The 141807-nt window shown below is 54.3% G+C and overlaps 1 protein-coding gene across 9 annotated transcripts; it reads right to left on the bottom strand.

The window, feature by feature from the left end:
- Positions 1-27716: 27716 nt before the first annotated feature.
- BCOR (BCL6 corepressor) lies at positions 27717-110131 on the bottom strand. 9 transcript variants are annotated; one of them, XM_074858531.1, is made up of 15 exons: positions 110036-110131; positions 66673-66802; positions 65106-65184; positions 61378-64206; positions 60627-60680; positions 59992-60175; positions 51754-52035; positions 51001-51354; positions 45164-45492; positions 44563-44832; positions 38703-38869; positions 31619-31764; positions 30377-30454; positions 30017-30167; positions 27717-28836 (listed from the first exon to the last, which is right to left on the bottom strand). In XM_074858531.1, exons 2-15 carry the CDS (start codon positions 66756-66758, stop codon positions 28542-28544), a joined length of 5304 nt encoding a protein of 1767 aa, XP_074714632.1. In that variant the 5' UTR covers positions 66759-66802; positions 110036-110131; the 3' UTR covers positions 27717-28541. The 9 variants fall into 9 exon arrangements, with proteins under 9 accessions (XP_074714632.1, XP_074714630.1, XP_074714629.1 ...); XM_074858529.1 differs by lacking the exon at positions 110036-110131 and adding an exon at positions 86137-86181; XM_074858528.1 differs by lacking the exon at positions 110036-110131 and adding an exon at positions 85508-85656.
- Positions 110132-141807: the final 31676 nt, after the last annotated feature.

The following is a 141807-nucleotide window of genomic DNA, read 5'->3' as shown; positions in this document are numbered from 1 at the left end:
TGGGATAGCCAATAGCTGGATGGTCAGGCCACTTTTCTAGGAAAAATGCTTAGATCTGCCCAAATTAGGCAGGGCGAGGCTCTGAAAACAGGTTTTCCAACTGTTAAGAGATTGCTCTAACCAATGGATGATGAGTGGAATTTGCCCACAAGCTCAGGAAGTAGCTAAGTAGGGAACATGGGCCTTCCAGCATACCTAACTAGATACCTGAATGCCTTAGCTGATTTGGCCCTTATTTTAAAGCTTTGCTACATACATGAACCAAATCAAACCATCAAACTGGAATTGTTCTCCGTCAAGGCACTGCAGATAAGCAGGACACTCAACCATCATCTTTCTTTCCTGCATCAGGGAGTTATGCAACTTTAAGCTGTGCTGATCAGGGCATACAAAACAGACTGAGCCCTTCCCACAATGTCCCTGGGCCATCCCAGGAAACTCTAGCTTGGCTCAGTATCAAGCCCCTGAAAGAGCTCATGTTGATTGCCAACATTAGCAGAACATGACTTGAGAACTAGGATTCCTGGTTTGCAAAATACTGCCATGATGCCATCCAGCAAGCAGCTAGAAGTTAACTACACACAGTGCAACAAAAATGGACATGTAAAGGTCCTCCTCACTGGTTAATATGGTTTGGTTTTTAGTTTGGGTTTTGGTGGGTTTTTTTAAAGGGAAGAGGTTTTGGGTGGGTGTAGAAGACTTGGCAATGAAGTATCAGGAAAGCAAGTCAAACTGAGAAGCAATAAGAACTTTATTTTTTACATCTCTTGTCTTGAATCCCAGCTTTCCTGCAACTAAATTTATGGGGAGAGATGTGGGGAGGGAAATCTGCACTTATTTATTTCTGGAAGTTAAGATGAAGCCATTATGGCTTGCACAGTGTGTTTGCTATTATGAAGCTGCAAACAGTGCAACAGAAAGGGCATTTAGTGGGAAATATTGTCAGCTGGCAGTCTCGGGCACTTGAGTACCCTCCATAACATGCATAACGGAATCAATTTAGACCTAGTGAAAGGGACATTGTCTGATAAAGTAATTCCTCTTTGAACACAAGATGGCAGCCTTAAATAAATGCAACCCTGCACAGCTTTTAATCTTACACATCATTAAATTCCTAATTTACACATTATGTTTTCATGGGCCAACCCATAACTCATTAGTGTTGAACTCATGAGTTGTAAAGACCAACACACTAGACAAATGCTGGTTTCTTTATTCGCCTTTCTTTGGGTGGCAGTTCTCTTTTAATTTAGCACAGAGCCAAACTTCAAATTCAACATTAAGAAAGCTTTCTGATCTTGTGTGCTTTGTGCACCTTCTACCCCAAAGAAAAACCTCTCTGATTACTGCTCAGTACCCACAGATTTTACTGACAGAGGGTGGAGTAGGGGATGGGGAATACCAAGGTTTTTCACCTTGTTCAAGATATTGGAGTTCCTTGGAAGATATATCTTTCTGAGGGAGGATTTCAAACAAACATTGAAGTCAAAACCAAAATGTACTACAAAAAGTGTAGGGTTTGGAGCTGTTCTTCCCACTTTTTCACAAAACTTAACATACGAAATAACATTTTGATCTCTTATCTTTCCATTCTCTTGTCCAGGTATTGCCTGAAAGAAGACAAGTCACAAACGCCATCTGAAGAGGAGGGCCTCCATAGTGCTCCAGTACCATGACAACAGAAATAACTATACCAGAATGGGTGGTAATGGCAAGAGAAAAGCTACAATCACTTTCTTGGAAACTACGGGTCAAAAAATGTCAAGTGTAGAAGTCTTTGCAAGAGAACTGGTACCACTGCTTTAATATTGCATGTAAGAACATAAATGGCTATTGGAGCAGGTCAGGCCAAGGGCCCTTTCAAGCCAGACCCTGGTCTCGATTTCCCTATGCAGGCAGTGGCAGTGGGGAAGTGTGAGTCACCATGTGGGACCATGGAAAGCAGAGCAGCAAGGCAAGGCTTGAGGCTAAGCTTGCTCTTCCTGGGCTGGGCTGCCATTTATCATGGCCACAGGGTCATCGGTCTGTAAGAGCAGCTACTTTGAGCAAGCCAAGGTCCAGCAGCCCAGGGCCCTGTGTGCTCTGCTGGAACTGGGCTGAGGTTCACAGATGGCCACAAATGCTGCTCATGACAAGAAGTCCAGGACCATCCCTTTCCACCACAGTTGATCAAGCTGCTGGGGAAAGTCCATACTCCTCAGGAGAATATCCTGCTGTGTTACTGCCCAAGAAAAGCCACAAACCTAAGAGCAAGTAACATGGATGAGGAGAGAGAAGGAATATTCCCACCTCAAGTGTAAGCAGTTGCAGGATCTCCTCCTCATCCTCCACTAAGCCAAGTGGAGGCCATCTACAACACCAGCAGAAGAAATAGTGATGAAAGTCCCCATCTACTCTCTTGCTAGTCATGTCTCCAGCAGCTCGCAGCGCTTGCATCACTGGGCACCTTACAGACTCTCTGACCCTTTTAGAGAATGACAGTGCTGACACAAGTCATCTGCTCAGCATCCCCCTGTAGCTAACTTCTTATTCTTATAGGATGGATGTCTTCACCCTCATTCAGTTCCCCTTTTCTATTTGTTTTATTACATAATCATTTATTTTTCTCCAGTTTTCTTTATCCCTCCTTTCTCTTTTCTGCTGGTGGAGGAGAACATACAATTTTGTTTGTGATGAGTTAATGTCCACCTAAAGGGGGAAAGTCGGTAGAGAAAGCAACCAGGCAAAGTATCTTTCTACTGACACTACTTTCCCAGTGGAACCTCCCAATGAGCTTGTGGATGAGGGACAGTCAGTGTGTAGCAGTGGGGGACGTTCTTGTATGGCAGATAAAGGGACTCTGTCTCTTTACAGAAAGTAAACTAACTGGGGAAGAAGGTGGGCTTGTGATGTATGACTGAACATCAGCATCAGTTTTGCTTTAATCTCTGGCACAGATTTTCAGTATGACTTAAAATCATAGCGGGCTAGGGGAAAAGGGTCTTTCACTTGGAGCATTATGATGATTCCACTTCATGCTCCTCCTGCAAACACATTGAGCCTTGGAGACCCAAGTTGCATTGTGTCCTTCCTCCACATCTTCCCCATTAGTGATCACTCTAGACATCTAATGTAACCCCCAGCAACATCTGTGCAACCTCATAAGGGCATAATTTTAAAACAATGGATTGCACAAGCATACCGGGAAGGAATGGATTCCTTTTGTGGTTAAAGGACAGCAGGAGGTCCTCAAAGATTTAGGTTCCATTCCTAGTTCTGCCCAATATTTTGAACAAGTCACTCAGTCTTTCTAAGCTTCCAGTTCCCCTTTATGAGAAGGGAACAGCACTTAACAGGGACAGCTATGAGGATTAATACGCGCGACAAGGAGGTGAGGGTTGTATTCCTAGATGCATAACAGTGAGTACTCTCCTTGGCTTGCCAAGTCTCCTATACTCCTGCCAGAGACGGGACACAGCCTCCAGAGGTGGCAATTACAGCACCGCCAAGTATTGCAGGGATGCGTGGCACAGGGCACGGCCACCCCTCCTTGGCAGGGCGCCTCTCCAAACAGGGCTGAGCCGCACAGCCGCTCCCGTGTAGGGCAGTGCCCCTGCAGGCAGCCCAACCCTGCCCACACAGCTCTGGATGGCAGCAGAGCCAGGGTGGATGGCAGGCTCAGTGCCCGCTGCCGTGCTGCCGCCTCTGCTGCCGTCAGCACGCTGGTGGGGCTCAACACAGCCTGGACTGGCCTGCAACCTGCCTGCACTGCCCCGCTGCTTGGCCTGCCTGCACCCTGCCTCTGCCACCTGCATCCTGCCTGGGCTGCCCACAGCCTGCTCGCACTGCCCTGCTCCCCGTGCCCTGCCTGTGGCACTGCTTACCCTAGCAGACAGGCTTACAGAGAGCCCCCCACAGCCTTCTGATCCCCCACACACCCTAGTTCTCCGCAGCCCCTCTCCAGCTAGCCCCCACCAACTCCTCCAGAGTCAGCACTTCCCAAGTGCCTGCTGTTGATATCCATATACACACAGTCAGGGTTATACACCTTTCCATGCACCCCATCACAGCTCGCTCCCGTGGGCACACCCCACTTGGCCATATGGCCCAGCAGCCTCCACCTCTGCACACCTTTTCCCTAACCCACAGCCCCTCTGCAGCCTCCTGCATGCCCTCTTTCCCTCACACACGGCCTCTCTCACACAGAGGGCTCAGGTAATCCTTTACACAAGGGCCAGCCTCTGCAAGCCTCACCAGAATATAAACAAGACATACCCTTCAGCTACACACTGCCACAGACAGCACCTCATACCGTGCAAGGGGTTCCCTCTCTTTTGGCCTCCTTTGCATACCAGACTTACTCCACACCTTACATATACCCCTGTGCTCCCGAACACAGCCACACACAGCTGAAGCGTGCACACACCCATAGATCCAGAAGCACGAACAACAAAGGTACATATAATCCATCTCCTACAGGCAAGGAGACTGTGGAAAGACAGCAAGGCGGTGTGATCAGACCGTTAGTGGAGGGAGGCCTAAAAACCCAGTCACAAGCCAGCGTGCTACCTTTTAGGAAATGTTGTTACCAATCTTGCAACTGCATTTGCCTCAGTCACACGCCAGCTCCATTATACGCTGTGTCACAAGGTCTTCATCTGTACTCACCACTTGCCCATGCCCCACTGACACTTACCATCCAGGCTGTTCTCAAACACCTCTATAATGGACAAATCCTATGGCAGAAACAAATGCTCTGAATTGAATATATGTCTCCACCAGTCTTGCTCTGCATATGCAAACACACAAGTCCTGGCTGCAGGGCTGTGCTGCATATCTCCCAAGCACTTCCTAACTAGCTCTATATCCATATACTTTACAGACAATACATACTTCTATAAGTATTCCAAATATAGCCCCTGTGCTTCCACAGGAGTGACTTCCCAAACTGTGCAATTCAGGCACCATGAGTACATGCACACATCCCATATGGATTTTCATGCTGTCCAAGTCAATAGTGCTCTACTGGCGGAGCAAGTTACATTGTGGTTACCAAATCAAGAAGCAGATCCCTTAGATCTTCATTAGAGGTAGATGCAGTCTGCCCAGAATGGAGACTCAGACTGCTGAGGGCTTTCTTTATTCAGCTTATTCATTTGTCCACTTGTATTTAACTAATTAACAAAAAAAATTGTAATATATATTTCTATTTTTGCAGCAAAACATACACCAGGATCCCATTGCATCTAATGCTGTATGAAAATAGATCAAGAGCTGTCCCTCACACCAAACAGAAGCAAGAAGACACAACAACCAGTAAGTACTAGAGATGATAGCATTATGCAGAGCTGTTCTGTTCTCTCCTCTTGCCTTACCAGATGAATTAACTTTCAAAATCTCTTATTGTTAGCACTGCAGTGGGCTGCATTATGCATTCCTGCACTTTGGAGACTATAAAATTAATTTTTTTTCTCTCTCTGTCACACTGGTGGCGTAATGAGCTCTGCCTTGGTTTTCCCTGGCTTCCATCTCCAGTTTTTGGCCATGGGTAGTGCCTTTGGTGAGATTTCACCCCACTTTATGCCCTTTCTGTTGTCACAAGGTCAGGTCACTTCCTTACAAGTGACCTTCTGTGGTCAAGGTTGTTTTCCTTGACCTGTTTTATTGCCTTTTAAATGTTTTAGTGTTTTGACTGTTTCTCAGGTTGAGCACAGGATGTTTGTTGCACTGGTAAGAGGTTAGTACTGTGAAGCCTAGGGAGTGATATATGGATGGTTCATGCTTTCTTTTGGATTTAATTTTTCATCCTCTAGTGCTCTGTGGTGAAAGGAGTGTTTGCTGCTTGCCTAGGGAGGCACCTGACATTTAGACTTTATCTTCTATAAAGGCTTGGGCCAAAATTCTCTTCTCTGACTTTGGGAATGGCAGAAAAGGACACACAGTTGAAGTGAAGAAGGAGGCAAAGAGGGGTTGCGCCCTTCTGATCCCAGGCTGCAGTAAAGAACCACACAGCCCTCTGACAAAAATCAATTGCTCCAACATAAAGAGGGTTTTCATTCCCCAGGCACCTTGCAGTTTGCCCTGCAGAAACTCCTCATTCCCATAGCACTCCTGGGCCTTGTGGTGGAGAAGAAAAAAAGAGCAACTTGGGCTATAGTGTCCTGCTATGATGTCCTAACCAGGGGAGTGCCCAATGTCTGGTTTTGGAGCTTTCACAGCCCCTGCACATCCAAGTAGAAGACAAGGGCTGAAGAAAAAGGAAAGAATCTTCTCCCTGAATACTTTGTGCTCAAGCTCAAAGCACTGAAATGCACAGGGTTTCCTTTCTTTTTCTCTCTTTTTTTTTTCTTTTTTTTTTTGTGGCTGAGACCTAATTTTGCATTGTCCTAACCTGATTTGGTTGCCCCTGCCTCTGGCTGTAGCTCATGTCCTGAGCCAGTAATGCTGATTTAACAGAGACAGATCTGACAGAAGCAGACAGAACAGGGAAAGGAGACCTTTCTGGAGATAACCCTCCAGTGTAAAATAGATAGGTGTGTGAATCTTCCCATCTCCAGGGTCACTGGGGAGCAATGATCTCTCCCTCCAGAGCTCTTGCTTTCCAAGAACTAAGCACACTGGCTTCCAGAAACTCTCTCCTTAGCTGCTTACAGCTGGTTTGCTAGATGGGGCTAACACTAAGAGATGCTATGGGTATAGCTGGTCTTCCCATAGCTCTTCATTCCTGACTCTCCCCTACCCTGAGCAGCCACAGCAGCAGAGGACAGTTCTGAAGGGGAGGGCAGCTCTGTGGGGCATATGAACAGCTGATCATAAGTCAAAGATGTCAGGAGAGGTTTCTTCTGTGAATGAAAGGTTGAACACAACCATCATGTGAGGTTAGTTTGTACTTCCTGTGCCCACACCTGAGCCTTCCCAATCACTCAGATATCCGAGTTGCATTGACTGACAGTCCATTAATAACTAAAAAACCCCCTTGGCACAGTTGCTAAAAGAGGTATGAACTTTCTGTAAATGGCACTGTTTTATAGTTGTTGGAGTAAATGTTACTTAGCTGGTTTCGCAATTTTAGATAAGGATTTTGTGTCTTCCTTGATGTGCTCAGTGTGAGAAAGGATCGGTACGGTTGCGTTTTGTGGTTGCCACTGCTGGCCTCCCTGTGGATAAGTAGTAAATGCTTGCAGAACTGTAGGTTAAGATCTTCTGCATAAATCTTTTATTTCATCAAGTACGAATGACTGTAAAAGTTAGACCTGAAGCTTTTACTCCTATGCAAGAAGGACAGAGTTATACTCTGTCCAACTCTTTTTTATCAGAAATTTCACTGGCGGGTTGTGTCTATGAGGTGGATTCTTCATAGTACAGAAAGGCTGGCGAGCTTTCCTTGTCATGCTTTGAAAGGAGGCCTGAATGTCCTTGGTCTGACAGAATTTAGAGTGTGTTTAATTTCCATGTCGCTGAAATAAAATAGTATTTGTTTTAGAGATTTTGTGAAATACTGTTGTTGTTTTCTAGGCTGACCTTTAGAGGCTCTGTATTGCCGCGGCAGTATGTTGCTATGGGGATCACCTCACATGGGTGAGAGCACAAACCAGTACATAAAGATATACTGGGTGCTTTATGCTGCACCTATTCAATTGGTGGTGTACAACTGGAAATTGCTCCTAGAAATCTGGTAGGCTGACTCATAAATACACAGGGAGAGCTTGCTTCAATTTACATCCCTTTTTTCCTATGTTTTCCTGTATTGTTTGGTGAGGGTAACTTTTCTGTAAGTTAGTTACTTATTTTCAGTGGTGTCACACATTTTGTTTTCTTCTAGCAAATACAACTTGCAGCAAATTGAGGATCAGTCCTGGAGGAGTCAGATTAAGTCAATGGTTTAAGCTATACATATCTATGATGTTACTAAGTACTTTCGTCTTTCTTTATCTTTTTCTTGTTTTTTGTATTTTTACATCACCTGTAAGGTAAAAGTATGTCAGTGGTTAATTCCTCCTGGAGAAATCCAATACAAATTCAGAAATACTTTGCTGTTGGACAGATGGCTGAAAGGAAATGATTAATCTACTAACCTTGGATTTAGGAGATATGGATTCAAGTCCCTGCTTGCTGCAGATTTTCCACGTGACACTGATGCGGAAATATCCTAGAATATGGCCACTAGCCTCTGTGCTTGAGTTTGCAGACTGTAAAATAGCATCACCCTGTCTCTCAGGGCAAGGTGAGAAGAATGAAGGCACATGGCCTCGGCTGGGTAATCCCAGCTTCTTTACAAGGGAGGCTGCAGGTCCACGGCAGCAGCGTGAGCAGAAGATGGCTGGGACAGTACCTGAAGTGTGTGTGGGAGAGAAGGTGATGGCAAAATATTTTGTTACAGTTCTGGGGTAGTGTAGACATATATTACAAACTGAGGCTGTTGGATGCTGTGAGGATGAGTACCATACCAGCACCTGGCAAAAGCAAGGCTATTTTCAGGAAGCTAGACCATAATTTGCAACTGCTTATGCTGACACAGATTTGTCTATAGTTTCATGTCTTGAGGACACCTCTGTTCTGTATGGGCATAATTAGTGACAGTGACCATCTCCCAGGGGAGTGTCTGAACTGGAATGCAGCCAATCTGAAGATGCAATATGATAAGAAGGCTACCTGGAGAAAACAGGCACATCCTCCTAATCCCCCTACCTGTTCTCTTTCTCCATCCCCATATCCCATATGCAACCTCTTTGATACAGACCCAAGTATTTATTAGTTCCTCAACTATTCTGAAGGACAGACCCGATGTTGCCAAAAAGCTCTCTCCTTTTTTGGCACCCTACATGCAATATGAGACACACCATAGCCTGGCTATAGGCACCACATCCACTCTTCCAACACCACCATACAACTCTAATGCACCAGTTCCACAAAAGGAATCTTTGCACGCGGGGCGTAGTTATTAAACACATGTGATGGCCCCTCTAGTGACTAATCTATAGGGGAAAATGGTTCATGTTTGTTGCTACACACACTATCTTCAGACCATCCTAAAAAGCAGAGACAAAGGCATACAAACCCGGTGCTCCACATAGTCCCTCACACATCTTCCACAAAAGCACTCCCCACCAAAATAGGACTTCTCTCCACCTTTTTGATGAAAAATTCATCATCAGAAGTATCTATTTGTTTTAAGTGAATCCAGCAACCAAACTGCTGTCTTTTGCAATTTCCTGAGCCAACCCCACTTCTCTACACAATTCATCATTGCTTTCTTTGTGCAAGAAACATTCAAAGACATTGAGTACAGGCCTTAAAAGTACACATGCCTGCACATGGCTGTCTCTACACATCCTGAGGCTGTATAGGCTGAATTCTCTAGGATTTGGAGCTTGAGGGAGGAATGCATCCAGCAGACATGTCGCGGGCAGGGTCTGCGAGAGGTATTGCCAGGGTTGAGTGTAAAGGTTGGTGTGTTGGAGAGCAAAATCGCAAACATTCCCCAGCAACTGGGATCGTGGTCCATCTCCAAGAAGGGCTTCACATCTGGGAAGAAATTGCCTGCGGGTAATTGGGTTTGCTAGAGTTGCCTCTCTAATTAATAAGTGATTTGACTTGGAGATTGGAAATAATAGTTGAAATGATGGCATAAGCACAGGGGCATTGGGGCTGCTGCTGCTGTACTATTAAGAAAGGACTTTCCTGCACATTCTAATGACACTATATGGCAGTTTGAGGAATGTGAAGTTGTTTGCCCAGGAGACCAACAATGTGATAATATTGGCATATAACCTTCTAGTATTTGAGTAATTAGTTGCTTAGCTACTTTGGATAGGTCATTATTTTGCAAACTGGAAACATTTGCAAGTGGTGATATTTTCCTGGTATGGTGAAAGAGCTAAACCTATTCTGGCAGTGTTCAACTCCTAGAAATATATATGCATAAATTGTTTCTAATGAGACCATCTGCCTTTTATAGCCCCTTTGGAACTAAATAGTACCCAAAGACCACTCTATCTTTTAGATATCTGTGGTCAGAAAGGCTGCTCCTGGCAATAACAGTATATAGTTTTTTGCAGATAGAGAAGCTTTTTGATTCCTACATTTCAAGACGTGTGATTGTGTGTGTATGTGTGTGCGCACACATAACACTGCTTATATTTGTTAGAAGTATTAGAAATTACTGTCCCAAATCCCTTAACAGACAGCATCTGGTAACTCATCTGCTAAATTAGTATTTTCGAAGGTAACAGAAAGTCCGATCTTGTACTTACAGTGCTGGGGGGAGCTTTGCAAAGCTTCTTCACCATGTCAATACTTTCCTGTATTTGCTCATGAATAGCATTATTTTAAAGGGATACTCTCATCTTAAAATCACAGCTGAGTTGCTCAGACTCAGCATCTCACACTGAAGCTCTCACATTTTGACTCGGTATAAAAACTGTGCGACATGCAGGGCGCTGTGTACTCACAGCTCCCGCGGAGCTCAGCCTGTCGCCCTGCTGGCGGGGGACGCACAGGGGCTCGGCACCTCTCAGTCTCCAAGCAGCTGTTGTCCTGGTGCCTGCATTAGGCCTAAGGAACAAGTTTCTTCTTTTACTGGTGTTTATAGCCATATGCCAATTACTACAAAAATAATACGGTAACCTGTAATTCAGTGCTTGCCGCCTCCTTGCCTTCTCTTGGCTGGAGCCCACCGAGGGAGAATAGAAGAGTCAGGTGCTTTTCTTCACGGCAAGTTTTCAGTCAAATCCCCTTTCAAGTCTTTCTGTGGCAACACAGACCTTTAAAAAGCCTCCACTGAATGTTTGTTTGTTTGTTGTTTTACTCTGCAACCACGTGGATGTATTGGCATTAGTCTGAGGCTTCGTAAAGTCATACTCTGTGTGGTTTCTCTTTAAATACTCCCTGCGGTTTCTGTCTGAGGAGACGGCCCCAGGTATGCTGGCTCTGTCTGCATCGGGGAGAGCAAACCGGTCCCACAGTGTTACAAGCAGCGCCGAGGGGCAATAATGTCAGTGTGACAGGGCTGCATGCAGTGCTGTCACCTGGGTATGTAAAAATACGTGGTTTTGTCCCGGTGACTTGAACACGTACAGCATCGGCTCTGCTTGTCCCGGAGGAGGAGTCTCCCTCCTCCCGCACAGCCCCGGGCCCGCAACATGCCCCCTACAACGCCGTCCCTCGCCCCACTCCTGTCATGGTGGCAGGCCCTGCCACACCCACAGACGCCTGGCAGGACGGCCAGCCAATCACAGCACATGCGCTGCCCAGCCAGCCAATCGCAACACCACACATGCCTCAGGTGGACCAATCAGGAGGAGGGTGGGGCAGGGAGGGGAGGCGAGGGTGGCAGGGGGGTAGTCATGGCGGCTGCACCACGGTGGCAGTGCATGTGCCCCCGGGTTTTGCCCCCTGGCAGCTTGTGAGGCCTCTGGCCCGAGCTGACTGCGGCTGGGCACACTGGGAATGTTGGGTATACTGGGCAGACTGGTGAGCGAGTGGTGTTCACTCAGTGAAACGTCTGGTGAAGGAGACGGCATGCTGGGCCCGCCTGAGGGAGGAGGGAGAGGAGGAGGCCAGGCACATGGGCCATGGAGCAAGGACACAGCACCTGGCTGTTGAACAGGGAGGTCACCCAGGGACTGACCCTCTTGAGGCAGCTCCTCAAACTTCTTCTCTCTGAGGAAGTCCTTCCCCTCAGCGTGTGGCTTCCGCCTCTCTAGAGCCCTCAGGTAGACAACGCAGCTTGAACAAGCCCACAGCCTGGCTTGGAGGGGCCAGGGAGAGACAGCAGGTGAAGCCAGGCAGCTAACTCGCACCCCACCCCAGGGAGAGCAGCAGTGAGGGCAAAAGGAGCCAGAAAACCTAGTGTAAGCACAGCCTTGAGCCTTTTTCTGGATTAGCTCAACTGAAAGCTGTCAGTGCCCCTAGGACGGCACATGGGAGGTGTTTTTCAGGGTGTACCTGGTAGGTGACCAGCCCTGAGGCAGTCAGATGTTTCCGTGATACTCTGTCTTGAATTAAATATTATCTGCCAGGTCATGTTAATTAACATTCCATCTGTCATAACACAGCAGGGTAGTGAGCTGAGGGGGGGGAGGATAAACACTTTCCTATTCACTACCTGCTGTTAATTAGTAGAGAAATTAAATAATAAAAAATAAAAAAAGGCTGCACTCTTTTTAAGGGCTGGTGAATCAGTGCTTTGTGTTAATTCAGCTGCTTTGGGTGAATCTAGGGTCTCAACTATATCCAAGATTAATCCAGGACTTTAGTCAGTGAACCTAGTGCATATTCTCGTCTTAATTACAGCCTGACAGTAGCCACGTTACGTACAGCTCAGGACAAATGCACATTCAGGAGTCTCAGGGTTGGAGTTTTTTCAGCCATCATCTCTGCACCCCAGGAAAAAAAATCTCTCCCTTTGAAATCTCACTTGCCCTATTTCCTCTCAGAGGAAAGTTTTTCTGGGAAGTTTGATAAAACTCCTTTGGTGTTTTTGGAGCTGTAGTGCTTTGAAATGTATCTGAACTTTCCTTTAGAGAACTTTTTCTCTTTTTTCCCTTTTTCCATTCTCAGCTCAAACACACTCCACAATTGCTTGGCCTTGTTGTGTACCTGTCTGAGATAGGTTAACTACCATAATAAGAATATCAACGAGTTAGTGTCTTGTGTTGGTTTTTTTTTAATGTGCTGAAATCCCATTTTCTCTTCTCACATCAAGTGTCCAGTAGTCACCACAGAACTTGTTATTTTAACTTACTTTACAGGTAAGCATTTGTATGCGCCATTGCAAGGGATAATAGAACACACGGGAGTTCTTATAAGGTAGATGGCTCTGCCCCAAGTGTGTCCACCACCACAGCCATGCCAGTTGTGAGAGCACGTTAGTGTGATCCTGCCTCACGCAAGCACGTTCACATCAAGCTAACCAGTCACAGTTAGCTTGATGGCTGCTGAAGCTGCTTGTTTTGCTCTTTAGAAGGGCTGGTTTTGTAGTTTTACCTAGCCAGCTTTACCGCTACATCTGCATTCACAGTAGAAGCGCTTTGCCAGTACAGAACAGCAGTATTCCCCTACCTACAAAGCACCCCAATGCAGATACTGTGTGACTCAGCGCTAAGAGGACAGCTCTGACAAAGAGCTCGGTCCCTGTTAGCCTTTGTTGCTGAGATAGTGGGATTTTCAAGATACAGGAGTGGGGAGAGAGTTTACTTGTCTTTTGAATATAATGGCTGGAGTTAGTTTTGGTATTGTTTCTAGTGAAACACACTTTAAAGCAGAACTTTGTTTTCTTCTTGACCAGCTTGTTTGTTTGCAAATATGGAGTCTCTATCAGCCGGCCAGGTCTTCTGCAAATATGTGTCTGGGTGTGGTTAAAGGCCATCCGTACACAAAAGTTACCATCTGGTTTATAAACCACAGCCCTGGGGATCAGAGGGGGACTTCCCTTGCAGCTTTTGTCAGAGCTCTGAGCAGCCTTCCTCTGGACTGGGTCACAGCTCTGAGCTGTAGTAATGTCATCATGCATCTTTGTGCGTTTCAGTAAAAATGAGCAAAAGTTCACATCTTGGTCAAGAAAAGAAAGCAGCCGTTACAGTAAATCAACATGAGCAAATTGCTTCTGTTACATTGAGAATGGTGTGGCCAGCGTCACTGTTACGTACATGAATGAAATGTTATGCGCATGAAAGGACACTCAACCACAGGCAGGAAAAATAAAAGTTCAAAAAACTGCAAGATGTAGGCAGAGCAGAGTCCACAGAAGTGGATGATCAGAGATGGACAGCAGGTAAGGAACAGGGATGAATCTGTGGGAAGTCCAAGACCATGTCAGGTTTAGTCCTTTTCATTGTAATTGTAATTGCTGGTGTGACAGATCCCCTGGAGAAGGAAGAGAAGTGGCAAGACAAATGACTACATTTGTTTTCATAGGTTTGGGCACTGAAGGACAGAATCCAAATTTGCAGAGTAGTTGCTGTCTTGCGATATTTCTCAGGGTAGGGACACCAGTAGGAATTTTTACTCCTTACCATCTCCAACATGAGGTGGACTCACCAGAAAATACTTACCAGAGTGTGACTAATATCAGAAGTGGACAAAGTTATTACATTTTAGAAAACATGCCTTCTTTGTGCTGCCGTGTACCTTGTCTGTAACCAATCCAAGAGTTTGAGAGGGAGAGAAGTACATGAATGCCCTTGACTACTAGGTGGGTTCTTGGACATACACTTCTGGCCACGCTTGTGACGGGGGCCACCACTCCACCTGCAAGCAAGTGCTGCGTGCATCCCTGCCTGGTCAGTCTCACACTGGGCAACTGAACGCTGTCAGGTGAGTTTTGGCTATTGGACAGGGCAAGATCCTAAACCACTGTCTTCAACACCTCTCTTAGCAAGACTTACATTTCAGGCAGCGAGAGAAGCAAAATGTTTTTACACAGAGTGCACGTACAGAGTTCAGCTTTGCTTGTCAGCCAATTGTGGCTATCTTAAACAACGCAATCACAGTCCCACTAGCAGCATTAATGGGAAAACGTTCTTGCAATCAGCTTTCTGAAGGTTACACTGGTAATCTTGCATCTTCTACCCAGCTGTAGGTAAGCTGTGAGGGGGTGGGGATCTATGTGTGTGTGCTGTGTGTATCTGCACATAGGGACAGGGCTTTCCTTCAGTTTTTCTTCCTCAGGTACTCCCTTTTGGACATGAAGAATGTAATCAGAAGCTTTTCCAGAGAAAAATTGTATTTATTTCTGGCATCATAATGAAGTCATGAGGGAAAGTATCTTCACCCCCACCTGCCAGTGCAGACCACACTCACAGATTGCTAGAAATAGCCATCCCTCCAATAAAACCTGGTGTTAAAATATTATGTAAAGTGCAATGATTGGCAGGATCCTTTCTTTGTGCTCCCCTTCTGCCTTTTCTTCCTGTTCTTCAGTTTCAGATCTATCTCTGTAGTGCTGTTCCAGCCCTTTATGATTTTATTTTATCCTCTTTGAACAAAGACTGTTTTCTTTTAGGACTTATCCCTCTTCCCCAGACTATTTTTACCAGCTCCACCTCCTCAGTCTCTTCCCCCTCTGACTCACTGCTGGGAATCCTCTCTTGGATCATTCCTCCTTCCCTCGTCCCCACAGCGTCACTCCTCCTCTGCTAGAGGTCAGAGCACGCTTCTCAATTCCTGGCTATAAAAAAAGGGATATCTTGGAAATCCAATGCCTGGGGGTGGATCGGCAGTTGCTCCTTCCAAAAGCAGAGCAAACAGGCTTCCCTGGCTTTCGCAGGGCTTAGCCAAAGTTCCCATCACTTGTGAGGCTTCTACTGGGAAAGGGGAAGTGTCCTTAGCGGTTCTGCTTGGTCCCTCTGCATTGTCCTTCCGATGCTAGGCATCTGTCAAAAGGGACTGGGCACTGCACAGAAGCTGCCATGCTATTGACCCCTGCATGGTCAGAGACAGCTTCTCCCTGGAGCTGACCGCCTTCAAAGACAAAACTCTGCCCCTGCCTCCTGACATTGCTCACGCAGAAAGTTGTTCTCCTTGGCCTGTTAATAAATTTTTCAAAGGCAATAAGTCTCCACTTCTTTTAATAATTCATTTTCATCTGACCAGATTCCAGGTGGGTGTTTAGGCTCGTGCTTTCTCCTGGGACTTTGTGGATGGCAAGGAGCCTGTAAACCGCACCATTTAAAAACTCCGGTGCTCACACACCTGCCCTCAGCCTCCCTCGCTGCCCGGGAGCTGCTCTTTTGGCTGGCTGCAGCCGCCTGTCAGCAGAGGCGCTCGGGGAAGCTGTGTCTTTAAGAGCTGCATCCTTTCCCAATGCCATGCCTTTGGGGTTGTGCTCTCCCTGGACAGACCTTAGATTCCCTCTCTGCAGGATGTCAGCTGTCCTCCTTGTCTCCTCCCTTCAGTAGGATGGCTTCCTCTGCTCTTACTGTGATAAGAGTTTTTTTTCTTCTCCAACACACCCTGGGCTACTGCCGCTCTGCATTTTTCTGCTTTGATACCTGCATTTATGTTCTGATTTCTCTCTCTCTCCTGGGGCCATACTGCTTTTCTTTTCTCACCCAAAGCAGCTCTCCCATAAAGACAGGTATAACTAATAGCGCCGGGCTTCGTCAATGAAGCAGAGTTCAATTTACCCTTTGCAGAGATCATATGGAATCGGGCACAGGCAAGAAACGTCGGGCTAAGATTTATGTGGGATTGTTTGTCTAAACAGATTCCCTACTTCCTTATTTCCATGGAGCAAGGAAGCTGCTGACATCTGCTCTGTGCCTGATACCACTTCCGATTCCACCAGTAGAAACTTTTCCCAGGAGACAAGAGCAGGTAATTTCCCAGGCTGGCAGGGTTTTCTGTATCAAGGGCTCTGTTTCCACCAGGGAGATAGATAGGTGCAGGGTGTGGGTTTGCTCTGCAGCTCGTGGCTGTGCACAGCCTGTGTGAGCCGTGGAAATCCTTTGCTCCAGGCAGCTTGCACATCACTTGCTCTCCAAAGGAAGGGGGACACACGCAGCTTGAGGTCAGCCCTCTCAGAGCCTGCCCATGGTGGGCATGAGGGCAGAGAAGCTCTTGTTTTGCTCAGGCATGGTGTGTTTTGACATCCCCCAGTCCTCCCCAGAGAGAAACCCCACTGTTCTTTCCATTGCTACTATTGTGCAGGTCTGATGTGAGATCTGATGCTCCCCTTGCCCGAGCTGTGGCAGCTCTGTCTCCTGCGGGATGGCGTGCAGCTACTGGAGAACAAGCAGCATGTCCAGAGCAGGCTGCCCGCTGCTGGGCGCTCCCTGGGTTTGGGGCTGAAGGAAGACTCCAGTGAGCCACAGACCCACAGAGGCTTTTCTACTCTCAGGCTTCAATTAGAGAGAAAAACGGTTCTATGCCTAAAAGTTACATGGTTTATGGCTTTTGAAATGTGTGCTAAAGCTCTTGTGTATCACATGTGGCCCCCTGCATGGCTGTGCAAGCGTCCCGGGATTTTACTGTGCAGATGCTCCTGCCTTCAGATGGAAGGGGATGTTGAAACTAATGAAAAATAGACTGACTTTATACTAGCCCTGAAACAAAATAAATTGAGGGGAGTGTGTTAACTTTTGTTTGATTTAGCTTTGCCAACTTTCAAGACAGCTTTCAAGCACCCAGAAAGTTTTAGAAAATGTTTAATCTAGCTCAGACAATTTCCTGAACTCCCTAACTGGACCACCCCATTTTCTGTAACACTGCCAAAAGGCCTTAAGTTACTCGCAGGCTCCGGCGTGATGCTCTTTCACAACTTCTTGCTGTCCTCTCACCCCCACCCTCAAGCCGTTGTGCGCGCCTTAATATAGTCCAGAAAGAGGAACCTCCTAGACCTCACTGTCAGTGCGTGATGAAGCAAGCCCTGCTGATAGCCACTGATGTGCCTGGCAAACCACTGCCCCAGCACACTCCGAGGCTGAGCATGGCACGAGCATGAGCTCGCAGCCTGCCTGCGCTAGCCTGCCTGCTCCAGGTGTGCCTTGCCCACCCTCCCAGCTCCCCCTCCCCAGGGTGGGAGCCTCTGAGCTCAGCGCCTGTCCCTAGAGAGCCCGGGAATGCTCCCTGTCACGGGCATATGGGACAGTGGTGTAGTCTTTTTCACGCTGGCTCATATGCCAGGTTTGCTGTCCTACTGTCCTGATGCCCCATCCTGTGTCTAGCAAAAAGGAGCAGGGCCTGTATCTCAGGGTCACAGGACAGAACCTCCCTCACCACTGCACACTGTCTATGCAGCTGTCCCGGGGCAGGGAGCAAGGAGGGGCACACATGGCTCAGAAGGATGCTGCGCTAATGCCAGAGCCCTTAAACATGAAGCTTTCAGACCTTAAAAATTATTAATTTTTCCAGCAGAGCCAGAGCACAGCACAGTTTTAACAGAGCTGCAGATCACTGGGGTTCTAGTCACTCTCCCACTGAGCAATGCTTGCTGTTTGGGGGCTTATCACCATGTGATAAAGTTTCCTTCTGAAACTTAGTTTCCGGCTCTTCTCCTGTGCTTCCCTCTGTTATACACCCACACCATTAGCTCCAAATAAGGGCAGAGAGCTCCCTAGAGTTCTCCACCACCTACTCATCACCCTGCTGTCCTTCCTCCCCTGCCCACTTGCCCTGTCCCCTCTTGGTCACAGAAGAGATGGAAGGACAGGAAAAATTGGCTGGTCTTTCTCAGGGATTTCTGGAGGGATTTGCTCTCTTTCTCTCCCCAGACCTGACTGGCCCATCTTTAGGATTTTTACCGGAAGAGATGTAATTCAGCCACAAACCCAAATGAAGTAAGTTTGGGGGAAGAAGATAAAGACAGCAGTAAGAAAAGTGATGAATTAAACTGCTAGGGTCTGTCTGCAGCTTCTTGCTGGCTAAAACTGGCAGAGCTCATCAGAAGCCATCCGAAGCCCATGGGGTCAGAGCTAGCCCTGCAGCACAGCCCTGCTGTGGGATGCTCAGTCCCAGCATGTGCAGAAAGGGGGGTGGCATTCCCAGCTTCCCAGGCATGGCTGGGGGAAGCGATGAAACTTCCAGGGCTCATGGCTTTCCTCCTGTCTCCGCTGGGAAGCAGCTTTGCTGCAGGGGAGACACTGCCAGTAGGGAACAGCAATTTTCTGAAGGCAAATTTTGCCAGGGGCAAGGTCTTTCCTGGGGGCAGAGCCATCCGGGACTGGTAGGGCTGGGTTTCAAGTACTCAAGATGGCTGGCTTTGCTTGGGTCTTGTAGATGCTGTGCAGCTCTTAGGTTAAAACTCCTGCTTCCACTTGCTGGAAGTCTCTCCTCTGAGCATGATGTCATACAGGGTCTTCCACAGCTTTGGAGTCAAGGAGTTATTGCTCAGATATAATTTCCCTATCCTTCAGAGAATTATTGCAGGAGGTAGAGGATTAGCAGGTACGCAAATCACAGTGGGTGGGGGAGGGAGGGAGAGCTATGCTAAAAAATTAATAAATGCCACAGTAATATTGCTGTTCAAGTTCTCTGGTGCCTTTTTAGGAAAACTAATGTGTTTGCAGGCCTGATGGGAAGAGGGAGCCAAGCTTCCCCCTCCTGGCTCCTGTGCTGGGTAGTAATAGGATCTCCTGCACAGCTGGGGCTAGGGATGAGCACCCAGAACCCCCCTGCACACACACACACGCACACACACGCACACACTGTGCAGAACTGCAGCATCTCCCCACATTGGATGCTCAGGGCTGCTGCATGCTGAGGAAGGGAGACCGCAGATGACAGCAGGAGGACAGCAAAGGCTCGCTGTTAAGCCAGCGTCCAAGTGAGCGAAGAAAGGGACTCCCCAGCATGTCCATCCCTGCTGGGACTGACTGTGGTCCCTGACACTCTGGGCTGCATTGAGACCTCACGTCATGCTGCAGCCACACGCCTGCTCTTCCCGTCTGGCTGTCATCTGTCAGCGTGCAGCAGCCTGGGGTGAGCAGGCAGCTGAGTCCCTCCTCCACCCTGACTACCTCCCCAGTCACCCTGTCCCAGCTCCCAGCCCCCTGCCTGGGTCTGATTTAAATGGGAGGCAGTACATCTGCACCCCCACCGCCCCTAACCAAAAAGAGGATGCATTGTTGGGGGGGCGCTAATGGCAGCTAGAGTGACTTGAATAAGCCGCTTAATGCCCAATCTCAATTTCTAAATAAATCTGCTTTAAATTACATTGATTCATAATTCACGTATTTTTATTTGATCAGTCAGCAGTGCTGCAAAACCTTCAGGTGCTTAAGGTGTTTTGAATCTCCCCATCCAGTCAGATGGAGGCACCACTTGCAAAAGGCTTGGGTTTAACCCTTGAATCCACCAGTCACTCAGCCAGGATGGCCCAGAAGCCTGTCTCCTGTCCTCTTATTGGGACTGTCTCTTGTCCTGGGTCTCGTACATCATGGTGGCCACTATGATTGCTGTGTAGATTACACAGCATCTCCAGGTTCCCCAGCTGTCATGGTGGGACACTTAGCATGAATCTGGGTTGAGGATATTTTGGACACTGGCTGTGACAGTACACATCTCTGGGAGTTTACATTTTAATGTTTGTACCAGGAAATCAGCTCTCTCAGTGTCACAGGGTTAGACAAATACCTGATAAAGAAATAAACCTGTCAAATAAATTTACTTTACAAAAAGACCAAGCCCTGCAGAAGTCTCTGTTGTGTATTTTAAAAAAATGCCTTACGCCTTCACAAACAGACTGCCTGGGATACCGCATTCCTCTGCACTTGGGAGCTGCTGGCAGCAGAAGAGGGGTGCACTTACGGGAGCGTCCTTGGGGCTGTTTTGCTGCCATTCAGCACCAGCTGCTGAGCAAATGTGCTCTCCTCCGCCTCCTCCTCTTCCTCTGGGGCTGGCTCACCTTGTTCTGGCTCCAGAGCAACACTGAGGGCCCCACTGAGCACCGAACTTGCTCGAGAGTTACCGTGAGTGAAGTTAAGGCAAACACTGAGAGGGAAAGACTATAACATTGTTAGAAACTTAGCCCGATGTTTGAAGCCCTGGCAAGTCAAACATGGGTTGAGCACAAGGCTGCGTTTGCGAGATGATCTGTAGCTATAGAAATAAGCCTGGGAAGGGGCTTTCTGGATTTCTCCAGCCTGCGCTGCCCCAGCCACAGCTCCTGCTGCACTCACAAAATAGCACAATCCTGAGTGCTTGGGCAGCAGTGGGTTGCTTTCCTCCTGACGGCACCTGTTTACTATTAAATAACCTTGAAGACAGAGATGCGGCTTTGTGTCCACAGAGACAGGAGCTGGTCTGAGCCACTGGTTTCTCCAGAATAACACACCCTCCCTTCTCTAATGTTTCCCAACAGCAAGAGTTGTTGCTGCTACCCAGGGCACTGACTCCCAGACTAACAAGGCATCTTTTTGCTGCGGCTTATTTGCATCTCTTTGTTGACTTTGCTAATCAAGCTCACTCCTGAGCCTTTGAAAACAGTAGTAATCAAAGGCACACTGCTTCTTCGGGCATGGCAGCCATTTCAGGAGAGGTAACCCCTTGGGGACCAGGCACTTTTGGTCACTAGACTGTTAACAGCTGCATGGGAAGCTGGTGGATGGGCTGAGCATCCAGGCTCCGGAGGCATATGCTCAACCATCTTTTTGAGCCAAGGTAATGCCACACTGCCACCAAAAGGGCAACGCTTCGTTGCCCATCCCTGACCCTTTGCCCTGCTCCCACAGCCAGGCAGCACTGCCACCTCCCCTTGCAGGGGACTGGGGTGCTCTCCCACCCTGTACCCCCCCACCCCGAGAGTTTCCTGGGTCTGGTTTCTGCTGGGTTAGTGAGTACAACCAGCTCATGGGGGTGTCAGCTGGGACCACTGCACGCAGCAGCAGCGATCCTTGAGACGGGCCCCACTCTATCACGTTGCTGTCATAATCACCACCCTGCTGAGCTGGGCCTGCAGCAAGGCACCCCAAATCCCCAGGTGCTTGAAGCAACCAGTGAGTAGCACAGGTAGGCTCCCTGGGCTGGGGAAGGCAAGTTGGCCAGAGCAGCCAGGCAGCTACAAAGCCACCCTTGTGACATGGAGCTGGGGGGCAAAAAAATGAACTCCACTCTGCACCCAAATCCCATCCCGTGCTTAACTCTGCCCATGGGTTGGCACAATTCAGAAAGAAGGGGTTTTTTTGTGCAAACTGGTGTATCACAAAGGTACTTAAAACTGTTATTTCCCCTAAGATGTTACAGGGGGTTGGGGGTAAGATACTCAGCTTCAAACCATTTGCTTCAGTTCCCTCAGTGCTTTATGCCACCAATTTCAGCATCTCAGCAAGGGAGCCCAAGCCTGGCCCCACTGAGCAGTCAGATACCAAACGCTCATTAGATTCCTGTGGTGGTGGAGGAACTTCTCCTAAACAAGCACCCACAGACCACTGACCTAACACGTGGCAGTTGCAGCCCAGGTCTCCCCATTCCCAGAGCTGGGCTCTGTGATTAACGGCAGCGGTTTGAGAGCAGCCAGGCCAGGCTGTCAGAGAAGAGTCCCTTTGGCACATGTTGGCTCCAGTGCTAAATTTGCATACTGTATTTGCCAAGGGTTATTAGTGTTGATCAGCTGTTAAATAATCTGCCCTTTTCATTTCAGGAGGCCTGTCAGGACTTGCCTTAGTGTAGGCTTTACTTAAACAGGAGCTTTATGGCATATCAGAAAAGGGTTTTCATTAGGGAGTCTTTTCCTTGAAATTTTGACAGCTACAAATACTAAACACTGTCTCTGACATCATAAGCATCTGCCACATGTGCTGCCTAACCCTCTACATCCTCAGTGCATGAAAATGGCTGCAGCCATGGAACAGTGGAAATCGGGATATGGCCCCATTGGCACCCCTCATTGTGCCAGCGAAGGACTTGAGAGAAGTGATGAAGATAAGGACAGACCCCACATCAGAAAATTAAATTATCCCGTTGGAGAAGGGCACTGGGAGGTTGCTGTATACAGGTTTTAAAAACAGCCTCACCCTGCTCTGCACCTGCAGGGATACAGTCTTTGGGGTGACTTACGGCTGCGTTTCACCATCCTCAGTTATAGCTGTGTCTCTTCAGGGCCATACAACCTTTGCAATTAGCCAGCAACAGGAGCTCCTGAGCCTGGGGAGGCTGTAAGCACAGGCCAGTGGTTCAAAGGGGTGGCTTGTGACTCATAAGCAAACAGCAGGATGGGGTAAGAACCACATTTGGGCTCACGGTTAGGCAACGCCGTCAAAGCCCTCGGGAAAGTCAAGCCAGGAAAAAAAACTTGAGGACTGAGGGGAACTTTGCAATAACCAGCTGGTTCCCACACATGTAATTACACCCAGTACCCTACAAATTGTTAAAAGAGCCAGAAAGGAATGAAAAATATGGATGCAGCAGGGAGCTGAGGAGGGTTTTCATATGCATACCAGCTAGTCTTGAATAGCCCAATAGAAAAAAGTTGTGCTACTTTGTGGGCAAAGGACCTTCACCATTACCAGCAAGTGAACTAAAATGCCTGCCTGCAGGACAGCCCCGCAATTCACACCTCCCGTTCCTCCTGCCTGTAGATTTTGAGCAGCTATTGAACTCCAAGGGCTTTTCCCCTTGGTTTCTTTGGCACAGGGATGCACCTTCCCCACTGCACCGGGCCAGAGAGCTGCCCTCTGCCACCCCAGGGCTGAGCTATGGTTGGTGTCAAGGCGATACCCACAGGGAGCGCCTGCCAGCCAAGATAAGGGGGAGCCGGAGGGGGGAGGGGGGGGGCGGGGGGGGGCCTGCAGAGCCACGATGACCACATTTCCCTCAGCAAGACCAGAGAGGTTCAAGTAAGATGAGAGGGCAGCAGCAGGTATGGCATCAGGCACAGTCTTCACTTCCTCTCCCACCACTCCTCTGGGGGAAAGAAACAAAAGCAACTATGAAAACCAAACAATTTGACTGTAACAAACCATAAAACTGTCTGCCCCTCGCTCACCTTGCTGGTACAGTGACTTGGTTGTGCCCTGCTGGTGCTGCCTGTGTTATGGTCATCAGGCAACAAAGCCAGAAGTTAGAATTGATTAATTGATTTGTACATTAAATAGGTATTCCTGCTCAATTATTGGCAGGTTTGTTAATGGATTACTATTTAAACGATTCTGATATTTTAAATTACATGTTATTTTATAGATGCACATTTACTTAAAAAAAAAGAGCACCCCTTGCATCTATTAACATATTAAAGAGAGAATAAAACATCCAGGCTGATATAATGCACAATGTGGCATTACTCTGGGTGCTTCCTAAGCTAGGGAAATCTTATTTGTTTAATAATAAGTTGGTCATGAATATGCAAATCTGCATCAGTGCAGTACCTCACTGCTGTCACTATTAATGAGTTGCAAATTAATGTGACAACAAAAGGAAAATCTATTTAGTGGCAGATTTGTGGTTCATACCTGGCTCAAGAGAGCAACCGTCTACAGTCACGTTGGTCTGCTGAAGCAAAATGTGCACATGGTGTCGACAAGGTTTGCTTTGGGGCTGGCAAACCAGAAACAAGCAGCTCCTAATGACCCATTACACTTAACTTGTAGGAAAACACAATCTCTTCACTCTGCAATCATGGTGAACCCATGCAAAGCACACTAATGCGTGAAATGCAGAACTAGCAAGACTGATGTAGGTGGGAAGACAGTGTGGACATCTAGACATGGTACTTAAAGAGAACCTCCTCTTCTTCAGATCTCCTTGGGGATTTTTTTCCCCTGACAACGCTACAAGCTCACAAAGTGAAACTTGTGGGATTCCAATCATTTTCTTCTGCCCCTCCTTCTAGCAGAAACACAACGGTGAATAAGCACATTGAGAAAAGACCTAATATATGTCGTCATGACTGTGGCATTCAGCTCTTCTGTCTTGTGTAGTGGTGCCAAGCCCTCTCCTACCAACACTGGACCCATATTGAAATGAAAATATGATGTTCTGCAAACAATTTTAAACAGATATGATACTGTTTTTTTCAGTTAGCTTGCATCTGTACAAGTTTAAAGTAACAATGTGTGCCTTTTTCCTGTACAAACTGAAGAAATGATACTGAATGTTTACCAGCAGCCCTGCAGAGCCTGGGAATGGCAGCTGCCTGCATTTACCATTCCGACACCTTGTTCATATTAATGCACAAATGATGGGTCTCATCTATAGTTTCGTTATTTAGCACAGAAATGAAGGGAGGAGTCAGCTTCAAACTCTTTGATTCATGGAGTGAGCTTGGCCCCTGGGAACAGTTTTTAAGACAATTTCCATTCTGCTCCTGTGATCCTGTAAACTAGAAGCTGGGTCAGGCTTCCAGCAGGCATCTGAGCACTCCCTTTAGCAGATTGCTCCCCAAAGAGCACAAACAAGGACCAAATGCCTCCGGCCCTTGCTTGCCACTCACTGTATCAGTGTATTTGGTACAAGTCTCCAGCTAGACCACCAGAGCAAAAGGGGGAGACAACAGCAAAGCAGAAGAAAAGAGAAAAGTGTCCAGAGGGAAAAATAACCCAAATGAGAAACTCCCAGCGTTGACCCCACGATGCAGAACCCAGTCCTCTTGGGTAAGGCAAGAAGGGAAAGGAGGAGTTTAATTTTTTGCAGTCCTCAGCAGCACTGCTTATCTTGGGTGAAACCTCACAGCACTGACCGTGCTGTGGCTCCCCTCCTCCCCAGTCCCACCAGGCAGTCAGCCTGGAGCCAGGTATTATTTCCTGGGATTTCCCAGCCAGCACCAAGTAAAAGTTTGTCAAATAAAACTCCCTTCGATGAGGCTCACCTGTCTGCTCTAGCTGGAGATGGGGTTTTTTCCATATTCCACCGATTCTCCAACACCTCCACGGGGCAGCACAACCTCCCAGTCAGGCAAATCCAAGTGATAAGCAGGGGAAATTCAAGGAAACGCCTTGTCTTAGGCCCCAACAGCATCAACACTGCACTTTCACCTTGCAGAAGGCAGGACATGGGATTGGCAGGGTTTTACCATCCCCAAAGGCTGCGTTTCTGTTTCCTTATTTTTAACTAACCTGGAACAATGCCAGTGGTGTGAAGTGAGTATCTTTGGCCCACAAGAGGATGTACAGGAAAGTGCTTTAAAGGAGAGCAGTGTGAGTCCAGAAGCTGAAATGCTGAACATCAGCCCCCTCCCAGCCCTGCCCTGCCATGCTGGTTGGAGATAGCTCAGTCCCTTGGCTCTGCACCATGCAGGATTCAGCCAGTCCTGGTGCTGGCAAGGCGACCAGCGTTTCAACTCCCATGCCTACACTCGCTCTCACAGAGTTCGCTCCCTGCTGGCATGCTGCCATTTCTCCTTTCCTCAGGGCAAATTATTCCCTGGGCTTGCCTACTGCAAAACCACATGCAGCCAGCCTCTCCTGTGAGAGTCTCTCCCAAACTGCACAGAATAGGGTCAGCCAAGCCAGCCTCGTGCACCCAGCAGCACAGGACTCTGCCCTCCTCCTTTGCCAAACCCTCCATGCCGTCTCAAGCACCCTCGCACAGCAGTCTCTTTAAAAAAGTACACCCTAGTAGATAAAATGGTTGTGTTATGTCAAGGGACAGCACTGTGACCAGGTGTTCCCCGCCAGGGCCCTATTTTTAGAGCACAGACAGGCCCCAGGGCAGGCACACGCTTGCGTTACAACAGCATGAGGCTGTTACTGTATTTGAGCACAGATGCAAGCGCCAGCATGGAGAAGGCCCAACTGTACTCGTTGGAGATAGTGGAAAGCTGACTAAGCGGAGACGTTTGGGGAGCACGTGCTCAAGATCATTTGAGGAGGAGCTGGACGTAAGAGGAAGCCACGTCAATCTTGCTTGCCTGCGGGGCATGGCGAGAAGTGAGGTATCTGCCACGCGCCCCTGGAAGTGGTACGAAGCTGATTTATGCTCAGTTCAAACCATCCAAGCATTACACAGCTGATCAGATAAAGGTGTCTGTAACAATTGCTTTTAACGTTCTCCCTTGCCTTAGTTTTTCTGGCCTACCTCTGCTTTCTGGGAAAATCAGGGTGTAAAAACAGCCGGCACTGGAGAGTAGGGATGTCCGTGTTTCAGTTCCTTGCAAAGCTGAAGGCTGGCTTAAAAGGAAACCCAGGGTGTGTGTAAGCTGTACAGGAAAGACCATTATCCTTCTTATCCAAAGTCTGGAGAAAGATGTCAGTGGTTGTATTAGGACTAAAAATTCCCTGTCCTGTGTTGAAATGGGATTTCGGCTGTCAGCAGCAGACAGCTGTTGGGCCCCTCTCCCACCTCTTGGCTCAGCTACAAAACCACCTTACCCCCAGAAGCAGCCCCACTGTAAGCCACGCAGCACAAATGTTTGGCAAAAGATGGCAACACATCACAAGGCATCAGCTCTCCATCTTTCCCTCTGGGACACCTTCAGGAATGAGGTGTCCTTCTCCCTTACCTTCAGGATGAGGGTAATTCACACCCTTTCTTAAGCTCCCCCAAGAGCACAGATTTAACCTGCAGTAGACTGTCCATTAATGAAAACCTCTGAGCCTTACTGCTCCAGAAGGAGAAACTTCTTCCCAGATGCTTTTCTCAGAAGGACCTGGTGCTCTGCTCGAGATCCTTTTGGTGGGTGTCTGGGCCCTCATCAGGAGACCAGCATGATTTAAACGTCTCAGCTGAAGCATTTGGCTGTCACAGGACATACTACTGTTAAAAACAGCCCCAAAGCAAAGACTTTGGGTTCACAGTAGAAACTTCTTTCCACAGGGAAAAGGCAGACCCAGTCCCTTGGGAGAGGGCCTGCCCAAGCCCTGGGAGCCCAGCCTCTTAAGATGCAAGTTCACAAGCTGTGTAAAAGTGTCATTCTGTTCACTGTCCCTTCAGATCCCCGCCAAGGGTGCTCCATAGCCTTAATGCTCCACATTACAACTAAAGCATTTACCCTGGTACTGTTTTCCTCCCCTCTGCAGACACCACTGAAAAGAGAATTCAGTCGATTCAACTTAAAATGATGACAAAGGAGGAAAAATAATTGAACCTATTCACAATTCTTTAACTAAAAGGCAATGCAGAAAGTATTGTGAATGCCACTTTTAAACCTCTGTCCTACAAAAGGTGCCTGTCTGATGTTTTCTTGTAACCTTGAATTTAGAAAGCCAATGCAGATTCTACCTCAGATTTCATCAGCTGCTTGCTGGCACCTGTGCCAGCTCTGCTTCGCTTCAGGAACGGCTTGTGGAGCCTCCTTTCATAAACATTAATGAGTCGGAGCTCATTTCGCAACCAGGCACGGAATTAATGGGAGTCACTTTAGCCCCTTCATTTCTCAACAGTTTTATTGCCTTTAAGAAAATTTTTGTAAAATATAAATACAAAGGCAGGAGATTTACTTACAAAGTTAAAACACAGATCTCAAACATAAACACACAATTCAGAAAATTTAGTTTATGTACAGTTTCAAGCAACTTCAACATATGTTAGTTTTTCAATATTTTACAAGGTACAGAAAAAATAGTTCAAAGTCTTCTTTAAATAAAGAGCATAAAATGTTTAAACATATATAAACAATCCGGTTTGATGTGTGAAAACTAAATTTCACAGCTTTTAAATTAGGATATAAAAGTTCTTACAATTAGTTGATGCGTATGGATATGGTTTAATTTATATTACAAACTATTGAATTATATTCAATAGTGCTTACCTGGCCAAAGCAGGTAATTCTGTAAACAAAAAAACAAAAATAATATCACCAAGTGCCTTACTGAATTCTATCTCCCAAACAAGCCACATGACTTTGATCACATCACCTAGAAAAGTATGTTCTGTGTAATCAGTGCTTTGTATGAAACAAAGTCAATGTGTGGGTGTGTTCTTTAAAAAAAAAATGTGTTCCGAGTAATAACAAACTTATCCCAAAGCCTGTGTGCATTTAAAGAAACATTATATAACAATTTTGTAAAAACTGATTGAAGTTAAAAAAAAATTCTTCCAAAATCCATCCAACTGGAATTCAGATCTCTTATATAAAGGAAAGATATTTTCATATTTAATAGTGTCCTTTCTTTACAGAAACAATTGCATTTGAACACATATACATAAAGAAGTAACTGTATAGAGCACTGTACATTAAACGGCCTGATGGTTCACCAGAGGATGTCGAAGGGAGGTTCCTCGTGCGGATGCAACCAGTGAAGCGAGGAGCCGAGCAAAGTCTTGAGTTCGCTTGTAAACTCTACCAAGTCCAACAGCTCTTTGCTCTCCGGGTTAAAAGCTTCAAGGTCCGTAGCGCAACAGAACAACTGGCTGAGGGAAGTCTGTTTGTAAAACTCTGCCTCCGTAATGGTGACAACTTCCAGATTGGGGAAGTTGCAGCGGAAGATGCGAGATGACATTTTTAGCCTCTTCACCACGTCCGAGAGCAAAAGCCAGTTTCGTGGTCTGTGGAAGTGAAGGAGAAAGAGGCTCCAATAACTGACATTAAGTCACCAGCTTCTTGACTCTTCACCATATTGCTGTGTGACAAACCCTCCCCGACTGTACCCGCACAAACAAACCCCCTGAAATCAATGCCATTGCCCAGGGGGTCAAATATAACAGATGTGCAGGCGCATACATATTTACTCATAGTACTGCTGCCAGCAGCTTTGGGGAAGGAGGGGGACCAGGCGTGCAGGGGCACTGGAGCCTACAAACCCAGGGTTTGTGAGCGCACGCACAGGTCAGCAGCCATCCCGACGGCTGCTCACATGGTTAAAGGTTCGCCGGGCTGAGCCCAACTCCCATTTAGCAAGTTATGAAATGGCCTAGAGTTACAATCAGAAATTTCAGCACCTCTACTTGCAGAGGTCTCCGTACTAAATACAAGTCAACAGAGGGGGTTTTTCTCAGATTAAGAATACAATTTTTTAATTCAATCTTTGTACTTGTCCACTTCAGAGAACTTAACTTACATCCATCACCCAAATAATAAAAACATGCTAAAATCCACACTCCAGCATGATTAATATTTAAAACTATTTTCCCAACAGCTGTCATCAAACTGGTGCAAATGACAAACGGTAACTGTTTACGAAACTAATTTTTATCTTGAATATAACTGATGATAAAATTTTCCAGGTCTTTGTTTATTATCAAGTATCATAGTATCTTCTTCTAGATGTTTATTTGTTTGACATGACTCAGGGCTTTAAACCAGTTTTGCTGCAAAGTCTAGAACAGCAGTAATGGTGTCATTTTGTCATCCACAAAAGCATGTCCACTCAGCAAAACAGAAGAGCCCATTAAGTAAAATTAAGAACACCTTACAAACATGGTATCCAAATTTAAGTGCTAGAAGCACTTGTATTTTGGGATGTTATACCAAGATGCTTGCCTGGGATGAGGGAAGGAATCTCTGTTCAAACGTCATGTGTTCAGCTCAGGAGTATGGCACTCAAAACACAGCCCTTTCCCCCTCTCACTTCCTATTAGCTTATTTCTAAAAAGCCTGGCAGTTACGGTATCGCTCTCTCATTTACGTTAGATAAATGCAAATGCATTTCCCCACAGACACAAACTGCTGCCATCCCAAGCAGATCATCTCAGCTATTTTTACCCCAAACCCTGCATTTGTTCTTACCCCTGAGAGAGACACACTTGAATGTTGTAACACGGCAAGGGAGGCTCATCCGAAAATTCAAATTCAAACACATCGCTAAAGCCATCTTCATCTTCATCACCTGGGCCAGGAGGATTTGCCAAGATGTCAAATCCAGATTCGTCTTTTGGATCTAAATAAAATTGAATACAGGTGCCAAGTCAGCACTGAAGAGACTGTTGCAGGTCTTGCTTTTTCTTCCAATAACGTGATCTGTAAATAAAATCAGTTTGCTTCCTTCCTAGCTTCCTCTACCATAAAAACAAAACAGCCCCCACCCCCACGTGCCACATGTTTTGAAAGTCTCCGCATACAAAGAAATAAAGGGTAACATTTGCTCACCGCACACAGAGCTGCCATAGAAATCCCAGTACAAACCAGGGTCATCAACACTTCGACCTTGCAGGTCAGTTAAATACTCTGGAGAGGAAAAAACAACAACAAAAACATACTGATGAGAACAAAAAGCTGGCAAGTTTAGCAGACTGTGTGTAATACAGCCTCACTATGTATCCTCCATATCTTCCATCAAAAAAACCCACACCGTATTCCTGATGCACATGCTACAAACAACAGCATATACACATACGTCACTCTCGCAAATATTCCTGGAATTCACTTTTATCTCCCATCGCATCTAATAATGACCCACCACATCAAAAAATCAACCAAGGTCTAACAGGGACAGACCCAACCTTAAGCTTCATAAACTGAGGGTGGAATTTTATTTTTGTGAAAGATAGTGTGTAACACACTTTTAGCCTGCCTAGTTATTCTGGACACCAAATTGGGGGTGAAACAGCGACCCCAAAGAAACTGATGGAAAAGGTTTTTCCACACAGATACGTTCAGAAGATCTAATTCTTTTCTACAGATATAATTTAGGAGATTTGCTAGTTGAGTTGATGAAAAGATACTGGGATTCAAGACTCTAAGAAGTCCAAGATACTCGACTTTACTGTGCTTTCTACACTGCACCATTTAAACAGGTAAGTGGATAAGTACTTAAACTCACTGACTGTGAACACTGCAAACATCTTCAGAGATAAGTTATTAGGAAATAAAAATGTCTTTATAAAAACTAACAGGAAAAAAACCTAAAACCATGTTAGAACATGGACATGTTTAAAGACAAGTGCCTTTAATACAGTTTTAGAACATTTCAGATACAAAATGAGACAGAATTTGCAAAGTAACAGCTCCTAGAAGGATAAAAAGCAAGACCATGGGAAACATAATTATATTTAACAAACAGCTATTCACTTTGGCAAGTTTCTTGTTTCCACTTCAAGAAGAAAACTTAAGGCACTGAAACAGCCTGCTGACCTACCTACCTATCAGATCTGACACTGGCATAATCCTCATGACTTATTAAGAGTTTCGATCAGAAGGAGCCCCCATGCATGGCTATGCTTCCTACCTGCAGCCACCAGGTTTTTGCAGGCAGAGAGGGAGCTACTGCAGCCTACCCTAACGCTCCTTGGCGTGGAGCCATCCCTGCCAGGCGGCAGGGACTTTGGGGGGCCAGGGAACGGCCCCCCATTTGCCATGACCATCAAAGCCCCATGCAACGTGGCCACAGACCTGTGAGGAAGGTCTCCATGAGCTCACTGTGGGTCATTTTCACGATGGTCCTCCCAGAGTAGGTCGCAAGCGTTGGATCAGCACCATAAGACAGTAACAGGCGGACAATTTCCAAGTGATCGTTTTCAACTGCATCATGGATTGGTCTAGGGAGAAATAAAAAACATCATGGTGTTACATTTTGACTCAATCGTATTAAACAAATGTGTTTGAAAAGAAACTTCTTCGGATCAAAGTTATTTATAGCAAATAACACTATTAATACAGCTGCCAATCACCTCATTGTCAGTTTTACTTGCACATCATCCCCTCCCTTCTTGTCTTTTCACAGTTGGACTGCTCGGGGCAGATATTTCTGTTACATCTATTCATTGTCGTACGTATTTCGAGGGCTAGTAAAATAATTACACCACTGTAACAGAAAGCAGGAGTTTGCATGAAGCCTCACAAACATAATTTTGCTGCAAGTCACTCTACCGTTCCAAATCTCTGCCAATTTAACAGTGTGTTGTGGAGTAAGGCTCATTCAGCCTGCCTCTGGGCAAGCACGGAAATCAGTTACCCAAAGCTCCTAAATTATGTACACAGAAATAAGTTATGAAAATTTGCTGGGAATTAAACTTCTGCACTATATCCTCTTTAAATAGTACTTGTGAATATATTTGCAGCACAATTCAACCCTTCTACTTGGAGAATAGAAAAACATGTTATTTTAAGTTTAGTCCACCCAGAAGTTAACACATTTTACATGGCATGAGCAATCTATACAAGCTCAGACATAGATTTTGTGAGCCTACAGAAGGATTATTCATTAATACGCATGCCTGCAATTCCAGGTTTAGAATTCCTTATCGCTAATTATAAATCGCATTAACTTTTGCCTTTAAAATTGATTATACGTAACGGGGAGTTGTCTGGAAGTAGAACATATTACCCTTCAGACTAATGAAGATGTGTTAAAATCCCATCTTTTCCTTAGACGGCGATGAGCAGATGAACTGCCAGTGATCATGGCAGTTCAGCTCAACTCTACACACCTCCTCCTTTAGGCTGTCAACACCACTGCCCTCCAACAAGCTTTTGAGAGCTTGAAAGCCTTGTTAAAGGCAAGAGAAGTAAGGAAGGACTTTAACTAGGATCACGTATTGCCCTCCAGGAAAGCTTTCAGAATGACATTACAAGGAGAAGTCATCTGGAAGCACAGACAAGCAAACTCCGTCTACTAATCTGCCGAGCAATGCTCAGCTAACAACCACGGCTGAAACTCCCTCTGCAAGGAGGCCACGTCCCTTCTGCCACACGCAGCCATGTCCCCTCTACGTCATCACCGCTTTGGTATGGGCTGGCATCCATGTGAGCTCAGGGCAGAGGAGAAGCAGATTAAACCAGTCAAAAGAGGAAGGCACACCACTGTTTTCCCATCTATCACATAGCGCTGCTGGTAGGAGAGGGACTCAAATCCATCTCAAAAAGAAGTATGTTCCAGGTGTGTTTACTCCTACTTGGAGTAGGCTGTGACTTAGGGTGATTAACATCTCTCACATGTGAAGCACTCTCGCTTGCCCCCATCTTGCTGCAAAGCTGAATGCAGTTTTGGTTTTGGCATATGGACACTATATTGACATGAGGAGGTGCACTTGGAAAGTTTGCGGATGGAGAGATGGCTTATCCCACAATGCCTGCCTCCTGCACACCCCAGGTCACCAACACAGAAAACAAGCAGGTGATCCTCAAGCTGCTGAGCTACCTCTTAGACCCCTGGCACCAGAGAGCACAACATGTGCGTGGCTTCAAAGCCTGATGTGCCGCTCTCTGGAAAGCCACTTTCAAGTTTTAAGACCAGAGAGGTCCGTGAGGATCACTTGCAAAGGGTCAGGATATCCCTTCTCAGTTTCTCAGGGAAGACTCTAACACAAGACTGAAACTATCTGATGCTCTTGAGACATACGGTGCTGGAGACACCAGCATTCCCCGGGTCCACACAGGGACTCCTGCAGCATCGCGTGTCTACGCAGCCCCCAGTGCATCCAGGACCCGGCCGGTGCTACATATCCCAGGCGATACCAACACAAGAGGTAACAAATAATAGGGGTGCTGACACGGAAGCTTAAGATATATCGGGTGTTTCTGGCTGTCAGCAAGCATCTGAGGCCTGAGCTGTTGGGTCATGACACTCCGAGCATCCACAGCAGGAAAGATCAGCCTCACTGCAAAACCTCCTGTCCCTCCCTGGGCATGAAGCATCCCTGGCTGAAAGGCACCAGGAACAGATGAGAGTTACGGCTGCTGCCAAATGCTGGGGATGCTTTTTCTCCCCCACTCCCTCACTTTACTGGAGTCTTTAATTTTGAACTGGTTTCCATTTTATTTCAGAATTAAGATTCTCTGGCTTTGGGGAGGGTGGAGAGTGTTGTGGGTTTATTGGTTTGTGGGTTTTCTTGTTTGCCTTTTTTTTTTTTTTTCAAACTGACTTACCTAAGTGGCTTTTGAAGCAGTAATGAATTCAAGATGATCCCTTAACTTATTGAAAACAGCATCACCACCCAGTGTTTCAATCAATTTAACAACACCCAGACAAGTTTATAAAGGGTGCCTGGGCGTTCCCCAGGAAGGAAAAATTACAGCACATGGGCTGTAACCCCGGGATGGGACCCCCTCTCCCTTTCCACGTGTTACCCATCCTGGCGTGGTGGTGCAGACAGGGGCAAGCAGCAGAGCAGGCAGCAGGGCAGGCAGACCCATCTTTGTTGCCTGCCAGAGCATAGGGAGGCCGCTCTGGGCATGAAAAGGGACTTTACAGAGGCAAGGGGAAGGAAAGGCGCAGTAAAGCCACACGGAAGAAGGAAGAACAATAAATAGAAGGAAGCAAAGGAAGGAAAGAAAACACTGGCAGGGAGGGGAGGGGGGGGAAGGAGATTCCCCATAGATAAGGCAGGGGAAAAAAGGCAATAACAGAGTGCTGACAGACTCTTTTACTGGCTAGCACAACTTCTTGGCAAGCTCACGAGCGGGACCATGCAAAGGCACAGCTACTTGTTTGCTTCTCCCACCAGGGCTGGCAGAGGAGGGAGTATTTTTCAGTCTTGGCAGAGTTTAACCATCCTCTATGTAGGATGCAAAAGTGGCTACTGGAGTCAGCAACTTTTTCAGATGTGAAAAAAAAGGATCCCTGGGAGTCCTCTACTGGGCTGCTTTGCCCATATAATCTTTTCCGCCCTGAGCATCGTGGAAATAAACACTCTCTGTCCCTAATGGTACAGTTAATGGTAGTACAGCTTGTTTCTAAAACAAACCCTTCGAAAGGCCCCAGAAGGATCTGGGGACATTCGAGAGCTGCAATATCCTACAGGAGACACACATCTCAACCCTCTCTTGTGTACTGTCGCATTCTTCCTACTATTTTTACCGCTACTGGAGTAGGAAAACATTTCACTGGGGGTTTATCATTCCACCACCAAAATTATAAACTACTTAGACCAGTCAGGGTTTGCTCTCAGCCTTTCAGGCACCATCAGAATTTTCCTCGCTGCAATAAGAGGTCTCGTAACTTGCCGAGGAATACCATATCTTGGTGTTTTATTTTTACTTCCATCTACTCTATTATGCAACACTGCCCCACGGAAGAGGCAAGGCACCAAGTTGCAGGAGGGCAGCTACACCGGCTGCCTCTTCTTTAACGCAATTAGCTGCTGGAGGGTATGGCTCTGCCAAGACCAGCTGAAAGGACACAGGAAGAGAGCCATCTTGGCATGGGCCTCCCAGGGAAAAAATAAAAAAGGCTGAGCTCATCAGCCGCCAGAGAGGAGGATAAAGCAAAACTGGCTGTGGAGAGCAAATCTAGAGAGCAAACTCTGAAGCAATGGAGAGGCCTCGCAAACAGGCAGGAGATGCCTGTATTTTAGGCATGCATCTTCGTTTTTAAAGCAGTGCAGGTTCAGCTAGGGCATGCTGCGGAGGGAAGAGGAAGAACAAGTTGATAAGACCAAATACACCGGCAACCATCCTTGCTAATGTCAGGCACTGGTCCTTGAATGCCCCTTGTTGAGCTACTGCACTTACCCGGGTCCTGTCAGGGAAGGAAAGCGCTTCACCTCTTAAGCACGGTCTATTATTATTTATGGGTAAGACGATTAAGAGCCCTTAGTGACTGTGGCACCTCTGAGACAGGTCTTAAAGATCTGGCCTGGTTCTACAATAATCTTTGATTAGCCACTAATTCAGCAGCAGAGTGCTTGTGTATTCAGGGTCTGCAGGCGCTGCATTTGGAGACCCGCGATCAGCATGGAGTTTAAGGTGAAAAACATAGAAGACAGCCCTATTGCCCGGCCAAGATGTGCTGTGAATAGGTCAGACAGAGGGACATCGTGCACTACAGGCAGCGGAAGGTGTGCAAGCAGGGCCCCAGTGCTGAGCTGAGGGTGAAGGGAAGGACTACACCATACCTACACCCCCACAAATGCCCTCCCCTCCTTCCCTGCCACTACAGTCTGGCACTTTGTTTTTGGCTTCACCAAGATTTCTGATAGTATCAGGAACCAGAGGCTGAGAGCCTACCTTATCTGCTGAACTCATGACAGACTGGCTTCATAGGTACATAAAAGGCAACACATAAGCATGAGGATCAGGTCTTTGCTTCACTTTCAAAACTTTAAACACACACATACAAAACCACCACATTGATTGGAGCACCTGCAGCACTTCAGACAGGACTGAAAGGAAAGATGCATAGACTCTGCAGAACTTTCCTACATCCTTCACATTCATATGGACATTTTGTTCAGCCTGAAGCCGTATTCTCACTGTCACAACTTTTCAGAGTGTTCTCCAAAAAGTTGACCACAGAGACAGTAGGCAGCAACTACCTTAGACCGAAGCTTCAGGCAGCTGGGATCCAAGTGAAAGAAACCCCAGGCTGCCACACTAACAAACACCGTGTACGCAGTTACATCACAGCTCATGCAGTTACATCACTCCTCTATGCAGATTTATGCTAACTGGCTGAACAGAACTAAACACATCCACTGTTACTGTCTGGAGACTTGAGAGCTTCCAGCACAACCAAAAATATCTTTGGCTACTGGGCTTCTGAGGTGGTGGCAGGGACAATAAGGCATATTCAGTATAATTAAAAAATCAGGGAAGGGGGAAAAGTCTTTGATGGTGGATTTGTTTGGGGTTTTTTGGTTTTAAGGTTTTAGTATCTTTCCAAGGGGTAAAGTGTTCAGGAATTCTAATTTAAAAAGCATTCACAGTTGAGGAAGACTGACACTTCTTTCCTCCTAAGAGTTAAAGGAAAAAAATTTATTGAGACTTCAAGAGAGAAACGGGATTTGTCTTATGAATGTCATGATTACAGAGACACAGAAGTCTGGCCCTACCAAAAGGCAGTGAGTAAACACCCATCAGAAGTTCCTTACAGAAGCATCTGCTCTCCGTCCTGCCCAACTTCGGGCAGCTACACCATCTTTCATCTGTATGTTAGATGTGTTTTGGATTCATGCTGCCCGTTGGGCAGCTTTTCAAACAAAAAATAAGTCTGCCATCAGAAAAGAAAGGGAACCGCAAGCCGAGTTCTGACATTACCGTCTATGATCAGATCATTATCATGTTCATTTCTAAAATGCATTTTCCCCAAAACAACTTTTCAGTGTACACAAGCCAAGTTTCTTTCTTGAAAATCCGCTCCATCTGTGAATCGAAATCAAAGGTGGACTCTGAACTGGTGGGTGATTAAGACTGGTCAGAAACTTCCTGGGGTTAATTTTCTATATAGGTTATTCCATCAAGTGAGACAAAAATAATTTAGGATTCTTTCTACGGCAACTCGCCAATGTTGCACAGATCACATATTAAAGCTGGAGACAGCAGAAAATGCGGGGCTGTTCATCAGCCCAGAAAGCTGAGACTTCTTACAAAGAAGTGGGAGATGGAGAAGGAATCTGACAACCCAGCCAAAGTTTTAATGTTTCTCCAGAAACGATTCCTTTGAGCTGTGATGGGCCGGTAACGTCCGACTATCATGAACAACTAATGGACCATCCTAACTGGCCCTCTTGGGACTTTTGTTTTCCTGACTCTTCCCTTCCCAAGTTAATAAATAAAGAGCTTAAAAACAAAAGAGGCAGACTCTTAGTTATGCTAATTTTACCTCCCAGGCTATTTGGATGGTGATAGTGAATTCGATAAACCATTTAAGATAACAAGCTGGGGGCGGGGGGGGGGGGGAGCGGGGAACACCTTCGCAGAACACAAAGTGACCCATCCCCAAAATGCATAGACTGGATAATGTTCTGCATATGCTGAGGACAAGTTACCCCAAAGGTCAACCCCGCAGCGGTGGTCAAAGAGGTACTTTAGAAGATGCACAAGAAGCTTAACAAAGGTGCTGAGCATCATTTCTATCTCCACAAAACAAAACAGAAAAGCTCACTATCTATTCTGAGAGCACAGGGACTAAGTACCCCCACTATTCTGTGAAGGAAACTAAAAAAGGCTAATTCGGGATTAAAAAAAAAAAAATCCAAACTATCAAATGAGCAGATAGTTTAACAGTTCAGCAAAACAACATTTTTATACAGCATATATAGAACTCGCACACCCAATTGTTGCAAAAGCCTTAAGTGCTTTTAAAAGTAACCCTGCTAACAAGGCAAAGCCCGCTCTTTCGGCACAACTCAAAGCGCATATGAGCAGGGCTGCAGCTCAAGTATCAGCTCTTCCTGCCCTGCAGCTGGCAATTTCACAAGCTCTTTAAAAAAACATAAGGCACAACTTCTTAAAATTCCCAGAAGAGAAAAAAATTACACTGAACTCGAGTCACAACAAAAATGTGCCCCCACCATGTTGTTAACCAGAGAGCAGAAGAGGTCACCGAGTCCTGCACGCTCCTGCCCAAGGATCAGCAATAAGGAGGACACCGTGCAAGAGGACCTTGGCAGCGTTACCTGCTTTGGGGGACAAGGGGAGGATAAAGGAGAGGCATAAAGACAGAGGGAAGAGCCGCTTCCTCCCACCATCGTGGCCACAAAGAAACCGCTGCCTGGTGGCAGCGACCACCCGATGTTGGGCCGGGGGTGCTGCTCACCTCGTTCCATCCTGAGCGCTGCAGTTGACGTCAGCCCCGTACTCGAGGAGATGCCGCACGATGCTCAGCCAGCCTCTGGCACAGGCCTCATGCAGGGCACAGTAACCCGCGTTGTCACGATGATTCACATCACACACCTTGTTTTCCAAACAATACAGAACCACTTCCTGGAAATAGGAGGAAAAACAGATACATCGAGTTATTTCTGGCTGCGGAGATGCGCAGATTTCTCTTCTTGAAGGAAAAGGTGGGGGCAGAAAAAGGCAAAACCACAAAATCCCTATGATATGCCTATGTTACTCTCTTTGAGACAGGTCAGTCAAAAGGAAAAGAAAAGGGGGAGCTGTTTAAAGTCCCATTTCTTCAGGAGACATAGCAGAGACCATGACTTCCCACGAGCGGACTAGCTTACGCGAGGCAGCACCAAGAGCTCTGCGCCCCACAGGGACCTTCCTGCAGCCCCTAACATCAGGAATCATCGCAGAGGGGGAACATGCAAATTCCACAGACAAAACTCATAGCTTTCCACTTCTCAAAACTTCCACGCGTAAAGCTAGCGGGAAGGTTTTTACTCTTACATCTGCATTTTTTAGCAGAAAATTCTGCAAGCACAACAGCAGCACAGCCGACGTCAGTTTGATTTTAAAAAGAAAAAAGCGCATGACCTGAAACAAAACACATTTAAGACACACAAAGGACGGTTTGCTATTGGCAAACAAAAAAAAGCCCGGCTCTATCAAGATCAGGGAAATCCCATTTTCACCCACCCTGGTTTTCTGCATGCAGAACTAAAGCCAGGCGCCAGGTTCCAATAACGAGCCCCGCGCCGTGGGAAGCCATGTGAATTTAACACAATTCATCTTACAGTCAGATATACCACGGTTGAAAGCCTAGGCCAGACTCAGCTCTACGCTGTCATGCGGCCTTGAAACAATGACTGCTCCATCACTCAACCAAAAATTTAGGATGGTGAGAGTCTTCCTCGATTTGTGTCAGATGCAAAAGGAAAAAAACAAACACATTTCTAAGTGATGCTGTATGTATAAAATAGCCCCCACGTTCCCAGGTTAGTGGCAAGCCATTAATTTTGCATTTGCTCCTCTCGAAGGCTGAATGACATCCTTGCAAAACCAGATACCGTGTGGAGGGGAGGGGGGGGTGTTTGCTTTGCCAAAACAAGAGAATAAAACAACTGCCAGGTGCAATGCATTTATTGTTCCCGTTTCAAAATCTACCAGAAAGCCCGCAATAATCTGTGCTCTGGGTATACCTGACCCGAGAGCTGGTATCCAGGATACAGCATGAAGCTGCTCTTTTAGCAGGCCCTCACTAACCAGGCTAAAGCGGGGAGCTAATCAGCTGCCCGTCCCAGGTGCCAGAGCATCCCCCTCCTCACCTGCCACCGGGACAGAGCAGTCCGCCGCCTACACCCGATGCACCCACCGGTTTAACCCGGGATCCCCACAGTCCCACCTCTCACCGAACAGGGGCTCTTAATGTTTCTGCTAATCAGCCCAAAGGCCAAAAATCGTTCCAGAACAGATGCTCTTTACCCTGCAACTCGCTCAAGCCCGTAAGAAAGGCCTGTGCAAAATTATACCCCAGAGGTATGAATTTTCCTTCAAAACCAGACCACCCTGCCAGGCAAATTAGCAGATGGATATAGGTAGCAGAAGCGGCTGCTGTATTCAGCTCCACTTTTAGCATGCAGTTACCATTTAAATAGATTGTGCAACTCAAAATAAAAGACCTTTCATCTATTTTTGTAGAAAGGAAAGGCTCGTCCTACGGCGGAATACCTACTACTGGACAAAAAGGCTAATTTTGTCGGGCAATTCTGTGTTAAGAGGCTATAAGAAGAATGTCATTAACCACAAAATGTAACCATAAAGACCATAAAACTCTACATTGTTAATTAATTAAATGCCTCATTAACTTTTTTTAACATGATTTATTCAATTTACAAAAAAATTAGCCATCACTGCCGAATATAGGAACATGTGGTGCCACAAACACACTTTCAGTTTCATAAGCATCTCTTGCTAATGTTAGAGAAAGGCTGTGAAAGTGCCACGGGGCAATTTAATGCCTGTTCAGGTGCTCTGTTTAAACCAGCAATGTGAAAATCACTCGCAGTGAATCCAAAGAGTCAAGCTAGCACATCACAGCCAAGATATGTGCTACTGTCGCTTCAGCTGCCTGCAGTTTGTTAGCCAAATTGCAAACAGCAACGTTAAAAGGCGCATGCAAATATGCATGCTCCATCCTCATCTACAAAGAGGTGCCCTTCGCTTTAGTCTCTCCCACCTGTGCTCTACAGCAGCTTCTGCCCCTTTTCCAAGGGAAGGGGTCAGCATCCCCCTGAGCATCCTCCACGCCCTGGGCACACATGCTGCCACCGAGAAGCACTAGTCCCCTCCACCCTTGGACAAGGCCCTTGGCCTTGGGTGAGGCATTATAAACTGAGCCGTAAGGCTTTCCTGCAGCGCCGTGCCAGACCCCAGAAGTGATGCTTGTTCTCAGGCAGGGTGAGGGAGCCCAAGGGGATCTGTGCAAAGGCAGGATGATTCTCAGGAGCTCCTGTAAAAGGGCAGGATGATGCTTGAGAGCTCCTGATCCTGCAGCAGTGCCACCCAGGACCAGACCCTCGTGCGAGGCATCCCCAGGGTAAACCTACTCCCCCTGCCTGGAGAAGCCTTGTCTTCATGAGTGTTTAAACCCCCTGGAAACACCATCTTTCCCCTACCCCTATCACACACCACACATTCCTCTACTTTCACTGCCTTTCCAGGCAGGATTTAATTCCAAATTCACCAGAGAACTTTCCAAGTCCAGACACACACCAAAAAGCAACAAACAGCACAAAGACAGCCAGTGTTTCCTCTCCCATCAAATTCATTACGCAAGCCTTTTGTAATTTTTTTCCCAAAAAGACTTTACGCTCCCTATAATTCCCCCTTCACAAAAAGTAAATTACAGTTTTAAGACTACTATTATCTCAAGTCATTTGTTTCAAATGGGGAAAACAGAATGGATTTCAGAGTGCCCATACACTGGGATGGGTTGCTAATACCCTGATGAAGCAAGGCCTGGCGCACAAGCCTAGTGAAAAAAGGCAAAGCTTTCCACCAGCTTCGGCAGGGTTTTCCTCAGACCATATGGATTTCCAGAGCCGAAGACTGTTTGCCGCACTGTCTTAAAGTAGCCTTGTTGGCTGCAGCCCTGCAATTTATCTGACCAGACACAAGCCGCATTTGTCCTTCGACACTTCACCCTCGTGTCAGCTTTTACACGCAAAATCATAACTGCTTGTGTCCTTCCCGCAACTATATGCAGCACATCCGTTCCATGTGATTGAGAGTGGGGCAGAGGCATGTGAGCTAGCAGCATTTGGGCTCCCCATGGGTCCAGGAGCGATACATACAGCTTTGCCAGCACCTTTGCATGCCAAAGGTGCCAGCGCTGCCTCTGGGTTTGGGTAGGATCTCTGCACGGCCGCAGGGCATCCCTGCTGCAAAGGGAGGCAGGCTGCCAAGAGCAGGCACGAGCTTATCCGGTCTCAGGGCAGAGCTGTCAGTGCGGCTCTGCCCCATGCAACATTCCTGCTGCCCTCAGGGCTCACTGCTGCCCCGCACTGCCAGCCACCTCCAGCTCCAAGTCCTGCATCAGCACTCAGCGTCCCTTTGCAGGCTGTGGCCCTGGTGATGCAAACTCGTCCACCTCCCCTGCCACCAAACTGGCAAGGGGCCGCAGGGCTGCCTGCTGCCATGCAGCAGCCGTGAGAAGCCCCCATGTACCCATGAGCACCCAGCACTCCTGCTTCAGCATCAGCCCACAGCCATCATGCTGCAGCCACCAAAGGTTGCTGCCCCGCTAAAGGGGACAGCAGAAAACAGACATGTGCAGCTGCCACAGGTCACAGACCAGCAAATTACCTTGACCCAGAGACTTTTTTTTTTTCTTTAAAATAGAGGAATTTGTAACTACTTGACCATTGAATTTTTCTGGAGACAGAGGAAATTCAGCTTTCTACTAACTGCGGTAGTCTGGTCACTAGCAAGAAAAGCATCACAGCTACAGAGCTTCCATGGCTGACCACACTATCACAGCTCACCACAGGCCAAATGAGCCCTGACAGGGTGCACAGCCACCCACCGCTCTGAGCCTTGAAAGACACAGACAATGCCAGACCCCGGCAGCAGCTTGGGCACACGGACCAGGCTCTCCCCTCTGCCCTGCACTCCCCCAACAACAGGACCCACTGTTGCACTGTCAATGCTGGATGAACAATCAAGTCAAACAATCATGATATTTAAGCCTATTAAAAATGTGGTGGTCACTTTAACTTTTGGGTGAATGCAAGTCAGAAGATCAAAATCCCCAATCAGCTGATGATGGTAAGGCATGGTGAGTACACATGGTTACCTCAGGGACCCAGGACCTCCACCCTGGTGAGCCCAGACATCGCCTGTTTTCTGCAACCAGCCACTAATGGCCAATGCTGCAGAGAGTTCCCGCTATCGACAAAGCAGAGATCCCTTGGCCCTGCTTAAGCAAGACCTCAGCCCATCACTGAGTTTCAGAGCTGCTCCCATTGAGCTGTGCTCAGTGGAGCACACCAGGAACAGAAAGCAAAGCATCTAAGTGTACTCACCCCAACAGACACCACGAAGGAAGAAAATACACACCAATAGCTTGGAGCACACACTACAACACATTTTAATTTTGGATCCATAGGAAATTTTAGGTCCGTAAGAAATTAAATCATTTAAATTATGGAGATCACCATAGCAACGTTGTAACAACCACTTCTCCTCCTAGCTAGAGCTGAAGTGCTCTGGGTTATAAGAAGCCTTTGTCTAGGGTAAACAAAACCTTTCCAAGAAACCCTGCTGCCTTCCAGAGCTGGAGAAGGCCTCTCTCCACACAAAGCTCTCCAGTTACGGAAAGGCCTCTTCAGCGCTTCAAGAAACTCCTGAGGCTGGGTAGACCCCACCTGGGCCCGGGCTGATGCCACCTTCCAGGACGAGCCTCAAGCCCAGCTCTGAGGTCCAAGCAGTCCTCTCACCACCAAGGCAAACCCTGCAGCCATGACAAAGGCAGCAATCTCTCTCTGCAATGAAACACCTCGTCGCAAGATCTGAAGTTGAGCAACAACGATGCTCATACCTACATGCCCATATTTCCCCAATAAAAGCGTGCTTCAAAACACCAGAGCTAGGAGATTCATTGGTTTCTGATTTTTGTAGCAACAGGGGGGCCGTTTCATTAGACAACATTGTTCCAGCTACGCTGAGCAGCTCCAGACTCCAAGCATAAAGCATGCAGAGTGCTCCTACGATGCATCTGATCATGCAAGAGGACACTCCAAGCGTTACATCCTGTGTCACATACCAGATATTCCTTGGAGAAAAGAACAAAAATAAAACCCTCTTCCTAAACTACAGGCTCTTCACAAATAACAAAAGCAAAAATCATACAGCTCACTAAAGATCACCATAAAGACTTTAAAAAAAAAAAAAGACATTAATTCTGTTTGCAGATGGTTTATGCTTAAACGGAAGCAAGGGTTACCGATAAAACTTTACCCTTTGCTCGTTCACGCGGGATGCTTCGTCCCCTGCATCCCCACCAGCTGACCCCGCAGCAGTGGGGACTCATTCCCACAGAGACCTGCCCCCAGACCCTGCTCACTGGGGAAGGGAATGCAGCAGGGGAGGAGGAAGGGGCCTGCAAATTTCAACAACCAAACTCACAAAGCTGCTGCTTCGCAAAATTTTAATCTATAAACCTGGAGAGAGGGTTTTAACTTTCGAAACAAAAAAATCCATCATCCCGCAGGGCGCTGAGGGACCCTTACCTCGTACCCAAGGCGTGCCGCCCGCTGCAGCAGCGTTTCCCCCGCATTCTTATTGACAATAAGCCTCCGCGCTTCGGGTGGCATGGGCCGGCTCGGGGTGGTCTCCTGAGGGGGGCTTGCGATCGGCAGCTGCGAGGGCTGTGAGACGGGTAGTAATGAGGGAGTCTGCTGCAGGCGATCATACAGCTTCTGCTCGTATGACTTGGCTGGCGAGGAGTCACAGTCTGAAGTAGGCTCTGGTCGCTTCCTGACTCTCCTCGTTACCGTGACCTGTCAAAACCATTATTGTGGGGTTTTTTTTAATCCCCGTTTTCACAATACAGCAATGGGATTATATGTTGCCAGCAAAAATTACACTCTTCTACTTGTATTTAATTTTTTGAGAAAGACCTGCTACAGCTTTTAAATGCAAGATGCCTGACCCCCTGCAACAGTGCCTTTAACTCGGGTTAAGAAAAGCAAGTACAAAATGTGCAAAGCATCCACAGACAAATGTGAATGCAATACCCGCTACCCTGCATGCATGACAGCGCATTAGTTTTAAGCAGGCTGGCTCTGCCTTCTGAGAGGCTGGTGGACAATTAAGTCTAAATAAAGATACCTTATCTTCAGCATTTTCGATATCTGTGGTGTCATCCCCTGTCAGAGATGACCTCCTTCTCCTCTCCTGCAGTGCCAAGTGTTTTGTTTTACACTGACGTTTCCCTGATGGCTTCTCACACTCGCTGTATTTCTGCAGCAGAGATGCATGTTGGAAATCCTCCTCTTCGTCTGTGTACAGCCCATCTGTCTTCCGGCTTTCTTTAATTTTCTGCTGTTTGGCAGCCAACCTCGAGGCTGGAGTACAGCTTGGCTGAGCCTGCCTTTTGCTGTTTGCATTGGTGGATGAAAGGCTCTTCATGTGCGGAGACACTGGGAATACGGGCAAGCCTAAATGGGAAGGAAAGGCATTACACATTGCCCATGGAAAACACATTGCTAGCACTTAACACAAGCTCCTCAACTGTTTAAGAGATCTACCAATTACATTTTCAAATCATTAATATTTTAAGTGTTCCACATTCAAATGTAAATAGCATCTTGCCAGTTAACGTTACGTTAACAGTCGTAATGCTCTGATAAAAATCTGCTAAATAAACTGCCCCACTCCGGGTGCCGGGGCACCACGAAGGCCGTATAGGGTGCTGTGCCATGCCGTGCCAGCTTGGTGCTGCTGCAGCCCAGCCGCCGCAGGCAGAGCGGAAAGCTGCCATGGCACCGCCTCGCTGGGGGAAAAACTCGCCTCCTTACCTGGAACAGCTTTATCTGAAGGGGAACCAACTCCTCCGGCAGCCTGGGCCTGGCCGGGCTTGTCCGCCCTTGGCTAGGTGTGGTCGCAGGGCAGATACAGCGATGGCGGGGGAGGAGGGGAAAGCAAGAGAGGCGGGAGCATGGATGAAGTCTTAATGGGACAGCACAGGGCAGGGGGGGGAATGTTGAGCTTAGCCCCAAGATGGCAGTAAGATGGGGAACATCTCCTTGGCAGCATTTTTACGTAAAAAACAAAACAAGAGAAGAAAGGCTACTTAAGGAGCTGTCCCTACAGAAGCCCTGTGCAAACTCTCTATCAAAAAGCACGAGGATTCTACAGGAAAAGCAATGGGCTGTGTTCTTCTGAGGACTCTGTCCAGACGTGAGTCTTTCTGTGAGACCAGAAAGCCCTGAGACATCGGGGAACTGAGGCCAGTGCTCTGCCGCCCGTGGCAGGATACTGGTAGGGCTGGGTTTTCTCCAGGGGTTAGCTCTAACAAGCTGGATCCCACAATCTGGGCCACATGCAAAAAGCATGGTTACTTTTTTTTTCCCCCAGAGTGCAAGCAGGTTTACAACAAAACAAGGACAGGAAAGTTGACTTTTTATAGTCTGAATTTCCCTTGGGAAGAGAATTGAGGTGACCTCAGAACCAACTCCTCTGCAGAAAAATTAAAGGTTGCTGGAAAGGAAGGGACACTTCAGCCAAACAATACCACACCACTGAGAGAAGGTGCGGAAAAAACCCTGAGCACTTGAAAGAGACTCCTTTGCTCCGAGAAGTCTCTGAAGTGATGCTACTTTCAGAACAGAAGAGATGGCAGGAGCAAATAAGGCAGCTGCTCAGAGAAGAGACCTTTATTTAAAGAGACTCAATCCAGAGCCAGTCAGTAAAAAAGAAAATAAAATCTAGAATCCTCTTGGTGGGCAGCTTCACACTTTTGTCTCCCTTTAAATAGATCTGTGAAAGCAACTTGCAGAAGGCTTTCTAGATTAAAGATGAAAACAGAAATCCCTCGGTTCTTTCGAGCCACTTTGTAGAAAAAGATGCATACCACGGCTTGCCAAGCAGATGTCAGGGAATTTACGGGACACATGATGTGCAGATTGTTCAGCAAAAATCCAGCAAGTTTTTTAGGCTTTGCAATCCTGAAGGAAGGCGCCTAGTCGTAGGCTGAGCCTATGGATGCAAGGCTGTCTTTCGAACTCTGCAGACAGCATGAAGTAAGGACTGTTTAATTCTCCTGTTCCCAACTAACCTAATTGGAGTAGCATGTGAAAAGCCCAATTCCAATACAGAAGTATCATTGTTATCTACTTAATCACTTACTAAAAAAATGGTGAAGGTGGAAAGCAGCAGTGATGAGGTCTGGTGTGTGCAAAGGGAACTAAGAAACTGCTGCATGTAGAAAAACTAGAATAGAAAGAAAAAAATTCACAGGTCTAAAGAAGGACAGAAATACCAAACGGATGGAGGAAAAAAACATGGGAAGAGAAGTCTATCTCAAAGAACTGTAGCCTCTCCCACACAGGAATGCCGAAGCAATAAAAGCAGAAATTTAATCACCACAAAAATTGTGTACTCCAGCCTGCAAGCTCCACGTAAACTCTGTGCTCCACTTTGACCTCCACAGTGGTGACAACAGGCACCAGGCTAAACATCCACTGCAACCAAGAGATCGAAAGTAGCAACACTATGTCCAGGAGCTTCGGGATCAATAATGTTGCAAGAGGCCAGCGCTATCCAGAAGAAGCCAAGCATCAGCCTGGGAAATGCAAGACAACATGGGCAGAAAAAAGGCAAGCGATTAATCCTGGAATCCCACCCCATCTCTCTGACCACTACATACATGAAGGGAGAAGAAAAACAAGAGTGAGCAGGAATATCCCCAAATATCCATGGAAAAAAACAAAACCAAACCAAAATCCCAAAAAAACCCAGGCCTCCAACTGATGTGGGTTGTGGTGAGTCTGACTCAGAGCAGGACTTGCCTCCCTTCCCGCAGAGTGAGCTGCAGAGAGGTCCACACGGAAGAGCAGCTGCTGCGGCGTCACCTGAATGCTCGCTTGTTCAGCTCCCACCCTGGCAGCTGCCTCCTCCTGCCTGCCAAGCCAGCGGCCGCCACGCTGCCTGCAACCCGAGGTGGCTCCGAGGGGCAGGCAGTGGCTTTCCCAGTGGGTGAGAGAGATCCTCCCGGCTCCTCTCCCTGGGGCTTCTGTTTCCCAGCTGCCCGGGTTTTCTCCTCACGCCGGGTGAGCGGCTGCGGCTCCCTGCGGGACTGTCAGAAGAGCTGGCTACCGCACCGCCAGCAGCGCCAGGAGGTTATTGCTCAGCTGGGGCCCCAGCAGAAACCGTGGCTCCCACCTTATCCACGGGTCCACATGAGTGGCACAATGCCTTGAGGTTGCAGGCATCCCCACGCTCACAACGTGCTGCACCCCAGAAAGCCAGCACGGGCAACATCACCTCGTGAGTAGGATGAGGCAGGGAGGGCCTTGAAATTATTTCAGGCAAGCTCTCGTGGTTCTGACCCACAAGTGAGGCTGCAAGGAGGCGACAGCCAAGGAGTCACCAGGGGAACATTTCCAGCAGTCACCGCTTGGTCACCCAGCCAGCAGGCACTGACCAGGGGACATAGGGGTGACAGCCCAGTGGCAGCTTGCAGTGTAACACATGACTCCTCCCAGACTAAAATCCCGGGTTGAGCAAGACTAGAGCAACAAGCCCAGAGGTCAGCACCCTCCATCTTCCTGGAGATTTGCAGGCACAGGTGGCAAATCACCCTGCTGTTAGCCTAAGGCTTCACAGGCATAGGGGCAGATGTCAATGCCCTGTTACAGCCTGATTCTTGGGATACAACCAGCCTACTCCACAACAGCGACTGCCACATTCACAGGTAGTGCTTGGGCACTGGGAACAGCTGTTCCCAGCCCCAGAGTAAAAAAAAAAAAAGCTGCAAGCGACAGGGTATATTCTCATATTCACAGTATCTGCTTGTTTAAGAAAAGTTTGAGGATTAATCCCAGGCAAGAAAGACAAGCTGGAAGTCTCCACCCCCATGTGACTGTCATGCAGAGAACGTTCTGTTGCACAATGGGGAAAAATGTCCTTGTCCTAGTGAACTACGAAAAAGGAGATTCAAAGTTTTACACTTCAGCAGGGCTGGAGGAGCATTAGCAAAGTGATCTGAACAATCTCCAGTGCCTCTGCACAATGAACGGTGAGGCATAATTTAGTCAGGTTTATGGTTTTATAGCATCTTCCAAAACCAAGATGTTTTTCATAGCCATGGGGCAACTGAATCTGAATGCCTTCAGAAACTGTGCCTAAATCAGAAGACACCTATTCTTCTTTCCCGAGGTCATGCGTTAGAGAAGCCTGTCACTGCCACAGGAAGCACTGCAAGGGAAAGCTAGAGAATCCTTACACAATGCAGCTTCTTGTTAGTGACCCTCGTTTAATCTCTACAAGGTATCTCTTTCTGAAAGTACAAAGCAGAGCAGGTGATGGGCAGGGATGTTTGAGCCAACACCATGCTCGCCAAGGCAGCACATAAAGCAAGCGAGTAAGAGTCAAAGCTCCTTTTAAACTAAGTTTTGATCTCCTGCTCCACGAATCCTTTTGGAGAACATTCCCCATCAATAAGCATCAAAGTTTGGGGTTTTCTGCCCTCAAATAATCCTACTGAGGGGAAAGATGGGTGAGGAGCTTTAGGACAGAACGGAAGCCGATACTTTTGCCTGTGACCATTTTGGTGATGCTACCCAGGAAAACTGTCACTGGTGCAGGATGGCCTGGACATGGTCCTTTCCACAACATGGGACAAGAGGATCCACTCTCCTCATGCTTCTCTCTTTTGAAGGGATCTCAGATAAACTACAAGTCAGGCCAGCTGGAGGGTGAATGTCTACCAGCTTGATGAAGCTCCCAGGTCTGTGAAGGAGGAAAGAGCCCAAACGTCCCAACTCAGAGCTTCCCCTCCAAGAAAGAGACTTTCCTCAAAAGCAGGCAGAGGACTTGGAAGGGTAAGAGGAAACCAAGGAATAAAACAAAAGTATTTGCAACCTTCTACCTGAAAAGCCGAAAGAGGAGATAAGGGCTCTCTGCTGTGCCCAGGAGACAGGGACTCACGACGAGGTGCAGGGGACACATGAGGGGGACGGGATCGGCCACGTGGGCTGCGTGCTGCCCTTCCCCACCGGTCCTCCAACCAAGCTACGGCAGCAAACATCATAGGGAAGGGGAAAAGCAGCAGAGCAGACAACGTGCCTGGGGGCTGAGGACAGCAGGGACAGGAGAGTGATCTGTCTATCCCAAGGAAAATCTGGCAGATTGCCTCCATGGGCTCTCCCTCCAGGATAGGAAATAACCAGAAAAGGGTGAAGAGGATGGGGAAAAGGAGGAAGAGGAGTGAGGGGGAAAGAAGCAGCCAGAAACAGGTCAAGAAAAGCTGATGTGCTTTGAGGAAACAACCCCTTAGGAGAGAGCCACTGGGAAGATCTCTGCCAAGGGGCTGGGGAGTGGGGCCACAGGGGTTTACAGGACATGCTCAGGACGAACCAGCAAGGCATCCTTTTCGGGAGGAGGAGGAGCTTTGCTCTTGAGCATATGCCCTGGGAAAGGCAGGGAAACCCAGCAGTGCTGAGGGTGCTGGAGGCGTTGGGTTCCCGAGATCAAGAGCTGCTAGCTGTGCTGATGCTGTTTCAGAGGGTCACAGCCCCTCAAACCCTATATGTGGTTAAACACTCTTACACCAACTAGCAGCCTGTTTGCTCCCTCCCTCACCCAGAAGCATGCCTGCGTTGTACACCCCCCCCCCAGCTCTCCTCTAGAGACATTAACTTCATCTTCACGTTATCTATGAAAGAGTATTTAAAGCCAAAACACACACACACACACACACACACACACACGCACAAACACATAGTTACACACACATACACAAACACATTTTCTTGTCTGCCAAATATCAGCTACGGTGCAATTCTTAAAGAGCAGGTGTCAGTCCTTATACAAATGGACATCTACAGAAATATATATATATAATTGAAAAAAAAAAATGCTCTCGACAGTTCCTTAACATCGGTGGCAGCATGCGTCACTGTAAATGCTAAAGCCAGCTGGTTTCCCTAGTAGTCTCTGCATACCTTGTTCATTGTCACTTGTTTTGAGGGACTCTTCAGACCAACTTCTATTGCTTTTGGCCTCTGACCTTTTCTTGGTGTGCCTTTCTTCTGTGAAGTCTTTGACCTTTGCAGTGGCCTCTGGCTGAACAGCCTCAGCTAAATCTTTCCTGCTTTGCCGGCCCAACTTGCCGGACGGGGATCTCTCTGGTGACACCTGCTGCTCCCATAGTTCCCTAAGATGCTGCAGGTGACGCTGCTTTTTGGGATGGAGCCCTGTTAATTCAATGCACACCTTCAGGTTGGTCACCTCATTACAATTGGGCTCTTCTAAGTGGTTAGAGGAATTGTTTGTCATTTCCCTCTCAGGCCAGTCATCTAATGGAAAAATAACTAAAAATTAATCAAAAAGCCCCCTCAACTTAAAACAAAAGCTACATTTCACTTTCGGGGCATATAGTCTCAGCTTTACCACCACACTATGCATTTTAAAGGTTCGCTCATTAAGGGTTACATGCACTACAGTAACTTGCACTGCTGTGGCTACAGTGTCCAACGACTAGTGCTTTACCCTTATATACCAAGTTTTTTATATATACATATATATATATACACATATATATACATACATATATATACATATATATAATTTTAAGTGAAATGACAGTGCTCACATTAGTAACTATCAAGTTCAAAAATGGAAACACATTTAAGCCAAAGGGACGTTCCTTTCACAAGACATTCCTTGAGAGAAACCAAAGCAAAATGCTGTCTTACCTTTGGAGCTCTTCTTCTTTTTTGCTTTTGATATAAGTTCATCCTGCAGTTCGTCCACAAAGTTTTCATTTTGGCTGCCATCATTTTGCACTCTCTCACCAGAGTGTTTACGCTTCCTGTCCAGACGTGGACATGGATGTTGGCCAATATCTTCTGTTGGCTGGTCTTCCGCTTTTTCATATATAGAATGTCTCTCTAAATAACATTTCTCATTTGAGAGATCTTTTTCCTCTGGAGTTTCAAGAAAGTGACCTTGGTTGTTTTCTGTACTAGTAAAGTTACCTAAAAATAAAAAAAAACAAACACCACAAGACCTAGTAAATACAAAACAATTCATTGTGAGAAAGCTATGTTCTCTGATCTCTTCAATCTCAACTCCATCATGATTTATGGCTCATGAGGCATGCAAATAAACACAAAATTGTACTTCAGAACAAGTCTCCTCTGGTCAGCCTAAGGGAGCAGTTTTCTCAACAGTTAAGTACAAAACCCCCAAAAATACAACACCTTGTTGTTTTTACGTCAATTTAACAAGTACAATATTCACAATACTTGTATCCATAGAAACCTCACAATACGCTTTTTTAAATAAACATCTTTAGATATCAAAAGCACAGACCCTTTTCAGAAAGCAACCTTGCCCCCCCAAACCACAGCAATAATCCAAGCTCCACTTTGCAATGACTTTGTTTTCAAAAATACCTTCTGACGATAATAAAGTATTAGTCTTTCACTAATTCCTAATCCTTCCCTAACTTCTCGCATTGAATTGCAGAGTCTGACTTAAAAGCATTCATTCCTTCTTCTAGAGATATAAATGGGATACGGAGCACGCACACACGTACACGGGAATACCACTAAGAATAGCTGTGATATTTTGCAAAAAGCACTACTTGAATCCAAGGTTATAAAAAGGCTTCCTCACTTCAAGAAACCAGCCAGTCACTGTACATCACGTGATCTTTGTCACCTCCTTTTAAAAAAGACCTCAATTTTTTCAGGGAGTATTTCCAGCAGCAGCGTGCGGGTGAGCTCTGAAAAGCTTACTAAAACTAGTCTGACAAATTAGCCACAAAAACACCCACGTTGCCATGCTCGCCCTAACTTCAGCTTCCCCTCTCCAGTACTGTTCCCCCAAATTTAGAGACAGCTTAAGCAATTCTAAACGGATGCTTGACTTAAAATTACACTTAATCATCATCTCGAATAGGTTTTTTTCCTTGGGTTTAACCAAACTAGCCGAGGCACGGTTAGGCAGACATGAGGTACAGACTGCAACACGGTTAATCAGCTTCCTATTTACAATTCTCACAAACAAGTTGGTGTTCCCACGCGTTTTAGCCCTCCTGGCTGACCAATACTCTTTCTGCATGTCTGTCGCTGTACAGCAATCTGTCTGTATGCTCCATCCTACTTCCTTACAGCTCAGCGTCCCTTTTCTTCTTCCTCCTCCTAGCCCTCCTTGCCTTCCCTTCCTGCAATACATCTGCTGGTTTCCTACCTGGACTCCCGACAGCTCTATTTCCCTTCCCTCCCCCTGATTCTCCCTGTCCTTACTCAGCCTCCTCCCCCATACAGCCTGGCCTTCAACTTCTGCTATTCCCCCTCTCCAGGGCAGGCATTTCTCCCCTGCAGCCCCGTCTCCCTTCCTGTCCCCCCTGAGGCCCATCACACCAGCATCCAGGCACTGGCAGCCTCTGGATGCAGCCCAACTCTATCCTACCTTATCTTGAGAGCACCTTCCTACACTTCTGCCAACACCTTCTGGTTTCATGACCGTCCTTAAAATACCTGTTGTCAGCAATGGAAGGTTGAGGGGGGAAAAAAAAGACTTCTCTGACAAGATTTTTTTCTTCACCACATCTTGGAAATGGCTCCAAGTAGTACCTAGGGTTCTGGAGATGTTTGTGGGCACCAGAAGACACCCCAGCATAATTTTTATGCTGCTTGGGAAGCTGCCTGCAGGACTGCTTTATAAAACAGCAGAAGATATTTGGCCAAGAAAAATCAAAAAAAAGTTGACTTTTTCCAGGCGAGTGGGACGCTCGGGCCATTCTGCTATTTGGCGGTGCTCCTCTCCACAAGGCCGTCTGGCCAACACCTGCTCCCTTCAAGACTTTAAAACACAGTTTGTCACACTTCTTCCAGCCAGCAATGCTGACATGTTCCAGAAAACAGGTATCTCAGCTTAGCATGACTATGCCTCTAAATCACCAGTGTCCCCCCGAACCAGAAAGAATCTGGCAACATCCTATGCTTGCACATCTGGCATGAAGATGCTGCCCAACAGCTGTACCCTATAACCACACCCACAACACCGGCAGTCCTGTTTCACACAGCATAAAAGAAGCTGGACCAGCCACATTTTAAGCATCACTTTAGAAATGCTTCTATTGGATTTCGTTTTACATTTTTAATGCAATCTACTATTTTTTCCCCCTTTCATAAGGAAACATTATACTTATATGCTCAGTTTCCCCGAACAGATCAGGTGAAGGCACTCGCCACCACACTCCTGCTGTTTATAGACTTCGTGTCTCCAGCAGTACCAGCAGCCACACGCCACGGTTCACACCGAGAGTCGCTAGATCAGGACAGCTTTCCTGCTCCTGACACTGTCTGGCCTGAGAAAAGGCAGGCACATCCTGACCAATTCCCAAAGAAGCTTTCGCAGGGTCAGAGGAAGTAGCAGGCTGTAGGGGGGAGTTGATGGTCTTAATCTTTGGGGCTTGCAGGAAACAGCAAGCTAATTCCAGACTGCCACCACTGAAAGCAACCCGCTGCAGATTAATTCCTTCTCTGTCTGCAGGAGGACTTGGCAGAGGGATGCCGAGTGCTGCTCGCTCAGATCGTCCATGCTAAAAAATAAAAAGGCGGGGAGAGACATTTGCTGTAACCTCCCTAACAGCTTGTCACTGTCGGCGTTTCTCCAGAGCTCCACATGCCAAGGAGAACAGCACACACCTACTGAAGTTTATCCAAAAAGCCCTTGCTGCCAGCGGCTCTGCAACACCTTTGCCTCCGTGCTCTCCAGTCACATCCGAGGGGGACCCCTCAGGCGACCAGAGCTACGTCTCCTCGGCTGCTGAGCCAGAAATCCCTCTCAAGGACTGCCCGCTGCACACACGTCTCTGAAATCCGTCTCGCTAGATGCAGTTAAGACCATTAGAGAAGTGACATCTCCGCACATTAATCTGGGTTGTGTAATCATCCTGCATCGACATGGGAAGACAGTGACAGCGAAACCAGGGAGCTGCGCGGGACACATCCTTGCCTATCTGCTCTGCCACCGATGCTCCCCGCTTCTTCTACAGCTGGATTTTCACCACAAAAGAACAAAGGTCAGTTGCTGTTCGGGACACGGCATAAGCCACAGGTTGTCAGGCTCTCTACGCAGCTTGCACAGACACATCGCATGCCCAGAGGTTTTTCCCCTTGGCACAGTGGCAACTGCCTCATGGAGCGCAGGCTCCATTAATATTTTACCACCGGATTCCACTCTGTCCTCAAACTGTTTTGCAAGCAATCCCAAATCAGACGCAATGTCTCCCCAAATTAAGATATAAATGTCAACGTGAGGCACAGCAACATAAGCATATCGTGCATGCCCAACAAGGACAAGGAGAATTTATTTGCTTTTGATCCCCCCCTCCATGTATCTACAACATCCTTTTCTCCGCCTGAGGAAGAAAACAACAACAAAATACTTGGAGTTTTCATATCATCATTATTCAAACAGTGACGAGATAGCCAGAAACACAGGATAAATGCTGAGTTCTCATAGCAACACACCTCTATGAGTAAGGAGATTAAACTCCTAAACGTGTTCCTTCCTCGAGCCTCCAGCATTTGCCAATCTCACACCAGCTGTGAGAACCAGCACCAACAACTCAAACCATTTCTCACTGTCTTACCCAACTAGAAACAAGGAAGAATTAAGAAGATGCTTCTTCCCATATGGTTCCTGCCTGAAGCAATATCTCCTTAGTGCACGGGTTACAATCTCACAAGCAACAGTTACACGCATACACAAACATGCTACCCAAAAAAACTTTCCTTCATTTTTCCATCTTCCTGTTGCTGTCAGCTGCTTGAGATCAGGCCCTCCCATGCAATGCAAACAAGGAAACACATCTTAGTGTTTAAGCTGCAATTCTTTTGTTCAAATAACATGGCAGCTAAAAACAGCCTTTCCTGTTCCCTGGAGCAACCTCTCATTGCGCTCACTTATGCAAGACACCCTTTATTCATCCAAGGTCGGTAATGACTATCCAAATGCTAAAACCTAGTATTCAGCATGGAGATCACAGCAACAGCAAGAAATTCCGTAAGTCACCTTCAGCATCTAGTTCTGAGCATCCCATGGGGCAGAGGGAACCCAGATGATTTCATTTTTCCAAGTACCTCCGCTTGGGAGCTTTTGACATTTGTTTCCTTCTGCCCAAGCCTACCCCACTGCACAAACAAGCAACTGCCATTCTCCCCGGATAGACTTTTGTTGTTTTCTCTTCTTTTTTTTTTTTTTTTTTTTTGCACTATGTCCTGTGGCAAGAAGGTAATAACTGACCAGGGCAAAGGACATGTTTACTGTCTCCATCTTTCATTTGTTCAGATATACACGCAGCCCAGCCAGAAAAGAAAAGCAGGGGATTACCATGCAAAGGGACACCAGCACCTCACCCAGATGCTGAAGATCACCTCTAAAGGCTTTGGCACATTACACCATTCACTTTCACACGTAGAAACTGCTTTAACTTTTTCCCCATGACCTCATGCCTTAAGATCCGGCTTTTAACATACCAGGTTTTATTTTTCCCAGCTAAAGCTAAAACGGGTAGCGTCTTCCTCCTAGAAAATTAGATAAACAGGTAAAATCACGCTTCCCAATCAAGAAATTCACAGCTTGTAGAATTTATTCAATCTTGCACACGCATGATTTTCAATACCGCTAGAAGAGCTTTGTTATGAACCGACATGCGATCATCACATGCCCGTATTGATGCGCGTGTCCGTGCCAATAGCTTAAATCACTTGATCTCTGAACAATCCTATGACTCATGACATATGCATCCCATAATTTATCATGTTTGTGCTATGAAAATGCACCAGAGCAGCATCGCCTCAGCAACATTTACAAGTCACCTTGGCAACAAAGCAGCTTCGTGGCTGCTCTCAGAATGCCCGGCAAAACCTAAATGAGATGGGAGAGAATTAAAGCACTTCTAGTTTACTCCTCGGCTTTAATTGCTCATTAATTAGCTAACATGGCTACCTCCCTTAAATCAGGCCTTTTTTAATTAAAACAAAACAAAACAAAAAAGACAAAAAAAAAAAAACACCACCTTTTTTACCCTTCTCCAGAAGGCATGACAGAGCTTAAGAAGACTCTCGATACGGCAAAGCCATGCACCGCCAAGTCAGAGGAAAAGTTTAAGGAATCAGATATTGTGCCTTCATTTGTTTCCAAAAAAGTGCGTACACATGCTATACAGCAAGGAAAATGAGCAAGTCCCAGAGCAAGCTAAAAAAAGGAGTTTCCATCCCATCAGATCCCTCCGTAAGCATCACCTGCCTGTGTTATTTAGCCTTTTGTTGTTGTTGTCGCCGTCGCACTGGTAGATTTAGAGAAGCCGAGGGGACGAGCAGCTGCCAGGCCCCGACTGGCTCCTGCGCTCCGCGCCAGGCAGCCATGAAGGAGCCCTGCAAACCGGCTCCGTGACACAACCAGTTTCGGTTGCGGTTTTCCTCTTCCCCACTGACATCGGGCAGGTGAAGGGCTTGAAGCAGGGGTCACGCCTAACAGCTCGCCAGTTTTGCTCCTAAACTCCCCGCTCGTGCACATAAAGGCACGCCGCTTTGCTTTTAGCCGGCACTGGATGAATGCTATGTAAAACAAGGTGAAACGTCTTTTCAGCAGTAAGATCGCTTGCAGGAGGCAGAAAGGGAAACGGAAGAGGTTGCAAACCATCAGTTAGTTCCCATTCGAGAGCTTTAAAGCCAAACGCACCAACAGTGTGGTTAGAAACTGGAGGGAAAGGGAAGGCAAGAGATGAGTAGCCCTGGCTCCCGCTGATGATAAATGAAGGGGAAGAGCAGGCAGAGCACGTTGCCCCTTTGCCAGTCGCTCGGCAAGAGATGGATCAAGACCGTTGGTGGCTCAAGCCCCACCAGAGCCCAAGCCACTACACTGGAGGCATTCAAGAAGTGCGAAACTCAGCTTCCTGATTTATCAGCTGCTATCCCAAGGGGCAGGAGGTGAACCACCACGATAAAAAACTTTTACTGAGACCTGAATCTGTACCGGTAAGTATTTGCTGCTGTACAGGCGGGCATACAGAAGAGGAGATCCCTTAGCAGAACAGATCTGTGCTTTTAGGAGTTCAGACATTTGGCCAAACTCTGAAATAGCCTGTTAAGACAGAGCTAATTAGTAGAGGAGAGGAACAAACTAATATAAGACTGACCATAATTTCCTTGCTTCCAACAGTTATTTAATAGTCTCAAACACATTTTAGCCAGCAGATTCAAGTGCCAGAGACCTCATTAAATGATGAATTTAAGGACACACCATATCAGCCTTTTGCAAGGATGGGGGGAGGGGGTGTTTTCAGCAAACAATCATGCTCTAATACTCTTCCTCCCCGCAGTCCCCCCGTCCCGGAGCAGCATGCCCCAGGTCCCCGAGCAGACTCTCACTCGCTCCCCTGGGCCCATCCCTGACTCCACAGCCCACCCTGCCCTGCAGCCAGAACAAGCTGGCAAGACCCCTCTGCTGCTGCTGCTCTTTACACTTTCCAGCACACCCAGGGTGGGATTTAACAGAGGGCATCACCAGGGCACCCTGAGCTCTCTTGAGGAGCAAGGGAGGCTGCAAGGGGGAGTGCCGGGGCGGCTGCCTACCGAGCTCTCGGCTTTAGCACAGGGACTGCAAAGGCAGCAGTGCCTTCCTCCCCGAAGATGCCTCAATATAGCTTGGAGACGGGAAAGCCTGCTCAGCTCCCAGCTGCTCAGCCTGCCTCTCCCCACAGTTGTACCTCCTCCTCTTCCACAATTAAAACTTCCCCTTGCTATTTTGCCAGGCTGATTTTTGTTGAGGCTGTTATTTCAGTGACAGCAATACCAGAGTAACTTGATTTAGGTAAGTAACCGAGCAAGTACGATTGACCAGCATGCTCCCTGCCAAAAGCATTAACCAAAGACCAGAACAATAATTCAAAGTTACTAAATTACCTGAATGAAAATTTCTACTAGCCCTACTCATGAATCTCTACCTATGGAAGAGCACACTTAACCACCGACTTACACAGTGCACATGGGCATGCGCGCGCGCGCACACACACACACGATGCAGTACACAGTGTGTTTCCTCTTGTTTTGCAATGCTTTCAACACAGATTTTTTTTCCAAGTTGTTCAAAACAAAGTAGCAGCAGGAGGAACTGATCCATTCCTTAATTATATATGTAAAAGACTGGAAAACTGATGGAAGTCACGTGCTTATCAGGAGTTCAAAAAAAAAAAGTGACTTCATCTTGCTTTTAGGACAATGTTGCTAGCACACATTTTCCGTAGTCCTCTAACACCTTGTCACAGCCTAGAGGGAACAGCTGGGGAATTTTGCAGCCCCCCACCTACCTGTGAGGACCTGTGTTGGCCAGTCGCATGCACCCTCCCCGGCCACTACAGCAAGAAGTCACCCAGGCAAACTAGCTTCTCATCGTTTGGAGTCTTACAGCCAGCTTTTATGGATAAGTCAGCCTGGCAGATCACCTCCTTTCCCACTCCCCATCACCCTTCTGTCCTCCATCCTTGCTTTGCCTGCAAGCTGCAATATTGGCATCTCCCAGCACTGCACCAACTACAGGAAGCCGAATCCCTTCTTGCCTCTCTCTCTTCCCCCATCTCCTTTCTGCATTTAAAATATAACCTTGGACCTTTGCTTTCACTGCTTGATGTGGTATCCCATCAATTAAAAGGACAATCTCTCTAAGACTAATTTTGGTGACAGTTAACTACCTCCTGAAAAGCAGGTACAACTGTAACCTGTAACTTACAGACCCCAAAACAAGCACAGAAAGCACAAGCCGTGGCAGCTCTGTACCTGCAGAGGCTGAGGTCAGTGACTTTAACCAACAACACCAGGAGAACACAAAGATTACACTGCCCGCGCAGCTTTGCTGCAAGTTGCCACGGCACAGAGACACGTACGCGCTTCAGAAAGCCATCTAAATTCGCTTACATCTGTCATTGTCATTTTGGTCAGCAATGGCATCTTCCAGAGCGACAGACTTTGGCTTCTTTTCACTGTTTCCTTTCAAGTTTTCCCAGTCTGCCTGGCTGAATCTGCAGACCTCTGAGTCTTTGGTAGCTGTTTGGCCTTCTCTCTCTTTCATCTCCAACTCTGAGAAGCGCATCATTGCACGCTAGAAAGAGAATTGATATGAAAAAAAAAGTCTTGCGATAAAAGCTACTTCATTTACCTTACCTTATATGAAAGCATTTCCAAAGAAAAATCGGCTCAGAACCAAGGTTTCAGATAGAGAGCTAGGGGAGGAGTTTAACACACCTGACTTGTAAAACAGTATTCTAGCATCTATATGCAAATAGCCACACAATTCTTTCATATGTAAGTGTATATATATATATATAAAAAAGATATATATAAATGTATATTGTATATAAAACAAAAACATTCCATTTTGGAGGTAAAAAAGAGACAAAAACAAAAACAAAACAAAAAAAAAACAAACAACACAAAACTGTACAATGAATAAAGACGACCATGGCCCACAAACTTCCCTTTGTGTATTTGGAAATGAAATTTAACTCAAAGGTTTATGTAAGAGTCTAGTAATAAAAATTTGAAGAACTGACCTCACAGTAAGCAGCAGGTAGACATAAAATACTGTCCTCTTGTAATCCTTCCATCTATGTAATTAAAATGGGCACTCAATGGATCATTTAGATAATTTCATCCATTTTTATAAGCATAAACCAATTCTTTTCTTAACAATGCAAAACAATTTGGTTTAACTCATCCCTTCATTAAAAGTAAAATACCTTAAGGATATTCCTATACAGTATCTGTCTGTCATCCCTCAGCATCAACCTCAATACCGCTCCTACTCTTCCCTATGCGTTTGCTTGGCGCAAACGTTGCCTGAGACCCGCTAATACATGGCTGCGACTCCTCTCCATCAAACAGCACGTTTGGCATACTAATCACAACTTCTGGGTACGCTTTGCTAGCTGGCACTACAGGCCAGCTGAGAAATTACAGCCATCGCAAGCGCCAAGGTAACATGCATGCCTGTCCGACTCCCCTCCGTAAGTGCACAAAACATTTCATATGTACATTAACATTTTTATCAGATCTTAGTAAAAGCCCTTTAAAGCTTACTAGCGCGTACATACGTAAAAGCCATACATACTATTCTTTACATTGCCTCACTCTCATTAACAAACTTACTTTGCTATTAAAACCGATTCTGGCAAGTATGCCCTAACAAAAAAGTTTCTGATTTCCCCACCTGCGTTGCTTCTCTCAACTTTAAAACTTGACTGTGACTTGCAACAGAGAAATAATGACAAAAAGCGCGGCGGTCGTTGGATCGCGCAGACTCACCTGCAACGCCCGCTGCTCCCGGCTGAGCTGGCTGGAGTCTGCGTACAGTTCGGTCGTCACACACTTGAATCGATCACCTACGTAACCAGCAGAGTTTGCGATCCTCTTGGCCAACTTAGACGGCTTGGGTTTCAATATTTTGCCATCAGCAGATTCTGCGTCGTCAGCTCCGTCTTTGGTATAGGTCTGGTTGGCGTCGATGCTCGGTGGCGCGGTCCCCATGCAGAATGGCTTTGCGTCCTCCTGCACCTTGCCAAAAGCCAGAGCTGGAGCATCACTCTCATGAGCGCTTTCCAAGAAAGCGGGCGAAGGCTGGACCGTCACTCTCTCTTTAGGCTGGTTCACAGATAACTCTTCTTTCCTTACGCCAAAAACCGATGAACTCTGGGCTTGCTTGAAATTATAGGTTTCATGAAGATCATTATTTCTTCCAAACTCCTCTCTCATTACAATAAAATCTCTGTGCTGCGACGCCTGCTCTACCTTGTGCTTTGTAGGGTCATTAGCCTGATTACTGCTTTCTGCAGCAAAGCTGGCTTTCATTATGTTTGCTTCGCTTTTAGCCTCTTGCTCGTCTCGCAGAAGATCGGGGAAGAGGTGTTTGTCACTTTTGGCCGAGTTTTTACCGTGGCCAGAGCTCTGGTGCAATTTCACACTCTTGTCACCAGGTACTTCGAAATGCATCTTCCCACTGCTCTCCAGGAGCTCTGGCAACCGGCCCCGCAGAGCCGGATCCTCGTAGCGGACCCTCTCGTGCGACCGCGACCTCCTCTCCGCCTTCTCCTCCTTGTTGATCTCCAAAGCCGAATGCTGCAGTAGCATGGGGTGCACCATCCCCATCCCCAGCGCATCCTGGTAGGTCATGAACTCCCCCCGCCCCGCCGGCAGGCTGTAAGGGAGGCCGGGTTTGGGAGCCAAGTGGCCGGGGTAGAGGCTGCCGTTGGGCAGCAAGACAGGGTGCGGATACACGTGTCCTTTCGCATGGAGGGAGAGAGGGCTGATGGCTATCCCCTCCGGCACCGGGTACGGGAGGTAACTCCTGGGGTAGGGCAGAGGCGGGGAGCGAAACGCCTCGTTGGGCGGCAGGAATATGGGGCTGGAGGCCAGGGCGGTCTCGCTCGCCTTGAAGTTGGCTTCCTGGCCGCAGGACTTGGCCACCTTATTGCTGTGTTTTGCAGGGGTGGCGACGGGCTGCCCGACATGCTGTATGACTGAAGGGGTGCTCTCCGCAGAGCTCCTGGCCGTCTTGGCACAATCTATGTTGGCGTTGGGAGCCGGCGACGCCGACGCCGGCCGCCCCCCTGCCAACACCGTCCCCGAAACGCTGCCAACTGCCGCCTCCGTGCCACCCATCCTGGGGCAGGAGGAGCTCCGCTGCTGCGGGATCACCCAGTCCAGCGCCTTGTTTTTCAACTGGACGCTCTTCCCGCTCTCCTCACCGGGGCTGGGACCAGGAACGATCCAGGAGGATGGTGCCGTGCTGATAATTTCAGGCCTGTAGATGGGGCAGCCATTCCCAGGAGAAATGGTTTCTTTCTGAACGATGTCGCTGCCGGGCAAGTGAGTCCCCCCTCCCGCCCTGCCATGCACCAGCACCGTCGGCATCATTTTCTTACTGTGGTCCGACTTGCCAGCGGTTTCCGCGTCAACGACTTTCGCCGACAAGTCCAGCGGTTTGTCGGTGACGTCTTTGGTCGGGGTCTGCTTTTCCAGGAGTGGGGGGGACCTGCCATCTTTCCGGTCATGGCCAGCTTTCCGTGCGTGGGGGGCGGCTGGCGGGGGTGCCTCCCCGGCATCGCTGCCTTTGGGAAGCTTCCCATTGGAGAGGCGGGAGGGTGGAAATTCACCGCCAACATTCACGTAGGGCTTTGGGAGGGTAACGGCGGAGGAGGGGGATGTGGTGATCCTGGGGAAGTGTTTGTGGAAATCGGCATAGGCGTCTCCCACCTGGGCGGGCAGGGGGAGGCGGGGGGACGGCCGGGGCGAGTGAGGCAGGAGGAGCGCAGGGTCTGCTGGCATGTTGGCAGGGGCCGGCTTGGCGGCAGGGACCCGGGGCTGCTTGCTGCTCTGGATGTGGGGGTAGGCATGCGCGTCAACAGGGTTGCCAGGGCTGACACCCATCTTCCACGACAAGCTCTTATCCGGACAGTGCACCAAAGGCGGGATCGCCGGTGAAGCCGAAGCAGTTGAGAGCCTCATGGGCGATGCCAGCGACGAAGGGATGTGGGGAGCAACGTAGTGGGAAGGAGGCAGGTATAAAAAACGTTCACCGTTTGTACATACGGGTGAGTAAGCCAGGTGCTGCGGTAAGCTGTAGGTGGACTGCTGAGGTAGCAATGCCTTGTACATGTTCAACGAATACTTATTTGGTGAGTCAAGGAAAGGGTATATGGTGGGCGTTGCGCCCTCCATATAGGGGTTTACCCAGGGGAGCCTTAGGTAACTAGCACCATTGACACCGAGGGGACTCTGCTTGTCACCCGCAGCTCGGTCCAAACCCAGCGTCTCCCCCGTCGGGACAGAGTTTTTTTGTATTCCAGGTGGTGTTTTGTATATAGCGCTGAACCCGTTCGGGGCTTTTCCAGAGACAGCTGCGTTTTCTACCGCTTCGGGTGGATTAGACTTAAACTGTATCTCTGGATTTCTTTCAGGAGTAAATCCAAGCCCGGCTATTGAACTCGTAGCATCCCGTGATTTTTCCGAGCCGAGTCCGCACAAGCTGGAATAGACAATACTACTGGGGACTCTGAGTCCTTCTCGCATGAGTCCAGACCTGTCCATACTCAGAGCTGCAAGACTGTCAATGCGATGGGCTGTAGTCGCATCCACCTTTACAGAACAAGAAGTATGTTACTCTCACATTTCACTAACATGACTACCGCTCAAGCTACAAATACATCAGCATTTTGGAAGACAAACAATACCAATGCAAACACACTGTTTGTTGTGAAAACATACAGAGGCTGATCCTGCTGGAAAATGGGAGAACAGGAACCTACAGAGCAATACATATCACTGCAAAAGTCAATACAAATCTCTCCGGATCCAAAATTCATCAGCTAGAAACAAAGAGGTGGAGACCCACAGTCCAAGCAGCCAGAAGTGGCACAGAGACGATGCTCGGTGGCACTGCTCTCGTGCGGCAACCGGCTCCTCAGCCCCAGCCCTGCCAGAGCAAGGGAAAGTAGGCTGTGGCATGGAGAGTGGGAAGAGAAGGGCAGAGAGCCTCTCCGCCTCCTCCTCCTCCAGGACCTCTCCCTCCACCACAGCTCTGCCACTGCAGCAAGATTCATGGGGCCAGGCGTCTGAGGACGCAGCACGAAGAAAGGTCCACTGTCAAATTTGTTCCCCACATACACTCAAAAGAAAGAGAAAACCACCAACTTTGCTGAAACGTTGATGTACTTAACGCTTACATGAACTATTCTTGTTACACATGCTGGTATGCTGCGTGACATTCACAAGAGCGCTTAAAGTAAAAATATGACATCATACAACAACACACACTACAAAGTCAGCATCAAGAGATTAACAAGATAAATAAACAAAGCCCCATTTCACTGTTTCACAGAAACAACTCGCATGTGCCCAAGCCCAGGTAGAGGTACAACAGAAAGGTGTTTTAATCATTTCTCCAAATGGATCGTGTAATAACACCCAAGGGTAGGAGTCGGGGTGGGGAGGACAGGCACAGATTCAGCTGCAGCATGAAGCTATTAACTTCTTACCACACTGTGATTCAGGTGATTTTCCTCCCTCAACTCCAGTCTGCTTTTCGGTGCATCGCCATCGTTAACGGGAATTTTCCTATTAAAAAACAGAAGCTTTCTATTTGAAAACATCCTGCGCATCTCAGATCAGTACAAGATTATATCACCTCCATATTTTGATTCCCCTAGAGAAGTCCCATATACTGTATTTATCTTTCTGCGTACCCATGCACAGCGACTCCTTTAGAAAACTAGGACCGTTTGAAAATAAGCATAGAGGGTTTTGACACCAACAACACACCAAGCATATCTCAGAGCAGCCTCTTCCAACGCAAGTGATTTTTTCTTTTTCCAAGGAGACAATACCCCATTTTAAACATACCCTGTTCATGTACCACCCATAAACGCTGTCAAGGATAGAATCAAAACACACACGCTAGTATCATATGAACGTCAGCTGTTCCATGCTAAAGAGGGAGCTGCACATCTGTGCCATACCAGTGTTGCAGCACTGGGACTTGTTATCACAGAAAGCACCGATAAAGAATATACCTTAGTGCCAAATTTCAAATCCCAGGGATAAAAATCACTGACATGCAGCAGAAGGAAAGTTTCAGCATTACCCAAAAGAACTCCTTTCAATCAACGTGCTTAAAGGCACATCATCACCTTAAAGCAGAAATGCAATTTTAATGTATTTGTTTTTAAAAGATTCACCTTTCCTGCAAGTAGCACGTAGAATTATTATCCCTAAATAACTGGGAGGAAAGTGGGGAGGAGGGAGCAAAAGCAAGGTGAGACGTTTGGTTGCTTTCCTTCAGTTTATGTTCGCAGATAGTATTCCCTGCAAAGACCAAAAACTTTCCCCAGTTTCTCAGAGGCTTTTCACACAACAGTGAGAACACAGGCTCAAAGAGAAGATGGAAAAAACACTAAAACCACACAAAATTGGCACAGAGAACCACAGGTGTACCTGCAGCTTCTGTTCAGTGGCATTTCACTTTTTAAAAAGCTGGAGTTTAAGGGAAGAGGACACCAGCCAGTGCCTGCATCGCCCCATTGAAAATTATTAAAGACTAATTTTAATCACTGAATGAATGATATTCAGCAGGAAAAAAGATGGGGAGGAAGAGCAATCCGCTTGTGGGAGACAGAAAAGCTGCTGTTTCTATTTCACAGGACAAGCTGGGTCCGAAGGCAGGCAACGTCAAGTCGCCAGCAGGAGCCCCTCTGCCGTAGAGAGTCACAGCAAAAACACGTGCACTGTTTGGTTTAATTCCCCTTCACAAATACAAAATAATAAATTAATTGTAAAAGTGCGTTTAAAGGCTGCTTTGGGGAGTAATCTCTTTAAAGGGCGTCCCCGCTTCACTGACCCAGGTTGCCTGTTAAATAGTAAATCAGTGGCTGCTCTACGGCTCCCAGGCACGTCTTGTTTCTCCCCGCGTGCCCTCCCTCCAAGCTGGGCTGATCTCGATGCAAGGCGGCAGCTATCTGCTCCAGTACTAGGGAAACGAGCAAACTCCAAGACCTCACGCTGCAGAATTACAGTGTGGTTTAACTTGCCAGAAGCTTAAATATTTACCTGTCTTCATTAATTCCACACATGCGGACCCTTTCATTGCTCATCCAGCTATGAACGTTGCCATACAGGGGAGTTGCAGAAAGCATGACGTCTTCTTAAAAATCGACGCTTTTCTTCACGGTTTTATATTCTATTGAAAAAAAAAAAAAAAAAAAGAAAGAAAAAGGAAAAAAAGGAAGTTGAGCAGATTTGTCTAGGAGGAAGTGCAAACATCACAGTGGAGCAGCCAGCCTCCCTCCGGGTAATTAATAATGAATGCAGGATTGGTGCGGGGAGTGAGCTGCCTACGTTAACCACTAAGGGAGATACCCTGCAATAAAGGAGCAAATTGAGGGCATTTATAGGTCAGAGGAGATGGATCTTTTCCCCAGCGCAGATCCAGAAAATTAAGAATCATTCCAGGCTACCAACAAATAAAAGTTTCTCCACTGCATTTCATTTCCACAAGAAATGACTCAGCCGGCCAAGTATACACCAATGCCCAAAACTTCATCTCACACAGGCTGAACCAAGGAGGGAGACCCCACGGGCTGGGGGAACGTGCAAAACTACCCCCAGGCGCTCCCGAAAGCCCTGCATTAGGAACTCACAAGAGCGCATCGCAAGAACAGCCACATACCGTGTGTATTAGCTACGCTGATTGCTGATAAAGCTTTCACACGAAGAGACGCTGTTACAGAAGGGTTCTAAATAAAAACCTCCCCTTTAGCGTCTGCACATGACTAACTTGGAGAAAGGGGTTAAAAATAGTAAGTGGGTTGGCAGCTCCCCACCCCTTGATTTGATTAAGCACCAAGCCCTGGTGGCTTCTGCATCGGAGCTGCTGCTGCTGCTGCTGCTGCTGCTGCTGCTGCTGCTGCTGAGAGTGCTTTCAGTAATTCAATGATGCCTGCTCACTCCAGGGAAAGAAATCATTAGCGGACTCGCTGGAGAAGTATTAGCAGTCCAAGAGGATCGGCGCCGTGTGCAGCCAGAGAGGCAGGTGAAAGGTAACCGCATTTTCGCGTCCAGCGGCGGAGAGGGAAAGGCTTGTCCTCCCCTCTACCTCGCCTAACGCCACCTCCGCTCACATTAAATTCTAGTTTGCTGCATGAGCGAAGTGTCAGGACAAGCTGCGTTTTATTAACAGGATTATCGCGGCGCATGATTTATTCCAGTGCAAGATTTTAATTGCTCTTCGGAGGTTGAGTCGTTTCTTTTGACTGAGCTTCAGCCTGCATCCTGCTGCTAAATGCTGGGTTAATAAGTAGGGGGAGCCTTTAATGCACAGGATATCCCTCAGCTCTTCCTCTCTCACAAAAATAGAAGCCTTTAAGCGTGAGGCATGATACTCCTTTTACACACACGCACACACAAACCAGTAACGGGCGATTGACCACTGGGAGTTTAATGCCTAACGTCTCCCAAAGCATCCATGCTTCCCCAGCAAACTCATTTCCTTTGTCAGGCTACAAAATATGCAAATGATCACTTTGGCATTTAATGGGGAAGAAGCCCAGATTCGGCCTTTAACACAATACTTCACACAGGTTCAGAGAGGTTTAAGAACTGAAACGGCAGGAAAGCCTTGTTCCCCAACACTTTCTTCTCCCCTCAGAGAGGCCTTTTGTGCAAAACTCCACGTCTGGAACAAATGTATATTAATGAAACGGCGTGTTGACCCTCCTCTCTCCAGAACGGTTAGCTTTCCCTAATGAAGTCCGCAAAAATCGCTGCGAGGAAACAAAAATCCGTGGAGATTAGATATCGTGCTATCATTCAAAAGGAGTTATTTCACTGGAAAGACGGTTTCTGGACAGATTTACTGGTTTCCAGATGCGCCGCTCGTAATGTTTTCAATAGAGGCAGCAGCAGCATGGAGAGAGTGATTTAGGGTTTTACATAAGGTTAGTAGCCGCCCTGTGCGCTGCCTCGTCCAGGAGGGACAGAGGCCGGCTCGGAGGAGACGGGCCTCAGCGGCACACAGCCCCACGCCCCGCTTTCCTTGGGGGGCACAGGAGGCCAACCCACACCGCTTCTCGGAGGGGCCGCCTGGTTTCCTCGCTGGAAGTGTATCATTAAGATAAGGCGAGGTGCCTGAATTAGAGCCCGTCAATCCCCTGACGCGTGCAGATGGCGAAAGGCCGAAGTTGCACGGGCGGCTGAGAGCTTCCCGGGCCAGGGCTGGTCAGCTGGAGGCCCCACGTCCCACCGTGCGGCACGGCCGGAGCAGGGCAGAGCCCGGCCGGGCGCGGGGAGGCGGTGGGATGTCCCTGAGCCGGGTGGGTCAGGGCCCGCGCCCCGACGGCTGCCAGCCCCTTCCCCGAGGCCGCCCCGGGGGCACGCGTGGGTGCCGCTGTAATCGCCGCCCTGATGAACTTCTTGTGAACTGTTTAAAAGTGGAGGTCTGCTGAACGAGCAGCGGCGCCACTGCCAGCCATAATTTCATTGCAACAAGCAGCAGACTTTTAACTCTTCACACGCCCCTTCCCTCCTCCTCCTCTCTCTCCCCGCAAGCGGCCGCCCCGTCGGGGCCGGCGGCTCGCCGGGGACTCCAGCGGCTCGGCCAAACACCGGCAGTTCTGCAAGCCCTCAGCGTTGAGGGGTTGGGGGGGGCAACGGGGGGGTGGGGGGCACCACTCCTACTTATACCCAGCTTCCGCGGGGGCAGGCGTAGCCGGCCCCGTTATGCAACCCAACGGCGGGGGCTCGAGCGCCCCAGCGCACCGAGGAAACCGAGGACACGTCTCTCCCTCCCTGCTCCTCCTCCACCCGCCGGGCCACCGCGGGCCCCCCCACCCCACCCCCCCCTGTCAGGGCGCCCCAGGGCGCCCCAGCCCCCCCCCCCCCCCCCGCCCTGGCCGCTCCCGCTGCGCAGCGCGGCGGGGCGCGGAGCGGGGCTCGGCCGCCGGAGAGCGCACGGCATTTCCTCCGGGAGGTGTCTGGCCGATAAAGCCATTTGCGGCTAAATATAGACGGTGATGCACGGAGGAGGGAGGGGGGGGGGGGGGCGGGGGGGACGGGTACGACTCGCAACGCACAGGCGGTTCCGCAGCGATGCTGCCGTGTGAAACCAGTTGTGAAAAGCGCCAGCAAGCACTAACCTGCTTCCCGGCGTGGTGCCGAGCGGGGCCCCGCCGAGCCGAGCCGAGCCATGCCGAGCCGGGAACACCCCCGGCCCGCGCTGCCCGCGCTCCGCGCCGCCGCGGCAGCAGGGACTCACACCGCGCTGTTTGGGCAGCTGATTAAAAAGGGAAACGTTTGGGTCTCCCTCGCAACGTCAACAGACTTTTGGCAGCCATTGACGCCAGCAGCAGCAAAGTTTTGTTAACACGCTCCTGGCGTGGAAACGAGAAAAACCCGATGCCCGCGGGGAGGAGGGGAAAGAGGAGGAGGAGGAGGAAGACGCCGCCGCTTCTCCGTGCCTCCGGGGGAAAGAGGAGGGGAGGGCAACGCAGCCCGGGCCGGGGCAGCCGCCTCTCGCCCCCCCGGCCCCGGGGTGCCCGGCGGCGAGTGTGCGAGGTGAAAGTCTCGGCGGGGAAACGACGGGGGGGGGGGGGGGGGGGGTGGAATGGGTGGATGGAGAAAGCCCGGCGGGGTCGGCGGCTGCAGCGAGCCAGGAAGCGGGGCGGGAGGAGAATTGCAGCGGCGCACGAGTTCCCTTTTGGCGCCTTTACTCTTTTCCACCTCCGAGCTCCGCCTGGCAGCCCGCCAGTTTCCACTGCACAAGCCACAGAGCCGGCAGCAGCAGCAGCGCAACGGCAGCCGGCAGGGAGGGCTGCGAGGGGTAAGGAAGAGAAAAAAAAAAAAAAAAAAGATCTGCGAGTGCCGGTGGCACCGACGGAGCGGCAGGCAGGGCGCTTCGGCAAACAACCCGGCCTTTTGGAAATTAAAAACGAGGCAATAAATTACCCGGCTCTGATCCCTACCACCCCTCTCTCTCACACACACACACACACACACACCGGTTCCAGGCCACTGAAAGGATCATTTCTAGATTTGTGAAAATCCCTGCGAGACGAGTGAAAAGCAATCGGGGACTCGTAGCGATCTACTTCGATTAACCCTCAACCCGTTCATCTGGAGCTTGATTTAAAGGGCAGCCTCGTACGGTATTTATAAGCTTAAATACGGGCAGTTGCTTATGAATGTGTTTAGGTACCTCGTTTATCTTGTACCTCCAACTTACATATTTACGACTTATAAAAAACAACGACCTGTGCCACGGCTAAGAAGGAGACTTTAAAGACACTGTATTGCTGCACCGTATAAATGCGCCGTATAAAGCTCTGGCAGCACCCAGCGATCTAATATTAGACAGAGTGTTTAAAGAACAGGGGTGGCTGCGCTTTAAAAAAAAAAAAAACCCAGCGTGGGTTATTTTTTGCAATCTCCACACGGCATCACCGCTAGTGACACGTTTTGTAAACCAGAGGAGGAAGCTGCAGACTAAGTAGCCGCCGCACGGATCCGCGGATTAGAGAAGAAGTTTGACCTTTACCCGGGACGTGTGGCATTTCATTTAACCATAAAGCTAAGCACAATGCGCCAGCGAGATCGCTAAACCGATTTAAAATACATATTGAGTCATGCACGACAGTACTGCATTTCGGTTTAGGCAGCGTGCAGGCAGCGCAAGGGGCTCGGCGTCTATTTTAAGGCTCCTGCCGCAGCCGCCCCCCACCGTCGTCCCCGTGTGTGTGTGTGTGTGTGTGGTGTGTGTGTCCCCTCCGCGGCTCCCACACCGTCACGTGTCGGACGGCGACCGGGACTTTCTACCGTGTAAACACTGCACGTCGGAGCCGTCCGAGGGCAGGCAGGGCCGCCGAACCAGCACCGGCACCGGCGGGGCATCCTCCCTCCCCGCCGCCGGGCACCGGCCCGACGGAGACACCCCACTACCACCCCCCAACCCCCCGCCCTCCTCCGCCCGCAGCGGGGCTCCGGCGGGGGCGGCCCCCCCGGCGGGGGCGGCCCGAGGGAGAGGCGGCCCCCGAGCCCCCCCGCGCCGTCTGTCACGCCTTGGACCCTGCACAGACAGGCGCTGCGCCGTAGCGGCAGCGGCGCTTTCCCCCTTTCCCATATGCTGCGAGGCGAATCATTGCATCGCTCTCAGCGCCGGCGGCAGCCAAAAAGGGAAAAAAAAAAGTTTTCAATTAATAATAAGCCTAGGAACTGGGGAAGGGGGCGGGGGAGGAGGCCAATAAGGGAAAGTTAAAATGGCTGGCGATCCTTCAAATAACCCTGGCCGCCTTCCCCCAGAGCCCAGACGGCACTGCCTGCCGCGGAGCCCCGGGGGAAGCCCCGGACCCCCAGACACACGCCTCCGGGGGGCCAAAGCTGCTCCGGCACACGGCGATGCCCACACCTGAAGGTTACGGGACAATTGCAGGGCGAAGGCCCTCGCTCCCATTTCCCCCCCCTCCGCCCAGTGAAATCGCATCGAGGGGGTGCGATAGAAAGGCTCAAAGGCTACACACCCCGGGAGGAGGCGAGGCGGCTGGTACCCAACTTTGAGGCATCGCTGCATGAAGGATTTCACGGGGATTCGCGGGAAACACCGACCCCGTCCGCCGCACCAGCAACCCCGCACCGCCGCCCGACCCCGCGACCCCCCCTCGCCGGCGTGGGCGATGCCTCCGTCCCCCAGCGCACGGCGGAGGGGGGGGGGGGGGGGCAGGCTGCTCTCTCCGGAGGGGCGAGAGGGGGGGCCAGGGGCTTCCTCCCCTGCCCGCCGCGCCGGGCAGCCCGGCGGCTCAGCCTGCCGCCGCTCCGGCCGTGCCGGGAACAGGGCTGGCGGGGGCCAGGCGAAGAGAGAGCCGCGAACCGGCTCTGCCGCAGAAACCCCCGGGCCCCCGCGCAGACGGGGCCCCCCGGCGAGAGCCCGGCCTCCCTCCCTCGCCCACCCGCCGCGGCAATCTCCCTACCCAGGCCGCCCGCGCCATTTTAGACACACACACACACACACTCGCACACACCCACACTCGCACACACACGCACGGGAGCGAGGTTTCCGCTGCTGCTGCCAGAGACAACAGGCAGCAGCCGAGCCCGGGCTGCGAAGGAGGAGCGGCGGCAGCAGCGGGAGAGGGACACACACACACACACACGCACGCACACCCACGCACCGCGGGCCGGGCACAAATGTGCGTTTCAGGTAATTTAAGGCCGCATTCCCGGCGCGGGGAAGGGAGAGCGCAGGCCTGCGCGCCCCCACCCCATTAACCCGCCGCGCACTCGGCATCCCGGGAGCCTTTCATTGTTGCCTTTATTCCGTGTGGCTTTTGCTTTTCAGGAGGGGGATAGAAAGAAAAGAGAGAGGGGAGGGAAAAAGAAAAAAAAGGGAAGAAAAGAAAAAAGAAAAATACCACCAAGCCAGCCCCTTCCCCCCGCCCGTCCCCCATTGTTCGGCCGCGGGAGGCTGGGCGAGCGCAGCGCCACGGGCTCGCCATTCACCGGGCTCCGCCGAGCCCCGCCGTGCCCCCCCTCCCCGTCTGATAGCTCGGGAAACTTAGGGGGCGGGGGGGGGGGGAGACTCCCCGTCCCCCCCTATTGTATACAAAAGTCTCGGCGCTCCTGCGAGCGAGAGTTGGGCGAAAGCCCGCGCTCACTTCCGCAACGTTATCCTTGCAGAAATACCGGAGCACGGCCCGTTTCCTTCCCCCGGCCCCCGCCGCACCCCCGGGGGGTGGAGTGATTAATGGGACGTACGCCCTTGGTTTCCCTCCGGCCACCCCGGCGCACCGCTCCCCGGCGCGGAGCCGCCGCGGCACGCCGGGCGGGGGCGGCCCCCCCACGCATCCGTCGGGGACGTTGGGAGATATTGATCACGGACGACTTCATTTTGCATAATTGCGGCTGACAGGGCCTGTGGTTCCCTCATTTACGGAGCAACAGCTTCGAGGGGCTGATGGATGAGGAGCGGCTCCCTCCGCTCTCCCCAACCCCCCCCCGCCCCCGGCAGCCCCGCCGGGGAACGGCGGCTCCGCGCCTCATGCAGCAAATGGCCGGCGCACAACAGCGAAATATTAAACTTAGGTGCCTCTGTCTCTCGCTTTACCTAGCTCGGCCGGCCTGAAAGCCTCCCGCTCCCCGCAGGGCTTTGTCTGCACAGCCGTGCCAGGGCCGGTTCCCGGTGCACAGGGACCTTCGGCGGCCGCGTGGAAAGAAAAAGTGCTTGGGAAGTTGGGGCTTTTTCTTTTTTTTTTTTTTTCTCCTCCTCCTCCTCCCAACAACAAACAAACAGCTCTCTTTCTGCTAAACAATGCATAAAAATTAGCCTCGCCCCAAAGTTTATGTGGGGTTTACGGCGCTAACGTTTCTCCTCGATGGGAAAAAGCTTTCCCGAGCACTTCTGGAAAGCGCTGGCGACCCCTCGGTTACGGAAGCGGCGTTAGAAACACCTCAGCAAACGTTTCCACAACTCTGTGTCCCAACCTCACATCACCTCTCCGCACCTTGAGAAGAATCGCGCGTCCAGGGCGGGCGCAGCCAGCGCCGCGCACCGACCGGCTCGGCAGTGCGGGGGGGGAAAAAAAAAAAAAAAAAAAAAAAACAAACAACAAAAAAGGAAACCCGACAAACAACGCTCGGTTTTTCCGTGAAAAATTGCAAGAAAAAAAAGAGCAAAGAAGTTGCCGGTGGCGGCGGTGCCCCGCCGGGGAGGAGGGCAGCGCGGGGGCCGCCGCCGGCCCTGCCTTCCCATCCCGGCCCTCCGCGCCGAAACAAAGCAGCGAATCAACGGCGATGCAGATGGGCGGCTATGAATTTTTTGCTGCTGCTTAGAGCTTTAATTACTCGTTCTTGATCCGTGGGACTACGACACGACACCGCCAAGGTTAAAATGCCCTGAACAGCTCAGAGCAGATGTGAACGAGTTGGCAGACGCGCAAATGAGGTCTGCCTCTAAGCATGATAACAAGTGACTAATACATTGCATATCGCTGAAAGAAAATTATTTTTCTCTAATTTGCATTAGCTTTTTTCCCCCCCTTTTTTTTTTTTTTAACGCCAGCGACATTCCCTCCTCAGAGGCAGCAGCATAATCCTGAAAATATTACTCCGTGACTTTAAAAGATTTGGAAGGAGGCAGAGATTGCCAGTGTTTTGGCTATGCAGGCTTGTTTATCTTTCCGCCTTTGCTCCAAGGCAAAACTAGTTTCGCAAGCAGTATTCTTGCAGAAAAATGGCACATGTCATATAAAACACCAGTTTATAGGAATTGATGCTAAAATTGTTGAATGACTGCTGCCGCGCTTTCGCCACTAATAGCACAGTGTAATCCATAAAGGACCAAGGGGACGGTCAAGGCCAAAAGAGAAAGAAAAAAAATAGATCGACTGAAGAGAAACAGATAAAGGCAAACCATCGACCAGAATTACAAAAAGGGGGGCGGGGGAGGAAGTAAGTATCTCCCCTTCCTACCCGCTTTCCACCCCAGAGCCACCTCGACAAGAAGACAATATTATGTGGAGGTCACTTACTATATAAAACACAGCGATTCTCACAGGTAGCAAAACTGTGTCAGGTACAAATATAGGCCGGAACCCAGTTCTCCAAGTTCCCTCGACTTTCCAGAGGCTCTCCTGAAAGGGCCGGGAGATCACTTTGGGTACCGGAGCAAACTTCAAAAACAGGCAGCATTTTATATCCTGTGCTCAAAAGGCAAACACCCAGGGCCTCAGATGCAGAGGCTTTGAGGAGAAAATAGCCGCTCGGGCTATTTACGCAGGAGGAGTCTTTCACCGAGGACCTGCTCCAGGGGTGCCTGCGCATCCGGGTTATGGGGGCTGCGTCTCAAGAGATCACAACTTCTCCTCCGCCAGCACATGCTCGGGAGGGCAAACACCCACCGCAGCGCGCCCTGCCCTGCCCGAGGCCAGCAGCGGCCCGGAGCGGAGCGGGGCTGTCCCTCTCCTCCCGCAGGGCTCCCGGGACGTTTCTCCTGCCGCTCCCGCAAATTCACCGGGGCCGCCGCAAACGCGCCGCCGGGAGGGATTTCCCAGCGCCGAAGCCGGCGGGGCTCGGCCGCGGAGCCGGGCGCCTCTCCCGCAGCCTCCCTGCGCTTGTAAATCAAGCGGGGGGGGGGCGCGGCGGCTTCTCCCCGCCCAGCGGCATTTACTGAAGCGGCGCCGGCGGCGGGGCAGCGAGGCTGGGCGCCCTGCCGCCGCCCGGGATGGATGGATGCCCGCCGGGCCTCGGGGCGCCCCGCCGGGCCCCGCAGCGGCGGGCGGTGCCTCCGGGAGCGGCGGGGCGGCACCGGGGCTGCTCCGGCCGCAGCCAGAGCTTTTGTGTGCGAGTGCCGGCGAGGCGCGGGCTCTTCGCGCTCCAACAGCTGTCACATTATTTGCACTGGCTGTAAACAGCCTTCGCCTCCCCCCCCCCGCCCGCCACAGAGTTAAATCCAGACTAACAATCCCCAGTTAGAGATCAAACCAACAACAGCAGCATTGTGTCTGCCTTCGCTGCTTTACCATCAACTACTGCAGCTGGTTTACTCGAAACAAGGAACACCCTCTGCCCACCTCCCCCCGCCCCGGGGCCAGAAACGTGCTTCTTCCCGGCGGTTGGTCAGGCGGAGCCGGGCGTCTCCGGGGAGGGGGTGTGGGGGGGTGTTTGCTCCACCAGGCCGATGCTGGTAGGGTCCCGAGCGCTGCGGGGCTCCCCCACAGCGGAGAGGGGTTTCCAGCCCGCTCTCCCGCCCGACGAAAACCCTGATCAGAAGCTGAGCTCCCTTCTCGGTCTGGCTTTTAGGAAGGGCGAGGGGGAGCCCCGCGGTAGCGGGGAAAGCCGCGCCTGCAGCTGCGCGGCGGCACACGGCGAGCACACGGCGCGCCCCCCAGCAGCCCCCCCCACACCCCCCCAACCCCGGGAAGGCCGCCCCCCCCCCCGTACCCCCTGCTCTGCACCCCCGCCGCAGCACCCGCAGCAAACCTCCCGCCGCCGGCCCTGCCCCGGGCAATGACCCCAGCCCCGCCGCGCCGTCGGCGGCAGAGACCAGCTTCCACCTTCAGCCCTTTTCCCTCCCGAGAAAAAAAAAGAAAGAAACCCCCTCGATAACCTAAAACACGAGTCCAGCTTCACTCACGATACAACCGTCTGGCAGCAAAGGAGTGTGCTGAGCACTCTCCGCGGGCCTTTTGTTGGGCACAGCTGGAATTTGAGTGTAAATGCCCATACCTCCTTCCCTGCCCTCACTTATTTTTGTATCAGCAGCAAAGTTAGAGGGGAGGTGGAATTTACTGAAGAGAAGCAAGGGAAAAATAAATCAACTCGAGGAAACCTTTCCTTGCCCAGTTTGACTCCTAGCAGTACCCAAATTGCATATCCCTAAGGGAAAACCAGGACACGGCAACTTTCTCCGAAATTCGTGTACCGCACGAACTCCTGAAGAGGCCAGGGGAGCTGGAAGCACGCTTTCCAGGTGCGTATATGCAGTTTGGGAGCTGGCATCAGCAAGGGAAAAGAACTGATTTTACTGGAAGCGCATCTCCATCTTGGCCTGACTCCTGCCAAAGGGCAACGCTCCCCAAGCAGGTACGGTGCTGCACATCAACGCGATACGTCTCCAATTGACTTCCGAATCGGATTCACCGACAAATGATGCCAGTACATACTCGCAGGTCAGTATCATCGACTATTCATTGCCTATACGTAGCTAGAAATCTGCTGGCCTGGTAAAAACCACTGCTAACAAAACAATGTCAGCAAAGGCTGCAACACACTCTTGTGAGAGACCGGCGATTCGTGCCTACTGAGGCTCTTTCAGCACAAAGGCTTTTAGAGGAAGAAGAGAGAGAAGGGGGAAAAAAAGGAGGGAGGGCTCTCGTGTTTCAGGGCTGCTGTCCCCTGGGAACCAAGAACCAAGTGTAGCTTCAATCAAATGCTGACTTCTCCTCCGGGAGCTCAGTAGGAAACCTGATCTCACTAGCTCATGCCTGCCTCCATGCATATAGGCTGGGTTTTCTTTCATACCAGCAATTTGTATAAAGAGGAGAGCCAATACAGTTTATTGCGAACGAGATCTCGCAGTAACGGATCTAGAGAGATATTTCTGTAGCTAAAATAAGACAACCTTCAGCCGCCTGCTCAGGGCAGGCCTCGCCGCAGCCGCCCCCAGCTCCGCACGCATGGCTCCGCCGTGGGCGCCCCTGGCGCGGCACGGCACAGCGCGGCACGGCACGGCACGGCCTCCCACGCATCTCCCCGAGCCCTGCATCCTCCCCAGCTGGCAGCAGCCGCCCTGGGTTGGGTTTTTCTGCAATGCCAGGTTACACTTCCATTAAAACGTTTACCCGGGGAGATCACTTCCTGCTTGCAAGTATTGTTCCGGCTTCCCCTGCTGCTCCCAACTTTAGCCAGAGCTATCTCTCTCCTTGCCCACCGTGGCATGGAGCCCCTGGGAAGCATCCACCCACCCCTCCCTGCTGGCCCTGGGCTGCCCTGGCGCAGCAAAGCACGGCACAGGAGGTCCACGGGGGGAAGAAGGCCGGTAAATCCTCCAGGCAGGCGGAGCTCAGCATAACTTTGCACCGGGCTGCTTAATTCTGCACGGGGCTTTGCTAATCCACTTTGTGCTTGGCTACTGAAACGGGAGGAAAGGAAAACACCTCACGGGGTGCACGACCAGGCCAGAGCAAGATGAGCCAGGGGGACCTGCAGCCTGTGGGAAGGGCTTCCCCCAACGCCCTGCTCAGCCTCCTACTGCTGTGGGCAAGCCGGAGAGGCTTAGAGCCCAACCCAGCATGCCGGGGCGTGGGAGCAAAGGGGATTGCCTGGGGATCAGGGATCCCGTAGGATCTCTCCATAGCCAGGAGCTTTCACATGGAGAAAGTCTGGCTGAGGGAGGGAATTTACACTGAGAAAGAAGAGGAGCTCAGCCCATCCCTTCTCCTGCCATTATCGAGTTCTCTGTGAATTTCAAGGAGAGCTGAGAAGACGCCCCTCCAGCTTTGATTTCACTTCTCTCTCCCTACCTGCCACCATGCACAAATGCTACGCTCAAGCTGTGGCTATATGAGCCCCACAGAGCTCTCCCACCCCCTCCAGGAGACCCCCGGCTACAATGCTGCCCCACTCCTGGGGAGCATGGGGGAAACACAGAAGTGGGGGAGGGACAGGCAGCCCCACAGCACCTGGCCCACACAAGCACAAGGACAGCCGTTGGGCTGCCCCAGGCGTGGGGTCTGCTACAAATACAGGCGTACTTCTGCTATCAACTGTGCCAGGCACCAGCTACTCCAATACTCCCGTGGAGGAGGAGATCTGACTTTTATAACTGAGGATACAGGCCCAAATGTTTTGTAATATGCAAATACTGAGACGTACAAGGCCCCTAGGTGAGGTATTCCTGACCATTAAATGAACAAACACACGGGGGTAAGAGCAAGAGCTACTCCAGCTGAAAATGAAAAGCAAAACACGCTCTGAGAGAGAACGGGCTGGCTGGCAGTGCTGGCATACTGCAACCACCGTGGGCCGCACAGAGGTGCACCGGGAACGAGCCCGCCGCAGAGCTGCGCCGACACAGCTCCAGGCCGTGGGAGATCGCTTCGAGGGCAGTGGGAGCCACGGAAAGGAGAGCGCGTTTGGCTGGGAGCGCTCTCGCCCCTCCTGGCCGAGGAGCAGGCGGAGGAAGCACAATGCCAGGCTTTCCCGGTGCAGGCTCGGCCGCGGAGCGCAGCCCCGAGCCTCCCCCTCTCCCTAGCGCTCTATTGAACACACTCAGCTCTTTATACGAGCCATTCCCAGCGTGGCTGGTGGATTCTGCGCTTTCCACTTTAATTGTCTTATCCAAATAAAGCTTTGTTTTCCTTAGCACGACAATCCCAACATTCAGGCCGAGATTTTCATTGGACAGAGGAGATATTTTATTCTCCGATTGTTTAGAGAGTCGGGGCTTACACGGAACAGCCCCGGCTTGTGTGCCTCCGCTCACAATGGGGTCTTTGCAGCCCTGGTCTCGTCATGTAGATTCATTTTCCGGAGCGATCAGGATGAGAATCATTTTTCTCTGAATTTCATAGCTTTCCAAGTCTACCCTAGACTTTAACAAGTCTTTTAGTTTGCACCTAGACAATAAATTTAGTTTAATTTAGCTTCCGGTCTTTAATTTTAGCAGGTCTTCTTTTTGCATGCAAATCAATATGGCAATTACCATCTAAAAGCTCGCCCAGCCCCAGGTCAATGTAAATTGATCATTGTCCGCCTTCTACAAAATAACACCGGGAGTCTGTGGTGCATAATGAGATTATACTGGAAACTGTCTTTCAGATCACAAATTATATTTCATGCTGTCAGGATCTTCTCCAAGCGGACTTCCTTGCATGTCTAATCACACGGCACCGAATCTATTACCTCACGAGGTAGGTTTGGGGTGCGAGGAGCGTTTGCGTGCGGAGGGAGAGTCCCAAATAATTCAGACAACAGTTTAGGAAAACGGGCGGGCGGGTACTGAAGCATGCTTTCACTCGCTAACTTTTCCAGCAGTGAAAGAGAGGAGGGGAAAAAAATCTCCGCTCAGCCAAGAACTGCTGTCCAGCAAACAAGGAAAAATGAATTCCCTGCTGGAAAGCAGCAGAACTTTCCTAAATCCACATTTGCAAGGAGTTCTTGGCCTCCTCCTTTCCGTCCCCACCTCGTCTGCTTGGCCATTCAAAGGAGCGCTGGCTGCCCGCGCTGCAGACCATCCCCCCCACCAAAGACATGCTCCCCCGGGAGAGACGCCCCTGCCCGCTGCAGCCTCGGGACCTGAGCGCCTTGGGTCGGAGGGAAAGGTCGCTCCGGAGCAGCGACTGCTGTAAGCCGGTTCCCTGGAAGGACACGAGGATTAACGGGAGCTGCTCATGGGCCGGGGAACTCCCCCTGCCTGCAGCCCAGGCCGCCGCGCTGCCTCCTGCACGCGCAGGCACAGGCAGAGGCACAGGCAGCGGCACAGGCAGCGGCACAGGCAGCGAGAGCTGCTCGGCATGGTTACAAGGGATTAGGCCGGCTCCCCCAGCCAGCCGGCTCAACTCTGCCGCTCCGGTTATTGCAAAAACCAAGAATGAGGGGAGCAGGCCCGCTCTGGCCATCCATTACTTCTAAAGCGACACCAGCCTAAGGAGGAAGTATTAAACTCGGCTTCATGCTGCTCTCTCTGAGCCCGCACTAAAACGTGATCCATTGCGGTGTTCAGGGGAAAGATAGCGTATCGCATATCACCTGTGCAACCCAACTACGCTGCAGAGTCCCGGCAAGAGCCCACACCTTTGTCAAGACGTGCAGAAATCAGAGCCCGCTTCTCCTCTATGCCCAGCATGAATTTACTCCGAGTCACATTTACTCCCAGGGCAACGTGCCTGCCAAAGCTACGACCTGAGCTGGAGCAGGCCTTTTGCCCATCTCCGCAGAGGCCACTCACTGGTCAAAGTTGAGAGACCTTTTAAACGACAGCCACAGATTGCTAAGACTACTTTGGTATGCGCAGCACTCATTATTTTGGGCTGCAGTGGCCCGAGTCCATTTTCTCCACAAACGGAGACCCGAAAGCATGTCAACAACTCTGTGCGGTCTCACAGCTGCACAGATCCACAAAGTTTGCTTGGGCGGACTGCACAGGAGCCCCCAGAGCTCAGTCGCCTTGCCTCTGGCATCCCTGTTAGGGGACCTCAGCTTCTTTATCAACCTTAAAAAAAGTGAATTATCATGGCCTGGGGGAAGAGGAGGGAAAAGGGACGACAATTTCGAGCCGCCTGAGAAGCCGCAGCTCTCGGCACACCCTGGTAAAGGCAGATACTGTGCGTGACACGGAGCCTGGATTGTCCACCAGCTCAGGAATAAAGCCAAGGCACCAGTATTGTTTCAAGACCCAGTCCATATTTGGGCATTCAGTTCACACGTCCTAAGTATTGCTTTAAATATTAGAATAGAGACATTAGCCAATGTGGTTCTTAATGAGCTCAAATGGGAGAAGTCATTGCTGTGGGGTCTCAGATTACTAGCTTGGTCTTGCTGGTCTTTTTGGGGGGCGTGGGGGGGGGTGAAGAAGAGAGGGAAACCCTGCTGAGTCTGTTTGCACTGGTCCCTATTAGATATGCAACAAATCTGCCATTTCCGGCATTGCTTCTATCTAATTAGAGATGTATTTAGATGTGACGTGTAAATAAGCGCTGAGCTGCCTGCTGCCCTGGCTGCGCGGACTGCTCGGGAGCATTTCCAATAAGGCTGTAGCGCCCGGAACCAGGGCTCAGACAAAGAGGAATGGCAATGGTCTGCGCTGCAGGCGAATCCAACAAAACCAGCTTTTATCTAGCGCTCTAAAGCCGTAACTGCTTTTAATCTGTACCGCCCAGGCTTGCACGCCACGATCGCATCTCATCCACCGAGGCCGTCTCAGTACAAAAGGAAGCGCACACGCACCCGGGAGCTGCAAATATCCCCCGGCCCGCCCGAGCCCCAGTGCAGAGGCCCCCTCCCCGCCTGCCCTGCGCTCCACGAGGCGTGCGTACCCCCGTGGGCTCCCGAACACCCCGAGGCGGGTACGCCCAGCTCCTGCGCGCACGGACACGAGCCCGGGGGCTGCCCCACGGCGGGAGCACACACGCGGGCCCCGTGGGGCGAAAGGCGCCGAGCCGCCGGGGGGAGAAGTTGACGGGACCTGGAGACGGCCGCTCTCCGCGCCCCCCCCCTCGCCCCCCGCGGGACCGGGAACCTCCGCCGCGGGGTTTCCACCGCAGCCCGAGGGAAGGGGGGGCACGGCGGGGCCGGGGGAGGCGGAGAGCCGCCGGGGATGCCCCGCCGTCGGGGCTCGCCCGCCCGGCCACCCCCGGGGCCCCACCGCTCCCGAGCCGGAGGGGCGGCGGCTTCCCCGGCCCCGCGGCCGCCCGACCCCGGCTCCGAGAGCTCCTCGGAGTTTCCAGAGAGAGGAGACTCCTGGGAACGAAATAATCTGGAGCTCGCCTCGTGAACTCTTTTCCTGTTGTGGGAAACGGCTCTTATAAAGCCATCAGATGGACGGGACAGCGCCGGGGGCCCGGGGCGCACTGCCCCGTCCGTCCCCCCCGCCCCGGCAGCATCCCTGCGACCGCTCCTGCTCCCGCATCCTTCCAGGCCGGAGCAGCCGGTCCCGATCCCCTCTCGGCTTTAAGGGTTAACAACCACCGTCACACACCAAAAAAAAAAAAAAAAAAAAAATATCGCGGTGACCTTTTCCTCTCCGACTCCCCCACTCTCCCTTTCAGGCTCCGGTTCCTGAGCTCGCAGGGAGCCTGAGCGGCTGTCTAGACCGATCTATCACAGACGGACAAACAATACCAGGAGAAGCCCCTGCCCGGTCCCTCAGCCTCCGCCACTCACCTTAGAAATGGCGAAGAACAGAAAAGTGACCGCGATACAATCCTCCCCGGTATATTTATAGCCTTCCACACAGCCCACCTTCATGCCTGACAAATGAGATTTTGTCTGCTCTCTCAGCGTACGCTCCAATAAACACACACACACTTTTTTTTTTTTTTTTTGGTGCCTGTTTGTTTTTGGTAACATTCCGGGCTGGTCCCTCCGACCTCGGGGCGGGCGAGGGCCCACCACGCCCGTGCGGGAAGGCAGGTTTGATAGCCGGGGCGGGAGGGGCTGGAGCGGGGCGGGAGGGGGGAGGGAGGAAGAGGGGACCCGACCGCTCATCCACACGCAACCTCCCAACCTGGAAACTTCAATGTCCGTATTCATCACGCCCCTTCGCACCCAGCCCCCCTCACCCGAAGCGCTCCCTGGTCCCTGCCAGCCCTCCGGGTTGCGTATTAAAGAGGTGTACGGGGCGAGGAGCCGGAGGTCCAACGCTGCAAAAGGCTGGGGAATAACTAATGAGCTGTGCAGCCCATTGATCCGGTGCATACTTCCTAATTAACTCTGAGTCACCTATTTGTGACAGCAATTCAAAGAACTGCACCAGGGATAAACTGCAACCCCGGCGCGCGAAGGCAACCCGGGGCGGGGGGGGGGGGGGGGGGGGGGGGAAGGCGCGGGGTTGGAGGGGGGGGGGAGAGGAATTTGCTCGTAATCCTCCTAAAAGCAATTAGGGTGAGCGCTGCGCTGGCTACCTCTCAGGAAGAAAAAAAAAAAAAAAAAGGGTAGGAAAAAAAAAAAACAACACCCAGCGGCTCCGAGAGCAGAACCGAAAGGAAATGAACCGGTGTGTCGCAAGCGCGGCGGCACCGGGCTCCAGACAGACAGGCAAGCACCAACCTCTCGGGGACGAAAGTAGGCGAGAGCGGCGGCCGGAGGAAGCGGTTCGTCGGGCAGCGGCGCGCACAAAGCTGCGGGAGAAGCGCGGGCGAGGAGGGGGCAGCGCGGGGGGCGGCGGAGCCACCGGCGGGGTTGCCCCGGGGACCGAGACCCCGCACCGCCCGCCCGCTCTCGCCCCCAGCTTTGTTCCCAAGCGGCCCTGGCCGGGAACGGCTCTCCCCGGCCGCCCCCCGCAGTAGGGCCACGGGGAGGTGACGGGGAGGGGAAAAAAAAAAAAAGTTAATAGAAACCTTTGGAAAATCCGGGCTTTGCTACGGGGCTACGTGGTGCGGGCTGGGCTCCCCCCGCCCCCCCCCCTTTTAATACAAACACGAATACAAAAGCTGCAGGCTCCAAAGAGCAGATGAAAGCAATGAACGGAGTTTCTGGAAAAGATTCATTAGTGGGAATTAATGCTGCGAGGAGCTCCGAGGCGATACCATTAAAGCCAGTCCCCACACTTTGTCAGTTTTTACACCGCTCACTACGGTCGGGGCGCTTTTTTTATTTTTTTTTGCCGGGGGAGAGGGGGAGGTGCTCTTCGCCTCCCTCTCGCCCCCCTCCGCGATCACCAAACCCGGGATCCGACAGACATCGCGGAAACGAGAGAGGGAGGAAGGGGGGGGGGGGGGGGGAACACAACACACACACACAAACATCGAGCAAGAAAGAGGAACGTGAAGGCTCCGCAGCCCTCGCCCCCGGACTCGCTCCGCGAACATCAAATGCATGCCTCATATGCTGCGCAGAGCCGCCCCACTTGGCCCCGGCTTCACAAAGCAGCCTCCGCTGCCTCCCCACCCGGCCAGCCCCCTCCGGCCGGCCCTTTGATGGCAAGCCCCGAGCCTCCCTCCGGCTCGTTCTCCCAACTCCAAACTACATTTTAGGGCTGACTAAACTTCCGTGTCACGCCGGACCTCACGCCAGCACAGCTCCGCGCACGGGAAAGCCCCGGGCCGCCCTGCCCCACGTGCGCGGCGGCGCCCGCCCCGCCGGGGCGCGGGGGGGGGGAAGCGGCGCCCCAGGCGCTCCCGGCGAGGAGAAGGCGGCCCGCGGCGGGACCTCCCCGCCGCTCACCTGCCCGCCGCCCCCGGGCCGCCCGCTGCCCGCGGCGGAGAGCGCGGCGACCGGCCCGCCCGGGGCGGAAGCCGTCCCCGCTCCGCGGGTCGGCAGCGGCGTCCCCCGGGAGCCCCGCGCCGCCGCTGCCCCGGCGCCTTCCCGATCGCGAAGTGCGAGACGACGGGGACACCACCACCAGCGCCGCCACCCCGCACCGGAGCCGACAACGCGACCGGCAGCTTCCCCCCCACCCACCCCCGGGCCGCCCCAAACAGTCATCTTTACGAGTAACTGCCTCCAAACTTCCCCTCCGCCACCGCAGCCCCGCAGGAGGGGACCCCTCTCCTCCCCCCCGCGCCGCCGCCTGCCCGCCGCTCCCGCCCGAGCCCTGCTGCCCCGTGCCGTAACTTTCGGCCGCGGCGCCGCCGCCGTCCCCGCGGCTGGGCGAGGGGAGCCCCGCGGCCGCCCCGTCCCCGCAGGACCCGGCGGTGGCGGCGGCCCTCCCGCACGGGAGGTGTTCGCGGCGCGGAGCACTGACCTTCCTGCCGCGCCGCGGGGCTGCGGCGTGCGCCGTCCGCGCCGCGGGTCCCCGCACCGTCGCCTCGCCCTGCCGCTCTCCCGGGAAAGGGCAGCCCCGTCGGGGGTGGGGGTGGGTGGAGAGGCGAGAAAAGTTTCCCGATCCCCCGCCCCCTCTCCGTGGGTGCGTGTGCCGCGGCTTGCCCCGGCGCGGGCGGGCCAGGGAAGGGGTGCGGGAAGGCTGGGAGCTGCAGGGCGCGGAGGGGGGGGGGGGGGGGGGGGGGGGGGGCAGTAGCGCGGCCGGCGCCGACGGGGCAGGTGCCCGCGGGAAGGGCTTTGCTTCTCGGCTCGGCTGGGCTCAGCAGCGGGAGCGGCAGCCTGCGATGCTCATTCCGGCTGCCGGCTCTGGTTTGGCAGCGCCATGTTGCTGGCTTGCTCCGGGCGAAGTTCCTGCGCTGGCGAGCGCGGCGCTCCCCACATCTCGCCCGCGCCGCCGTCTCCCGTGCCCTGGCCGCCGCGGCTTTGTGTGTGTGTGGCTGGGGATTTAATTCTCCTCCTCCTCTTCTCCTCCTCTCTCTCTCTCTTTTTCTTCCTCTCCCCCCCCCCCCCCCCTCCCCTCTTTAGTCCGCCGGGAAAGCCGCTCTTCCTCACCTTGCCGCTGGGAGACCGGGCTCCGTCTGCTGCACGCTGCGCTCCCCTCGCATCCCCCCTCCCTCTCTCCCTCCTCCTCCTCCTCCTCCTCCTCCTCCTCCTCCAGCCACCGCCTCCCCTCCCTTCCCCTCCCCCCGGGCAGGCGCTGCACCGAGGGAGCCGCCGCCAGCAGCAGCGGCAGCGGCAGCAGCAGCAGCGCCGCCACCGCTTTTTCCCTCTGCAAGTTTCCCCCTCCCCTGGCTGCGTTTCCCTGCCGAGGCAGGGCTCGCCCGGCCGCTCGCCCGCTCCCCCCCGCCCTCCCCCCTTGCCCTGACTAATTGATTTGCCCCCCCCGCCGCGCCGCCAGCTCCCCTCGCCTCGCCTCGCCCGCTCCCCCGGGCTGGCACAGGTCGCTGCCAAGCTGCGGCGCCCCGGGGGGGGGTGACGGGGGGGGACGACTCCGCGCTCCCCGGCCGGCAGGGAGAGAAGAGCCGCCCCCCCGCCCCGCTGATACTCCCCTCGCTCGCTACCCAGAAGGCCAGTGGAGAACCGCAATTACCATAAAGCTCCGCTCACTCCGCTCCGCCAAGCTGTCAAAACCCCGGCGGCGGCGGCGGCGGCGCTGCCAGACATCGTTGCGAGGCTCCGCGGCCGGTCGCGCCGCGCTGCCGCCCCCCCGCCGCCCCGCTCGCCCCCGGCCCCTCCGCCGGACGCCCCCGGCCCTCCCTCCCCGCTCCCCCCGCCGCGCCGCGGCGCCCGGGATCCCCCCCCCGGCGGTGCAGCCCGCGCCCCCACCCAGACCCGGGTTCCCCCCGTCGCGCAAGGGCATCCCCGCCGCCCCAGAACCCGCCGAGGGCTCGCAGCCATCCTAAGCCCCCGCAGGGGTCACAGCGCGCAGGGACCGTGTCACCCGTAGCCTCCCACCCGTGGCGGGGGAGGGGGGGGATTTCCTCCACCGCCCGGCCCCAGGGCCCCTCTCTGGTCCCACCCGCCGCCCACAACTTCGCGTGGTCCGCGGCTCGGCCGCGCTGGTTTCCGCGCTTCCCCCCGCTCCGCTTCTGCGAGCTCGGAATCGGGATGGAAAAAAAGCCACTCGTTTGTCAACGTCTGCATTGCGCGGGGCGGGGGGGGGGGGGGGGGTGTATTAAAGCGCGTTTTCGCCTGATCCGGCTTTGGCAGCCCTTAACGCGCTTTTTACCGCGTGTGAGCGGAGTGGCAACCCGGGCTGGGGTGGCGACCGAAGCGCCGTTTCCCTCGCTGGCATTTCTACGGCTGCTTGAAGATTTCTGCCCGGGTTGAGGAGCCCTTTAATCTCCGGGTTGGTAGTTATCGGCTGCATCTATTTACTTTGGCAAGGCAACTTTTGGCTCGGCGAGCTCGACTCGTAAATTTCACGTTCATAACGCCCATCCCCGCCGATACTCCCGGGCTTGGTCCCGCGGCGCGGAGGCTCCCGGGGCAGCGCGGCGGCTCCCGGGGCGGCCCCGCGGCGGCCGCGGCCCCCGGGCCGGGCGGGCCCTGGGCTCCACAGCTCCCCCGCACCGCCCGACGCCTTCCCGCCGGGGAAACGGGAGTTTTTGCCACCCCGGCGCCGCATCGAGCTCTTCCCGCCGCCGCTCCGTGTGGGAGCGACTGCCAGCCGAACGCCGGGCGATTAACGCGGACAGTTGGCCCCGGGAGGGATTTTAATCGCCGCGTTCAGGAGGACCCTGCGCTAAAAGGCTGCGGAGACGCTGCGAGCTGCAAGAGCTTTCCTCGCCGACAGCACACAGGCAGCAAGCAGGGCGGTGAGCGTTCAGCGCCGGAGCAGGGCTGCCGGGGCTGCCTGCCTGCTCGCCGCCGCTGCTGATGACCTCTGAAGATGGAAAAGCAGGAGTTCCCCAAAGTTGTCCCTAACAAACACCCCCCTCCCCCCCCCCCAAAAAAAAAAATCCAGAAGTTTTTAATCGAGAATCTGAGCCATCTCTGGAAAAGAAAATGCGGGGGTCGCCAGATGCTCGGGGAGGGGGGACACGGTGTGCACCCCCCCTACACACATACGCACACAGCCGGGTCAAGGCCAGAGGGTTGGCATTTCATGAAACTGCCATCACGGGGCTTTGGGTTTTCGCCACGTCTCTCTTTAAAAACTGGCCTGTCTCAAAGCAGAAGTGAAATATCCACCGTCTGAAACCCGAAACTCCAGCCGCACCGCTCGACTTCCTCACAGGGGAGCCCGGGGAGCCACCGGGCGCGGCGGCTGGCCTGCGGTCCCACCGTACCGGCCAGCGGGGCACACGGCCCTGGGCAGCGGCCGGCTTTCACCCCGGTGCGGTGGGCCACGCATCCGAAAAGGCTCCCACACGTTTTTTTAATCTCCGATAACAAGCAGAAGGACACCTGGCCTATTACGCTGTAAAGCTATTTTTTATAAAGATGTTTTAGGGCTAGACATTAAAAGTTATTAGACTGAACACACGTGAGTTACAGGCACACAGCTGGAGGAATGGCCTCTGTTGGTTTGGTTTTCTTTTTTTTTTTTTCCCTTTCCTAGGGAAAACCTCATTAAAATTGCTTCTTTCGGTAGGAAAGCAGAACTAGCACGTCTCCCGGCGAGGTGGCCACAGCCGCGGCCTTACGGCTGCATTGAGCTGGGCTTTGTCTCTCCCCGCAGGTCTGGAGCCGCGGTGCCACCGGCCCGCACTTGCATCACAACAGTCGCCCGCTTCCCTTCCCCCGGGCTGCAAACTCCGGATCACATGTGTGCGCCTACAGCGTGGGGCTGGGTGGTTGGGGCTGGGTTTTTTGGTTGGGTGTTTTTTTTTTTTTTCTCTCTGTAATGACTTCAAGTTATCTCGGGGTAAACTCGCTCCACTTTTATTTTTAACCGTAGTTAAACTTTCTTTCTTTGTGAACGCAGTTTCCTCCGCGGCGGGGAGGAACAGACCCGCGCTTGTTCGCCTCTGTGCCTTTTTTGTTCCCCGGGTCCCCGAGCTTTGCAGCGGGAGGCTGGCGGCTCCCGGCGAGGACATTGGGGCTTCAGTTCGCTCCTCCCGCGGCCTGGCTCGGCCCGGCTGCGCGCCTGCCGCGGGTGCGGCGGGCACCGCCGAGCTAACCCCGGAAAATTCAGAGCATGCTCTTGCCTTGAGGATTCCCGGGCCGCCTCCCCCCGCCTCCCCCCCCCCCCGGAGGGAGCTGACCCCCGGGTCAGACCGCTGCACACACCGCTCTCTCCCCGGGAGCGGGGGGGTGGGGGGAGCTCCGCGCACAGATGCTCGGGGCTCGGCGCTGCTGCGGCGGCTTCTGCCACCGAGGAGCCGGGCGAGGATGCGCTCGCAGAAACTGCTGCTCCGATAATGCGAAGTACTTAACCTCCTCGTAAAGACAAATCCATTGTTAATGGCAGAATGGGCTTCTCGCAGGAGGCTTCCAAGTGGGATGGCTTTACGCCGGCTCTCATTTACCTCCAGCGCCGCCTCTAATTGGAAGCTTCCCCCCCCCCCCCCCCCCCCCCCGCCCCCGGCCCGCGCACCTCAGAAAGTTGGGGGTTAAAGCTCAGGAGCAGCGAGGCCGGGCCCCCGACCCCCTCCAGACCCCGCTCCCCTGCCCACGGAACGGCAACCGGAGCACGCGGGTCTCCCGGGCACGGGAAATGAGAGAGAGGGGAGATGGGCGCTGCGAAGGGAAAATGAATTAATGCGAGCGAGGTGCTCAGACAGCCTGGTGATGAGTGCTAGGAAAAGCCTATAAATAACAGATCACTGTCCTAAGCTCTGAATTGCCCTGCTTGAGTGTGTCTTAAATCAGACCTTTATCATTGCTTATTGTAAGGCTGTTTTTAATGGAAGTGTAGAAATCTGAATAACAAAACAAGACAAGCCTCAATTGGCGTTATACAGGGTCTGCAGCGCTTTCAGACCTGACACGGTGCCAGCATATTGTTACACCGCCATGCGAACTCCCCGTGCAATCAAGGGGTTTTTGCATAGCAGAAGTACTATAATTTTACTTCGTAGTTCAGGGCTACTCTGTTGACAGGAGATCCATTATTTTCCCTCCCTCGCCCCAGAAGAGCCCGAGACGCGCTCGGTTCACGGACTAAGTGCCGCTATCTTTCTTACAAAGGCGAATGACAAATCTCTCCGGTTGTGTTTGCTTTTGCTCCGCACCCGCTCCCCGCTCCACAAAAGAGCGGAGGTGCCCGCGGCCCTCGCGGGCCCCGCTTTGCCGCTCGGAGCGGGCAGCCCGGGAGGGAGGACAGGCAGGCATCTGTCCGGGGAACTCGGCCTGCCGCCCGTCGCCCGGTGGGCTCGGCCGGGGGAGCACTCGCCGGGCCCGGGCAGAGCTCGGTGGGGAAGGCGCAGCGCCGAGCCCACCGGGGCGGCCGCGGGGGCACGGGCGGGAGGCACGGCCCCCACCCCGGCCCGGGGAAGCGGGGGAGCAGCCCGCCGCTGCGGGAGGAGGGCAGGCCGGCTGCGAGCTGCCCCCTCCACCTCTCCCGCTTCCATACCTCGGCCATTTTGTCTGCTTGCGGCGCGCCCGTGGCCCCGGCCGGTCCCCCCCGCCCCGTCCCCTCGGGCAGAGGGCTGCTGCGGGGCGCTGCCCCGGGCGCAGGGGCCGGGGCGGGCCGCGGGGGGGCGGGCGGCCCGGCCGGGCGGGCGGAGGGGGAAGGCGGGCCGGCGGCAGCCCCGGCCGCTCCTGCCAGCGGGGAGATGCCGCCGCCAGGCAAGGCCCTGCAGGGGAGGGGGCGTGCGCCGCACAAGTCTGGAGAGGAGTAAAAATAGCGCCGGCGGGGTTGTCGCTTTCCTCGCCCCTCACCCCCCCCACCCCCTCCCCACTCCAGCCCGGCGGGGGGCAGCGGGCGGCGCGGCGGGGAGGGCGCCGGGGGAGGGCAGGAACCGAAGCCAGACAAAACCCCGGCCCCGGCCGCAGGGCCGTGCGGGCGAGGTCGAGCCTTCGCCACGGAAGGGGATACGCGGGAGCCGGGGGCTGCGTCCCCTTTTCCCGGTGGGGTTCCCCCAGCCCCGGGGGGCGCGGGCTGCGCCCCGTCCGCCGTCGCCGTCCCTCGGCGGCCTGGGAGGAGCGGCAGCGAGCGGCGGCTCGGCGGAGGCACGGCAGCCACCACCACGCTCCCGAGTTTAAATATAATACGACGGCCGGGGGAACCGCCATGGTTTGAAGGTGTGTTTGTGCAGACTACAGCTTGTATGTTAATAATTGGATACAGTCGATGAATCACCTCCGTCCTCCTTCTGGTTTTGTTTTTGTGTTGTGTTTTGTTTCGGAGGGGGTGGGGAGAGAAAGCGAGGAGACGATTCCGTGGCTCGGCGCTGAATACCAATTCCGCGCCCGGGTTCATAAACACTGGGGTTATTCACTCCGCCCCAGAGGTGATAGCGGAGGCCTCCGCCGCCCTCCGCGCCCGCGCCCCGCGGCGCGGCCCCCGGGCTCGCCGGCGTGCGGAGCGGGATTTGCGCCCCGGCTGGAAGCCCGGCAGCGGCGGGTGGCTCGCCGGGGTGCATACATATGAAATGAGAGCCTGCAACATCAAAGCGGCAGCGGAGCGGGGGCAGGGAGGGGCTCTCGGTGTGTACACGTGTGTACTTTTCCAGAGAAAAGCCCCTAATTTTTCAAATCGGATCCTTTTTTTTTTTTTTTTTTCCTCCACTCGCATGGCAGACACGCGGAGAGATTCTTTAGTCCTGTACTTAACACTTCACAGTGTTTTTAGCAATTAAGGCGAGAGGGGGGTGGGTATAAAGATAAGCCACTTTTTCGCCCTGCAAGTGTGAAAGATAAGATAACAGTAAGCTGGGGCAAAACGTCTGCTTACAACCTCCCCCCAGCGATTCTGATCGGTCACCTCTTATCGCAGAAAATGTTCATTTCGAAAGCAGCCTCAAAAAAACATGGGAAAATAAAAGTATTTTCCGTTTAGAAATGCCATTTAACACCCCGTCCTCACTTCATCTCCCTACGCCGTGTCCCCCCCGCCTTCCTCCACCACGGTACCCAAACCAGGGCAGCAGCCGCTTCCTAGCCCGCCTCTCGGAAGCCGAATCACTCAGGTAATCAGAGGACTGAAACCTGCCAGGCGCCGAGATTAGCTCCGCGGCGCTCCCCGGCCGTGCCCGCCCGCCGCCCCCGTCGCAGGCGGGGGACGCGGCCCGCCTTACCGGCCCCTCGTTGCCCGTAAAGCGGGCCGGGAGCTGTGCTGAGGAGGGCCCCACGCCGGCACCACACGCCGCAGCGGGTGAGGCTGAGCCACAAGCCAGGCTGCCTTTTCCAGGTCGTTTCGCTGCAGCACCCCCGACGGCATCGGGGCGGCGCGGCGGGGGCGCCGATGCTCCCCCACCGGCCAAGCTGCAGGATCCGCTGACGGCAGCCGCGCTCGGCGTCGAGTCGCTTCTGCTTCCCCCCCCCCCCCCCCCCCTTCCCTGAGCCCCCCCGCCCCCGCCGCTTCCTACCCCGCGGCCGCCGCCGCGCCCCGCCACCCGGCAGGCACAGGCGGAGGCCGCGGGCGGGCACAGCGCTGCCCCGGCCCTCCGCGGCATCGGGCAAGGCTCCGCCGCGCCCGCCCCGGGGCCCGCGGGCAGGATGCGGGCGCCGCTCCCCCGGGCAACGGGGCTCGGCGCGCCCACGCCCGCCACGGCCTGGGCTACGCGCTGCTTCCCCGTCCCCGGGGCCTGCCCCCCCCCACACCAGGACCGGAGTTTTCCCCTCCCGTCCTTAAGCCGTCGTCACCTGCGATAAGCCGAGATGCCGAGTAGCAAAAGGCTTCCCGACACCTCCTCGAGGGCAAGGCGCGGCCGCGCCGTGTCCTCGCTGGCCTGGGAAAACCTCCGCACGGGCCTCCATGCGAGGCAGCGGAGTGGGCATGTGTGGAATGGGTGGGCAGGCGTCCCCTCGTCCCCCGGCAAAGCCGCATCCAGGGCCCCCGCACGGGAGCCGGGATAGCGGGGACCCCGCGCAGCCCCGACGTGCTCGGGGCCGGAGTGGAGCCCGGGTGGCTCGGCGGGGAGCCGAGACGGTGGGGGGGCTTCCCCGGGCTCGCCGCATCCCCCGTCTCCTCCCGCCGCCTTCTCAGAAACCCGTCGGTGCCGTGCTCTCGAAGTGAGTGGGTCAGCAGCTGATGACAAGGGGAAAAAGGAAGAAGAGAGCGAGCGAGCGAAAAAAAAAAAAAAAACACCACCCTCCCAAACCCTAGCCTGGCGCGATTACTCATCCCCAGAGTTCCCCTAAGTCAGAGAAACTTGGCGAAGTCCCAAGGCCGAGCCGTTAGCACGGTCTGAGGCTCCCCGGGCACCTTCCGCCGCGGGGCCAGGGCCGAGGGGCACGGCGGGGGCAGAGAACCGGGGCCGGGGCCGGGGCCGGCGGGGAGAGCCCGTCCCCATCCCCGGAGCTCTTCGCGCTCGAGTTACTGTGGAGCGTTTTATCTTCACAGTCACATCGGCAGCTAACGAAGCTCGGCGGCTGCAGCCCACACGACTTTGGTTCTCTGCATTTATCCTTCAATAAAAGCCGATTCCTTTATTAGAAACAGGAGACGTGTCTCCTACCGCCCCTATCAAATCCCAACTGGCAAGGCGCAGCCGACACCTCCCCCTCAGCCCCCCCTGCCCGAGAAGGGCAGGCGGCACCACCCCACGGCCTACGCCCCCCCCCCCCTCCGGACCCCCCACCGTGAGCATCCCGCTCTCCCTCTCTCCAGCCCCCCCGACCAGGGGGAGCCCTCGCCCCTTTCCACCGGGGCGGCCGACGCCCCCTCCCCGAGATCCCCCCCGGGCAGGAGCAGCCGAGGCCAGCCGGCCCCTCGCCGCTGCGCGCCCCCCGCCCCAAACACCCCGCACCGGCACGGGCAGCCGCCCCCCGCTTCCCTCCGCCAAATCAATCGCCCCCACCAGGCGCACCCACACGACTTTCGTTCCCCTGCATTTATCGTTCAATAAAAGTCGTTTCCTTTATTAGAAACAGAGGAGACGCTTCTCCCACCGCCCTCACCTCATGCCCCCTCCGCGGGCGCAGCCGGCGGCCCCCCCTCCACATCGCCCCCCGCCGAGCGCGGCCCGCCCCACCCCCACCCTCTCCCACCACCGCCGCCCCCTAAAAATAACAATAACAGTAATAACAATAATAACAGCCGCCGTCCCCAGCAGTCGCGGCAGCCAGCCCCCCCCCTCCACCGAGCCCAGCCACCCCCTCCCCTTCCCTCTCAAATCCCCCATCGCTAGGCGCAGCCAACCCGCCCCCCCCCGCCCGCCTTTCCCCAGGCGCAGCCAACGACCCAGCAAATCCCCTCGCCAGGCACGGCTCGGCCCCCGCCCGCCTCGCAGCCCCCCCCCCGCCGCCCCCCGCCCCCCACCGGGCACCGAGCAGGTCTGCGCGGCGGCTGCTTGTGCGGCTCCGATCGGAGCTGCCGCCGCCGCCAACGCTACCGGGCGGGGAAGGTTTCCCCGGGCGCCGCCGGGAGAGCCGGTGCTCGGAGGATGCCAAACCGCCTCGCCGTGCCGTGCCGTGTCCCCCCCCTGCCCCCCCCGCGCCCGGCGGAGATCTCCCCGCCGAGGAGGGGCCGGGACGGAGCGCGCTCTGTATCGCATTAAATTAATCTCCCGGCTCCGGAGGAGGCAGGTGATTCTGCCCAACACAATGAGGGGTTTGAGCGCTGCGGAATAAAGCGCCGTTCATGGGGCCGTGGGCGGCCGGTGCCCGGCTCCGCCGCGGGATCGCCGGCTCCCGGGGGAGCCCCGGCGCTGTTCCCCGCCGCCGGCCCCAGCGCGGGGAGCTCCGGCTCGGCACACCCCGCCCTGGCCCTCGGGAAGGAGAAAGGGAGGGCGCGGGGGGGCGAGCAGCGGCCCCGGCAGCGGGGGAGCAGCAGCCCCTGGGGACTGGAGACGGGGGGCTGCAGACAGGGCCGTCCCCCCACACGCCGTGTGTGTGTCCCCCGGGGGGGGCGGCCTCCTGGGATGGGGGGTGAGCGTCAGCCTCCCGCGGGGAGGCCGGGACCGAGCGGCGGGGACGGCGCTGCCCACCGGGCCGGGCGGCGGGGAGCCCCGGGCGGCCCCCGGGCGGGCGGTGCTGCCCGGGTTCAGGCGGTGGCAGGCGTTGTTTTCCTCGGAGAGCGGCGGAGGAGGAGGAGGAGGAAATCTCCGGGTTTTTAATGAGGGGGTGCAGCAGGGCTGAGCGCTGGGATTACACGGCGCGGAGACAGAGCTGCGGGCTGTGTGTGCGCGCAGGGCTGGTAGTCTCCGCCCGTCTGCCTGCTAATCGCACGTTTTCCGCTGTTAAAAAGAAACCGAGACGCTGTGGCCGAGCGCAGCGCTGTCTCTGTGACTGTGACATGAAAAGATGGCGCTCTCTCCCCTCCCCCAGCCTCCCTCTCGGCTTACACTTCCTCCCCAACAGCTTTTGCCTTCCAGTTTTTTAAAGCCCTCTTTTCTCCCTTCCTTCCCCCCCTCTCCCCGGGCCGGATACCACCAGCTTCCCAGCCGATCGGTGGGTCCCTCGGTTGCGACGATTTTATTTTTTTTTCTTTTTTTATCTCTACCTCGCTATTTTCGCCTCTCCCTTTTCTCGGAAACCTCGATCTCCCTCTCTTATTACTCGCTCTTTTGTGAACTTCTGCGGCTAATGGAAGGCAGTTTGCAGGAGGCGGGGGGGGGGGGGGGGGAGAGGGAGGGATGTGAGGAAAAGCGGGGAGGGGGTTCCCCGGCCACTTCTTCCCCCCCCCATCTATTTCCTCCTTCTCCCCCCAGGCAGGAAAGCGAGCCGGATCGGGGGGTGCGTGTCGGGGGGGCAGGAAGGAGGCTCCGGGAGGTGCCTGCCCGCGTCGGCGACCTGGTCGCGCTGCGGCTGCCCCCGCCGCCGCGGGAGCGCCCGCCGGAGGCCGGGGGGGGCCGCGCTGGGGCGGCGCGGCGGGAGGCATCCCCGTCGGAGAGTTTACCTGTCTAGAAGTGTTTTACGGTGCTGCGAGCACGAAGGTGGTCCCGGCTCCCGGAGCGGGTCCGCGGGAATTGGCCGCGGTCCCTCTCCGAGGAAGGAGGGCTGCCCCCCCGCCTTCCACCTCGCTCCCCGCCTTCATCACCAGACCGTTCCAAGTGCTAAGATTGTTTCCCCCCCCCCCCCTTTTTTTTTTTAAGCCTGTAAATTAAATTCAGCGCTACTCTCTCCTATTTTAGTGTCTGTTATGTTAATTGCACTTAGCGCTGGGGCGCTGCTCGCCAGGGATGCACGAAGGCCTCGGAGATTAACCGCAGGCTCCTGCTCGGACTTTTCTCAGCCAGCAACGAGTTGCGAGGGGCTGCCGAGGAGTTCGCACGATCCCGTGTGCTTTCGGAGCGTCCTGCTGCCAGCCGGCCGCTCCGGATCCGGGGCCAGCGGCTCGTGGCTGGGAGGTCAGGGTGGCAGCGGCTCCCTCTGTGCCCGCAGATCTATTTGCGTAAGGATTTGCATTGCGGGAGGACAGGTATTTTTCCTCCCCGTGGATGGTAAAAATGCAAAATTAGCGCGACTGTTTCTAGGCAGAGACGCCACGATTACGTGATCTCGCTGAACCTGTCGGTTGTGCTTTCTGGAGCAGCAGGGAAACCGGACACCTTTACCAATGACTCCTGGAGCCGTTCTCCCGGGCGCTCGCCGTATTTATCGCCATCTAACCCCAGGCAGCCCGCCAGTGCCGTGTCGCAGCCCTTGCCCTGCCCGGGGCTGTCCGTGCGGCCGGCGGCGCCCCGCGGAGTTACCCGGCCTGGCCGTGGAGGACTGGGCACGAGTGGCCTTCCCAGACGCGTCCTTTCTCCAGCGCCTACTTCATCTATTCGTTATCAGGGGACGGCGTGTGGAGTGACTGAGCCTAATAAGTTGTCCACTTGTTCATTTCAGGAGCATTGATTTCTGGTTCCAAGGCACTCTGTTCTAGCACTGGCTACAGCTGCGGGGCTTTTCGCAGCTGGTCTTTCGCCTAGACAAATATCAGCGAGAATGTGAGCGTTATTAGCCACATAAATAAATCATTAACGTGCACACAAATGTTGTTTTAGCATAACTTCCACGGAGAAAATATCCCGGCGGGGCACGGCGGAGCGGCGCGTTGCGCGGGGCCGCCCTCCGCGGGGGTCGGCGGCCGGGGGTCGGCGCCCCCCCGGCGCGGCTCCCCCGCTCCCGATTGAACATTAACGAGGCCGGCCCGCCGTGGCACGGCCGCGGAGCCTTGCCTCGCAGACCTTTGTCTGCTCTCCCGGGCCGGGCGGGGACGTCGGGCGCTTTTCTCCCCAAACGCGGCGGCACTAACGAGATTACTGGCCGGCCGGCCGCGGCCGAGTCCGCCGAGCACCGGGCCCGGCCGCTGCGCCTCGTTAAAGCGGAGCCCACGGCAGGAACGGCGTTTGCCTTCGGCCTCCCGCGAAGGGCCGCGGGCTCCCCCCGAGCCCCGGCGGCGGGGAGCGGGGAGCGGCAGCCGCCGCCGCCGCCCGGGCCGCGCTCGCCCTGCCCCGCGGAATCCCGCGGGTGCCAGCAAAGCCCTGCCTGGGAGCCCTGCCAAGGCGGTCTCGCTTTGATATTCCGCACCACGGCCGCTCCTCCGCTCGCTCTTAATCACGCAAAGGCGAGCTAGCTCCGCCGCTCGCCGTAATAAACACCGAGCGCCTTTCGCCGGGCTCCCAAAGTAAATATTGTACCGGGGAAGCGGGGCAGCGCTGGAAAGCTGAAATCGTCCACTTTTTCGCACTTAGCAACCGAACGAAGGGTTGTGCGCTCCCTCCCCGAGCCAGGCTCGGTGTGATTTACTTTCTGGTTGCGATGCAGATATTCACTTGTCAGTTCAAGGGCAGGACAGAAACTGTGCAAGCGGAGTCTTGCGAACGGAAATCTCCCATTTACGAGGTTCTGCTCTACCACCAAAAGCCACCCTCCAGCACCTTTGTTCTGCATGCAGCTGCTTTTATCTTCCCCCCCCCCCCGTCCCAGCCCATCTCCATCCGACCCTTCTTCCACCGTCTCCTCAGATGGATTCCCAGTCTTCTCCCGACTGACCCTGGGGAAGGCGGCGGGGGGGGTGGGTGCGTGGGGAGGGAGTCCGGGAGAGGTTGACGCTGAATGACAAGGCAAATGATAAGAGCCGAAGCGACAGCAAAAGCAAACAGAAGTGGTCTCGGCTCCCTCGCAGGGCCCAGCCACGGGAGCTGTGGCTGTGCCATGAAGGCAAGGTTGGCCCCCGCAGGCAGCCCGGCTTCTCCGGGGCGAGATAAACACATTTCGGTCACGTGGCGAGCCTATACGGTGCCATGCTCCTATTTGCCTTCCCCGCTCGCTTTTCACAATAACATGCCATCCGCCAGCCAGCTCCGAGGCTAACCTCACCTCCCTGGCGCCCGGCCAGCCCGCCCGGGCCCGGCCATGCGGAGGGAAGACGCGCTCCCCCCACCCCCTCCGGGGAAGCTGCACCTCGGCCTGGGGCCGGCTGCACCCCGAGCCGGGGCTGGGGCAGGGGCCGGCTGCACCCCGGGCTGGCGGCTTGGGCGGGGACGGGCTGGACCGTGACTCGGGTCCGGGGCAGCGGGAGCAGCGGGAGCCGGGGCCGGGGTTGGCCACATCCCCAGGACGGGGCGCGGGGTCCCCGCAGAGCGGCGGGGTGGGGTTTCCCCCGGGGACGGCAGGCGCGGGGCGTGTGCGGGCGATGTCGGTTTCGGGGCGGCGGGACGGAGCCCCGCAGAGAGACCCGGGGGGGGGGGGGGGGGGGGGGCGGGACACCCGCGGCGAGGCGCCAGCTTTGCCGCCGCTTTAAAATGGCTGAAAAGGGTGTCCCCGGGCATCCCCTCCCCGGTAGCAGCAGCGGCAAGCCCCGTCGCCTCGAGCACCGCGGCCGCCTGCGGCAGCAGCCCCGGCTGGTTACGGGAACAATGAGCCACGGCGGGCGCGCCCGGTGCCTCCCCGCTGCCGGGGCCGGCCGGGGGTGCAGGCGGCGGGGGAAGGCGTACGGGGGGAGCGGGAGGCTGGAGCTCCCCCCACCACACACACCTCTCGGCGGAGCGAACGTGCCGTTTAATCCCTTTATCCCCGCTCGCTGGTGGCGGTGCGAGCCGCCGGGCCGGGAGCCGCCCGCCAGCCGCCCGGGGAGGCGACGTGCTGGCTCCGCGGCGCAGACGTCGCCGGGTGGGAGCAGGGAGCCGGCCCCCACTGCCCCCCCCCCCCCCCCCCGCAACAACGGCGGCAGCGGGGGGGGGGCGGGGGGCACGGCCCCCCCGGACCCGGACACCGCTTGGCCGCGCACCGGGGGGGGTTCTCGCCCTTCGGAGCCCCCGGGGGCTGCCTGCCGTCGGGCACCGGAGTCGTGCCCCAGCACCCCGGCCGCGGCCCCCGTATCCCCCCCGCTCCCGGGGCAGGCCTCGCTGTCTCCCCGCGGGGGCACGGTCTGCAGCCTCCCCTCTCTCCGGGCCTCCCCGGGGCCCCCGGACAAGGCGAGGAGCGGCCCCCGGTGCCGTGCCCAGGTTGGGCAGCCGCCGCTCGGCTGCCCGTGCTCCGAAATCCGGCAATTATGCAAATGCCCGGGATGCTCTCCCCTTTGATCTGAACTTCCTCGGAATGATCGCTTCTCGTTACGGAGCATGAAAACGCCTCTCGGACGTGTAAAGTGAACCACAGAGCTCCTTTCATCCCCTTTTGTGACCGGCACCGGGCTCGCCTCTGCAGCCCCGCATTCCCCAAACGCCGGGAAAGGGGACCGAAAGGGGCTCCCGCGGGAGGCGGCGGGACGTGGGAGCAGCCCGGGCCGCCGGTTGTCATGGCGAGGCCAAGCGTCTTCCCAAGTTATGTGCGACTAATGGGTTTGTGCCCCGCTCGGCTCCGGGTTCACCTTCCCCCCTCCCGCCGCTCGGCTCCCCGCCGACCTCCCCGCCCGCCCCCCGGGGGTGGCGGCGCCCCGGGGGTGGCGGCGCCCCGGCCGTCCCGGCCAGCAGCTCGCTGGGCCCCGGGGCCTCGTCCCGCCGGTTCCCCGCCTGCACATCAAACGCTGCGGGGTTGGGGAGCGGAGGCGGAGGGAGGGGGTGAGCAACTCCCGCCGACGGCAGCGCAGTCCCCGAGCGACTTGAAACTCCATCTTTTGCTGCGCTCCTCACCACCTCTTGTTTCAGTTTTGACAACTGAGACTAACGAGGCACTGAACGTATCACAGGTTTAGTATGTCCACGCAACCGTGGATATGATTTTCAAGGCTCCTGAGAGCCACTGCTGGGATTTTTTGTTACTTCCCCCCCCCCCCCCCTCGAGGAGATATTAAGAAAGTTTGTGCTGCCTTAAAACTACTCCTCCAGTCTAAGAAAAACATTCTGACCATTCGCTGGAGGCCATTTTATGCAACTTTAAGGAGGTTAATAGCTTGCGTAATTTCAGGAATACCAGGTGTCTCCTTAATACCTTTTTCCCCTTTCCCTGCCATTCATTCAGACAAGCCAGGAGCTCTGCAGGCCAAGTGCTCCTGTGACAGACAATGGATTCCCACCTATCCGAGGGGCCTGCACTAGAAAACGGACAGACTTCTTCCCTGCTCTGCTCATGCACGGTGCGAAGCCTGCAACGCATCTGTGAGACGAAGGGATGCATGTGAAGGAGGGCGTGGAGTAAGGGGGCTACCCTACGTGCACAGGTTGCTTTTTTTATTTTGCTGGAATTTGCAGTTTCGTCTAGAGAAGCACTGGTAGATGTGGCATTAATGAAATTATGCCACTGCAAAACAAAGCTGAGCAAACAGGAGAAGAAGAATTATTTGAACTGTTTTTAAAATGTTGTCATGCTTGTTAACAGCTGCTTAACTCTGGTGCCTAATAAGCTCTTGGAAAAGAAGTTTTATTAATGAAAAAAAAAGCAATCCCCCTGCTTGCTTACAATTAAATGATGACAGCTTATAATGCATTCCTTCAAGACCTCCAGTAATATCGGGGCTCAGGGGACTTTAAATACCTAATTCATACATTTTTTTAAACCAAGAACGGACCGTTATGATCAGCTGGTCTGACCTGCTACATATCATGGGCCAGTGAATTTCAGCCAGACGTTCTTGTATCAGACTCATAAATTCTGGCTGAGCTTTTAACCTGGCATCCAATCTTGCTCTGAAGATTTTTAAGTAACAGAAAACCCACTGCTTGCCTTAGTTGTTCCAGTGGTTATGTCCCCTCACTGGTTTAAAAAAAAAAAAAAAAAAAAAAGCACCTATTTCTGTTCAGAATTCATAGAGCTTCATTTTCCAACATAGGATCTCATTATGCCTTTGTCTGCCACATTAAAGAGATCTCTACTATCAGAAATCTCCCCATAGAGACACTTAGGGCACTTAAAGACTATGATCAAACCAAGTCATAGCCTCCTCTTGGATAAATTAATAGATGGGATTTCTTTAGTCTTTTGCAATAAGATGTGATTCCCAGACCCTGAATCACTCTTGTAGCTCTTTTCTGATCCCGTAATAATTTGCCAATACACTTTTAACATGCAAACACCACAACAGAGCTGGACACAGTATTCCAGCAACGGTCTCATTCATGTCAGAAGCGTTAATGGCATCATTAAGTTTACTTGTTTAAAACCCTATGCAGATTACCTTTATAGATAGCCTTAGCAATACTGACTTTATTAAAACCCCATTTAAAAAGTCGCCTGTCTTCGTGCAGACTGGTGTTGTTCATCAAATTCACAACGCTGAGCGTTGCTTGACCAAACTGCAGAGCCAGCTTAGTTTTTCTAGCTGGGGCTTTTTCAGTGCTCCACCAGCCCTAGCCTTCAGTAGGGCTTCATATTTTTTTTCTTTTGTCTGTAAGAAGCTACTGCTGCATATTCTCACAATGGCACTAGCCCTGGCTGTGCACTAACAGAGAGCTCTGCGCGTAGACAGAGCTCCACTACACCATTCCCTCTTTTCCCTCTTCCTCTCTTGCCATGCCAAAGCTCCAATTAAGTTCCAGCAAGACTTGGGGTAGTTAATTTCCTTTCAGTGGTCATGGTGGGGCTCAGTTTTGAGACACTCCTCCCCAGATAGTTCACAGACAGCTTCCATGAGGTCTTCTTCAGCCACGGCAAACAGTTTGCTTTCACACATGAGCCCATTCCTCATCCACCCTCACCTGAACGTCTGCTCCAGAAGACAGACATTAAGCAGGGTAGAGCTCTCCCACTACATACCGGATGAAAACATGTCCTCTGATAAAGAAATAGGAGCTGCCCTTCCTCTGCCCATCCTGGTGATGCCCATCCATCCTTCAGTCTATCTATCTCAGCTTCTGAGGTAGCCTCCCTGTGCAATGGCAGCGTGGAATGGTGGGATCTCGGAGGACCAAGGTCCATGTGTTACAGAAGCACTAACTGCACTGCTCCAGTACCTTCCCAGTTTCCGATCTTCCCGAGCTACATCAGGAAACACTGCATGCAGTGAGTGCCATCGCACTGGGTGCTGCAAGCCTGGACTCTGTTCTGCATGAGAGGTGGCCTAAGTTGTAGCTGAGATGCCCTGGAATATTTGGGTGAGACTGGCTCCCAAAAACCTCAGCTGTAGCTAGGACTGCACTGTGCTGGGCCTCGTGTAACAAGGGTGAAACAGTCTGTGCCCCAAAGATCTCCCTCCATATCATGTGTATCCTCAAAAGCAGAAAATCATGTAGGACAGACATAGTCTTGGAAACGGCTGGGCCTCAGCTTTATACACAGTCCCTGTGCTTTGTAGCAGGACTCATAGCTGAGCAACAGTCCTTTATTTTTTTTCCTCCCAAACAATAGATCTTTTTCCATAGTCCCAGTTGGAGATTCACATTAATCATGACATCATGGTCATGCATCAGACCACAGGTACTTCTCCCACCGAAGGCAATCAGACTGGCCCACAGCGTCTTCTAGCTCACTCAGCTCCCCAGGCTGTTCCCACCGACATCTCTGCCCTAACAGAGGTCATGGCACATGCTGGAGACCGGGTGGCCATAGTGGGCCCGCACCATGGGCACCTTCTAGTGGGAAAGCAGCTACGACCTGCCCAGGAAAGCTGTTCCCCACATAGGAGTAATTCTTCATCTGCACAGAGCTGAATAAGGGACTCGTACACCACTTATTCTGCTACTGCCCCCAGGGACATGGTGCCAATACAGTGTAAAGCCTGTGTAGCTACACTGTTTACCCTGGGGTGAACTATGATGAAGTTCACGTTATGTTAGAGGACCTTGAAGCTGCTACAGAAACACCCGGAGAGGCCCAACCTGCATAAACCAACACCAAGACGAGGGCAGCACAGGATTAAGGGTTAAATTGCTTTTGCGTATATGCCCCACCTCACCTTCTGTGCCATGCAGTTACACCACAACTACCCCTTTAAGCTTAAATTATCCACAATAAAATTATTTTTCCCATGACACATGGCACAGCCTTCACGTCCTAGTAGTGGCAGCCCTCCCTTCGTCTATACTTTCCACATGCCCTCGTTTTACTATGAGTCAAACACACTTGCCCTCTCTTCCTATGACTTACACTTTCCTACCTCAGAGGACACATATATCAGAAGATATATCTGATGGCCCAGTTTACAGATATGTTCTTGTACAATTGGCATCACTCCTTTCCAAAACCACTGCTAGATAGCCATCGGGTTCAAATCAAATTCTTCCTTAGCCCCAACCATGAAAAAGCGAGCACAGAGAAGTCACCTTTGTTATAACAAAACACCCTTGAGTTGCACTTAATTCTAGTAAGCAGCACATTATCCTCACTCGCTGTACCAAAATGCAATTTATAATTTTAAAAAGCAATAATCATTCAAAACATCAGACCTGCAGCTTTGAGGCACTGCAGGATGGGATTGCTTTTCTTCTTTCTAATTTACCTGCAAGCGCACATCGCCCAGCCACTCGTGACGACCTGCTCTTTCTTCTTTCCAGGCTGCTGCAGCCAACAGTATGTGGGTCTGGGCGACTGTTTTGGGGTCTGCTCTCCTCTAACCCTCCAAGGGGTTTGTCATTAGTTTTCATGGAGAGCAGAACGAGGCTGTATGTGGAAAACCAATATTGACATTTCCTTGTTTAAATATCATACATCAGAGGGGGGTCACGGGAGCCAAGGCCACCAGAAAGGGTTCCCCCACAAGCTATTATTTCCTTTTAAAAAGCACCAGGGACCCAGCAGCCTCCACTGGGCCTCACACCCGCACGTCTGCTCTTCTCTGCGAGCTGGCTGACTGCTGCCGGTGCCACTTAGCAAATACAGATGCTCAGGTCTTTTTCTTTCACCACGGGTCTCACTCATCCCTGCATGGAGGCCTGGTACTAAATGAATGCCTCGTTTAAGCTCTCTTTTCAAGGCTATGCGAAATACACACCCTATCCGCGCTCACCTCGGTCTTTGCTTGCAAAAATCTACAACACTTTCCTATCAAATTTGAAACAAATGGCATTCAAACTTCTTTTAAAAATTAATTGAACCAATACATCAACAACTTTCATGTTTTCAGAGCCTGCGTGGCCCTCGCCTGGGAAATTAGAGCTGCGGGAGGGTAATTTTGCATTTAAATCAATGGAGCTCTCTTTCCCGACTAGGTTGCCTTCACGCTTTGTAAAGCCAAGCAGTACTACCGGGGTTCAGAAGAAGGTAGCCCATTAGCTGCCCTGCACCTATGGCACACCTGATCTCCCTGGCAGGGGGATTTCCTGGGGGGCTGTGGGGGTGCAACCCCACCATTAGCACCACCCAGTGCAATGTTGTTGGGGGGTACTTCTATGCCCTACACACCGGTTCCCTTCTCCTCCCATTCATCCAAGCAGCATCTCGCCTGCTGTGCCTTACTCCTTGCGTTTTCCCCCTGTTCCCCATGTGAGAGCACTTCACCCTGAGAGCGGGTAGGCTCTCAAGGTGAGGTTGGATACTGTGCTAGGAAAAAGAGTGTTGGGACTGCTCGGAAAAAGGAGAAGAGAAAGCGACAGAAGACATGCCTGCCCCTTCCCAGGGACGGAACAGCTGTAGGATCTCTTTTATCTAAACCCCTGAACCGATTTGCCACTAAAAGAAAGGTAACCCACATTATGTGAAACAAAATTACACTCACATGAACACACACATACAAACGCACACTGTTCTCTTCCAACTGCAGGACACAGACTTGGGGAGCAGTGACCTCAGAGAGCCGTGGCAAAGGAGCCCATGGCTGAAGCCAGGAGCTTGCCTGCCTCCCTGCACCACTGGCATTGCTCTCCTGGTCATCTGCTGTTGTAGTTTTTATAGTTTTGCTTCTGGTTTTGGGGCAGGCAGGAACGATCTGCTTTCTGCGCCTACAGAGTGCCCAGCACACTAAAGCTGCTGTCAGGTAACACAATACTTGCGAACCTGGAAAGATAAAGTACCACTGAAATTCAGCGCATGTCGATCCCTCTATTTATCTCTACGCATCCTGAGCCTTATCCTAGTCCAAAACTTCTCCCCGCTGTTTTGCGTTTAGATGACAGGCACAGTACGTTAGAGGATGCAAGGCAGAGCCATACCCTGAAGAGCTTACAAATCTAAACAGAGCCCAGACAGGGAGCATAAACAGGTTATAAGAATATGAAGACATCGTTTCGGTGGTCATGTAGAGGTCTTTAAGAGTTTCCAGTGACAGGACTTTTGAAATAATTTTTCCCCTTTTCAGGAGCCTTCTGGAGGCAGCGAGATGTTAGGAAGCGGTGAAAAAGAGATGTTGCGACTTAACAAACTGTTACTGGGCGAACGTCAAAACTGTAAGCCCGGCTGCGAGGAGGCCTGCAGGCTGGCAGGGATGGGGCACCTGCAGCCCACTATTGCTGGCAGGAGAGGGCTGGGACTATGAGAGGAGCCTGGGGTGCACCTGTGCTCCAAACTGAAGCAGCTTTCACACCTTCCTGTGAACCTGCCAACTGCTCCAAGCCATCAGGGTTTGCCGGTTCTGCTTTAGTAGCATTCTCCACTGCTTTGTTTCTGAGGCTTAGCATGCCACATAAGAGCACTTCCAAGGAGATTTTAAAATGCCTTCGGGGCAGCAAGGGACAGCAGCAGGAGGACTATCTGAACCACTTTGGTCTGAGACATTTGGACTTAGATCCATCCAGGCGTTAATTCAGTGAAAGCCAGACAGGATCAGGTTGAAACAGGCATTATGCACTGTTGGAAGCAAATCCAATTCACATAGTTTTAAGCACATGCAAACCATTTTCTGTGGGGACCTGGCGTGCTTTACAAGAGTGCTCGAGGGACCAGGTGACTTTTAGCATGGTGAATTTCAGCAGTGTAACCAAGGCTTAACGCTGTGGCCATAGTCCTCCCTGAGGTAGGGATAACTGCAAAGGCCAAGCCAGCAAGTTGGAAAGGGTTTTTTTCCTTTTCCGTTGCCACTGTCTTTTTTTCCGGTTTCTTGTTATGTACACTGCTTGAAGAGAAAAGCGCTGTATCTTATCACCATGACACAAGCCTGTGTTTTTCTCTCCCTGCTACAATGTTGGAGGCACCTAGCGAGAGAACAGCTCTGTGCAGAACCTACAGGGAGGTGCAGAGACCCTGGGGCCATTTTTGCCTACTGCTCTTCAGGTTGCTCAAAAGTTTCAGTCCTACCTGTGAACACCAAGGCCCAGGGCTAGAAACAGCAGTGGCGTCCAATGCCTATGCAGCATCTCTCCTGTCACAAGGCAGGGACCCATCAACTACACCCAAACCCCATCAGGCCCCTGGGAAATGGGCTCCAGCACTGGTTTGCCACAAACCTTGCCCCAAATACGGAAGAAGGACCTTGTCTCAAGCCAACCCGAAATGGTTGCATAGACACACATACACACATGTATCCACTATTGTCTCATTCTTGTGCTCTTCCTTCAGGTGCTTCCTTGCCATGGGAGGGGGTGTCCCCGAGCCCTCTCTCCCATGTACCTACAGGACTGCCTCCCAGCCACAGTTTATATTCAGCTTTCTGCAGACACTCTGACATCTTCACACACACAGACACAGAGGGATCTTTCTGAATGCTGTCTGCATGGTCTTTTGCTCTCCTGCTCCCCGGCGGACCCAGGGCTCAGCCTGCCCAAACATGTGCCACACCACACCTCGTCCCCATGGTCTGCCCAGAGTCTCTCGCTCCTTCCACAGCTCCGACACCAGTCACGTCTGCAGCACCAGCGCAACCGCTTGCAGTGCAATGAGGGCACGTGAGTCATTTACCTCCTAGCCAGCCCTGTCTGCTGTGCTCCAGCGGGACTGGCACAGTGCTCTCACTCCCAGTTCTTACGTGGCGCTCAAAGGTACAGGGCACGTTATAGATTTTTGCCTCTTTTCAGCTTAGCAGAAGTGCTTTGTACTCGGCAGGCCTCACTGTCTGCTCGCTGCACAGGCTGCTGGCTTGCTGCTCTCCCCCTTCACTTCCTCTGCCGTCCCTGATGCGTTAAAACCTCCTCCAAGGGCCAAGACGGGTGGGGGGGGATGGGGGGGACGACGGGGGGGGGGGGGGGGGGACGGGCAGAAGGAGAAGGCAGGCTCTGTGGGGCGTTGGGGCTGGGAATTGCTCCAGGGTGTTGGTGACAAGCATGAAAGTAGCTCGCCTGCTCTGCAAATGCAGGGCAGTCGGGAGCAGGGGGTCGCGGGCTGGGAGGTGTCACTTGCATGACCCGGGGCTGGGGCCACCACCGGGTCGGGGGGCAAACCACCCTGGTTGGCCCCAGTCGGGCTCCCGCGGGGCCGGGGCACAGCTCACTGTGGAGCCAGACATCGCTCCCAGCCCCACGGCCTCCTCGGGGACCCGGGCGCGTCTTACCGGGACGTCTCCCGGCCAGCTGGCCCCGTGGGACACCCGGGGCAGCCCGGCCCCGCTGCTGCCGGCCCCCAGCCCGACGGCGCGGCCCGACCTGCCTCTCCCGGGGCGGCGGGACGTGGCCTAAACCGGCCCGAGCCACAGCCCCGGCGGTGCACGCCAGCCCTGCCGCGGGGAGAGCCCGCGATGTCCCGCCTGGCCGAGGGTAGGGGGGGGGCTCCAGAAAATACCGAGTGCGTGCTTGGACTGAATCAAAGGTATTTATTTTGATTGTCCCTTGGCTATAACTTCCATCGTTCCCCTTTGTTTTATAGCTGCTCAAGTTTACTTGCAGAATTAAGACAGATTTGGGGGGGAGGGGGAGGAAGGGGGTAGGAAGCCTTTGTTCTCCGGAGTGTGCTTGTCTTACTTTTGCATCATGTGGCCTGAGCGGCACCCCCCCCCCCGCCCCGACCGTATTTACTCTATCTCGAATGAGTCCTTTGAAGGAGAGGGCAGAGTCGTCGTTAACCCTCTGCGTGCCTGCTGGGCCCTCCGCCGGCAGATCCCGCCTTCGGCGGGGACGCCGCGGGTCCTGAATCCCAGCCCCTTTGACGGGACGGCATCGGGGTGTGTGTGTGTGTGCCCCCAAAGAAAACCCAGCAGCGCCCACCCCGCGGCCGGTCTCCGCCCCAGCCGTGCGCACGGGGAGCCGGCGGCGGTGGGGCCTCTCGGAGAGAGCCCGGGGATACCCCCTTGATCACTAGCAGGCTAGCCTGCTTAACACGAGGTTGGAGATGCCTACAAACTCGAAACAGCTGCCGGGCTTTGCTCTGGCCTGCCTGCTAAAATACGCCGATCTCCTTTTAATCTGTTTCATATTCACAAATTAAGCACTTAGCCTAGGTAATAAATCATGAGGCAGTTTACAAGGCTAGCAGGAGACAAACAAGTGGAAAGGGAAAACAATTGCCTAAAAGTGCAATTCAATGTATCTGGAAAGACGCGCTCTGAAAGCCCGGCCCGCGCTCCCCCGGGCGGCGGCAGCACCCCCGGCCCCGGCCGAGCCCCGCCGTCGGCGGGGGGGCCGAGCCAGGCCGAGCCGAGCCGCTGCTTCTCTGTGCCGCGGGGCTCCGGTCGCAGCCCGTGCTCCCGCCTTTGTCTCCCCGGGTACCGGCCGCCCTCACCGGCTCCACCTGGGAGAGACTCCCGCGGCCTGGAAATAATGTTTCGGGCTGGCGATAACCTCCTCTGGCACACACCCCCCCACACACACACCCCCCACCACCGGCCCGGCCTCGGCTGGGGCGGGGGGTGAGGAAAGGGACGCTGGAAAAAATAAAGTGCGGGCTCGCCTCACACCGGGGCCGCTCGCAAGCGCCCGCGGGGACGTGGCGCTCGCCGGTGTCCCGGGGGAAGGCAGCCCGGGGAAGTGCCACCGGGCTCTGGAACGCGCATACCTGGCCCCTTCACCCCGGCGCTGCCGGGCGCGGGGAGCTGGGGGGGGGGGGGGGCAGCTGGAAAGTAGCGCTTTGGCTACCGGAGTTCCCCCCCGGCCCCCTTTCCGGGATGACCGGTGGAGGGGAGCACCAGGGCTGGCGAGGGACCCCCCGCCTTGGGCCACTGTCACGCTCACCACGCGAAGGGGCGGCGCGGGCAGGACGGGGCTGCGGAGGGCAGGGCTCGGCCCCAGCCCCGCGGCTCCTGCGGCAGGAGAGGGAAATCGGGAGGCGGGCGAGTCTGCAGAAGTGCCGGCCGGGCGCTGGTAGCGGGGGGCCGAGGCGCTGCTGCCCGCGGCGGCAACCCGGGGTGCCGCGGCGCTTTCCCCGGCGGCTCTTCCCGGGAGAGCTGCCAGCCACCCCGGGGGATGCAGCCGAAGGCCCCAAGACAAAAGACCCGGCACTAAGACCCCTCCTGGCAAAGGCGCAGCCTACCGAAAGTATTTCAGTACAGACTTTTCCACCACCCGCCCCCCCCCCTCCCCGCCCCCGGCGGGGCTCCGCGCCGGGCCGGTGGCTCCGAGCCGTGCCGAGCCGTGGCAGCGGGGCCGCAACGGGCTGCGGGAGGGGGAGCGAGCGGGGTAGGGCGTGCGGAGCCGGCGGGGGGGGGAAGGAAGGTCGGCAGCATCCCCCGGGAGAGGGACGGGGGGGGGGGGGGCAGTGGTGATTTAAAGGGACTCCCGCGAAAGGGAGCGACACAGACCTGCGGCCGTCCGCCGAGCGCGATCTGCCGAGCTGCGGGTGCGAAGAGGCGCTGTCAGGGGCTATTTATCTCTCGCCGGAGCGGCGGCTCCGGTCCCCGCATCGCCCGCCGGTAACAATGGCAGCGGCCGGCGGCTCCCCACGCGCCTGGGCGGCGGAACGGATGGCGGAAGATGCCGCCGCGCTCCGCTCAGACGGGCTCGCTCACGCATCCCTCTTGGCCGCAGCCTCTCGCTACTGCCGCTCCGCCGAGAGCTCTGGCCCGCTCCCCCCCCTCCTCCTCCTTCCACCCCCCCGCCCGCCCTTCCCCAATTTTCCATTTTCAGGACTTTGGCGCCGAGCCAGAAATGTCAGGAGGGGATGAAACTTGACACAGAGATCTCAACCCAGAGCGATTTCCTCCTCCCCCCCACCCCCCACCCGCCTCAACCTCCCCCGCCTCCGTCCCTAGCCCCTAAGTTAACTTGAAGATAGTTTGGCCATATTTCAGTTTGAAAAGAAGGGGAAATTGCAGGTCACTGGTGCATGGTCGGGCCGGGTGCATTTTTTTAATTTAAAACGGTAGACACCGAGGCCTGAAAAGCATCTGCAGCCCGTGCACTTTAACTGCTCTTCCCGGCCGCGGCGCGGTTAACCCCTGTGTGCCTCGGCCGCCCGCCCAGCGCCGGCGGCATCCCCGGCCCGGGGGGACTTGGGCCCCGTCCGGGCAGCGACCCACCCCCCCGCAGAGCCGCGTAGAGGGGCCAGGGCAGCGCACCCGAACGCTGCCCCCCACTCACCCCCCCGCGGCTTCGTCACCAAACTTCGGAACTGGGTCGTACCCGTGGGCAGGATGAGGCCCCCGGCGCGGAAGGGTGGCCAAGCGACAAGCCGCTCGTTGAGGGGACACCCCCCCCCGTTGAGGGGAGCTCCCCGCGTCCGCCGCCTCGGCCCGAGGCAGTGCTCCCCGCGGAGCCCCCGCAGCGCCGCCGGGGCAGCGCCGGGACCCGGGCAGCGGGAGGGATGCTCGACTGCTCCCTCAGCCCCCATCCCGGCCCCCTCGGGCCGAGACCCCCCCGGAGAGCTCCCCTCGCCCCTGGCCAGCTGGGCGTGCTGATAAGGGCGGGCGATGGGCGGGGGGCGCGGGGGGACGGAGCCGGGGTGCGGGAGGGAAAGCTGCCGAAACGAGGAGCGCGGGGAGCGGAGCCCGAGCGAACTCCGGGGAGGATGCCTCAGCACTTTCGCTATTATGCATTTCCAGCACAAGGAAAGCTAATTCCTCCGCTGAGGGCCTCAATCAGGCATTTATTTGACACTCATGATGCATGAACGGCTAAACACTAGTCTAAGCGGAGGATCAGCCGCTAGTTTATAGCTCGCGAGGTTTTTTTTGCTGCAGGTGAAATATGTTGATCTCTGAATGTCACGTATTCCTGGGGGGGGGGGGAGTGGGGGGAGGAAGGGAGAAGGGGGGAGAGAAAGAAAACAAGAAGGGGGGAGCGTGGGGGAGATGAACTTCTTCAAGCTCTTCTCCCGCACACCCGGGAAACTCTCTGGCCGGGAGTTTTGGCTGGCACCCCTCCTCACGGCCCTCTCCTGATCCCCAGACTTCCCCTGCTGTTTTCTTCACCCACCGTCCCCTCGCCCCTCCGCGCTGCGTGCTGGCCCGGCTGAGCCCCTCAGGTATCCCGGCCGGGCCGAGCCGGGCCGCGCTGCGGGGCCCCTCCACGCCGCGGCGGGGAAACGCTCCCCCGGGGCCGTAACATGGAGCGGGGAGAGTCACGGAGACAACATGGAGGGGGGAAAAGAGGAGGAGGAGGAGGGGAGAAACCATATGGAACAGGAGGGAGGGAGGTGACGCGGAGCGAGCGAGCCAGGAGAGCAGGGGAAGGAGCGGGGAGCCGGTGGGCCGCCGGGACCCGGGGCGCTGGGGCGGGCGGGGGTGGCCCCGGCGGGGGCTGGGAGGCACGGCGGGGGGAGCGGCCGGGCCCTGCTGCTCGCCGTCCCGAGGGGCTGCGCTTTCTCCCTATCTCCCCCGCGCTTTCCCGGGCACTGCTCTTTATTCTCCCCCCGTGGAGAATATTCCCCCCCCCCCCCCCCCCCCGCTGGCCTCTTTTCAACTGTTGTTCCAGGACCGAAAAAAATAACAATTAAGTAGGAGTCATGTCTTGTGACTTGCACAATCTCTTCTAACGCCTGAGTTCAATTTTACACAACATTTAATACAAATATTAAAAATCAATATATCAAGGGGGTTGTTAATGAAATGTTACAGTGAGTGTGTGTAACCAGATAGGATTTCGGTGGGAAACGTGTCTGATTTAGCAAAAGCTGAACGCGGTTGTATTCTTTATCCTCCTGCTAAAAACAAAAGATAAAGGTGTTCATTAAATCATATCAAATCGAATTAAACTCTATTGGCGGGTCCTTCCAGCAGAACAGAAGTCTGAAAAGCAGGGGATGGAAAATGAATCTCAATGCATCTCTTGACAACGGAACAGGAATCGGAACGCATTAAAAATAAATCAGAGCGCTGCTGTAGGTCACAACACAAGGATTAGACTGTGCTGGAATAATGGGACGGGAGACAGAGAGGCAGAGACTACCCTGCAGGTACACCCTGGAGCTAGAAGGGGAAGCCAGATTTTTTAAGCGATAGGTCACTCCAGGTCTGTAAGAGACAGTCTTTGCCCCTTTCAGGCTGATTTTTCATCGCCCCTTCGCTGGCTCTCGGGACTGCAGTGCTCCCCAGCTTCTCGGCATGTTGCCAACTCAGCGTTTTGCAGGCTGGTGGCTTTGCCATTCGTGTCCCCCCCTCCCCGGCTCTTTGCACCGCTCCCCTTCCTCCAGCCTGGCCAGTTCCCACTCTCCGTGGCTCGGCTGAGCCGCCCTCCGCTAGCCCGGCCTCCCGCACTCTTCAGCCATTCCCCGTGACCCCTCTCAGCCCTTGCAGGAGTCCTTGGGAGACGTCTGCAGAGCGATCTGCCAAAAAGCTGGCAGCTGCCCGGGCGCCGAGGAGCGGGAGCGCCGCTGACAGCCGCCGCCGCCGCCCGGCCCGGCGCCCGGCCCGCTCGCAGCCCCCCTTGTCTCCGCGCCCAGCTGCGAGCCCTGCGCTGGGGGGGCCGCCGGGGCCGGGGGGGCCCTGCCCTCTGCCGCGGTGTGGCCGGGACGATGACGGTGGAGCTGAGCTGAGGAGCCCAGGCCGCGGCCCCGGGGGAGCCTGGGGTGCGCGGCTCGCCCCCGCGCCTCCTCCCGGCGTGCCGGGGCCCCAGCCCGGGCTGTGCTCCCCTGCCCCCCGCTGCGCCGGGAAAGGGCTGTGACCGTCGGGGCGGGAGTTGCCGGCCTCTCCCCCAGCTCTCGTCCAGCTTCCCCAGGCTTGGACTTCGCTCTCGGCTCTCCTGCCAGGGCTCCCTTCGCCCTCCTCTCCTGAGGGCACACCGGGCCAGTCCCTCCCTCCCCCTCCGGGGCGGCGGGGCTCCCCCGGCCCGGTTCGTCGGTCGGTGCTGGAGAGACAGCTGTGCCCGCCGAGTCCCACTCGGGCAGGGGGGCTGCACACTCCCTGCTCGGGTGGGGGCTGCCTCTCGCCCCGCGTGGGCCTGCAGGGACAGCACTGCAAAGGGGAGGGAGCTGGGCTGCTGGCGAGGGGGGCAACTGGACCCCCCCCCCCCCCCCAGGCCTCCCCCACCCACCCGAGGACGCAAGGCGGCCAGTGCCGCTGGGGAGGCCGCGGGATCCGCGCTGCCCTGCCGCCCGCGGAGCCGGGAGCGAGCGAGGCGGCGGCGGGAGGCAGCGGGGAGGCTGAGGCGCGGCAGCCAGGAGCGCTCGGCACCGAGCCCGGAGCGGGCGGCGAGCGCGGGAGCGCGGTGCGGCCAGCGGGGCCGGCACCCCCGGGCCCTGCCGGACCCGGCGGCGGAGCCGGAGCTCCGCGAGCACCACTGGAAACCCGCCGGCCCGCCGCTTCGCGATCGGGCGGCTCCGCTTCCCCCCCCCCCCCCCCCGCCTCCCCGGGGCCGGCCGTGCCGCACGGCAGCGGTTAGGGCGTGCAGCAGCGCCGGGGCGCGATCAAGGAGGGCGGCCAGCTGCCCTCCGCCCGCTGCCAGCCCGGCGGCACCGCGCCCGCCAGCCCCGGGCGGCAGCTTATGCCCGGCCCCGCTTCTGGCCCGGGGCCGCGGCAAGCCGGCGCGCCGTCCCCGGAGCCGCGGAGAGGGGCGAGGTGGGGGGGCCCGGGGGGGCCGTGGATGCTCCCCGCCACGGCTCCGTGCGCGGCTGGGGGCTGGCCCCGCGGATCGTGCCGCGGGCTCCCCTCGCCGGGAGCGCCAGTTCTGCTCCGACCTGAAGTCGCAGCTCCTCTGTTTGTTTATTTCCCCGGCCGCGGTGGCCGGCTGCCAAGCACGCCGACCTCGCCTATTAAAAACCCATTTTTCTTGCCCTGCGCGGAGCAGCAGTTTGCTCGCCGCGCTCCGTTGTTCCGTTAAAATAAAGCGCTGCAAAGTCTGCTCGGGGTTGCCGGAGGGGAGGGGATTGGGGGGTGATTGGGGGTGGCGGTGGAGCCGTGGCCGCCTGACGCGTCCCGCCCGGGGCCGGCGCGGTCTCCCGGGGCGCCTCCCGCGCCCGCCGCCGCTGTGCCCCGGCATCGCGGCGGGGCGGGGTGGCCGCCCTGGCTCCCCGGCCGAGCCTTTTCCTGCCCTCCGGAGCCGCGGCCTCTCGCCGGCGGCCAAGCGGTAGCGGGGTCTGGCTGGGGGGCGGCGGGCAGCGGGGCCGGGCGGAGAGGCGGCGGCGGGCTGGAAAAATCAACACGCGTCGGCGGTGGCGGAGGGCAGCGGCTGATCCCATTAGCCGCGCCGAGCCGGAGCCGGGCTGAGCCGGAGCAGCGGGGTCACCGCCGCCCCGGGCGCCCCGCACCGCCGGCCGGAGCGGCGGGAGGGCGATGCTCACCCCGACCCCCCGGTGACCGCCCCGGGCCCCCCCCCTCGCCTTTATCGGCCGCGGAGGCGAGGTCGCTGCGCACCCCCGGGGGCGTGGGCCCGACGGCTTTGTGCCGCGGGGCGCGGGGGGCCCGTTCCGCCCCGCCGCTTTGTTCGGCGGGACACGCTCCGGTCCGCCCGCCCGGGCCGGGCCCCGGCTCGCAGCTCCCGCCTCACCCTTGGCGCTGCCCCTCCGCTCCCAGCCTCCTCCGACACCCGAGGGCGGCCTCTCTCCCCTGCTCCTCTAGGACGATCTAAAAGTCGTCCGAAGCAAGCTGCTTTTAGCGCAGATACAACAATAAAGTATATACTGAAATAAGTCTGCGGTTGGTGAGTTTCCAGCGATACTTAATGGCACTCGCGGTAAACAGTCCCTCTCTGTGCTAGCGGGGAAAATCATCCAGACACAAGCACATTCCACCCTCTTTAGGGCTCCCTGGCTGTTATTATAGTTATTGCATTACTCTGGTGTAAGCCTTTTGTAACTAAGCTTCTATAAAGCCCCGCTTACAAGCACCCTGATTAGAATTTTCCTTGCCAGTAACCAAAGGCCACCCGCTTTCCAGTGCTATACAGAGGGAGCCGTCAACAGCCACCCCTCTGAATGTACGCTTTGTTCCTGGCAACAAGGAAACGAGTGGGCTTCCATTGGGGAGAATGCAACCCTTCTTTTAAATATCACACAGCGAGAGCTGATGGGGCACCGGGCTCCGGAGGGGCCGCCACGGCGGGAGAGAGGCGCGGCGAGGCCACGGGAGCGCGGAGTGGCCGAGCCCTAACGCTACCCGCGGAGCGGCTGCCCCTCAGCCGACGGCCGGAGGATCATCTGGCTGATCCCGGCTCAGGGGCGGGCGGGGACAGAGCCGGGGCCTGGACGGGGAAGAAAAAGGAGGGCGCCGGAGAATGGCTTCCCAACGGCGCACGCCGCTCCGGCACCCCGGCTGCCAGCTCCCCGGGAGCGGGGCGGCCAGGCCCGGAGGGGGAGGCCGGGACCCTCGGGGGGGCCTGCCCGGCACACCAGCACCCCTCTCCCTGCCGCCCCTCCGGGGACGCTCGGTGCTCTGGGAAAGCAAACGCCGGGCGGGTTGGGATATCGCCCGGGGTGGCTGCCGGGCTCCCCCGTCTCCAGGGACGAGGAATGCCCCGGCGGCGGGGCGGGAGCCCGGCTGCCCCGGGGCGCCCCGCTCCCCCCGGGCAGCTGCAGCCCGGCCCGCCGCGCCGGCAGCGGGCAGGCAGCGGGCGGGCAGGGAGCGGGCAGCTGGGCCCCCCCGGCGGGCTCCGCGGCCGGGCCGGCCATTGTGAGCGGCCGAGAGCCCGTCTCGGCGGGTGTAAGTCATGACTGGGATATGTCCAACATGGATGGTGGTGACATTACTGAGGAGGTGAGAGCTTGGCGCTCAGAGGGCCGAAACGCTGGGCTTTCGCTTTCATTCAGGATGTGTGTAACACAGAGTCTTTTCTCAGCTCGCCTGATTTTTAACTTCCTCTAAACCTCGCTCTCTTCTTTTTTTTCTTTGCTCGGAGAGAGCAACGAGAGACCGAGAGGAAACACGCTGCTGCTGTGCAAAATGTGGACCATGTGTGGGAACTATTTACTCAGAGTGCAACTGCAGGCACCAGGCGAGGGGCTGGCAGAGCTGGGGGGCGGTGGAGAGAGAAGCTACGTCTCTCTCGCGCTTTTTTTTTTCCCCCCTCGTCTTCCCTAGAGCCAAACCACGTCGCTCTGTGTGTAACGGTGCGTTTTACTGACTTCTCGCTGGGCGCGTGTTGGTTTTTTTTTTCTTCCAGTCCAAGGCTTTCGCGATCTGCTTTTGTGTTCACCCACCTCAAGCCTCCGCGGGCAAAGGGTTAAATCTTCGTAGCCCTGCAAGAAAGCAGCTGAGTTTCAACAAAAAAAAAAAGAAGAAAAAGGAACGAAAAAATGGAGGGGGGGGCAAGAAAGGAGTAGGAGCGTGAAGAAGCGGGCAGAGAGGGCTGCACGGTCCCCTGATCGTCCCTTTTGCTGCTGTAGTATAATAAAAATAATTAATAATAATAATACCCAGTCTTTCTTTTCTATGTGGCTGTATCAGGAAGTGCCTCTGGCCTTGAAGCTCCCTATTACCTCTCTTCCTCCACCCCCCCCCCCCGTCCTTTCCCTAGGAAGTGAGAAGAAAAAGGTCTGCAGCTGACAAATATTATCCATCCTTTTCATCGATCGGAGCATATACAGATGTGATAGCTTGATGTACACTGCAAACCGGCTGATCCATCGCTTTCTCCCTCTCTGGCTGGCTCTGGTTCGGCCCCCTCCTCCTCCTCCCCCTTTGTTCTCCCCCCCCCCCCCCCCCCCCCCCCCCGCCTTTCCCTCTCTTTAAATAGATTTCAAGGCGCTGCCTGTTGGAGAGCAGCTCTCCAGAGAGAGCGAGCTATTGCTTCCCTGCCGGTAGCCTCCCCCCTTCTCCGGTTTCCAAACAGAAAACAATCCCCGGCCCGAGGAACCTGTGCTGAGGCTGCAGGAAGGAGTTAACTCGGCAACGAAGAGCGAGATAAGGAGGCAGCTCCCTGCACCATCTCCTTCGAGCCTTGTGTAAAAAAAAAAAAAAAAAAAAAAAGATGAAAGAAAAATAAAAAAAAAGAAAAATGCAAATCGGGGCTCCCCGTCGGGCACCATCACGTGGGGAAGGGGCAGTTTGTCCCGGGCCAGTGCCCGACCTGGTTCCTGGCCCCGGCGGAGGCTGCCCGGGGCCCCGGGCTGGCCGGCGCGGCTCGGGGCGGGTGGCTGGCGGCGCGGAGCGAAAGGGTTAAGCCTCCCCTCCACCGCCCTCCTCTCTCGCCAGAGAATAAGCGCTAGCACGAAGCGTTTCTGGGGAGGCAGGCTGCGAGCAGGCCTTTCGCCCGGGATCCATGGCTGCCACCTCGCTGCCTGTCCCTGAAGTGATGACCCGCCCCCGGTGCCCCGTGCGGTCACTACGGGCTGTTAACAGGCACTTGCCATCAGTTTTTCGAAAGGTTAGCCGAGGTCTCCGGCCTTCGCAGACGGGAGGCATTACGAAACCGCCTTTGTATCTGCATGCATTTACATTAAAAAAAAAAAAAGGCGATGAGGAGGCGAGGGAGCAGCCCCCCCCCCCCCCCCCAAGGCGGGGGAGCAAGCTGGGGCGGTGGGCTTGGGGCTGTCCCCGGGCGGGTATGGGGACCCCCACGGGCATCCCCTTCCGCGGAGGCACGACACCGCCCGGCAGGCAGCTCGCCCGCGGAAGAGCTGGGGTGGCCCTCGCCGTCAGCCCCCCCCAGCCGTGCCCGGTGCCCGCCCGGTGCTGGAGAGAGCCAGCCGGCGGCGGGGCTGCCGAGGCGCAAATGGAGTGGGAGGAGGGAAAAGTGCTACCCGGAGAGCTGTTGTGACAGATGCTAAGCTTTGCCCTACGCGTGCTGGTGAGAGAAGGAGTTAAAAGCAAGCTGCTTTTTCGATCGAGCTGCTTCCCCGAGCGTCGGAAGGAGCGGCTTGCTAGAAAGCCGTCCATCAGCAACCAGTCCAACCTGCCCGTGATAATATGCGATCAACACCAAATCACCCCCGCTAGGCACGATCCATCATCGCTACGATGCGATGGGCCCTTGTATGGATGTGTCTACACGGGGGGCGGGCGGGGAGAGAAGGGGAGGGAGCGGAAAAGAGAGAGGGAGAGGGTGTGTGGATGTGTGTGTGTGCGGGGGGGGGTGGGGGGCGCATCATCCACCGGAATGGGAATCGCTGCCTCCCCCGGCTCTCGGCGAGCGGAGCTGCCCGAGCCAGCGGAGCCGAAAGTTGCTGGGCCGGGGCTGCGCGGGGAGCCTGGCACCCGGCCCCGCCGCCGCCTCCGGCTGACATCAGCCTCCCCTCCCCCCCTCCTCGCTCCTTCTGGGCGAGCTTGACTGGCGTAAAATTAATAATTAATAGGGTGAAATTGATTAAAGGGCTGGGCGCGCGATGGGGGCGCTCGGAGAGCCCGAGCCCTTCCCCTTCCCGGCCGCTCCGCATCCGCCTCCCCGCCGGCAGCGGCCCGGGAGCGGGGACTGGCCGCCGCCGCCGCCGAGCCGGGGGAGCTCCGGGGCAGCCCAGCCCGAGCAGGAAGGAAAAGGGCGGCGGGGACCGGGGAGGGGGAAGAAGGCGGCGGCTGCAGCAGCAAACCCCGCTGGGTGGCTGACTGTAACCGAGATCGGCCGCGCTGGCAGCGGCGGCGGCAGGCGGGGGCTGGCCCCGGGGCTCGGCGCAGCTGGGTGTGTGTGTATGTGTGTGTGTCTATGTGTGTGTGCCTGCCTGCCTGCCTCTGTGTGTATGTGCGTACAAAGCCGGGTCCCGGGAGCTGCCCGAGGGCGGTGCTCGACGCCACAAGGCCAGCCTCTCCCCACCCCCCCACCCCCCGTTTTTTCCCTACCGCGATCAGTCTCTGCCACGGAGGGAGTGGGGAACCGCAGGGGACGCGGCCGGGCCAGCGCACGCCTCAGCCTCCAGCCCCGCGGAGGTGGGAAAGGGTTAAATGTTGGAGGGGGACGAGGGGGGGGGGAGAAGGACGGGGGATGGGGAGCGAGGGGAGGGGGGCTGCCGAGCACGGCGCTGAGCGCAGGGAAACCACAGCGCACCTGGGCTCAGCTCGGGAGCCGGAACGAGCCGCCGCCTCCTCCTCCCTCCCTCCCTCCCGCCCTTCCTCCAGCTCGGTGCCTGCCTGGCCCGTATCGCGGCTCTATCTCTGCAGCAGCGGGAGCTCAGCCCCTCAGTTCCTATCAGCTGCTCCCTCTAACCCCAGTGACCCAGATAAGCGCGGCGGCCTCGCCTCCCCCCCCCCTCCGCGGGCCCCGGCCCGGCTTCCCACCAGCCCCCCCCCCCGCCCGCCGCGCCGCCTCCCGCTGCTTCCCTGCGGGGCTGCGGGGCCGCCTCCCGGCCGCCCCCGGCCCGGCCCGCTGCCCCAGCGGGCTCCTCCCGGCCCCGCGGCCCCGGCCCCCGGTGGGGGCAGCAAACCTGGCTCCGCGCCTGCCCCCTCGCTGGGCGCTTCCCCCCCCTCCCGGGCTGGGGCGGCGCTGCCCCCCCGGTACCCCTCTCGGACGGCTTGGGGTCATTGTTTGCCAGCGTTGCGCCAGCCTGCCGTCAAAATAATAATTAAAAGCAAAACAAACACGCCGATCCGGTCTTTCCTGGACACGCGGGTCGGAGCCACCGCAGCCCAAGTGTTGTTATTCCCGGGCTGGAAATAGCCCTGGCTCCGCCCTGGACAATCGCCTGTCAGAGGCCTCTTCTCTCCCTTCCCCGGAGGCCCTTCCCTGCCCTGCTTTATTTACTTTTGAAGTGTCTGGATTGATGGAGAGCTGCGGACGGCACTTTCTTCCCCCGGCTCCCTCCTGCACCAGGGCTCCGCCGGAGCCTCTTACCGCGCCCGCCGCTCCGCGCCAGCGCCGCCGCATGACCCAAGATAACCCGGCCCCGGGGAGGCCGGGGCGAGCGGGGGAGGGCCGAAAACCACACCAAACCGAACCGAACCACACCAAACAGATCGATCCGTCCCCAGCCGGGGCCGCGGGAGCCCAGGGGGGTGGGGAGGGGGTGCCCCTCGCGGGGGAGCGGAGAGAGCCGCGGTCCCCGCTGCCCCGGAGCAGCCGGTGTCCCCCCCGCGCCGCTTGCCCTTCGGGGAGGGGGGGGGCGGAAAGGAGATCGCGGCCGGGCCCGTAACGACACAAGGGATAAACACCAAAGTTATCACCAGCCGTGACCAAAATAAATGCCTGTGATAAAAAAGCACTGACAGGATGATCCATTACGCGGGTGTCACTGCCTACAACGAGGTTCAATCAGATACGCCGGTTGCCGTGGACAACGGGGGAAGCGGCGGTACCGGGCTGACGACTCTTCTGGAGAGGCGGGTGGCGGTTGCCATCAGGGAGGTGACACGGCGCGATCTGCACGAGGGTGGCCCGGTGTCGCAGGAAGGGACGGACCGCGGCCGCCCCCCACCCGCTTCTCCCTCGGCCGCCGCTCGCCCCGCGGCCGCTCCGACCGGCTGCCCCGCCCCCCCCGCCGGGAGGCGGCCCCGACTCAGCGGCACCTCTTCGGGGAGAGCAGCGTCCTCCCCTCAGGCGGCCCCGGGGACGTGCGCTGTGCGCCCGGGGAGCACACACACACACACACACCCCCCCCCCCCGTCTGGGATGCCGTCGGGTATCTCCCCGGTTCGTGCCCTGCTCCCCGCCCCCGTCTCGGGTGCGGGGCCGGGAGCGCGGCTGGGGTCTTCTTCCCGGGCGCCCCGCATCCCTCCGCAGCCCGGCGGTGGAAATCAATGAGCGTTTGTTCCGTGCGGCGAGACCGTCTTATGAGCGATGCCCTGTTATTAGCGGGGAAAGGGGGAAGGGAAGAAAGGCGCTCTGCGGCCTCGGTGCTGCACGTCCTCGCCTCCGGCGGAGCCGCCTGCAGGTGCCGGAGCGGGGCCGCGGGGCCCGGGCAGGCCGGCAGCGCCGCCGGGGAGAGCCGTGCCCCGGGCCGTCAGGCTAATCGGCTGGCAGGTCAGCTCGGCGGGACACCCGGGCCCCGGGCGTCGCGATTAATGAAGGCTCAGAGGCAGCGGGGACTGGCTGCGGGCCGGTCCCCCTTGTGCCACATTCCTCCGGATCGGGCCGGGCCGGGCTGGGGCTCGCCCCTCCCCGGGGAGGGGGTGGGGACGGCGGGGACGAGGTGCCCGAGCCAGGCCGGGGAGCGGCCCCTCTCCCCCGCCCCCCCCAGGACCAAGCAGCCTTTGGGAACGGCCGTGCCCGAGGTGGGGGTGGTGGGGCACGAGGGACGGTGCCCCCTCCGCCCGCGGGAGGACCGATGCCGGGGCCGTCCCCGCCAGTGCCCCGGTGCGTGTCACGCCAGCCCTGTGCCTCTTTTGGGGTGAGAAACTTCCCGGCTGCTAGCGACGGGTGACTGCGCCGCCGCAACGCATTCGCCGGTCCCGAGCCCCCCCCCCCCGCCGCCGCCGCCGCCGCCCCCTTCCCGTCACGATTTAATGCTTTTCATGTTCTTCGGCAACTGCGTTTCCGCAGAGAAACCCCGGCGCGCTCCCAGCTCGGCGGCTCAGCTGTATTGTGGCGAGCTCAGGCACAGCCGGAGTGAATCCATTACGCCTCGATCCTACAATACAGGTTTATGCGGATACCCTCTGATTTACATTTAAAACAGTGCACGGGCATTGTCTGCTAGTCTGAAAAGAAAACACAGCCCCGTAACTTCAAATGACCTTCAAAGCAATGCAATTAACTCTCGTAATTATCAGTACACGCCTTTTAGAAAAAGACACAGGTGCTCGCCTCGGTGCTGTTCCACCTGGTTAAGCAGCCTCGTCCTACCACGGAATGACACCACCCCCCCCCCTCCCCCCTCCCTTGCAATCCCCAAATCTGGGACTCGTTGTGCCGTTCCTACATTTCGAAATCTCCCTTCATCCCCCCCCTTCCCCCGCCCGCCGCCTGGGCTGAGGGACAGCTTGCTCAGCGCGGCGAGGCTTTGTCACACCGCCACACACACCACCACGTCGCTGGCTGGTGCCGGCGGCGGGCGGCGTGTTTGCTTTCCCGGCTTCCCACAAAGCGCTCCCCTCCCGCCGGCCCCCGGACCGCAGGCCACGCAGAGCCGAAATTTAGGTTAATAGGATGGGCTTTGATCCGTGGTCCCCTTCGCCCTCCCCTCACCCCGAACGACATCGATCCGCTGCATTTAACTCCCGCGCCGATCGGCCCCCGGCGCTCCCGCAGTCACGCTCTGCGCGACCGGAGAGAAGAAATAAATAAATATCCCCCAAATACCCAGCGGGGGGGGGGGATGGGGGGGCGGCCCCTCCGCCCCCGGCCCCACGCCCGCGGAGGTGCCCACGAGTGGCCGGCCCCCGGTGGCTGAATGTGCAGTGTCATGATGGCTCCCACGGCCCGCGGGCAGCATCGGGGGCGCGGGCAGCTCGGGGGGGGGGGCTGCCGGCCCCGCAGGAACCTGTGCCCCCCCCTCCCCTCTTTTGCACACACACACACAGAGGCGCGCACGCACACGCAAAATAAATAAATAACGAGGCGGCTGGAGCCATCTGGGGTTGGATGGCTTCTCATCTCATTACAGAGCATTAGGAGAAACAGGCAAATATACAGCTATTAAAATTAATCGCCTCGCGCTGTCAGCTGAACATAATGGAAATTATTTATAGGCTGCCTACGATGCCTTTCTCGTCACGGAGGCTTGGTGCGGAGAGGCGCACTCGCGGCTCCCCGCACGGAGAGGCGTGGGGGGGGCCCGGGCCCCGACCCCGGCCCGCGAAGTTTGGGAGCTGGGGGCGGCGAGGGAGGGGGGCACGGAAAGGGAAAGTGAGCGGCAGAGGCGCTGCGTTTAGCGACTTAGGGTGGCCGATTTTCAGGTGACGGGAGGGGAAGCGACAGAGGCGCAAATAGGGCAAACCGCGGTGGGGGGGGGGTGTGTCCCGGGCTGCTCCGGGAGGGCCTCTCTGGGCTGCTCCGGCGGAGCGTCCCCGGGCCGGTGTGAGGCAGGGCCGGGGGCGGCGGGTGGGCGCCTTCAGAAAGAAACCCCCTCGGAACACGGCGCTGAGGGCTCAGCAGCCACCGAGCGATGCGGCGAGGGCGCGCCGCGGGTGGGGGTGGGGGTGGCGATGATCTTCCCGAGCGATCTGCCTGCAGATCTCTGCTACCAGATGAAATGTTAATTGTCAGCCCTTCCGCTTCTGCCTCTGGAGCGGGCTTTCGGGGCTGTTGGCTTCTGCTCCGGGGGAGACGGGGGTCTCTTCCGCTTGGGGGGGAAAAACAAAAAAAGCAAACTAAACCCAATCGGATATGCCAAGCAGTGCTGGCCTGTTTTTCCGACCGAGAAAGAGAGCGCGTTTGGGAAGCGGGGAAACACTGCCCGTGCATTTCCCGGCTCCGTCCGGGGCCGTTTTGGCCAAGAGAGCCGCTCCTGGCTCGGCCGAGGCGAGCCGCCTTCCCCCCGCAGCTGTGAGGCTCCCCGCGGCGCTGCGCTGGCGTGGGAGCTGAAAGCCTCCTCCCGAGGGGCCGTGGGAGGCAACGCGCGGCTGCCACAGGCACGGAGCAGCCCGGGTGGCACCGGCTGGGATGGGGGCTAGGTGCGAGAATACCCGAGCGAGAGGCTGGAAGCGCAGCTCCGCCAGGCTTGAGAGGTTAATAAATACACCCGTCCCCTCTTCCCAGCCCGCCCGAGGCTAAGACTCGCAGCTCAGCGGGTAATTGACAGTCTCAATCCAAAATTGAAACATGTGTTAACAACAACGCCACGCATCCTAGGAGCTACCCGGGAGATCGCCACCTCACGGTCTTTATATATTATTTGAATCCACCGGAGGAAAGTGTCACGAGGTTTTCCGAGCACGTTTCACCCCTACCTGTAAATCAGCTCTCAGCGCTGCCGGCTGCTCAGACGGAGCCAGCCTCTGCTTTACAGCGCCGGAGGAGGAGAGCCATTGCTCCCTCGCTGCGTCCTTTCCGTGCCGCTTCCAGGCGAAGCCCGCCCGCCCCGGCCGCTTCCCGAGGGACCCCCGCCCGCCCCGCCGGGGGTGAACCTAGCGGCGGGGCAGCGCCGGCTCGCCCGTCTCCGGGAGCGGGCGAGGACGGGCGGATCCGAGGCCCGGAGCCGCCGGGGGCTGCCCGGCTCCTCGGCGCTGCCGCACGGCGCTGGCGGCGGGGACATGGCTCTCGGGGGAGCGCAGCCGCCCCACGCCCCGGCCTGCATCCCGCATCCGCCCCCCCGCGGCAGCCCCCCTCTCTGCCAGGGCAAGCAGGACCACAGTCCGTGTCTCGTGTGTCCCGTCGTCCCCGCCACCGCCCGCGGGCGAGGGTCACACAGCCGCAAGCGGGGACTGGCACCCGCGCCGGAGCAGCATCTTTTCCATGGATTTGGCGTGTTTCTGGGATCCAGCGGAGCGGGAGTGGACCCCCACGCCGAGCTGGAGGCACTTCTCCCGGCAGTGCTCCAACAGAGGGGTTGCCTGCTCCCTGCGGAGCAAGGAAGCTGGGGATCCCTCCCCCCTCCCCCCAAACCCCTTTAACTGAAACCCCTTTAAGGGCCTGTGCTGTCCCCGGCAGGAGGGATCGGGCCGGGGCAGGGAAGAGCAAACTTATGCCGAAGTAGTTGGACGTGCAGAGGCAGGACGGGGCTGGCAGGGTTCCCCGGGAAGGGCAGGTCTCCAGGGCCTCCCACCGCCAGCTCCATCCCTTCCCCCCGCCGTTGCCATCGTCCCCTTTTCACACCGGCAGCCTGTGCGAGGAGCAGCCCGCCTCATCCGCCGGGGGGGCGGCGGCAGGTCCCGCCGCCCCGGCAGCCCATCCCCGCTCCGGAGGGCCGGTGCCTGCGAGCCTTGCGCGGAGGTCACGACCACGCAGATGGAAAATCCCAGTTCCTGCCGCGCATAAACAAGGTGGGGACGGGCAGAGCGGCCCTCGGCGCTGCGCGGGAGGGGAAGGGCGTGGGGTCCCTCCCCCTCCGTGGCCCGCTGCCCGCCCAGCCACGGCTCTTGCCCCGGGAGCTCCCTCCCCCGGCGGGCGCCGGCCGCGCTGCCGTGCGCGGAAGCGGATGGGCCCGGGGGGCTCCGTCCGGCGACGGGACGGGGCCGCCCGGGCAGGGAAGCAGCCTCGGCGGGCGGTCCCGGGAGCGGGGGCCGCCGAGGCAGGGCGCAGGCACCGCAGCGGGGCAGAGCTTCTGCCCGGCGCCCTTGGCCCCGCGGCGCGCCCGCCCCCCGCGCCGCTCGGCAGCTCTCGCCCACGCGTGCACTCGCACGCGCGCACGCTGAGTCACGCCGCCTCTCGCACACCGTGTCACGCACACGCCCCGGGTGCCACACGCACACACCGCGCAGGCACGGCCTCTCCTGGGTCGCGCCGTGCCACGCACACGTCCCGTGTCACGCGCAGCTTGGTTCCCACGCACACTCGCTGCCTCTCTCCCGTGGGGGGAAGCACGCCAGCTCTGGCACTCCGGCAGCCCGCCCTCGCCCGGGACACACGCCGAGCGGCTCGCGCACAGCCACGCGTCCCCTCGCTCGCGGCCGCACGCACGCACACCGGCGCGGGGGGTTTCCCACGCAGGCACACGCCCGCCGCCTCCCCGGCAGCCCGCTCCCGGTCCCCCGCGCGCAACGTCGCGCCAGCCACTCGCCGCCGCACGCTTCCGCACACGGGGCCGGCCGCGCGCCGGCCGCGGCTGCTCCCCGGGCACGCGCCACCCGCGCGCACCCACACCCACGCCCACGCGCGGAGCCTCCGCCGCAAACGCCCGGGGCGGCTCCGCGGGGCGGCCCCAGCGCCGTGCCCGGGCGGCCGCGGGTGTGCGCTTGCGGGAAACCCGGGGACGTTCCCCGCGGCCCCTTTGGCAGCGCTCCGCCGCCACCGCCGGGCCAGCTGCGTGGCCCCGGCCCGGAACAGCGTGTGTTTGTTCCCACCAGACGGCCCGGGGATGGGGGGAGGCGGGGGGCGGCTGGGCGGGGGGGGTGAGGATCAGTCGCCCCCGCGCCGCACAGCCCGGGGCAGGGGGCACCGCGGGGCAGCGGCGGGGGCTCCACCTGCCGCCGGGCATCCCCGCCCCAGGGACCCCCCTCACCTCGGGGACCCCCCCCACCTCGGGGACACCCCCCCCCCGCCCCGCTCCTCCTTCGCTGCCACGCTTTATCTTCCCCCCCCACCCCCTGTCCCCCTTCCGCGCTCCGTCCCAGGCCGATGCTGCGGCTGCTCTCCGATCCTCGGGCGGGTGGCCCCGGGGGGGTGGCCCCGGGGGGGTGGCCCCGGCGGAGGCAGCGCCGTGCGCCGGGCGGCTGCGGGGTGCGTGCTGCCAGAGCCGGCCGGGGAAAGGCCAACAGCGCCCGAGGCGCGGGCAGAGGTAGCGGCTGATCTCTTGGCAGATCCGAGAGCGATTTGGCCGCCACAGCCGGGAGGCCGGCCCGGATTATTCATCACGGGCGGACGAACACAATCCCTCCCCCCCCTCCCCCCTCCGTCAGCCCTGGATATTTTGTCCCGGCCGTGCAAACAATATTCAACTTGTATCCTCTTCCGTGAAGGCACCGGGAAGCCGGCGGCTGCCAGGAACAGGCCCCCGTGCAGCGCACGGCAGCGGGATCCTGTTTCCCTCGCAGCCGGCGGAGAGCGGCTGCTCGGCGGGAAGCGGCCGCTTTCCGCCCCCGGCCGGCGCACGGCGGCGGCCCCCGGGCTCTGACGGGCCTCCCCGGCGGGGCCTGGCCGCCCCCCGCCCCCTGCTCCCCGACTCCCGGCCGCAGGGGAGGGCCCCCGGCGTGCGGCCGCTGCTTTGCAAACCGCCCGGTGGCCGCTCTGGGCGGGCGGGCGGCGCTGGCAGCCAGCGCTGCCTGTCCCTGCCAAGCCGCGGGCACAGCGGGGCTCGGCGGCCCCGGCCGCAGCGCTCCGCTCGCCAGCCAAAGCCGAAATAAAAGCCAGCGCCGCAAACGCCCCCGGGGTTAGCCGGGCGCCGGTTTCCCCTTCTCCCCCCGCAGCCGCCGGGGAAGGGCGGGCCTCTCGCCAGCGGGAGCCGCCGCTGGCGCGGGGTTGTGTATGTGGGGGAGGGGGCCGGGGGGGGGGGGGCTGCCGGCGGGCCCCCTTGCCGACCGTGCTCCCGTGGGGGCTCCAGCGCGGCCGCGGAGTCGGGCTCCCCTCGCCCCCTGTTGGAAACCGCCTCGCAGTGCGGGGCCGCGGCGGCGGGAGGGGTCCCCTACACCCCACCCCCCCATCCCCCCTTGCTCCGACGGGGCCGCCGCCTCCGGGCTCAGGAAACGTCCCCGCCGCGCTCAGCGGCCACCAGCGGGGGCGGCGCAGCCCGAGCGGGGCCCGGCGGCCGCGGGCCTCCTTCCCCTTCCTTCCCTTCCTCCTCCTTCCCCCTTTCCATCCCTTCCCTTTCCCCTTCCCTTCCTTCTCCCTCCCCCTTTCCATCCCTTCCCTTTCCCCTTCCCTTCCTCCTCCTTCCCCCTTTCCATCCCTTTCCCCTTCCCTTCCCCGGCCCCCCCTCGGGGGCCACCCCGAGAGCGCACTCAGCCGAGCGCATCTTGCTCTTAAATCAAGCCTGGATATTTAAAGCTTAACTCCCAGTTTATTTTCGTCCTAGACCAAAGGCGCTCGCTACTTATTCGGGAAGCTATTTAAATACCTCCCCCGACCTCGCCTCGGGGTTACGAACGTTTGCTGCCGGAGAATTTCACGAGGGTATTTGGTACCGTCGCCCCGGCTCACCGGGACACGCCGCGGGAGCATTGCCGAGGGCGAGGGGGAGGTGAGGTGTGTTTTGGGGCGCTGAAGGGAAAAGACCTCTTTTCAGCCGGGGAATCGCGGTACTTCACACTCACTTCATGGTTTATTGCTACAGTAGGAATCTGTTTATAGTCAAACCGTATTAGGTTGGGCCGTATCGATTTTCCAGCAGCACTCCCCACCGGTTTAATTGTTTTTAGGAATGTCAATTGCAGCTCTCATGTTCCCTGAATTCATCAGTGTTCAAATGATAAACCTCATCATCGCTCTAAATCATGCGGCGATCCGCTCGTTACCTGCTGCGTGTGTCGCGTCCCCCCCCGCCCCCCCCACTGAGCGGACTGTACGTGGCTCGGGGGGTATCAGACTTCACCCCAGCAGCGTGCTCCCACCTCTCTCCGATTCATAGCCCCTCCACTCCATCTTTTTAGTTTTACTGTCTTAAAATGAATGCACTGAAGAAATACACCCCGAAATTAGTCACGGTTCCTGGTTTCGGGTTCTACAGCTCAAAATCCCCATTGCAGCGCAGAGCAGACAAAACCAGAAACAAAAAAAAACCCCTCCAACCAACAACAACAACAAAAAACCCCAAACAAAAACCAAGCCACGCAGAGAAGTCATCGAGTCTTTAAAAAATAATTAGGAAGAAAAACAAGCTTGAAACTGCGGACAAGGCGCTGGAAACTCCACGCTAATCCCTGCAGCCGAGAGCAGATCAGCGCCTCTGCCGCCGCCCGCCCGCTCAGCCCGCACCCGGCCGCCCCGCCTGGCGGCGCGCACACGCGTGGGCGGCCGCGGGGGATCCCGCCAGCCCCCGGCCAAGGTCACCGGGCTCCAAGCGGCGCTGCGGTTGCCCAAAGGGACACCGGATGGCGTGGGGACACACACACACGCACGCGGTGTGACCCTCCCGCGGCAGGGGCGGGCTCCCGAGGGCCAGCGTGGGGCGAGGGTCGCGGCCAGTCCCCGCGGGAGGGGACGGCTGTCGCCGAGCACTGCTTAGCGCAGTTATTTCGGCAGCTTTTTCTCCTCCTCCTCCTGCTGCTGCGGCTGCCGGCTGCTCGGGACCCACTTTTCCCCGTCACAGCATGTCCCGCGGGCAAGCTCAGCCCCCACGGCGGTTTCCCTCCCTCCGTGGCAACCTTTAAGCGGGGGCTCCTTCCCTAATGCGCTCGGCGCGTCGGTTCCCAGAAATACAGCGAAGCGCCCTAACGCCGAGCAGTTTAATTTGTGCTACAAAGTTAGCTGCCGTCGCTTGGGGCGGCTGCGGGGGGGGCGGGGGAGGGGGGGGTTGCTGCATGGGTGGGAAATCAGGTGGGAGATGCGAAGCCGGCTGCGAGCCCCACGGCGCCCCTATTTAGAGGGATCGGGGCTTAGAGGGCGACCCGCGGGCAGGAGGCAGCTTCTCCCACGGGGACTTTGGGCTCCTCTAGGACGTTTAAGGCGACGGCAGCGACCGCCCTGAAGGCAAGAGTTACCCTGCAAGCTCGGGTAGGACCCCCCCACCCCGACAAATGAGACGTGCGGGCAGTGCTGTCCGTTATCCCCCCCGACCCCCGAAGTTTCCCCGCAGCAAGGGGACCCAAGCACCCTGAAACAATCCCCCGCAGGTAGCGCTGGGGGCAAGTCCAGGCTCTGACCCTTCGCTCCGCTCAGGAGCCCTAGGGCTTGACTTGACCTCCCTTTCGCTTTCTGCCATCCCCTTGGCACGGCACCCCCCCGCTCCTACTCCCGGGAAAGCCTTGCTACCGGCACCGCACGGCTTCGCAAGCTCCAACCCCGCGGAGTGCCAGGCGTGGGGAATAGGGGTACGGGGGTGCACGGGGGCGTTCCGCACCCCCCCCGCTTCCCCGGGACGGGGGGTGGCGGCCGGGGAAAGTCGCGATGGGCTGCACGACGGGCATCCATCACTTTGCTCTGCCGTTTCCCGCGGGCAGCCCTCGGCTGCTGTTTATTTTGTTATCAAATCAATTAAGCTGCCGCTCTCGTATAAAACGGGGGCGGGAGGGGAAGGGGGAGGAGGAGGAGGGGGTTTGGAATAAAACTGTGGCCACTCCTTTGACATCGTCTCACCAAAGCGAAGAGCTCCTCCTGTTGGAGAAAGGTTTTCCTGACGGATGGGAAACCCTCCCAGCACGCAAGCGATTTCATTTTATTATTTTATTTGGTGTTACGTGGCTTTATGTTATTGTTTTATTTTATTTTATTTTACTTTCTTTTACTTCATCTGTCGGTGTTCCCTGCACCAGCAACCTCGCCAGGCATCTGGTTCAGACGCTCTCATCTGGTCCACTCCTCGACTGCCATCATGTCGGGCCCCCCGATGCAACTGGGAGGCCTGGTCAGACACGGACCCCAAAACGGTGGAGCCTCCCTGTGCCGTGCGTAGGGGCCCAGCCCCCGTAACACCAACGGTGCCCCAGCAATACTTGGCACCTTGTAAGCAACGTTTAGCAGATGCAGGGTTTCTTGGCTTGATTCAAAGCCTCTCACAATCCGCAGACATAAGTATGCCGGTCACCAGAAAGATTCACGTTGTCTCTCAGAGGATATCAAATCAGCTCTTACATGGGGTCATTTCTAACCTGTGCACTAAGTTCATGTCCAGATTTTTTAAACTTACGGGTTCTGTTAAATGAGCTAAGCTGAACCGGGTAGCCAATATAATCACAGCTGGCATCTTTTGGGGAAACCTTGGCAGAAAAGCCACGTGTTTGATGAGCAAAGAGATTCTCTCGGAGCCTTGTGATTTGCTGGGAAGCGCTCCTCGGAACGTCTGGCTGGAAGCATCAATCTGGCTGCCAGAGGAGAGCGCTTGGCCAGCCCGCCCTGCTGCCGGATTTCAAGCAGGGGCTTTTGCTCCTTCTGTTTAAATGAGCTCTGCTCTTACCTCTCTAGCTGCTGCCAACGATTTAAGACTGTACTCTACTAAATAGTGATATATCATACCGTTTGATTCTTTTATAGTAGTGCAAAGAGGATCATGATCTCCCATCACAAAATGCTATGGGTGGAAGAGGATGTATTTATCCGTTTCCCTCTCTCCTAGCTGATGTGATCTCACCTGGGGGACCAAGCCCTATAACTAGGCTACTTTAATCCCAAGGTATCTTGCAAGATGGACAGAGGCTTCTTTTCTCACCCTGCCTTTTCCCAAGGTATAGGAGTGCTTATCCCAACACCACCCCCCTGCCACTTCTTTCACTCATTCGCTTCCTGGGAGCCGCAGACACTCTTGGGGTTCCGTCTGCTTTGGCATGCCACTGGGGGAAGGAAGACTTGTATGGAGGGTGCAGAGCTCCTGCAGCTCCCTGCTACTCAGATGGCGAAGGTATCCTGCAGTTCTGAGGAAAAGGGTGGGGAGTTCGGGGGAGGCGGAGGGGAGGTGAAGGTGCAGCAAGGCTGGGCATTGCACAGCACAGTGAGGCAACGGGACGGCTCCCAGACAGGTATCGCTCATGCCTGTATTGCACTGACTGGCCCCTAGTCAGCTGGGGTCATGCACATTTTGAACTGTGATACCACTGGGATAGCGATGCTCATTACAGGTACTGACATCAGGAGAAAAATGGTGCTCTTGCTCCCTCCCCACGCTGTAAGTACTCTAAAGACAGAGTCCAGTGCACTGGATAGGTATCTTATGGGGACACTTTCAGAAACAGCCACTGATTAAGAAAGCCTTAATTTCTGGGCACTCAGCTACACCCCGTACACAAAAGCAGGTGCACTTGCGATCAACAGCTATTAAAAAAAAATATCCTAGTTTAATTATAAATGGATAAAAATGCTAAGACAGGCAGGTACAGAGTAGTGTTGGAGGATGGTGAAAACTGTGAGCAGAGGGTGCACTTGAAGGTATTTTCTACTGTTTCTGCACGATGAGTTTACCCATTTTAGAATAATTTACTTTGCTACCTTTGCTAAGTACAGTTGATTTCTGTTGTTTAACCAAGGATGGCACTCTCTAAGGCCATCTGCTCCTCCTACCCAATCCTGCAGCAGCCCAGAGCTTCGTGGGGTGCTAGGGCCATGTCCTAGTCAATGCACAGCATAATGGCAAAAACCCACTCCTATGTATTCACACCAACATGGGGAGAGAAGTGGGAGGGGGAAAGACTTAGTGAAGCCACTAGTCGTGACCTTAAGGTGTCAACAAAACAACAATTTGGAAAGAATGACAACAAAATATTATTTTGTTACGTTTTCATGGTCACTCCTTACTGCTGCTCTTGTCTTCCCTCAAAATTTATTGAAAAGAGAAAACAGAAGTGTCTCACCTATACCAGGAACTACCAGAGCCGTATAAATAATCAGTGACCTTGCCAGTGTAGTCCTCAGCCAGCTCTCGCAATCTGTGAGTGTGATTTCACCTTCTCCACATTACGTCAGCCACATCCACCACCCACAACACACACGCCTCCTCCCTCCGTCCCCACACAAGCTGCGTAACCGTAAGCTCAAACTGTGCGGCATGGATTGCAAGAGGAGCAATGGTGTGGACGGCAGTGTCTGTGAAGCAGCTGGGGTTCAGGGTATATGGTCTTAGCAGCTGGTGGAAGGTGCTATGTAAGAGGATCGTGGATGATGCAAATCTTTTGTTTGCTTGTAAGTGGGAATCGATTGTAGGAGAGTGGATGGTTTTGAGAAGTTCTCACCTGCTTCCTGTGCTAGTGTGTGAGTTAGGCGGTGCACCGAGGAAGTACGGTGTTGCATTTTGTTTTCTCAGCAGGAGAGGTTTGCGTGCAGGGTTCAGGTTAAAGGTTTCGAGTGGGAAGGGAGGGAGGAAGCCTGTGGGTTCTAGAAGTCGGTGGAGGTGGTGTGCTGAAGGTGAAACTGCGGTTAAGGGCTTCAAAACCTGAGTGAAGGCTTGGCTAGGGACTTCATGGCTTTCTAATGTTTTTTGTTGGTGGGATGTGCCATGAGCAACTTTAACGGATTTTTAACAATATTTTTGGTTTGGTGGGATTTCTGTGCAAACATTGACAGATGGCATGGGTAGCTCATGTATTTTCATCTCTGTTCTTCCCATAGTGTCTTGCAAGGCCCTAAATCTTCACATATCACCTCGCTTTTTGTATGACCTCTTTACCTGACTCCCCTTCTCTGTCTTCTTTTCCAGACCATGTCCTGGATGAATCCTATATTCTGTTGTTCCTACAGCCTGGACTAACCCTTTTCTTCTGTTTTCTGACTCTTTGGCTAGCTCTTTCACTGCTTGTTTATACAGAATCACTGGAGATAGCCATATGAATTGATATATTATGGGCAACGAGAAAAAAACGAAGTTGGCAAGGGAGCAGGGAAGGAGAAAGGGGATATATATGGGATAGTAAGGAGGGCAGCATGAGGAGGGGTGGTAAAGATATTGAAGTGCAGGTGGGGGCTTGTCTGTAATGTGCTCTGAGGGTTTGCAGGACCGACAAGCTCCAAGGGGGAGGGAGATGTGGGAAAACTGGTTGTCTAGCCAATCTGGACCTGAGCAGGGAGAAACAGGAACTGTGTGCTGACAAAGCCTGGGCAGCCCCTCTCACCTGAATGTCTCTCACATAAGCTCTCCCTCCCCTCCCATGCTGCCCCACACCACCCCACTGCTGCAGCTGCTCTGCGTCCCTTCTGTCCCCGCCAGCTGAGCTGACCTGACCATGGTGCAGCTAACCAATATGCTGGGGGGAGAAACCGAGGGGGCAGAAACAGGGCTGGGTTCCCCGGGGTGGGTGTAAAAGCCCAGGATTCTGTACCCCTGTGGGAGCAGCCCTCAGAGGGAGCCCCTCACTCTTGCCTCAGCTTTGTGGTGCAGTCAGGGCTGGCATGCACCATCACAGAGATGCAGCAACTTTGGCACGAGCTGAGTGTGGAAGAGTGGAAGGTGACACGGGCGAGACATCCGCAAGGAGAGCTGCTCAAGCACTGCTGATCTGGTGCAATACCTCAGGGCCCGGGGCCAGGCTTAGTCCTTTCCTCCTCTGCTGCAGAGAGCTGGAGCACTTGGGGCTTAGCAAGGCTTAACCACTTACACACACCCAGCGCTCAGCCACTTGCTCGTCACATCATGTCCGCACGCATGCACGCTTATCCCACTCATCTCACGCCCCTGTTACCTTGAAAATCCACTTCCCTAATTTCTATTATCAGGTGAGCAATGCAAAAGGCAGAAGGCTTTTAAACTCACATTGCTGGCAAACCCAACCAGTCCTCTTGGCTAAACTCAGCATAACTCAGATCTGCCACCCGGAGCAGGAGGAATGATTTGCTGTGCCTGAAATTTCCAAGGTACAAAGCAATAGAAACCTTGGGGTGTCATCAGATCTTCCATCTGTAAAGCTTGGTATCTACAATTATTTAGAAATAAATGTGAAAGAAAATGAGCATCATTTAGAAGTTAATAGATATGACAGACAATAATGTTTTAACCCCTCCCTGCTTTATGCAAAAACTAGTCTCTAAAATCTGGAGATTAAACTCAATCAGGAAAGTTTGATACAGAGGGATTTGATTCCAGTTTTGGCTGAAAATTCCAAACCAGCTTTAACTATGGCCTCAATACTGACATCCTCCCTTTTATCTGATTGACCACAGTTTATTTTAGCTACTATACACACAGTTTCCCCTAATATGAATCCCTGCCATAAGAAATCACTGACATCCCTTCAAAAGGCCACAGAAAGCGTTTGGTCACTGCTTGCAAGCAGAGAAGGTAATTCAAATGGAGAACACAACCGAAAACAGGATGTGGAAAAGGAAGGATTTAATATTTGAACCAGACTCTGAATTCCTCCCATTACAGAGGCACCAGAACTGAGATTCGACCCTTCCTTTGCACTGTCATACACACCTCTGCAATAATCACCGTGCCTTTTTTGTGGTGCAAGCCAGAAGAGGAACTGATCCAAGCTTTCGAGCAACAGGCTGTAAGTTATCAGCATCACAGGGTGGCCAGTTTGTTTATACAGCTCCTAATGGAGGTGATGGATTAGCCACTCGTTTTGCACCCTGCTGACGCTGAAAATGTTTCTGGCCTCACCTTAAAGGAAGAAACTGTATTTGCCTCCATCTTCAGTGTTTTGAATCACGTGGCCAGAGCCAGACAAAACACAGGTGTAAGCGGAATTACAAGAATGTAAACATTTATGACAAATCATTCTGGTAACCTTTTTTTCCTCTCTCTTGACAGCTTAATGTCACTATAGACCTTAGCCTATATGGGACAGGTAAGGTAAGAAGGCTGGCAGGGCTTAGCTAAGCATCATTTTAAATGCCAGATTCAAAAAAATGTGAAATTTCACCAGGCTGTGGAAGACTGGGCTCTCCTTTGTCAGCGATTCTTACTGAAGACAAACTTTAATGGTATTCATGTCTAAAAATACTTTAAAACCTGCTTCTTGGGGAAGAATATAGACTCCAGGTGCCTGACCACAACATTAAATTGCTGTCAGTGACACAGCCTATGCATATTTAGGGGACCCAGCTTTTCCTTCTCCTTGACAGGATAGTGGGTTGCCTTGGGGTTCATCTGCTCATATCACTGTCATCTGTCATGACATATTCATACGGGACCCAGCTGCTGCAGCTTACATTAAGAAAGAAAAACGTAAAAATAATTGGTTGATGTTTATGTCGTTCCTTAGGCAACACCTGCACAGTCCTTTTCAGGGCTTGCTATTTGAAGAATCATTAACCTTACATATATATACTGTCCTATATCTTAAGTAATATGCCCTTCTATTGTTAACCTTTAAATAATGCAAGTGCGGAAAAAGCCTCGTCACTACTGAGCACCTCCCAGTAAAATCTGGCTACAGTTTAATGTCAATACTAAAAGCATCATAACATTTTAGTAAACTCATTTCTGAGGCGAGATTGATTTTTTTAGATTTGCTAGGAGATTAGACATCTTTTCAACTCGAGAGTTTTAGAAATGCTCACTGCTGGAGCCAGTAGTCTGAAGATGATGAAGGCTTTCATACAGGGGCCGAGCTTGTTCTGGGTCTGCTGCAAACTACCCAAACCAAAATGGTGTCCCACCACAGGCATCTGCCTCAGACTCACTCCCTGCAACAGGGGCATTTGGGATCTCCTGGCTATGCAGCTGTAGTCACGGTGGGCCCTGCCTCCTCCAGTGCTGGAGGAGGAGATGATATCCCAGTCCTGCCCTAGCTCCCCATGAAGGCGCAGTCTCAGGGCTCAGGCCTCATCAAGGAGCAGTGAGGGTGTTGGTACTGCACTATGTATAGGAGACATCTTGGAGAGGAGAGGGGAGCACAGACTGGGTGAAGCATACAGTAGTGGCCGCTTCCCTCTGAATTGTTCTCCCAGGAGGATTTGGGCTGAATGATGCTGGATCATTGCGGTAACAGCAATAACAAAGTAATGATCATTGATTTTAGTATCCCCAACATGGCACTGGGTCTTAAATATTATCATTAACCTGGGTGATACAGTTATAGGGAAAATGAAGTGTGTACCCACCATCTTTCATTTAAGAGATCGATTAAACTGAAATGTGTAGCTATGGAAATAGGTAGAAGAAGATGCCTGTATGTATGGTAGGTAAGAGAAACCACATGGACAGCTTCAGGATCAGCAAGCAAGCAGTAAACATAGCACCACTTGTAGCAGGAGAAAATGCTCAGAGAAAGTGCTCTGGGGTTAAAGTGCTTCCAGAAAAAAGTTGAAGCTGTAGGCAAAGAAATCGCCTCCTCTTGCTTGATTCCTCCTGCATTCTAGGAATCAAGCCTTTTTAAATAAACAGGGCTGCACCAAAGAAGTAACTCACTGTTTCCAATTTATAATAGAAATGAATGCTACATTTTAGCCATGCCACCCATTGAAAGGGGTAACTATGCATTAAAAAAGATGCAAAAATATAAACATGTTTTCAAGGAATGAAAATTGTCCATGTTTCTTTTTGATAACTCCCGAGTGGTGTTTTCCATGATACCTTGTCTCTGGTTCTGTGAGGGAAGAACAGTAGAAAAAATATTGCAGGTTAACAACATAGCAAAATGTCCTTATTTACGGTCTTTGAGGGCCAGGCTTGCAAATGCTGAGCCCCTGACTATTCTAGAGAAGAGGCCTTGGAGTACTGCGAGTGCCGGGTCCCTCCGAGCCAGCGTGAGCTCCCGTGCACGCAGGGCTCTGGCTGCTGCTGGCTGTGCTCAGCTCTGCCTTGGCTCCCGTCGCTCCCAGTGGAGTTAGCACCGTCAGCAGCGTTGGCAGAGCCTCAGCTTGGGTTATGTGCTTAGGCGATATGCTCTGCATATAGCAATATGCTATATGTGTATGCTATTTGCTTAGGCGGTACATTATTAGTATTGGGAAAGGTTTGAGGTGGGGGAGGGAAAAAGCACAGCCCCTTGACATAGAGACTCACATAGCAAAGGCTCTATAAAGGAAAGCACCATATCCCTGAAACACAATTTCAGATCTATTGTTAGAGAGTAAAAAGGCAGTAATTATGATTGGAGACCAATTGCGCTCTATTGCCAGGGAAGATAATTCTCATCACAGATACACAGCTAGCTCTATTTTTATTCTATCATTTCTTTTTTCAGCATGCTGAAAAACTCAGAGAAGAATAAGTGACAAACAGAATTCAGAGGTGTCCAAGTAAAGTTACTTTTGAGCAAAACATAATCCATCAGGATACCATTTACAGTGTCTATTTTAGTAAAAGTCCCCAAACTACAGTTCTTTGGGATTAAAATAAATATTGATATAATGCATAATATAGGCAGCCGGTTTCTGGATGGTACTGTGCTATCATCTATCACTGTAAGTAGTTTTTAATATAAAAATGAAATATACATTCTGCTGCAGCTACTTATATTTTGTACTGGGTTGGTTGTTTGTTTTTAACCGTATTGTGTTAGATGGGGAACACAATTGTCTGTCAAAAGGAGATGTCTGTGTCTTTTGCTACTGCTAGCCTGAACGATTCCTTGTGTGAAATTGTATTAGAGCAGACCTATTGTGCTTGGTGCATGTCATCAGCCCCTACAAAACCAAGGCAGGCCATGGCCAGGCACCAGGACTTGCTGAAGTGTGGTGCTGGAGCCTGCAGGGGTGACACAGCCATTCGGGAGTCCTGACCCATTTGTTGCTGTGCATTGACCAGGCAGCTCCAGTCCAGCGCCTGCCTGCCTGCCACACCAGTTCGGTGACTTGCCCAAGTTTTGTTGAGCTCATTACCCCAGCTCACGCATTAGTAGGCTCTTTGGACTTGCATTGGCGTACCTAGATGTGCTCTCCTTTAAACAAAATGCAAAACTGATAGAAATATACTGGATCTGAGCTATCTTTTGTTTTAGAATACAATAAGGAAATAAAGAACATCAAAGTTGGTGCTCTCCACAAGTATATTTCTGTATAACCTGGCTGCTACCTGCAGCTTCCTACAGTGGAACAGGGAAGACAAAAGATCTGTTCAGAGGGAGCCCTAGTTTCCTCCAGTGTCAGCATCTGGAGGGTACAGTGAGAGCAAGCCACATCAGGACCAGCACTGGTGAGGCTCAGTGACATCTTCAGAGAGGTGGGGGAGCAGCTTCAGAGAGCTGCACAGTCAGCAGGACACCTACAGAAAACTTTCCAAAACCGCAGGTGAGAGACACTGGAGGCAGGTTTAGGTAGCTGGGGATACTCAGGAACTGACAAGCATCTCGAAGGGGTCATCTGTGCCACCCTGCACATTTGGGAAACAAACTTTCTTCAGTGTTTAGGGCAATAACTGCAAGGGCACCTTCACAAACCTTCACAAACTGCTGAAGACTGCTTTGTTTCTCTGGGTTAGAGAAATAACATCAGTCTTATTTCACTGGGTTTTTTTTTTGTTGTTGTTGTTGAGAGAAGTGGAACATGTTTCTTCCTTTCCTGACTGGTACAGAAGGACCATTTTCTCTTCTAATCACCATTTGACAAAAAATGGAAGAGCAAATAACCTATGTATTTCCACTGTGATATTCTTTGCTTCCTTTTATACATCTCTCTCTGAAAAGCGTCCATATCCCCCTGCCCCCTATTTCCCAAGGTTTTCCTGGTGATTGTGTGTTATTGTGGGGATTAATGCAGGGGAAACTTGAAAGCAGCAAGAGAAGCCTGCAGGCTCTGTCGGGTATGAGGGATGGGCTGTTATCCCTCACACCTCCTTGTTGCAAATCCCATTTGGTGGTGTGCTAGTGAAAAGAAAACCTGCCCTTTGCAAGTGTTGGGATCAGTCAGGGGAGAAAAGAGCCTGTGTCAGGGTTGGGTTTAGCAATAGAAGGGTCTGACTTTGCTCCCATGCCGGGCAGCCCCCTACCCCGGTCGGTGAGAGCTTTCCCGAGAGCCCTTGCTGCTGCTGTGTCCTGCTCTGGGCTTGGCTTTCCTATCCACAGCATCTTCTGTGCCAGGGAAAGGGTCTGGGCTGGGCATCCTGCTCCCACATCTTGGTCCTGCTGCCTGGTGAGGTGGGAGCTGTGGGAGCACAAGGTCTCAGCGGAGACAGCTGGACCCAGGCTGAAAACCTGAATGCTGCAGAGAAGGAAACAGGCAGCTATCCTCTACTGTGAAAAAAATCTGCCTGTTGGGTCCCATCCTGCCTCTGCCAGCATCAGTGGGATCTTGGTCTTTGATTTGGATGAGGCTACAATTTTCTGAGCTCCTTTTATTAAGTTCAGGCTCATTAAGAATAGTCCGATCCATCGTGATAGTCTGTCCCTGCTCACAGACTATGCAGGAGCAGGTTTCCCTTTGTACAGGCTTGTGATTTACAACTCTTCAAGGAGACTTCGTACCAATGCTCTTTAGCAAATTAATTTTTTTTCACAAGCCAGTCGCTAAGGGCATTTGCTACTTGCTATTCACACCATACGGTTGGGCACTGTATCCCAAGGTATTGTCCCTGTTCCAGGACCAACCCCACCTCAGCTTTATAAACCGGAACCCTCCCTCTGCTTGTAGATTGTCCACAAACATATTGAATTGTTCCTTGGATCCATTGTGCTCACCAGGAAAACAATAAAAGGGACATTTCCAAACCAGTTGCAGAGCTGCTTCCTACATAAAGACTCTCACAGGCACGGGGTCATGACAGTGCATTTTGTTTCCTACAAGCACTCTGGGGAATAAAAAACTGATGTACCTGGGCACCTGTGAATAATATATTAAAATTATTAATAAAGATAATAATAATAATGAACAACCCCAAATAAATATAAAATAAAAAAGATTGCAAATAGCAGCAAAACTAATGAGGAGTCTGATTCCTGGGACTGAAGTGAAAGCTTTTCTGCAACAATCACCTTGCTGGCATATATAGGACTGGAGAGCAATGCTAGAAACTAAACCTCCTTCCCAGCCAGCACAAATTGTTTAATAGTACGTTACGTAGACTTCCTGAAATAGCTGCCCCCTGATTCCTCAGCCGCACTGGGGAGGAGGTGGGAGGGAGTATGTACGGATGGTAAATGCCACTGCAGGCTCCCCTACGCAGGCACCCCCATCGATGCCAATTTTTGATCCAGCAGCACAGGGCGGATTAGCAGCGGAAGATTAATTCCTTCCTGTCATCTCCCCGGGGAGGTTAAATGATCTCAGGAGCAATTTCTCTTGCTAGGAACACTGTAATCCCGAAGCAGACTGCTAACTGCTATGGTTTATGTGGGGCTGTAATGATGGCAAGGAGGTTCCAAGTTTGGAGAAGGGTCATTGGCCGGAGAGATGTTTATTTAATTAAGTGGTGATTTTGTGCAACCCTTCTTTCATGTGACACCTGTAGCTAGAAGAACCGTTTGAGTAATTTTTAAAATGTCTGAAGGAGAAAAACCTTAATTAATTAAAAAGGGAGTCCTACTGAGCATGAGTAATTGAACATAGTCCATGGACTTGGCCTTAGCCGTGCATCCTACCTATCTACGTCCTTGCCCCACTTACCCAGTACAGCTACTTGAAAATGAAACTCAGTTGTACAATCTCTCTGTACCCACAGCTTCCTGTTAAAATGCTCCTCTGTAGCCTGCCACACCAAACTGCTCTGAGCCTGGTCTCCAACCCATGCCAGAAGATGGCCCAGAGGAGAGCAGATCAGCTGTGTGACACCTCTGCTCCTGTTCTCCCTTACTCTTGATGCAGGAGGCTGCCTCACTGGTCGGAAGAAGACATGGGAGTATTCCTGACCAAAGAATCGGGCATAACAGTTAAAAATTCATCACGGCGCTGTCCTGTCCACCCCCAGGCGATGAGGTGCCCTTTTCTCCAGGCCACTTCTGCACAGCGAGGAGCATGCTGTCACATCATTTCTGCAGCGCAGTGAGTACACGTGGGGCTTCCCTGCCCCAGAGCACTCACTTGCAGACAAAAATAAAATGCGGACCAAGAAGCGAATAGTAAGGAAGAGCCGAAGAGAGACGAGATGCGAGGAAGGCTTCTGGTAATCATGGGTTTGAAAGGGAGGTTCAAATAGAGATGGTTCTTGGCAGCAGGAAACAGAAGACAGCTCTAAGTGGGGAGAGCCGCGTGAGTGACATACAAATGGGAGCGTGGGAGCAGCCAGCCCCTGCGGCTGGAGCAGCAGTGGGAAGGGGAGGGGGAGCCGCAGGAAGGGTGAGCGGAGCCG

This window comes from Strix uralensis, chromosome 2 (genome assembly GCF_047716275.1).
Source record: "Strix uralensis isolate ZFMK-TIS-50842 chromosome 2, bStrUra1, whole genome shotgun sequence".
Taxonomy (NCBI): Eukaryota; Metazoa; Chordata; class Aves; order Strigiformes; family Strigidae; genus Strix; species Strix uralensis.
The sequence above is the reverse complement of the archived record's forward strand: the minus strand, read 5'-3'. Positions and strand labels throughout refer to the sequence as shown.

Excerpts from the sequence above, each read along its gene's own strand:
- BCOR (XM_074858531.1), bottom strand. The coding sequence starts at position 66,758 with ATGCTTTCTGCAACTCCCCTGTATGGCAACGTTCATAGCTGGATGAGC. Across the intron at positions 44,833-45,163 it reads TCGAAAATGCTGAAGATAAG|GTCACGGTAACGAGGAGAGT; the intron begins GTATCTTTATTT and ends TGGTTTTGACAG. Across the intron at positions 31,765-38,702 it reads AGCGCTCAGGATGGAACGAG|ACCAATCCATGATGCAGTTG; the intron begins GTGAGCAGCACC and ends ATTTCTCCCTAG.